The sequence below is a fragment of the Plutella xylostella genome, chromosome 28 (genome assembly GCF_932276165.1).
Source record: "Plutella xylostella chromosome 28, ilPluXylo3.1, whole genome shotgun sequence".
In the NCBI taxonomy this organism is placed as follows: domain Eukaryota; kingdom Metazoa; phylum Arthropoda; class Insecta; order Lepidoptera; family Plutellidae; genus Plutella; species Plutella xylostella.
This window is the reverse complement of record NC_064008.1, coordinates 3,836,871-3,960,300: the sequence shown is the minus strand read 5'-3', so window position 1 is coordinate 3,960,300 and position 123,430 is coordinate 3,836,871. Positions and strand designations below refer to the sequence as shown.

The window sequence follows — 123,430 nt, the reverse complement described above, 5'->3', positions numbered from 1 at the left end:
TAATAGGTAAATCCATGTTGTCACACTATTTTAACACAAATAACGCACTTTTAAGCTAATTTATTTGCAAAAAAACTAACAATTTAGGTGCTTTTTGTGTCAGCTGTTAGCTGTTAGACGCCATATTTGTTTTGTTCACCACCTGACTGATTTTAAGTCAGCTAACTAGTTGGACGTTTTGTGACGCTTGTGCAATCAACGTTCGGCCTAGTCATACAACTAAGCAGCGTCATCCAATGAACGGGCTAGCGGTTCAATCAAACAGGAGATTAAACCAGATGCCTGCGACATAGGCGTATTTTACAATGGCGCTTTCGCATTCTCGAATCATCATCATCATCATCAGCACCACTGCTAGGTCTCTCCCAAAGCACGCCACTGAATGCGTTCTCGAATGAATGATTTGGTATTTCAAACGTAAACCGTATGTTAGTTTGACAAGGGACATTTATGTTGTGTATATACCTACTTACTTTACTTATGATGTTGACTGCACTTTACTTAATTACTACCAGTTACTACGTATTTAAACTTATACAGACACAAACAGTGTGGACCCAAATCAGTTATCAAATTAATAAACATAAGATAATTTGTAATCTTTAAATTATATTTAGAAGTAAAAATCACTGATTTAGATTTACATTATTTATAGAAGGTTAATTTTATTGTTATCTTATTTAATAATATCACATATCACCAGCAAAGCCCCCTTAGTTTTTTTTACATTTTGATAATGGCAAGTCTTGTAAAATAAACTTATAATGGTCAGTCCATGGAAGTAATATACATATATGTTCTAAGTACATATTACTTCCATGGGTCAGTCTCATTAAAAAAAAGTCATTGTGATGTTTCGTTGGCAGGGCGCTGTAGCACCTATATATAGGGTGGAAATTTATCAGTGACATTGCCATCATAAATCAAACTACTTTCTTTAGAGAACCAACCATCCACAGAAACGCAAAAAAATGTTTTTCTATACATTTTGATCGCGGTACGTTGTGGCCATAGATACACACATTGACAATTCATAAAATTCTTAATTTTTTTATGCCTGTCCCATGGAAGTAATAATACAACAGGAATGCGCACTCACCAAAATGATGCAAACAAAAATAGACCTAACGAATTCACCTTAAGGTTTATAATTATTTGAAGTGAGAGAGGCCGCGAGCCGATAGAGAGGGTTACCACAGACAGAGCCCTTCCTCTCTTTCTAACAATTGCCAGGATTTAGTTGTGTAAACTTTAGTAGATTTTGTACGAAGAGAGCTATGCAAAAAAAATATTAAATTAACTCATAGACTACTGTATATCATATCATTTTCAAAAACAAATTTATAATAAATCATTATAAACATGTAATTTTAATGAAATATTTGGTATTTGTGTGAATAATAATTTCATAAAAAATATTGGTAGTTTTTCTAAATACTTTACGACAAGACCGAAGTTGTCAAGATGACGGATGACGTTTATACTGTTGTGAGAGACGTTATGGTTAGGGTGACCATTCATTCGTACTTTTGAATCACTTTCCATTAATTAGGACCTGTTTCATTAAACTTTTTGTTTTATTTTATATATTTTTTTATTTTTTTAAAGTATCATTAGGTATTATTGTGGCTGTTATCTTATAAGGCTGGTAAAGCTGTTGATTTTTTTGGTGATAGATATGAGTATTATAAGATAATTTATCAAGCTTAAAACCGGCGGAAGCACTTAGGTTAAGATATTTTTTTTTGAAATGTTATGATTTTCATCAACTAGACTAGACTATATAAACGGAACACCCACAGAGTAAACACGTTTTAGGTACATAGCTGCGTTTAATGTTAACCTGTTTTGACACTTTCTTGTCAACACTACACCCAACTTAATTTTATTTACTTAAAATTATATTTACCCAAATTTCAGCTTTCCTTCCAATGAAGAAACATAGCAAAGGTGGTTCCAAGTAATTCCCACAATTTTTCATCATTTTAAACCCGATGATAAATCCCGATTCATCGCAAGTGTTTATTATCGTTACAGCCGAACTATAAAGTCCATCTTAGTAGAATTTGGTAAAAAGACAGATTGTTGTTGCTAGTTCAAACCTTGGGAATATCTAATTGATATGGAAAAAACATATCAATATTACATTGCAGTTTGCGCTGCAACAACACATCTATACAAATTTTACCTTCACCCCATTTGTTTACTCAATTGTCATATCACCAAAATACATTGTGAGTATTAGACCATCGACACCTATTCGCGACATGATACATTAGAAGTGATGTCTCATTAATTACCAAAAATTATGGTCACCAAAAATAGAAAGAGATGGAGGGCTCCGTGCTGACTATCTCTGTCGGCTCGTTTTTTTGGTGCAGTGCGCATTCCTGTTGTATTATTACTTCCATGGCCTGTCCTCATCTTGACTAAGTAAGTATTTATAATAATTATGTATTTCTTAGTCAATTATTCTACACAGATTATACAATATTTTGGACAATGTTGCGCCCGCGCAAAGATAATTTAAAATGAATCTAATTTAGTCAGCTTCCTAAACCGCTTTTTATTCATTAAAACACTACATAAACCGTCATTAATTATTAGTTTGACAGGTTCAAAAGAGTAAAGCTACTTTATAATGCTGACGATATAATTATGTTTTTTCATAGTCAAACTTGATCAAATTCAATCCATTCAACTATAAATGATTTTGATAGTTACCTACCTACTGATTCACTTTCCATTCAGGATGTTAGTAATAAGATAAGTGACAATTAAGCTGCTAGTTATTTCAAAACTTGTACAGAAGTTCACAAAAAACTGATTTTATTACTTATCTACTTCCTTACTAGACTATTAATTCATGACATGATACAATAATAAATACTGTCAATTTAATGATAAAATTAAACATAAGTACAACTTTGTATTAAATACATACTTACTTACAATTATTATTATCGATTTAATCTAAGATTTTTATCCAAACATTTTTTTTAGACGGCCTAGACTCTGTCCCAAAATTGGCCAACGAATTAATTGATGCAACAATCTTGCATCTATGTTTAATTCAAAAATCTCGATGCACCTTACAAAATTATAAAGACCTCATTATCCTTATTGTACTTATAAACACTGTACATTTTAAAATGTCAAATTTCTATACCTTTTTCTACGTAATACTAACGCACAATCTTACACACCACATTGCCAAAATCGCAGACAAAACAAATACAAAATCTAAAGACACAGCCGCATTCGTTGAATTAGAATTCAACAGGACAACAGGCCACCAATGCGTTATAGAAATAATTGAATTATCCGTCTTTGGTTTCTCAGTGGTGACATGCTCCAGCATATTATCTGGCAAGTAGCTACCACACCGAGGGAACTCTGGCGGTATCGGCGGCATTTGGTTGTGTTCCCCCACCTTAAACACCAGAGCCATCCCCACTTCCACATGGAACTCAATGTGACAGTGGAACAACCAATACCCTGGATTATCCGCTTTGAACCTCAGAACCGTATACCCACCATCTGGTACCGTCACCGTATCTTTGTACGGCGCATTCTTGAGATTCCTCTTCAAAAGCCCAGCTTCATCAAACGCTTTGACATCTTCTATCGTCGTCACGTTTGACAGCCGTCTCATTCCAACTACACGGAAAGCATGTCCGTGTAAGTGGAAAGGATGATTGGCGTCGAACGTGACCCCTTCATCGAGGATGACCAGTTCGACAACAGCTCCCAGCCTGACTGAGAGGATGTGGGGGCACTGACAGTACCCTTCCTTGCAGGTTTCGTCGATGCTCGACATGTTGCAGAAGCCGTCGGAAGAAGGCCGGTCGATTAGGAGAGGGCTGCTTGGCATTTTCATGCTGATGTGGTTGAGTTGCGGCGTGTAAAGACGGTTCTCTTTGCCGGGCACTGTAACAAGATTGCGAGGGTTATTTTTGTTTAGGACTGATAGTGGCACCGATTCTGAAGGCATCTTTAAACTTAGATATGACAAAATGTTTTGTTTTGAATTCAATTGTTCTAAATTTAAATTTTGTCAGTACTAAAATTAACTTTTGTGGTTACAAAATTAGAACAGCCTCATTCATTGTTATTAGGTACAAGTAATTTTCCACAGTATATTTATGGATTTGTGGCAGGTAGCTATGGCCATTGGTGGCATAGCTAATGGATGGACAAAAGAGCAAAGGTATAATACAAATATTGGTAGTTAATTATTCAAATATTCTAAAATTATTCAATTTGTAAATATTTCTAGGCAGCAGAGCCTGTAATATGGGTATCAGACAGCTGATATATCTACACAGGTACGGTACATACTTATAGTTATAGATATTAGTTATTATACCTATACATATAACGTCAAATGCCCTAAAACTCAGATTGTAAGTTATGTTGTTAACTGTGGCAGTCAATTCTTTTGTTTTACGTAAAACATCAACAGTTACCAAAAGCGATTTGGAAAAATCCTAAACAAATAGGCAGCTCTTGACAAAAATAAGACGGTAAGAACCTTTATGTAACGAGCACCACTCGTTTGATCATACAGGTAAATAAGTATCATTTTACTTCGGTTCATTTTCATACGATTAGATACTAAATGTTGCCTCAAAGACGGGAATTGTTTGAAGATTTCCATGTTACATGCTCATTGCTCGTATATCTTTAGAACTAGGTTCGTCCCGAGTCACTGCTCAGAATATTATTATCAGTCGCTTTTAGATTCCAACCCAATAGGTCGGATGGGCTCCGATGTTTTTATTGGGAATTTCGTTATGATAATAATCGTTGACTTGGATATTAGGAGTGGTGACTATGTTGATTTTGTTACTAAAACACCCACCTTTATAGCACTGAAATGTACATAAAATTGAATCCGAAAATAGCAATTTATTTACAAAGCCAATCATGAAGCCGACTTACTATCAGATAAAGAATATTAATTTTTTATAGTAACATTCAAAATCGGTAAAGTACAATATTGTCATTCAGGCGCCTAGATAAACCACGTTTATGATGAAAATGGTACTAATAGTAAACAAAACAGTAAGAATTTAACACTATAGTTTTACTATAACTAAATAGAATAACTAGTAGTGTATATTGTACACGTATAATATTCCATTTAAAGACTTAACTCAGCTCTAACCCAGACGATGTTATAACAGAATTATTCAAGTCTAGACTTTGCTGTAAGCCTAAGTGTAAGCTAGAATTCTGACATGATTCTAGAGTCGTGTTGTATTTGTACTTATAAATAGCTAGGTAGGTATACTTATTCCCATTCCTGATGAACTTAGTTTTTTCAAAGTTTTCAGGAAAAGCTTATTTATTCGTAAGCTCGTTACTTAAAATATCAAAAGGGGAAATTCCAACTCACCCTGATAAAACCCGTAGTAAGGCGACCTGTGGTAGTGCGAGTTATTCTTCGCATAGAAGTCATAGGCGATGTAGAACTGGTAGTCTGCGACCTGAAAATGAAAATAAAATTATAATTTTCACTAAAAAAATTACACACATGAAAATAAGTAAGTAAGTGATTACAGTATTTAAAGTATTTAAAGTATTTAAAGTATTTAAAGTATTTAAAGTATTTAAAGTATTTAAAGTATTTAAAGTATTTAAAGTATTTAAAGTATTTAAAGTATTTAAAGTATTTAAAGTATTTAAAGTATTTAAAGTATTTAAAGTATTTAAAGTATTTAAAGTATTTAAAGTATTTAAAGTATTTAAAGTATTTAAAGTATTTAAAGTATTTAAAGTATTTAAAGTATTTAAAGTATTTAAAGTATTTAAAGTATTTAAAGTATTTAAAGTATTTAAAGTATTTAAAGTATTTAAAGTATTTAAAGTATTTAAAGTATTTAAAGTATTTAAAGTATTTAAAGTATTTAAAGTATTTAAAGTATTTAAAATTGTTTGGGCGTGATTATAGAAATGGTGGGCAAGGGCTCTACACTACTTACACTAGGCTAAGCCAGACTAAGCCTGTGTCATAAGTAAGCAGAAAATAACATTTGAAATACAGCTGCCGCTACACAGGTCGGATATCAACGTAGATAAACTTCACCATACCGCGATTCGCCATAAATACGGCTTCGTGGTGGAACGCGCATCAAACGAGTTTATCGACGCCGATAGCGAACCCGTATAGCCGTGCCAGGTGGGTGGTTTACCTCCTTAAGGCTATCGTCGTAGCCGTGTAGAGACCTCATCTCTGCGACGCTCACTGTCGTGTCTTCTTCTTCACCCTTGTTCAGTGCGTTCAGTTGCTGGAAAAGAAGAAAACATATTGGTTTTGAATTTAGAAAAAGGTGCCAGAAAAGAAAAAAAAAATGGATTGAATTTAGAAGCAGTGGCTACAAAAGAAAACAAAAATGGTTTTGAATTTAGAATCATTAGCGGTTTATCGAAGAAGATGCCATGGTTCAGCAGTTAGTGCTTTGACTGACATGTTGACTATATTGAGGGTTATTGATAAGCTTTCCAGCTGAGGCAAGTTTTAGTCATACGGATTAAATTAGCCGGTTACAAAAATTGTGTTAAGGCTGTTTATGTGCCTCTCTACTACATTGCTACGAAAGACCTACTGGAACTATCCAAGGAGAAAACAGCAGGATACACCCATTTTAATGGATTTTTTTAACACCCTTCACCTAGACTAGAGCCGTGGGTAGGTCGTGCATACTATATACCTACATTCGCGGAATTCTCAGTTAGGTTTTGGTCGGTATTAACCGTTAACCCTGAAAAGTCTGAAAAGCCTAATACAAATCCACAACACGTTGGCACTTTTTATCCAAAACAACTTTTCTCGACTCTACACGTACCAGCTTTTACCTTGAACTTTGTGGAGGTATTCTATAGTTTGAACGTAAAGTACTCCTGTGGGTTGACTGGTAGAAAATGCTTATAGCATTAAGTCCACCCTTTGTAGGTACACTTATTTTTCTATTTGTGCAATAAACTAAATAAACTGACTCTTCAGATTTTTTGAAGCTCATAATGATAATTATAATGATATTTTATGAGTAAAATACTGTTAAGTATAGATAGGTGAGTATCTACCTACTTATAATTTCTATGTCTTAATGTTAGTTATTTCAACATTTTCTACAGAGTATACCGAGAGTGTTTTTTGTTGTTGTTGATATTTTTAATTTAAGCCTAACCTAATAGAAAATAAAGGAGAGATAACGCAATATGTTAATTAAACTATTTAAAATAGATTTTAACGCAAAACCAGTAGAATAACGAAACGGCAAAATAATCCGATATTTTTTTAACGACATAATCGGCTTATCGTGGATTAGATGTGGCTTAGGTATAACACGTTAAGCCCTAGATTAAATAGGTTTTGGCATACAGCCCATAACATAGCCCACTCGCTATAATAATACATAATATTATTATGACGTGTAAACGGATATAACATATCTCCTATCTGAGATGTATAGTAGATAGGTACCAACCTAGTTTGCTGCGCCCGACAGGGTCCATAAAGATCGTTCTTCTATGTAGGTAGGTATTTAATGGACGTTTGCACGGGAAAGCGAATTGACCAATTCTTATGAAATTTGGCTTGTAGTGAGCTGACACTCTGGATTAACACTATACTAGTCTTTATATCGGAATTCCCATGGGAAATCACTTTAAGACGAAGTATAGGTCGCGGGAAAAACATTTGGGAACGAAGTGTTTATGCCCATTTTCTCTTATCTACCTATTTTCTAACCCACAAAGATACAGCTATATTCTTTTTATGTTTCCGGAATAAAATAAAAGGATAACAAAATGTCGTATAAAATATATTTTACCTACATCCGTAATTTTATCTAAAAGTACGTTCACGGATGCGTAATAAGTAGAAATTTTCTTAATAAAATCCTCAATAAAATGAGTATTCGTAGGTCTGTCATACCCGTAAGCTCTATGTAAATATTATTTACCATCGCCTTTGCTATACATATAAAAAGTATGAAGTACCCATCTACATGATTAAAGTGTGTTAGTTCAGTTACCGTTAAAATTCATGTCATTTTTCGATCTTTCATGCAATGTTTGTGGAAATTTCTTCTTTAGGTTTTACTTGTTGTTTCTTCGGAAAGTTATGCAGTTTGTCCAGTATATCAAATAAATCATGTAAGTAATAAAGAAATCGGGAGCATTACATTTTACCCTTTAAACAGGATAATGGGAAAAGGAGTACAACAAAAATTGTAGACCCCGTACGACTTTTGCAACACTTTTGCAAAAATTGAAAAAATAAATAAATTAACACTCTGTAGATATACTTACACCTGTTTGCCGGGTAAAGGAAAACTGTATTTATTTGACTTAAGTACAAAATAAAACTAAAATATACCACAAACCTAGGTAAGTATCATTAGTTAGTTATGAGTATAAGTTTCTTTAGTTAGTTATAAGCAATTTATTACAAAGACAAGCACACTCATTCCTATAGTGCGTAAACTTCATAAAACCAGCCACACTATAAAACTTCATGACTCTACCACAGTAACACTAAGGCCGCGTTCACAATATCGAAATGGAAGATAAGGCGACACGCACAATATCGTATCGAGTGATACATAACTATTTTACGACAGACTTGGGCGCAGTTACTCGACTATGGCGTTGCCAAAGATGGGGTAATGCTTTTGATCAGTACGTAAGCACTTGGCTTTGTAGTTTTTTTTGGACGCGTGTTTTTTATATAAATATAAGGTACCTAGGTAATATTTCACAGTCATTTTGAAAATTCTTCTATGCATTGTTATTATGTAGTGAAAGTCTTTGTGAGAGTCATACGCGCAGTTCTTCAAATTAATCAACCTTGAATCTTTGACATTACCTAATAGGAGCAGACAGAAAATGAAAGACAGATTTTAGGTCGAGCTTAGTTTAAAGTTCCTTCTTGCAACTCGGCAAAATGCAGTTTTTCCCTATATACCTACCAGACACCTCACCTTTTAAGTCTATTATAGGCTTTACTTTACAAAGGCTATGTGCTTTGTAAAGTAAGGTCCTAATTATTTAATTCACATTAGACAGAGTCACAGGCAACCATGTACAAGCTGTCAAAATCTTATTTTTTGGTAGATATCCAAGTAATTTTTTATCCCATTTTTTAGACGCTACTGTAGAAAAGAAGATAAATATAAAAGGATTATCTCAACACAGCCGACGACGTTTTAGCTTAACGACACGGCGGGGAAATAGGGTTTTCCTCCATGAAAAACTATACTGTCTTAGGGACCTGCGTGAAGTTAGCAGCCTAAAGTTAGCAGCCTATGAATATGCGACCAAATTAAGATGGTCACTTCACTCATCCTGTTCTTATTCAATTAAAACGTATGCAAAGGCTTACGTTGTGAATAGTAGTAGTAGGTACTATATGCTAATAAAAATTTAATACAAACCAATATTGTCAAAATTACCATAATTCTAACTTATTTAAATTAAAGTCAGCAGCCTAAATGGTCCATTTGTATGGAGACACCTGGAAGTTGTCCAGATGCCAGCATCTCACCTAGTTTATTTTGTGTGTTGTTTCATAAGAAAAGGCTGACAGAAGTTTCATCAACATTGAAAGAGGATAGCAGGGGTAGCCGGGCCACTTTATAACAGATTTTGGTGGAAATACGTCATTTTGTATGGAGACACCTGGAAGTTGTCCAGATGCCAGCATCTCACCTAATTTATTTTGTGTGTTGTTTCATAAGAAAAGGCTGACAGAAGTTTCATCAACATTGAAAGAGGATAACAGGGGCAACGGGAAGAAATAATGAAATATAAAGTTAGCAGCCTAAATGGTGACTTTGTATGGGGGCACCTGGAAGTCGTCCAGATGCCAGCATCTCACCTAGTTTATTTTGTGTATATTCCCATAAACAAAGGCTGACAGAAGTTTCATCAACATTGAAAGAGGATAGCAGGGGTAGCCGGGCCACTTTATAACTGATTTTGGTGGAAAAACGACATTTTGTATGGAGACACCTGGAAGTTGTCCAGATGCCAGCATCTCACCTAGTTTATTTTGTGTGCTGTTGCATAAGAAAAGGCTGACAGAAGTTTCATCAACATTGAAAGAGGATAACAGGGGTAACGGGACGAAAGAATGAAATATAAAGTTAGCAGCCTAAATGGTGACTTTGTATGGGGGCACCTGGAAGTCGTCCAGATGCCAGCATCTCACCTAGTTTATTTTGTGTATATTCCCATAAACAAAGGCTGACAGAAGTTTCATCAACATTGAAAGAGGATAGCAGGGGTAGCCGGGCCACTTTATAACTGATTTTGGTGGAAAAACGACATTTTGTATGGAGACACCTGGAAGTTGTCCAGATGCCAGCATCTCACCTAGTTTATTTTGTGTGTTGTTTCATAAGAAAAGGCTGACAGAAGTTCCATCAACATTGAAAGAGGATAACAGGGGTAACGGGACGAAAGAATGAAATAAAAAGTTAGCAGCCTAAATGGTGAATTTGTATGGGGGCACCTGGAAGTCGTCCAGATGCCAGCATCTCACCTAGTTTATTTTGTGTATATTCCCATAAACAAAGGCTGACAGAAGTTTCATAAACATTGAAAGAGGATAGCAGGGGTAGCCGGGCAACTTTATAACTGATTTTGGTGGAAAAACGACATTTTGTATGGAGACACCTGGAAGTTGTCCAGATGCCTGCATCTCACCTAGTTTATTTTGTGTGTTGTTGCATAAACAAAGGCTGACAGAAGTTTCATCAACATTGAAAGAGGATAACAGGGGTAACGGGACGAAAGAATGAAATATAAAGTTAGCAGCCTAAATGGTGACTTTGTATGGGGGCACCTGGAAGTCGTCCAGATGCCAGCATCTCACCTAGTTAATTTGGTGTATATTCCCATAAACAAAGGCTGAAAGAAGTTTCATCAACATTGAAAGAGGATAGCAGGGGTAGCCGGGCCATTTTATAACTGATTTTGGTGGAAAATCGTCATTTTGTATGGAGACACCTGGAAGTTGTCCAGATGCCAGCATCTCACCTAGTTTATTTTGTGTGTGGTTTCATAAGAAAAAGCTGACAGAAGTTTCATCTACATTGAAAAAGGATAACAGGGGTAACGGGACGAAAGAATGAAATAAAAAGTTAGCAGCCTAAATGGTGACTTTGTATGGGGGCACCTGGAAGTCGTCCAGATGCCAGCATCTCACCTAGTTTATTTTGTGTATATTCCCATAAACAAAGGCTGACAGAAGTTTCATCAACATTGAAAGAGGATAGCAGGGGTAACCGGGCCATTTTATAACTGATTTTGATGGAAAAACGACATTTTGTATGGAGACACCTGGAAGTTGTCCAGATGCCAGCATCTCACCTAGTTTATTTTGTGTGTGGTTTTATAAGAAAAGGCTGACAGAAGTTTCATCAACATTGAAAGAGGATAACAGGGGTAACGGGACGAAAGAATGATATAAAAAGTTAGCAGCCTAAATGGTGAATTTGTATGGGGGCACCTGGAAGTCGTCCAGATGCCAGCATCTCACCTAGTTTATTTTGTGTATATTCCCATAAACAAAGACAGAAGTTTCATCAACATTGAAAGAGGATAGCAGGGGTAGCCGGGCAACTTTATAACTGATTTTGGTGGAAAAACGACATTTTGTATGGAGACACCTGGAAGTCGTCCAGATGCCAGCATCTCACCTAGTTTATTTTGTGTATATTCCCATAAACAAAGGCTGACAGAAGTTTCATCAACATTGAAAGAGGATAGCAGGGGTAGCCGGGCCACTTTATAACTGATTTTGGTGGAAAAACGACATTTTGTATGGAGACACCTGGAAGTTGTCCAGATGCCAGCATCTCACCTAGTTTATTTTGTGTGTTGTCATAAGAAAAGGCTGACAGAAGTTTCATCAACATTGAAAGAGGATAACAGGGGTAACGGGACGAAAGAATAAAATATAAAGTTAGCAGCCTAAATGGTAACTTTGTATGGGGGCACCTGGAAGTCGTCCAGATGCCAGCATCTCACCTAGTTTATTTTGTGTATATTCCCATAAACAAAGGCTGACAGAAGTTTCATCTACATTGAAAGAGGATAGCAGGGGTAGCCGGGCCACTTTATAACTGATTTTGGTGGAAAAACGACATTTTGTATGGAGACACCTGGAAGTTGTCCAGATGCCAGCATCTCACCTAGTTTATTTTGTGTGTTGTTTCATAAGAAAAGGCTAACAGAAGTTTCAACAACATTGAAAGAGGATAACAGGGGCAACGGGAAGTTGCCCGGCTACCCCTGCTATCCTCTTTCAATGTAGATGAAACTTCTGTCAGCCTTTGTTTATGGGAATATACACAAAATAAACTAGGTGAGATGCTGGCCTCTGGACGACTTCCAGGTGCCCCCATACAAAGTCACCATTTAGGCTGCTAACTTTATATTTCATTCTTTTGTCCCGTTACCCCTGTTATCCTCTTTCAATGTTGATGAAACTTCTGTCAGCCTTTTCTTATGAAACAACACACAAAATAAACTAGGTGAGATGCTGGCATCTGGACAACTTCCAGGTGTCTCCATACAAAATGACGATTTTCACCAAAATCAGTTATAAAGTGGCCCGGCTACCCCTGCTATCCTCTTTCAATGTTGATGAAACTTCTGTCAGCCTTTGTTTATGGGAATATACACAAAATAAACTAGGTGAGATGCTGGCATCTGGATGACTTCCAGGTGCCCCCATACAAAGTCACCATTTAGGCTGCTAACTTTATATTTCATTCTTTCGTCCCGTTACCCCTGTTATCCTCTTTCTATGTTGATGAAACTTCTGTCAGCCTTTTCTTATGAAACCACACACAAAATAAACTAGGTGAGATGCTGGCATCTGGACAACTTCCAGGTGTCTCCATACAAAATGACGATTTTCCACCAAAATCAGTTATAAAGTGGCCCGGCCACCCCTGCTATCCTCTTTCAATGTTGATGAAACTTCTTTCAACCTTTGTTTATAGGAATATACACAAAAAAAACTAGGTGAGATGCTGGCATCTGGACGACTTCCAGGTGCCCCCATACAAAGTCACCATTTAGGCTGCTAACTTTATATTTCATTCTTTCGTCCCGTTACCCCTGCTATCCTCTTTCAATGTTGATGAAACTTCTGTCAGCCTTTGTTTATGGGAATATACACAAAATAAACTAGGTGAGATGCTGGCATCTGGACAACTTCCAGGTGTCTCCATACAAAATGACGATTTTTCACCAAAATCAGTTATAAAGTGGCCCGGTTACCCCTGCTATCCTCTTTCAATGTTGATGAAACTTCTGTCAGCCTTTGTTTATGGGAATATACACAAAATAAACTAGGTGAGATGCTGGCATCTGGATGACTTCCAGGTGCCCCCATACAAAGTCACCATTTAGGCTGCTAACTTTATATTTCATTCTTTCGTCCCGTTACCCCTGTTATCCTCTTTCTATGTTGATGAAACTTCTGTCAGCCTTTTCTTATGAAACCACACACAAAATAAACTAGGTGAGATGCTGGCATCTGGACAACTTCCAGGTGTCTCCATACAAAATGACGATTTTTCACCAAAATCAGTTATAAAGTGGCCCGGCTACCCCTGCTATCCTCTTTCAATGTTGATGAAACTTCTGTCAGCCTTTGTTTATGGGAATATACACAAAATAAACTAGGTGAGATGCTGGCATCTGGATGACTTCCAGGTGCCCCCATACAAAGTCACCATTTAGGCTGCTAACTTTATATTTCATTCTTTCGTCCCGTTACCCCTGTTATCCTCTTTCTATGTTGATGAAACTTCTGTCAGCCTTTTCTTATGAAACCACACACAAAATAAACTAGGTGAGATGCTGGCATCTGGACAACTTCCAGGAGTCTCCATACAAAATGACGATTTTCCACCAAAATCAGTTATAAAGTGGCCCGGCCACCCCTGCTGTCCTCTTTCAATGTTGATGAAACTTCTTTCAACCTTTGTTTATAGGAATATACACAAAAAAAACTAGGTGAGATGCTGGCATCTGGACGACTTCCAGGTGCCCCCATACAAAGTCACCATTTAGGCTGCTAACTTTATATTTCATTCTTTCGTCCCGTTACCCCTGCTATCCTCTTTCAATGTTGATGAAACTTCTGTCAGCCTTTGTTTATGGGAATATACACAAAATAAACTAGGTGAGATGCTGGCATCTGGACAACTTCCAGGTGTCTCCATACAAAATGACGATTTTTCACCAAAATCAGTTATAAAGTGGCCCGGCTACCCCTGCTATCCTCTTTCAATGTTGATGAAACTTCTGTCAGCCTTTTCTTATAAAACAACACACAAAATTAACTAGGTGAAATGCTGGCATCTGGACAACTTCCAGGTGTCTCCATACAAATGGACCATTTAGGCTGCTGACTTTAATTTAAATAAGTTAGAATTATGATAATTTTGACAATATTGGTTTGTATTAAATTTTTATTAGCATATAGTACTACTACTATACACAACGTAAGCCTTTGCATACGTTTTAATTGAATAAGAACAGGATGAGTGAAGTGACCATCTTAAGTTGGTCGCATATTCATAGGCTGCTAACTTTAGGCTGCTAACTTCACGCAGATGTCTTAGGGTGGCGAAATATGAGACTCCGGGATGGTTTTTAGAAGAGTTTGGATAAAACACAGAACTTCATCAAATTGATATTTTATCATCTTCCCTGATTTAGTTCTGATGACTCTGTTATTGTATAGCCTATCCGTGATTCTGCCGTCTTTCTGTCGATGATAAAATAGGATAACTTTTTGAAATGTATTATTCTTTTAATAAAATTAATTTAAAATACCTGAAAAAAGTTAATAAATATCAGCGATTTATTAGTAAAAATACTCAGTGATACTACCTGTATGTACATATATACCTATACCTACCTACCTATAGGTACCTATATACATATACCTACCTGTAACGAAACTGTATTTCATTTTTAATGGTGTGCCCTAATCAAGCCCGCAAATTTGGATGAATCCCGCGGGCGCTATGAAAACTTTTTTCAATCAAAACGTAAAGCCTATTGTTTAGTTTTAACGTGGTTTTAACGGTTTTAACAACACACCGATGGCTATAACTCCTCGTTAGCGGATTTAGCGAAATTGTTATGTTTTAATCTAAATTCTGTTGCGGTCGTGTTAAAGGATAAACGCGCCAATATTCGTGATAAATGCAAAACGGTTTGAAACTGAATAAAAATATTAATACAGTAGGTATGTAAAACTAAACCTGTCGATAACTGAAATTGTGAAATATTTTGTACTCATCAAACTGAAAAACAGTGCAAATATACTTTTTTAGCGATCTCAGATATAGAGTTTGATACCTATAGATACTGTGGAATTTCGATTACTTATTCTACGCAGGTATACGTATATTTTTTTTCTTCTGCTGAACGTAATTTTTTTACAAACTGGGTATTCTACGTTCACAAATGTTCAGTTTGACTAGTAGATCAAGATGTGGTTAAAGTTATCAGGAGCATGTCATTTAGTACACCCCGTATAAAGGTAGTACCTACTTGATGGTTTTTACTTCGATTGTAGCATAAAATAAGCACCCTCCCTTAATAAATATCTCCTTTGTTAAATATTTTCGATAAAGTTGGTTATGAAATTCAGAATTTCACAAAACACGTTAAGGTTTCACTGAAAGCTTTAGAGAATCGTTACATGGTAAAGATTGATTTCGTACACATAAAAGTACTTAAGAAAATTACAGTCGCTATTTTCTCACGGCTTTCATGAAAAATTGCATAAAAGGTTTCTTTTGTAGCGTTTTGTAAAATTTATTGTGAAAATCGGTAAACGATTTCGGTTAAATACCTTATATATTTTAATGTGATGAATTTTTATTATAGGTGGTGTTCTGAATCCAATAATGATCTGGATATTTATATTTTTAAACAGTTAAGCGATATAATACTATGGCTGTAACGTTCTCGTAGTCGAATTTTGACTACGTTGTATTCATTATTCATTGAGTTAAGAAATCTACGCAGACGCAGACGTCGTGATATTCTATGCGCAGTTAAATGTACTTTAATATTGCAGACGGCGTCTTTAATCTAGCCTTTTCCGTTTAGGAGTAATTTGGTGCTATTGTCAATGGAACGTTTTCATTGCTCTTGAGTGTATTATAGTGCATAGGAGGACTCTGTGTTTCATCACTCATAGCTTAATGGGACGACACGACTGGAGAGAGCTAGGCGCAGGACCGACTGCTTTACATGCCCATCCGACAGCATGGATCATTTTACTTGGGTAACAGCCTTCTATGACCAACCAAACTTGAAACCGCAATTTATAGAAACTCTTTTTTTATAGTCCCACCCTGGGATGAAACCTGGTAACCTGAGGATTGAATTGACTGTATATACGGGTAATGTACAATGCCCTAACTATATAAGCTATTACTTTAAAATAATGGCCGGAAATCCTATAATGTATATTCCATCTGGACTGCCATTGCCATAGGAATTTATGCGGCGAAAATTAGCACCCGAAATATGAAATTCCTATTATAATAATTTACTAGCTTAGCCCAGACTTAGTACATTCGTTATAATCTAGCCCACAGGGTTAGTGGACTGTAAGGGAGATAAAGCTGGCTTAGGCTTTTCAACAATCTAGGTCTTGGTTTAAATATCGATTTTAGCTGTTTATAGAGCTCTGTTTATGTTAAATATTGGATTAGACAGTTTATTTGTGACAAAGTAAACGAGGTTTTACACTCACGAGCAATGAAAAAGTTCCACCTGCCATTGACATTCCATTATGTCATTGGAACCTTTTCATTACTCGTGAGTGTATGTGCCTGTTTATGGTAACATTACCATAAACAGGCACATGAATTACATAATTCATTCTCTTTTTTGATTAAAAGACCCTAAGGGTCACTTTTACCAAACGCAAAACGTAAGTATTTAAAATTGTATTTAAATCAAATTTTGTACTAAGTAAATGACAGCCGTTTGACAGGCTACTAAATACGTTTAGCGTTTGGTGAAATTCCACCTTAAGTGGTGAATGTTTTCTATTTAGCGTTATTTATAATTAAATTTGATATTGCATATAGTTTATTTATTGCTATCTACATTCGAGACTGACAGGCATTGGTGGGTGACCAGAGAGAAGAGCGTGAGTCTGGGTTGCCAGACGCCAAGATACAATACCGTTAAATTTAAATTCTGTCTCAGTGTTGCCAGCTACTCACCAGTCCCTCGTTATGCGACTCCTCCCACGTGAGGTCTCCCGGAGGCTCCTCCTCCATCGCCCCCTCGTAGTGTAGTACTGCCACTTGCTTCGCCTTCGTGAACCTGCAGGCAGAGAATGGTATACAGGGTGCTGCGAAAGTGGCATAGTATTATGTTATGCAGTTGTTGCGAAAGTAGTGTGGTGAGTCAATAGTATTCAGCTCGTCATTCGGAATTAAATTTGTTCGATGATTTTTGAGATGCTGGGAAAAAGTATTCTGTCAAAACTAAAAATTCACATTACAAAAAAAAAAAACTGTTCGGATTTGAAAAAGTCGGACTTATCCAATTTTTACGGCTTGTATTATTGACTTATCATCAGCATCAGCCAATAATCATCCACTGCTGGACATAGGCGTCTCCCAAGGACCGCCACAACACTCGGTCCTCGGCCTTCCTCATCAAGCCACTACCGGCTTACTCCATTATTGTCAATTTTACGTCAATTTACTCTTATCCATTACTTCAGCACGGCTCAATGTATTTTCCTCAAAGGTTTACCTCTCATCACAGTCCATGAGTCCTCTGAACCGGATCCAGTAGTTGTCGATCTCGCTATCAGCGTCCAGCACGAAGTCGTACCTCTCACCCGCGTACGTCACCAGCGATGTGGCTGAGAAACAAAACAACATCATCATCATCAGCATCATCAAAACCCATCACGGCCCGGAAAGGAAGGCTGTTTTTAACAGCATGCGGATTTCATCATACACGCGGTGTTGCTGTACCTATTCCCGTGTCTCGCGTGCATGTTTCACGCGTTACAATGAATACTTGTATGAACGCGTGCAGGGCATCCCGAGTACGTGATCAAATTCTCGTGTTGTTAAAACAGCCTTAGGCCTAGTCCACCACGAAGGCCAAGTGCGGATTGATGGAGTGAAATGAAACACTCTATTAATCCTATTGCTAATATTATAAGCATTAAAAACATTAGCACCTACAACTATACATAATCAGTAAAAGATCAGTTAACATTTCACAATCTAGTCGTCGCAAAGCTTTTAGAATCGGTAAAATTTTAATCACCTAATAATATAGCTACTTCCCAAGATCACATCCATTTACCGTTCCTAAAATAACATTTCCGATGATATTACGGAATTACGGATAGTAACAGTCAAAGGGCTTTTACCATTGGAGATTAAACCGAGCATTTCTTAGAAAACATCGCTCAATTTCCCTGATTATAGGTATACCGTGCTGCCTAACTATCTGAGTTGAAATGAGGGGTTGTAACGATCGGAGCTATTGGAACGGAAACGGAAATCGGGCATAGTCAAATTGTTACTAGATTTTCATTGTTAATTCAAAATAATACTTAATATATAAGTACTTAAGTATACCTAGTTCGAAATAATATTATGTTATAAATTATGTGTTTTTACAAATCTTGCTTTTTTACCTAAATTATGTATTTATTTAAAGTACTTAAGTATAACTTTATCCTCTTAGAGACACATTAAGCCTTGGTAAAGTTCCGACCCTAGACATTTTTACGAAACCTTTCCCTTGAGCTATGTAGTTCTAAAAAACTTATTTGTATTTATTAAATGTTAAAACTTTTAATTGGCTAGTTAGGTACCTATCTAGTAAGGTATACTAAATTTTAATTATGATGTTTTGTACCTATTGCGATTTTGAAATACCTTGTTAAATTGGCAATAAGTAATTAAAAATGATTTTGAAACTAGAGATAAACTCTAGCTTATGAATGGAAGTCCGAATGTATGACCGCGACTCTTATCCCTATGTATTAACGCACTGATTTTTTTTTGTTAATGAGAAAAATTTAACGTTGAGGAGTTTCTTTCGCCATTTCTTTTTGTCAGTGACCGAGCCTCTACGAAATGGCGCTAGACTCAAGACCTTACAATCTCCAGATAATTGTAAAATTTTACATCGAATAAAATTGATGAAACTGAAGGCCAAAGCAAGTAATTCATAATCTTCTAATTGGTAAACACGGGGGAGGGACTCCGGGGAACAAGCGAAGTAAAGTTACGCAAATTCATAAATACTTTGAAATCCGTGAACTTGTTAAGTTATCAGAATTTATAAACTTCATTCCAACTTTCCGGGCGTTTCTTAACAATGCGATGGGAACCCTAATTTTGTAATTAAGGAGCTTCGGAAGACAGGAAATTAAGTAAGTACCAATCTTTTTACAACTTCAATGATACTCTCAAGCAAAATTATTCTATGAAGAAATGATAAAACAATAATGGTGCATTGTATGGTCATGGTTTCAAAAATATATTATTTATTTACTTATGTGTGATTATTTTTACTTTAACACCCTGTGATCATTTTTCAGGTTATAATGGCGCGATAGAACACCCTATATGGCTATCGTGAAAGGCCACACAATCATTAGCGATAAATCATCGACTGTACCTAAATGCCTTTTTGAGATACAGGGTCCATCGCGAACTTATTTTGACCATCATAATCACCATAAACAATAAAATGTATAGTTATTTGCTATTTAGGTACTATAAAAAAAGTTAAATTTGGAATTTAGGATTTTGGACAGTATTTACCTACATCTTAAATGTTTCATCGTTTTAAGTAGTCGATAGGCCACCAGAATAGCATAGCGTTATTCTAAATGGAACAACCAAAACAAAGCCTTAATGAAGCACTCAAAATTACGCTCGAAAATTAGTAAAACACTTGAATTTCAAACAGAAAGACCGACTAAACGAGTACTTTTTCCCTTAAAATATACGGCAAAAATGTTCTTATTCTGCAAACCGGTATTAAAGTCCGCAATTAGGTAGGTAAGGCTGCCCATGCTAAACCAAGGTAGGTAGAGGTATTCAAAGCTGAAACCTAATTACATTAGGACCTTTTTTTCGGAAAACTCTCCCTTCCTATCGAGTTTATTTTGAAAAGCATTTTCAGTTAGCTATTTCAGACATTTTAGTAAACGTGCACCACTGGTCTAGGGTTCGTTTCGTTTCGTGATTATTTTGGTGCTATTAATTGATTTTGCTTCTGTAAGTGTTCTTCTACAAAATCAGTCTATCCTCGGATTTCCTAATACAGCTACTACCGGCCACATGTCTAAATCCTTCTAAGGTTCTGCACGGCACCCCCCGTTACAACTTGAGGCTATATTTTGAGAACTTATTATGCTGATACTGCATGTTGCGTGAATTCGTGTCCGAACGTCGCTTATTTGTATAGAAAACACGCACTGAAAACTTGTCTACGTGCTCTCATGAGTTAATACAATTCACGGAACACGCTCCTTGATGCGTGTGTGAACAGCCTGCCCACGTCCTATTGGTGCTTTATGTCGTCGCACTTTGGTCCCAGACAACGAGATGATGAGCAATGGGGCCTTACCCTTACGATCGAGACGCAACCAGGGCCCAACGAGTAGCGTCGCTCTTTGATCCTTCCGTCCTCATTTGAATATGTAAATCAGGGGATGAACAGCAGAACGTACGAACATCGCCGGACGCAGGAGCAGGATTACTCATTCATAGACTAGGTGCGGTCGCCTCAAGACTACGCCATCTGAGTAGTATCAAGACTACGCGCGTCATCTAAGTAGAGTAACTGTACTGATGAGTTCAATAGTGTAGACAAGAAAGCTGGCTGGGTGCAATAAAAAGGCTTATCTTGGATGTTAGTGACTGACATTATACTATGACTGGTTTTATTTTCAATACGGTGGCATAACTTAGGTCTCGCAGGATTAGTCCTGCGATACTGTTGGTCATAGACAAGATTGTTAATTACTTATAACGCCGTTAAGTAAGTAGTTAAGTACTATGTAGTACTCTGCGGTAGCAAATATTGGACACAAAGTTTTATTTGGAAAGGTTTCCCAGAGGAATTCCGAGGCAGAAAAGCAGCCTATCCCACTCTCCAAGGTCTAATATTTCTATGCCTAAATACAATACAATTAAAGTAACTATTGCTATGGACTTTACCATGACCCTATAACTCGTAGCTAAGGTCAAGATGGCTCCCGTATTTTTTTTATTTTTACCATTAATAAGCTCTTTGAAATTTTTATACAGAGCTGCAACGGTGACTTATACATAACGACGATTAATATTTATATTTATTCACCGCATAATTTTCAGCTAAAAGCACACAAGAATTATTATTTCTTTCGTACCTCCATGGTGGTTTGGTGGCGGTCCCACCAAGTTACTGTTTAGTGGGCTCCGCTCCGGCGGTCGGTAAAAATAACTGGCTCTGTACGAAGCTACGAAGACTATAATAGCTTCAACACTTTCCACTGAACTTCCAGCCCATTTGCTACTAGATCTCTCCTCAGGGAGACAGGAAATAGAAAGCTATGGTTGTATTTGCGTTTGTTTGTTGAAGGAAAATAGAAAACGTTTGCGTCGAATAATGGAATGCAACAAGTTTGGAATGTTGCGAATTGTAAGCCGCTAATGTTACTCGAGTGCAATGAAAAAGTTCGAGTGGCAATGGCACCAAATCACTCCTAAACGAAAAGACTAGCTCTGCAAAATTGAAGTAGGTACATTTCACAGCGCATGTATTATGAACACTCGGTGTATCATTACCTCCTATATCCCATATCCCAAACAAAACTTAACGAAAATCGGTTGAGTCATATAGGAGCTACGCAACCACAGACAGATACACAGATACATAAAACTTCGCTTTAATATTGTTCGCGAGTTCTTACATAATATATATTATGAAGATGCAGACGATATCTAAACATTTTAATTTAAGCTTGGTTGTATTGACCATTGACACGAAAATATCGGTACGATTCAGCTCTGGGTGATCGTACCTAGCATACACTTTTAAAATATTTAATATATTTTCTGGTCTGACCAATGACCCAAAAATTAATATTCTCGCATGATTTAAAGATGCAATTTTAACATGCTGTTTCGCTGTAATTACTAGGCGTAAGCCACAGCTGCGCGGCCGAATATTTTCATTTCATTACCTGTGCGCCGGTAGGTACTGTACCAGGCATACTATTTACAAGTAAATTTGACAAAATATAGGTATGTTAGCCATAGCTCTGCTAGGCAAGTATTGTATTGTATCACGTCTCGTTGTTTGGATTGATCAGAGTTCATTTCTTTCTTCTTGGCAATCCAAGGGTCATGTGAAATCATGACATACGTGAGTCCTAATCCAAAAGTGCTTAAGTACTATTTTTTAAAGTGAATATAAAAATAGATGTAAAAGTAAGATTACTTTAACATTTATAAAATTAAAAAAAAATATTTTAAGTATATTAAAAATCATAAAAGTGCTCTGTAAAGAGTATAAATTAAAATGATATCTTGCTGACCCATTAAATACTTGTAGAGCAGCCCATTAGGGCAGAGTAGATTTATAGGACCCTTATCAAAAAAGGTAGGCCTGAGGAATACATAAACTAGGGCTTCGTAAAGGACCTATAAAAATACCTTGAATATTTCTGTCTGGGCGGTAAGCAAAACGGAAAAGAGCTATTGTAGGTTTCGGTACCTTTGAGCTACACTGCAGGGTAAAATTATATCAGTGTTTCAACTGAAGTTTGGTCGTAATCATGTAATCGGGAAACGGCAAAAAACGAGACGAATCTGGGACAAAGATGCCCGCATGCCGTTTGTTGAAGTTGAATGGCCCTTGCAGTGTCCTTGTGCAAATTATGCCTAGTCCAATAGCCTCCTGAACTTTGATTGTTGCACCACCACCGCTGGTTTTGAACATGTGCACATTAATTTAGTCATGTCCATGTTCATATTGTTCATATCCAAGGCCTACTTACCTACTATACTATACTACTAATACACACACGAGCATTGAAAAAGCTACAATACAATAGCAAAAAAATACTCCTAAACAGACAAGCTTAATGATGCCGTGCCGTATGCATTGAAGTAAGTATAAGTACATAAGCGCATCAGAATGGAACCAAATAATAACGTATTCTTACTTATATTTTAATGAAGTTTTCAATTAGGTACCTAAATGTTTTAAAAAATTGGGGCAGTTTGGTGTTGGCAAATATTTCATTCTTCTTCTTCAATCCTGCTACTACTCCGAGGAGTCTGGGGCTGACACCCGGCGCTTCCATGCTTCTCTGTTGTGGGCCAGCAAGTTGAGCTCTGGCCACGACTTCCCTTTCTCTTGGGCCTCGCTGAATATGGACCGCTTCCTTCATTGCTCGTGAGTAAATAAAAATCTCAAGTGTACTTACCAGTAATAGGCTCCAAGTCGTAGCCATCAGACGCTATGACAGTGATGTTGTGGCCGTCCACCGACAACTCGATGGGACAGTTCAAGAACTCAGCGTTGATCAGTCTGAACCTGTACTTGTAGCCCTAGAAATAAAACATTACGGTTTAAAGTCGTTTAGCTGCCGGAAGGCTTCTGACTAGGCTTAATGGCTGCTGCCGAAGCAGCAACCGGGACCCACGGCTTAACGTGCCGTCCGCCGAAGCACGGAAGCGTCCAGAAAAGAACCAATTGAAATCGGTCACCAAATTCCATTGGCTGACCGTGCCATGTGTTGCATAACCTCAATGAACAGTTACGATCACTGAGATCACTCGACTACAGACGAATATTTAGTACGTAAACATAAATTATAAATACTACTAAACACTAACCTGTTCAACATTAAATCTTGCCGCGTTCATATAAAACGGCTTCTGAGTCTCGTTATTAAAGACCCGGAACCTTCCAACACCGTTGATGAGGAGCGTCGGGGGCTTGTTGTCCCCCGAGGAGTGGTGGTGGTCCGTGAACATGGACACGGCCAGCTGGTGGATCCAGTCGGTCACGATCATGATGTGGTCTGATCTGGAGAGAAGAAGGAATTAGGATAAAAATTTGTGGAAGATGAAAAATATTTTCTGTACGTAAGTAGCCGGTTTCCGATAAAAATTAAAAGGTTAGCTTGTTTATATCATATACGCACACCTTATGATAATTATAAAGAAGCTAAACAGATAATAATTATTAAACATAGATAGTAAATCTTTATTTTCAGCTCAAGAATGTAAAAAAACATAGATTTTACAGGCATTTTTATGAAGGATGGTAGAAAATCTCAGATCAACTTAAAAGCGCTTTCACAACAAGCACTTTGATTCGGTGAAGGAAGGAACAGTAAATAAATACTAGTTTCATGAAGGTAAAAAAACTCATGAATCAATGTTGTACCTATATTTATTTTGAAAAATTTACTTATTTTCATAAAGTGTTGATTCTTCTACTATTATAACTACAAATGTTTATATTATCTGCGAAAGTGTGAGTGCGGCTCATCCAAAAATTTGTGCACGGATTGTAAACCGACACGTTTTCAATTCTATAACGTTTGAATCCATCACCAATTAGTTGAATCACTCAATACATAACTGTTGACTCAGTAGAGTGGTTCGAAAAACTTGTTTGTAAAGGAATAATTGCTTTATAGGCGTTTTGCATATTCCTCGGAATGGAATAAGAGATTTTTTCATGACTTTGCTCGGCCTGAAAGATTAATTTATGAAGAGAACTTGCTAAAAATAAAAGCCATTTCCTGATGAATACCTATCGTTGCATTACTTGTGTAAATACACGGTGAAATTTAATCACTTTCCAAGATACAACTTTGTCCTTCAAGTAATCTTGCCAATCCTAAAAGAGCCTAAGTGCCGTGCGAATGAATAAATAAACCATCCATGGCATCCCGGAATTATAGGTATCTATTTACGTACCAGTAGTGAAGGGTCCATAAGTACATCAATACAATTCCCATCAGCTACCCTTTTTGATTGATTTTATGTTCCTACCTCACGCTGTTTTAGATAGATAAGTAATTACGTAGGTAGGTACCTAGAAATATTTTTTTACATTCTCCAATAAAAAATATATTCACCTTCACTACTGATACTTCTACTGACTGTGGCAGTAAAAAATAGAAAATGCGACAGACACAGAGATGGATTTTCAGGTGTTCAGTTTCATCTTTTGCTTAAACTTTACTTACTGGTGTTTATAGAAAATAATAATAAGTACTTTAGCAAAAAATCTTTCATTATTATACACTGCCGGGCAATGAAATAGTTCCACCCACAAAATGCCTGTAGGAATCCACAAAATGGAGTGGCCAGCAAGGAACCCCGATTTGAATCCCATTGAGCATACTTGGGACGAGCTTGACAGACCTGTGAGAGACCGAGATCCACCTCCAATTACACCTCGTGGCTTGAAAGACGCACTCATCAAAGAATGGGAGAACATTCCTCAGCATATGCTGAAGAATCTGGCAGCATGCCCAATCGCGTAGAAGCTGTATTGAGAGCACATGGAAGAAACACCAAGTACCTACTGAGTTATCGAAATACCACGTTTACACCTAAGAAACGCATAGTTCGAGATTTTGTTTTATTTGCCAAATACCCCATTGTTTTTTAACATTTAATTAAAATTTTCATTACAATATTTAAGTTTTTACATGGGAATATTCTGATGCGCAATTAAATATTCTCCAATATTGCAGAAGGCGTCATTAAGCTAGTATTTTCCGTTTAGGAGTAATTTGGTGTTTCATCAGTGGAACTATTTCATTGCCCGGCAGTGTACTTTTGACACATTCACGTTGCAATTATATTGATGTACAGAAAAAATAAAACATGCTCCACTTACCGATCATAGTCGTACAGTCTGGCATGCGGCTCCTGGCTCCTGGGCTTCCTGATGATGAGGGCCCCGGCGGCGCCGTCGGCCCGCTGCATACCGGAGTGGGAGTGCCAGAAGTGGGTGCCCGAGTGGGTCGCGTTGAACTGGTACCTGGAAGAAGTCAGGGTTGAAGGCAATGATTTTAATAAGAAGGATGCGTAGGTCAGAACATTTTGGTTAAAGAAAATGACACCCGCACGTTGGCCCTAATTCAAACAAATTATGACATATAAGTATGGGATTTTAGGGCCAGCGCGAGGGTGCCATTTTCCTGAACGGTCGGCTCTGTTGAAGGACGGTTTTTATGGTGAGGAAAAGAAACTTAACGGTAAGTGTATTGGTATCGTAAGTATAAAACCCAACGGACGGGAGAAACGGCGTCAGCAATGCCGATGATGTGGACGCATTTGTGTGAATTCTATGCAAAGAATACTGAATGCGAGGCGTCCGTTGCGTACGATGCGAAAGGTGGACGGTTACTTTAATGTACCCATGCGTCATTCAAATGTTTTTGTCCTGAGAAGAGCTAGGAACAAATGTTTTTCCCGGTGGAGAATTGAGCCAGGACCATCGGCCGGTTGCAGTTCCAACCACTGTCCCAGCTTTCATAAAAATATCTGTCAAACGAGTAGGTATATTATAAGCCATAGAACAACGCGGGCTCGGGTATGTTAAAAGCAGTCACGTTTATGGAAAGTTTTTTAACCGAATAACTATTTCGGTTTGGAAATACCCACCTAAATATTCTACATAGAAAAGTGGACGAGGAAGAAAAATGGCGACTCAAAACAGCATTATTCAATTGTGTTTGAAATCTTTTACAAACTGTGGTCAAATCCCCCTTTTGTGGAGTCAACGGCACCGTGCCAAATCTTTCGGTGATGATTTGAAATTGAGTCGCCATTTTCTTTTCATTGATAATAATGGCCGGCGATTTGCACAGCGCACGCAACAGGATTGTGGCTAATTTAAATTAACATTTGAATGTGAAAGAGAGAAAATTTGAAAGAAATACGTATGCACCTGCCAGAATATTCTGCAGACGTATAGAATTTAACGGTTTTTAAGTAGACAAAAAAATGCCTCCAAACAGTGGTTATATATGAGCCACAATATATGTCTGTGGTTCCTTGCACTTATAAACCATATCAATTAAATGGGCGGGTTATAAAAATCACCTGAGCCATTCAGAAGTTATAAGCTGTTAGCTATAAGCTATACTGTAATCGTCAGGGTTGTAATTGTAACTTCAGCTTCCGTACCACCACCGTCACATTAGCCATTTACACTCCATAAGCAGCGTCGCTCGCCTGTCAAACATCTGTCAGATCTATTGTAAGTTACGTCAGATTTGACAAGCAAGCGACACTGCTTATATGGGATATCCAAGGCGAAAGACATCTGACAGAATCCATATTATATTCGATTAAGGGTTGTTTTTGTTTGTATCAGAGCTCTTTCCCCGTGGAATGGGATATAGAGTAATTGTTAATGTTCGGTGGTGGTAACCCCGCTGTAGATTTACCACTTACCTGAATGTGGATTCAGGTAGTATAGGACACTGCGTTATCATTGGCGTGCCATCCATGAAAGGGGTGCCGCGCTGGTGCTGGCCGTGCCAGTGCACCGTAGTCCCCTCCGTCATCAAGTCATTCTCCACGTCTACTATTATACGATCATTCTGGCATACCTGGGGGAAGAAAATAGGTTAGATTACGTCACATAATATGATGCCACCAAATGGCAAGCGCTCCCGTGGAAGCCTTGTCCAAAAATGACGCCAAAGAGCCGCTGGACTAAGCTGGAGCGAGGCCTAAAGTACAGCCAAAGATAGGTGGAAGTGGCGAACGTTAGTGGAGACCCTCTGCACCTCTGGGGTGCCATAGGACTGCAACATCTGAGGGCGCCTCACGGGTTCGTCATAGACGTCGATGAACTCGTTTAAAAAATGCGCTTTCCACCAATCACTGCGCCGTATTTATGGCTAATCGCGATATAGTGACGTTTATCTACGTCAATAATAGACCCGTGTTCGGCAGCTGTCTTTCCTTTAATAGTAGCTTCGAATAGATATTACATTTTTATGTGAGATCTATCTAGTATTTATTGTAAAAAATAGTGAATTATCTCAAACCAATCCTATTATTCGAATACAATAGATGTTGGCCACTATCTCATTTATTCCATAACTCATTTAACCAAAGGTTGCCTGGAAAAGTTTAACGACACGGCCGCCTGTTGCACTATTTAAACTATTTAATTTAATATATTTTGTGTGCTTTGGAACTAAGTTATTTATATTGTTATTGTTAGTCACGTGAAAAGGTGCATTAACACTCGATTGTTATTCATGTTTAAATGAGATAATTTAGCACATTGAAATAAATTTTCACAGTATGCATGAATTTTGTATAATTTCCATAAATAAAACGGATCTTATATTTTACCTTAATGCTAACTATTTCTACTGTTCTAAATAAACTTACTTCAATAGCTGGTCCAGGCATTTTCCTATTGACAACATTGAGAGGTCTGCTCATCCCATCTGCTGGTATACAATCAGGTTTAGCGCAGTCGCTTGCGTTGTAAGGACATCCAAAACACGCCTTGCTCATCGTCTGATACCACTCCAAGTTGAAATGATAGAAGCAAATCATCGGTTCCTCTCCCTCTCTACAATCTCTATGGCAAGGATGATCTCCTCCAATCAATTCTCCCGTCACTTCATCATATCTTGCATGTTCTTTGATTGTAGATTTCTTTGACTCCATCTTAGCTTTTAGACGGCTACGAAGTATGTTTGCCAATACGTCATCTTCTAATTCTTTCACTGGATGCTGCTTGACTGGAGCTGTTGCATTTTTTACCTTTGTATCGATTTCATTGATCACGTTTGTTTGTACTTTGGATGCGCTTTGTAGAGATCTTACTGGATCACCTTTACTCACAAATTCTGTGCTTATTTGTTCTAAGTTCTTGAGGTTTTCGTCACCATCCATGCTAATGTCATCTAGGCTTCCTGCGTTACTTCTAGATTGTCTAGACTGATATTGATCAGATGAAACGTTAGTATTTGAAGCTATTACAAAATCATCTGCTGCATTCAGTGTGTTCGTTGTGGCTTCGATGGTTTTGGGTGTTGTGATTTCTATGTTTGCTTGAGAATTTATTCCTGAAACAAAAATAACGAAATTTAAAGATTTCTTAAAATCACTATATTATTTTTGTAGATTTTAAGCACACGTGATTTATAATCTTAACATGTGTTGTATGATGTCAGAGTTCATCGGTCTACAAAAAACTAAATTATAATGATCGTCCTATTCTCTCCAATCACTTACAAAAAGCTATAGACAGAATGGGTGGTGTATGTTTTTGTATCATTTAAGAGGAGAGTATAGCTTCGCGATCCTAGCGAAATAGGTATTTAGGAAAAGTATTGCTGTCGCTCGTGCACTCGCCCGCGCCGGGCACCGCACACACACATGCAAGTAGCGTCACGCACACATCGATGGACGCTGCCGCGCCGCCACCGCCGCCACCGCGCCGCCGCGCCGGTTGGCGAGAAATTGCGACCAAACACGGAGTGTCTTCGTCTTACCTTCATATTATTATTTCTGTGTTGTGCTTGTGAGTTGTGACTTGTGAGCGAAACTTGAAATTATTGAAGATAAATAGAAAGAAGTATAAGTAATTAGTGATAATTTCATGTGAGTAAGTATTTTATTATGTAGGTAATTACCTACCTAGTAACGAGTTAGTAGGTAAGTACATAAAATGGATTTTTGATTATTGGAAAATAGACCTTTTGCCGGTACTTGGACTATCATTTTGTATGTAAGGTTATTTACATCTATATATGCAGTGAATCTAAAAATATTAGTTATGATAGTTTTGTAAAAATATAAGTTTATAAGTACCTACTAACAAAGTTTCGGGGCTGTTTATAAATCTTGAGTTGTCTTAGTATTTATTTCTTTTAGCATGAGAAGCAAAAGCAAGAAGTCTAAACTTTCAAGCGAGACACTCGAGCTTATGAGGCAGAGACGCGAATTTCCGTCGGCAGGTGACACTTCGTCAGAACTACAGGTACTCAACAAGCGTATAAAGAAGCTGATACGAAGAGATCTCCGTCGCTCCAACACACGCGCCATAGAAGCAGCAATTGAGCAAAATCGGCGGTCAAAAGTCTTTGTTCAGCAACTTGGTAGAGGCCACTTGACGAAGTTGAGGTCTGCAGATGGCAATATCGTTGCCTCTAAGCCGGAGGTTCTTGCCGAAATCGAAGGTTTTTACGGACAACTTTATGCTTCACACGCGCAGAAGTCTGTGGCTCAGCTCACCGATTCCAGAGCGCCACTAATACGCCACTACACTGACGACATCCCTGACGTCGACATAGGCGAGATTAGGATAGCCCTTGAGCAGCTTAAAAACAACAAGGCTCCGGGTGAAGACGGAATTACTACAGAGCTTCTGAAAGCTGGAGGTATTATCCTCGAACAGCTCCAGAGGCTCTTCAATTCGGTTCTTCACAATGGCATTACACCGGAGGCATGGTCTGAGAGCGTCGTGGTATTGTTCTTTAAGAAGGGTGACAAAACCCTTCTGAAGAACTATAGACCGATCTCGCTTTTAAGCCATGTATACAAGCTGTTCTCAAGGGTTATCACGAACCGTCTTGCCCAAAAGTTAGACGAGTTTCAGTTTCGAAAAGGCTTTAGTACAATAGACCACATCCACACAGTAAGGCAGATTATACAGAAGACCGAAGAGTATAATCAGCCTTTGTGGACTATGAAAAAGCCTTCGACTCCATCGAGACCTGGGCAGTTTTGGAATCCTTGCAGAGATGCCAAATCGATTGGCGCTATATCGAGGTGTTGAGATGTCTGTACAACGCCGCTACTATGACTGTCCAAGTACAGGACCACAAGACAAGACCTATCCAACTGCAACGTGGAGTGAGACAGGGGGATGTGATATCTCCGAAACTGTTCACCAATGCATTGGAAGATGTCTTTAAGACGTTGGACTGGAAAGGACATGGCAAATGTATAAATGGCGAGTACATGTCACACCTCCGCTTCGCGGACGACATCGTTATTATGGCAGAATCTCTGCAGGAACTCAGCTGGATGCTAAGTGGCCTAAATGCTGCTTCCCGACGTGTAGGCCTCGGTATGAACTTGGACAAGACGAAAGTCATGTACAATGCTCACATCAAACCGGAGCCGGTCGCCGTTGGTGAGGCAACAATCAAAGTTGTGCAAGAATATGTCTACCTCGGGCAGACTATTCGGCTAGGCAGAAGCAACTTCGACAAGGAGGCTGCAAGGCGCATCCAACTGGGTTGGGCTGCATTCGGGAAACTTCGTCACATATTCTCCTCGGCCATTCCTCAGAGCCTGAGGACAAAAGTCTTCAACCAGTGCGTCCTGCCAGTGATGACGTATGGTGCAGAGACGTGGACACTGACGGTAGGACTGGTCCATCGATTTAAAGTCGCTCAGCGTGCTATGGAGAGAGCTATGCTTGGGGTTTCTCTGATGGATCGTATCAGAAATGAGGTTTTCCGTCAGAGGACTAAGGTTACCGACATAGCTGTCAAAATATGCAAGCTGAAGTGGCAGTGGGCTGGTCATATCTGCCGAAGAACCCATAACCGTTGGGGTAGACGAGTTCTCGAGTGGAGACCACGAACAGGCAAACGCAGCGTGGGACGCCCTCCTGCTCGCTGGACTGACGACCTTAGGCGGGTAGCGGGTAGTGGTTGGATGAGGAAGGCCGAGGACCGAGTGTTGTGGCACTCCTTGGGAGAGGCCTATGTCCAGCAGTGGATGATTACCTATTGGCTGATGATGTCTTAGTATACTTACCTAAGTAATTATATCATAGAATACATTTTATTATTCGCTTAATTTTGTGGCCTCAAGTCAATTTATAGTAAGTATTATATTTTTATGTAAGTAACTATGTTAGTTTAGATGTAAGTAAATAAAATTTCCTAAGTAACCTAATCCATGTTGAGTGAGGATTAAATATAATACGAGTATAGTCACTAGTCATTTTTTTGCTTGAAAACCTACTAGTACTTTAAACTTTTCCTATTCACATCTTTTTATATACAGGGTGTCCCAAATTAAAGTGCACATCCAAATTATAGTGACTTAATTTGTTATTCTAAACAACTTTTGTTTTACGACTTTTGTAAATTCGTGAAAAAAAATCTACTGTCTATAGTAAAAAATCTCATAGCCAACAAAGTTTCTATGAATAAGCAAAAATAAAATTCGCAAACAATCAAGAGTCTTAAAACAAAAGATGTTTAGAATGACGAGTTGTGTCACTATGATTCGGATGTGCAATTTAACATGGGACATCCTGTGTATATCTATAGATATCGATAACGCAGGTGGGAGGGATCCCATCTCTACTATCGACTTCACTATGGACATCCCTATCGTACGTGTGCTTTGCTTCCCCCCCCGACCCTCAATCGTGCGATAGAGAGCACTGCAGCTCGGGACTGACAATAGGTACTTTTCTTGATGAAATTCTGGTTTTGGGAGAAAACGTTTTACACTAACTAAATATCAACCAATCTCTTTGATTTTAGTGTCAATCGCTTCAGCTTAATATATTCTAGGTTTATAGGTTTCGCTTTTTTTAAAAAAATACGTTGTTATTGATCTACAAACGGCTTAATTCAACAAAGTCGCAATCACAAAAAAAACATTATTTGAGGTGCCTATAAGTTTGAATCTATAGAAAATTTTGAAAAAAGGAAAACCTATAAACCTAGTTATTCCTTGTGTCAATAACATATTAAAAAATCATGGAGATTGGATAATATTTAGGGGTAGTAAAACGTTTTCTCTTTTTGTATGGACGAGCAAGTGCTATACTCTACTCTTAAAATGATAGCGAAACAAAAAATACCGTTTTTCATAGCATTTTTTTGTGCCAATTAGACGTTTTTGCGAATTAATTGAAATGATTTGATGTCGTCATTGCGCAGACATGGTAGGGAGCCGGATACATATCGAAGTGCTTGAGTAATCTAACAAATGATATAATTCGTTTTTTATTATACCTCGGTCTGTGTAGTTGTACTTTATTCGTTACTAAGTACCTACATTGTTATTATTATTTTATCAATTTGAACACGTGTTGTTTTCTTTAATTATTTGTTAACGAAGATATCAATTACTAAGATAATTATAGTAACAATTGGCATGTCCATTAAGTTCCACGTGCATCATCATCAGCCAATAACCATCCACTGCTGGACATAGGCCTCTCCCAAGGAGCGCCACAACACTCGGTCCTCGGCCTTCCTCATCCAACCACTACCCGCCACCCGCCTAAGGTCGTCAGTCCAGCGGGCAGTAGGCGATTCTACGTCTGGTCTGGTCCCATAATGAAAGTTGCTTACAAATCTACACCATGTATATACCTACTTAATATTTCTGGTTCTAGGGACTATTTATTTAACACACAGTCAGACAGACTATCGAGGAAGATAACAAGCGTCTTTAAGTATAAACTTCTAACACAATTACAAGTGATGTAAATTCAATTTAAAATACAGTAAGTCTCAAAAACTTTTGCACAAAACGACAAATGAGAACAGTAAAAAAAACTCGTATTAAAAAAAAAACGCGGTAATGGCGTCTCTTATTCCGGCTGCAATTTGCAAACTTTTCAATATGCTCATCGGGAAAGCATTAAGATCTGCTTTTAGTAATTAAAAACTCGGGGAGTTTGTGACAAAAGGCTCTCTTACAAATTGCAGTCACGTTGTTCGCGGGCTGCTTTCGAGTGCTGCGGAGTGTGTGGCTGTTGGGCTGAAGTAACGCCAAGGTTTGGTCCAATTGTTGGACCAATATTGGTGGTGTATTACGAGTATAGATAGGGTGTTTCCGTCGACCAAGAAATGGAAGATACAATGACTACTGAGCCGAAGGTCCCGGGTTCGATTCCCGGCTGGGGCAGATATTTGTTTAAAGACAGATATTTGTACTCGGGTCTTGGGTGTTGATATTTATATTTAGTATCTATCTATCTATGTATTTGTGTAGATATATCAGCTGTCCGACGGGTAGCTTGGGGTCGGATGGCCGTGTGTGAGATGTCCCCACATATTTATTATATTATTTATATTATAATGATAGTATATATAATGTATGTACTCACGAGTATAGATTCAGTCGTTTATAAAGTATTAAAGAAAAAAAAAAGTTTGAAGTTTGACTTCATTGACGCTAAGGTACCTTCACAATTTCAGAAATGAAAAGGGGATTTTATTAAACTTTTTATTTACAAAAAGTATACTTAAGTAAGAAAGTACTACTGCTATTTAACACATAGAAAGATTGAGAAGCAACCCTGTTTCAGAATTTAATTTCAAAACCTACTGGCTACAGGCTTCGCTTCTGTATTTAATAATCAAATAAACTACACACAGGTAAGAGTCTTAATATGAATGTGAGGACTAACTTCATAAGACCTCCTGAAGCATAAACTAGCCTTTAGTGCATGAAAACATGTTTTACCTAGACCAGGGGTTCCCAAAGTGGGAGCCGCAATTCATCACGTTTTAAGAGCTTAAACTACATTTATCTTTGTATTTACACAGGCATCTATTTCGACAAGTAGGCAGAATTAATGAGACAAAAAAACAAAAATGAATAGTTTAATTTGGCCGCGGACTGAAAAGGTTGGGAACCCCTGGCCTAGACGGTGTAATTCAGGTTTCTTGGGTAGTCCCTGAGGAGTGGAGTGCAGGCTTCGCTAAACTTTGTTAGGTCAGTCTTGACTTGAGTCTTAGATGCAGTTAGACTGGTCGAAATATCAAAGTAATGGTAGTCCATTGGTCTATCAATCTATAATTTGACTGCCTAATCCTTTCACAACGGCGACAATCCTTAGCTTAGTCTAGCTCCAGTGTTTGTCTCTGACATGCTAAGAAAAAGAATATTGCAGAGCTACAAGTACAGTGGTACGATTTCTTTAGTTGAATCGATATTTTACGTTATAATGACTATGATTTTAACTATTTACTACAACATAAATAACTATTTAAGTACTATTTATAATAATTAATCACTCATCTTACCACCAAAAAATAGAGTAGTGTTCAACAGAGGATGCCTTATGAATGTGCCAACTACCGTGCCAAGTAAACTCCCATTGATAATGTTTAACCTTTTTGTGTATTGGTGTGTTTTTAAAAATCGTTGTATTATTCAAATCCAATTCTTTGTTACTTACAAAGACTGTAGGATTATTCTTACTCTATGTTTCAGTGAACTCGACATAAAATATGTACATTGATCTGATTCTGACTATTCTGAAGTGGTCTCCTTAGACTCGCTACATACTATGAGCATCATCCAATCAAATCCGACAGCTTTCCACCTCAAATTTATTCAGGAAACCTTTCTAATTCCACTTTGTAACTCATTAAAAAAAACAAAATACAACACACCCTTTCGCCCTGGCTGGAAAAACATGTGTGGAAAGAAAAATAAAAGAACATTCAAAATTTAGAATGGCCGTTCCATCCCATCATGTGTGATACTAAAGTCTGTTTTTTAGTCTCAGATACTAAATTGACAGATTCTCAACGGTTCATCAACAGTCGATTGTCTCGCCAATAGAACGATACGTTACTTAATGGCGGGACAATCGACTGTTGATGAACCGTTCAGATTCTGTCAATTTAGTATCTTAGATAAAAAAAACAGACTTTAGAGGTATATTCTATAAAATCCTGTGAACTAACTTTGTCTTTACAAATATCGTTTACCAAAGCCACGCTATCTCATTCACTATGACCCCGCAATAAAGCCGTGGTTACCGCTACACACATCGCAATTTTATTCACAGTGTAAAGCTGAAGTGAGCCCTCTGATTAAGGTCCTGAAATCTATTCAGGAATGTGTGTAAAAGAAAATAGACTTTATTACTAAGAGAAATAAAGGCTGGGGTGGCCCGTTGAGTAATTAAACAAGATGGCGCCCACTCCGTGTGAACAATACAGAACAAATGTCGAGTTTTTCACACCTCGGTAATTTATTTTGTCCCCGGAGCCTTTTAATTAATATAAAGAAGATTATGGCCCGCCGGTTTTTGTTGTAAAAACTTGCTAAAGTTTTCATTGTATAAATCTTACGTAATGATTCTTAAAAATACATTAGGTAGGTCATTATCTATAGGCACTTTGGTGGTTCTGTCTAATCTTTAAGGTTGATTCACTTTTAGTGATAGCTGATTATAATGAAGTGTAAAGTAGATCAACTATCAATAATAACTTTTATATTTTCAACTAGCGGTTCCCGCGAGCTTCGCTTCGCCTTAAAAAGTTTTCTCGTGAGAGTTCCGGGATAAAAAGTAGCTTATGTTCTTTCTCAGGGTCTAGACCATATGTATACCCAAATTTCATTCAAATCCGTTCAGTAGTTTCGTCGTGAAAGAGTAACAGACAGACAGACATAGTTACTTTCGCATTTATAATATTAGTAAGGATATGAAAGTTTCAGTCATCGGTAAACAGAGTTATTGAAACTGGCAGTTGGTATCAGACATAAACCAAAATCGATATATTTATTACATGTATTGATTTTATCTCCCTAGCCCTTCCCGAGGCAATTCACGTAAAATATGTTCTCAATACGTGTTTAGAATAACTAATCCGCACAAGGAAAACATAGCCTTCTAAGTAAATCAGTTACGATCTTTCTGAACAGTTTCAGTACACATAAATTTTATGAAAATTTAGAGTTACCTACTTGGGTAACAGCACTAAAATTTTGTTTAATATAAATAACTTAGGCATCGTGATAGGTACTAGAGTGCCTATTGCTAAATCTTAGTTAAAGATCCACTTCATAAACTTATCTAGGATATAAACAATTTTATACACCGTTGATCAAAGATTATGACCAGATATTAAACGACTGTCACGCAACTCACGCATATCAAATTTACAACGGACGACGACAAAATTGTTTTTAAAAATTATACCTGTGTCTGAGAGATGTAAACATAAATAGGATTGTAATTTATTTATAACTAGCTGTTCCCGCGCGCTTCGCTTCGCCTTAAAAAGTTTTCCCGTGGGAATTCCGGGATAAAAAGTAGCCTATGTTCTTTCCCAGGGTCTAAACTATATGTATACCAAATTTCATTCAAATCCGTTCAGTAGTTTTGGCGTGAAAGAGTAACAGACAGACAGACAGACAGACACAGTTACTTTCGCATTTATAATATTAGTTAGGATATTGAAATCTTGAACATTATAATTAATAGCGTTGGACATTGGATTCGGTTTGTGACCTATCACGTACAAAGGTACAGCGAAAAACGGGTGGCTCGCAGTCGTGAGATGTATGTATCTTATTGGACAATCGTCAACACAAACTATAAACTACTCCCTATTCGAAAATGGGCAATTAGCCCGCACCCAAGAAGTCCTCGTCCATATTTTAAACCGCCATAGGCTTACACTGTATACAGATAGGCCAGTAGGGCCACCAATCAAGATTGTAGCGGGTGCCCGGTCTAATCGCCGCATTACTCTTCACGCAGTATCTACAACGCGCGGTGTTGATACTTGATACTTAAGTTTGATACTTTAAATTACGTGAACATACTTGAAAATATAACCTAACCATTGTTAATTAATATTAATAATTTCTCCATATTCGGTTAGAGCATAACCAGGTATTAGTGGTTGACTTTTGACACATGACAATAATTTTAAGTATATGGAGATGACGTATAATGTATAACCAATCCCTGTCGGTTAGATAACCGACTATGGAGAAATTGGCACTAAGTGTCGCATAAATTTTGAACGGTAAAGCCGATTTTGATAAAAAAATCGTTAAAACACTCGGAATAACATTACATATAACCCAAAAATAAACCGAACTTATAAATTAGCCACTTGGGGAACTACGCTAACACAAACAGACAAACAAATACACAGACACGTTAAACTAATTACACCCCTCTTTTTGACGGGGGTTAAAAAATATAAAATTTTATAATTGCAAAAATATTTATTTGCATGTTCTATTGCTAGCTTACTCTGTTAACTCTGTTAAACAGTTCTGAAAAAGCAAAAAGTCGATGTGTAATGGTGTAACCGGTTATATGGTAATACTTTTGCAACGTGTGAAACTGACAGTAAAAATATCACGCGGGTTAACTAACCAATCCCGACTATCCCGAGAATTATACAGCGTGTTTTAAAACAAGCAAAATCTTCGGTGATTAGTCAGCCGTGGCAGACATTGTCAATACACAAAACTCTTTTTTGCACAACGCCCGTAAAAAATGACGTATTCATTTTTTTATTTCGTTTTCTATGTAGCGCTTCTGCTATTTTGGCAGCGTCCCAGCCAGTAAAAAAATAGCCAACGTCCATACACGCCGTGGATTTAAAAATGACCCGAACTGGAAATCAAAATACGAACTTTTAACTGTAATCAGAAACTGGCTGAAAAGTTGCTTTTAGGATTTTTCGTTGCAAAACACTATTCTGTGTTAACTTAAGTAGGTATACTGTACTGAAGCGTTTTAATTATACAATTTGTTTCCTTGTTCTAGTGGCAATAATGCCATTTTTTTAATCAGTATATTTTTGGCATTGAAGCGGCGGCGGCGATAAGGCCTACCACGTGAATGAATAAGAATTTAATATAGGTACACCGAAAAGCGGAGGGCTCGGTTGGGAGTCACCTCAGACATCCTTTCAGGGATCATCCTTTCGTTCATATACTAAATTTATATGTAGGACTGTATGTATGTGCGTTTCATTTTTAAAAACCATCCCGACAACAGACCAATGAGATCCTCACAAATGCGTTTATTAGATTTCCCATCGCATACTACTGAGTTTTACAGTAACTCATTTACTGTGACAGCTATAAGACTGTGGAATGCATTACCTGTAAATATCCGTTTTGCGAAGACAGCTATAGGTTTCAAAAAACAGGTAAAAGAACATTATCTTTCCTCCATCTTGCAATAGTACCTACCTATATTATATAAATCTATATAACTTTGATTACATTATGTATGTATGTATTTAAGTATTTATTATTAAACATGAATGTTTACTACACTTTGTACACCTTCCTCATTTATAGTTTAAGTCTCTCCTCCACCCAAAGGTTGCCTGGAAGAGATCGCTTTTAGCGATAAGGCCGCCTATTGCGTTATATTGTAAATTGTTATTTATGTAAATTATTTTTAAGTCAATAAAGTAGTATTCTATTCTATTCTATTCTATTCTATGTGCATTTTTGTCATCGGATGGAGTAGTGGTTTGTGAAACTGACTACTGTACCGATGGTCCCAATTTCCGGTCCGGGCAGATATTTTATTTGTTTAAAGAGATATCATAATATGTTATTCGTTGTCGTTGTTGTCGGGTCTGAGTTTGTTTGTTTGTGTTTTGTATTTTTTTCATGAGAATCCTGAAATTAACGGCTGACGTCATCATTAAGCCACCTGCTCGATTTACCCCACAAGGAAAACGTTACGGGAGAAAAAACACGAATAAGGGTAAGTTGCCCCATAATGGGCCAAATAAAAAGCGATGCTGAACACGGTACAAACAAAACCCGTATTATAAATTCTCGCAATACAATCGAAATTGTTTGAAAGCGAACAAATTGTAATTTGCAATGCGAAAAACTTTTTTTTTCATTTCGCTTGTTATTGTAATGTCGCCCACGCTCCAAACTCCAGTTTGTCCCGTCGTTTAAGTGGCATTCTACTTATTCCACGTAACATGAAAATCGGGCTCAGTTTTGATAATGTTTGCGCAAAATGGGATTAATAAAATATTCACCCCGTGTCGCCCAATATGAGCCGATCGTTCGAATTACCTTCCATATTTTATTGCCTTGATTAAAGGCGAGTGCACACTTTGAAAGTGAAATTTTGTTTTCTTGTTTATCAAGGGCGTTCCCTAAAAACCTTTATTTTGTCCTTAAATAAACGGATAAATGCCTACTGACTTCGTTATTCAATATCAAAATAAAAGGCAAACGAAATTTCTGGGTAATATAAAGTACGATCATTATTTTAGAATATAAGATAAATGTTTTTGTCAATTTTGATATCAATGGGAGTCACATCAAAACCGCCTCATTATTTCTTCATAGCACCTAATAATAAGCGATAATAATGCTGACCTTTAAGGGTTTTCGGTCCAATTTATGCTGCTATGTGCTGAGATATGGTTAAAATCATCGATACAATTGAAAATGTAATTATGTAAAGAGTCAAACTACATATCGCGGGAACAAGCATCGCTCACATGTCAAATCTGACGTTTCCAAAGGGAAAATAATGTACAAATGAACACACACCGGCCGGGAATCAAAACCTCGGTGTAGCAGACCGAATTACTATCCACTGCGCCACCTAGTCGTCCAAAATGGTTTAGTAGGTAAATTCGTAAAATTACTTATGAAAAAATTCATGTTTTTATTAAAATATAAAAGTTGAACTTAAACAACAACATACTGTGATCCTAACACCTGTTCCGTGAGAGATCAGGTTCGAACTTATACAAAACAAGTCATTATTATATTGTACACTACCCCTAATTCCAATTGGCGGTGGCTTCATTAAAATTGATACTTATTACGGGAGAACGAGGTAATTATAAATGTTGGCGTATTGCCGCCCGGTGGCGTCTGTTGATTTATTTGGAAAATTCCCTGAAGGTCCTGTTTATCTGAAGTGAAAATAGCCATTTATAACAATACTATACAAGTTGTTGCAAAAGTGGTATACAAGGTGTTGCAAAAAGGGTAGCAATAAAACGAGTGACTGTAAATTACAGTTCTAAGTGTCAAAATTAATTAATTTGGGTTATAGAATTACTAAGTGAGCGACTGACTGCGAGTGACGAGAAATCAACAGAACAGCAACTTACAGACATTAATTTGAGTTACTTAAAATACAAAATGAGCAGCTTCATAATATTTGAGCGACCTAATATTTGTTTGAGTGTCAACGTCACGTCCTGCATTTTTTTCAATATTTGGCAAATGTATTTTTTATACTGAGCGGCATTTTATCTTAAATGAAGTGTTTCGAATACAAAAACCACTTTGAAAAATACACTAATGAGCAGAGTATAATGAGCTCACATTTAAAAAATAAAAATAATATGAAATAAGTAACTATTTGAAGAAACACTATTCTATTAGTTGAGAAATTTTATTATTCAAATATAACAATTATTTAAATAAAACAATGTACTCCATAAAAATAAAGTAATATGCATGCATTTATTTCAATAAAATGAACAAAAATTTAAATAAGACGCTTCAGTCAACTAAAAAAAAAACTTGTTATTAATACTAAGAAACATTGATAGGTATGAGGAGCCCTACTACTCATCGTCACTGGTAAATAAGTGCGGGCTTGGACTTATTGGGCCGGCCTCGTTTTCTTTTTTGTCCAATGGGTATCATTTTGCTTCCAGTGGTGGTGTTGTTAGTTTGAGCCGAATTGATAGCCCCAAAACGTGTTTGCATACGTATCTATTGAAAAATTCGGGACAGTCGCACGATCATTTTTGCCAGTGCATTTAAAAATCTGTAGTTTTCATTAAAAAGCGTATCAAAATAAAAAACATAAGCTCTCAAATAGAATATCAGTATCCAATAATAATTAATAAAGCAGCATACAAAACTTTGCTCAAAGTGAACTTTTTAGTAGTTCGCTAAGTATAACCTCACTTAGAAAAATCGAATATATCTTAATATTGAAGTTGCCCTCTCTGTATTTCCAGTCGCTCACTTAGTAATTAAGTCGCTCGGATAAATTTTTTATATCTGAAATGGATTTATCACAGTCCACTTTTTGTAAGCTCGTTCTGGATTTTATTATAAATCAATATTCGTCGTCAGTTTAGTTAATTTTTCGCTTACTCAAATTCATACCGCTCAAGTTATTAAAACAGTATGTCATCATCAGTCGCAAAGTTTTTTTTTGTTCGCTCGTTTTATAATTCCCCTTGCAAAAAGGGTATAGGGCTAAGCCGAAACCTACATGTGCAGCATGTTATATCTAAGCCCGAAATGCATGCTGCACATGTAGGTTAGTATACCCTTTTTGCAACATCCTGTATAACACTAAGACGAAAGGGCGTGACTCTGGGGGTCATTCTAAACAATCTGTGTGCTACAAACTAATTTTTGTTCTACGACTATTGGGAATTCATGGAATACTCTCCCTTTTTGCAACACCCTGTATATGTACTATATTTTTCCCCCGGCCTTTACATAGGCATTTAAGGCTTTCCCGTGGGAATTGTTGCACAAAAAGTAGCCTATAGCGATGCAGAAGAAATATGATCATGCAGAATTAAATTATTGGTTTCTCCATTATGTTAGAGTTAGAGGATTTGTCGTTGGGATTTTAATTTTTTTAACATATAAAAAATACGCCTTTTAATATCTTCAGCTGTTAACTGCAAACAACTCACGAATGCAATTTTTTTGACATAATTAATTAAATTACACTCCCGTCAAATTACTGTCAACACGAGTATTCAAGCTTCAATTCGGTGTTTAATTATTATGTTAATTTGTGTCACATGCTGTTGTGATACCCGCCCGTAATATTTGTATTCAGAGATCTTCAATTTTGATCTTAAGGCGGGTACAGACTGTTGTAATGTACCTAACATGCAAATAAAAAATAAAGCATAGTAAAAATTAATTGGTCATACATATCTGCCGAAGAACTGAAACCGTTGGGGTAGACGAGTTCTCGAGTGGAGACCACGAACAGGCAAACGCAGCGTGGGACGCCTTCCTGCCCGCTGGACTGACGACCTTAGGCGGGTGGCGGGTAGTGGTTGGATGAGGAAGGCCGAGGACCGAGTGTTGTGGCGCTCCTTAGGAGAAGCCTATGTCCAGCAGTGGATGTTTATTGGCTGATGATGATGATTGTTAAAACGCTCTAGTCGTTTCGTCGTCGGCACTATGTGAATTCTTTCAATGCGTTTTACATTGCATGTTACGTTTCAACAGTCTGTACCTGCCTTTACAAAGATAAGCCCTATGTCTACAGGGTGGTATTTTGTGACCTTCCCGAGGGCAGGTGAATGACTCCTCATTTTAAGTAGTAACTTTCATTATGGGAATAATTTTGACATCGCGTCAAAAACCCAACCAGATATCATACATCAGTGCTACATAGTTTATGGAACTTACCAATGATTTCAAAAGGAAGGATAGGCCCTTCAGAACATTTTACTCAAACCTTCTTCATACAAGCAAAATAATTGTTATCTGTCATAATTTGTTTGAACTATGTCAGTGCCTAGCAACTATCTTGACGACGTAACCTTGTACGTGCGTTAATAATTTACCATCCCGGACATTGTTTTATTATTTGCAGGCGCCATATCAATAATTCAAGACAAATCCAACTACCTACTACAATTAAAACTGTTTTGGGCTGTAGACCTGTAGAGCGTCCCGTACAAATGGACTAAAAATCACGCTCCAAAACGTAAGTGTGTGCAACAAGAAAATGTTCTCGGAGGATAGTCAACAAAAAATGACGTCCGCACAAGGTTACAGCGCGCGGCCATTGTAGACTTTGGTAGTAAAATAATTATCACTTTATAATGTGTTTATTACTTAATTTAATGGTAATTACCGATACGATATTCGATGTTTCTTTTTGACCTTCGTATAATGGTTTTTGCAGCCTTTCACAACACAACTACATATTTATCACAAGAATCACAAGACCATCTCTCGGCCACAGACAACTGTCGACTGAGGAGCGTTGGCCCTAAAATTACGATTTTAGGGCCAACGCGCGGGTGCCATTTTTTTGAGTGGGAGGCCCTGTCCTTACGCTAGTAATATATATGTCAATGGAACTTACCAAAAGTTTTGGAAAATCGCTTTTAAACATTATGTTTTTTTTTATCGGAGGCCCGAGATATCTTTAGATACAGAACTCCGACATGCTACATAGTTTTTTCACTATACAATATCAGTTCCGGATATGGAAAAAAACAAAATATGAATATTTATTTAGCATAACTTACGAAAATGTATGATTATTAACTCATTCTTGAAAAATTACAGTATTTTATTGTTTCTTTGACCATTTTTTTTATTAAAGTTACTGTAACCTGTTACTGAATTTGAGGAACAATTTGTACCTAATTTTGTTATTTAGAATAACAATAAATTCAGATATCTTTCAAAATTTTCAGTTATTAAGAGTTATTTTATTTGTTACATCAAAGTGATACGGTTTTAATTTTTATCAGATACTTAGGGCCCCTTGCACCAACAAATTAAATCTAGATTCAGTGTCAAATTTCGATTTCAGAAACGTCAGTCCATATAAAATTTGACACTTAATCTAGATTTAATATGTTGGTGCAAGTGGCTCTTAATAAATATATTGGAGGTTACTTATAAAATTTTAAACCCTGATTTTTTTAAACTAACTTATCAACAACACCAAACCAGCATCGCATACAAAGATTACGAATAGGCGAGCATTCAAGCAGTACAATATAACTTTCGTAAAAGCTTTTAATCCCATAGCAACACGTCTGAATTTTGCGAAGCGAACAAAGTTAAGCTTTGTAAGACTCGCATTGTCTTGAATTTCGGCAAGTATTACATATTATGCAAATTGAAATCCGGAATACATTATGTTCTTAGACAACTTTACTTCCATGCGCGTTCGTGAGTAGATACCAGATTTTGTATTTTTAGAGTAGGGTATATGCATGTTTTTTTCTCTGCTATACTTAGTGTTTTTTTACTGTTTTACGCAGTTTTGACCTCATAGAATAATAAGCGAGATAGAAGCTATTATAAAGGTCGATTTAGATCAATCGAATACTAATATAGAACTAAATAGAACAAGATGATTTTTTAATGTTGGTTAAATAATTTTGTTAAAATGACTCAATTTTAAATTAAGTTAACTCAATGTAAAATTTTAATGTAGGAGCTTCAGCTCTACGTTTGTTTAATGTAAATCGACTTAAAGGGGTTTCATTAATATCATTAATATCGTGTTTAACGGGCACTTAAAGCGAGCGATTTGAGTCCAAAGATCTTAATCACTACACTTTTAACGATAAATCCGAGTTTAATTTGAATTTCAGAAGCATAACTCCATTTATAATCTCATAAATTATAAAAATAATATAATACTACTGAATACTAAAGTCACATTCTCACTAAAGTCTAAAATTAGTCTCATCTGAATCGAATTGGCAAACTATAAATAGGTTACAAACAAACGTATAATCAGAGACACCACACATACCAATGGACGGTGGAAATCCAATTAGAGGCCATAATAATAATATAATATGCACGGTTGCCTCTCCTTACGTCCCCGACAATAGTCACAATAACCCTACCGACGTGACAAGGTCTGTTTACCCTATTAGGTTAATTCCATTCCATATTGAGATGTCTAAATACAGGGCGGAAACAACAGTACCCATGAAGAAAATTAGTTATACCATAGACTAGTACACTAATATTCTCTCTCTCTCTCTCTCAGCCTTCTGTAGTCCACTGTTGGACATAGGCCTCTCCTAACGATCGCCACCCCAAACGGTCACCCGCCATCTGCATCCAGCGGCTTCCCGCTACCTTCCGCAGATCATCAGACCAACGGGTTGGGGGGCGACCGACACGCCGTTTGCCGACACGGGGTCTCCACTCCAGAACCTTTCTACTCCAGCGGTCGTCGGCTCTGCGGGCTACGTGGCCAGCCCATTGCCACTTCAGCGTGCTAATCCTTTTGGCTATGTCGGTAACTTTAGTTCTCCTGCGGATTTCTTCATTACGAATCCTATCTCGCAGGGACACGCCTAACATAGCCCTTTCCATAGCACGCTGAGCAACTCTGAGCTTGTGGATAAGCCCTTTGGTGAAGCACCACGTCTCGGCTCCGTAAGTCATCACTGGCAACACGCACTGATTGAAAACTTTTGTTTTCAGACACTGAGGTATGTTTTCAGTGAAGATGTGTCGTAATTTCCCGAACGCTGCCCATCCGAGTTGGATTCTACGAGCTACCTCTTTATCGAAGTTGGATTTACCTAATCGGATCACTTGTCCTAGGTAGGGATACTGATCGACAACTTCGATGGTGACACCTCCTACAGTTACGGGCGATGATGAAACATGTTCGTTCGACATGACCTTTGTCTTGTCCATGTTCATTTTCAGCCCAACTTGTTTAGAGGCATCATTGAGGTCTGTGAGCATTTCGCCTAACTCCTCCAGCGTTTCCGCCATAATAACTATGTCATCAGCAAATCGTAGATGAGAGATATATTCGCCATTGACGTTAATGCCCAGTCTTTTCCACTCTACAAGCTTAAAAACATCTTCCAGTGCACAGGTGAACAGTTTCGGAGAAATAACATCTCCCTGTCTCACGCCCCTTTGCAACTGGATCGGTTTTGTGCTATGTTCGTGTAATCGAACTGACATTGTGGCAGCATTGTACATACATCTCAACACCTCGATATAGCGATAGTCTATATGGCACCGCTGAAGGGATTGAAGCATCGCCCAGAGCTCAATAGAATCAAAGGCTTTCTCATAGTCCACAAACGCTAGACATAAAGGTAGATTATACTCCTCGGTCTTCTGTATAACCTGCCGAAGCGTGTGTATATGATCTATGGTACTATAGCCTTTTCGGAACCCGGCTTGTTCGGGTGGCTGGAAGTCGTCGAGTCTTTGCTCGAGACGATTCGTAATAACTCTCGAAAACAGCTTGTACACATGGCTCAGAAGTGCAATGGGTCTATAATTCTTCAATAGGGTTTTGTTGCCTTTCTTGAAGAACAAAGTCACTACACTTCTGCTCCATGCCTCCGGGCTTGTGCCTTCGAGTATGACGGAATTAAACAGCCTCCGAAGTGCTATTAAAATCGGTCTACCGCCGGCTTTCAGAAGTTCTGTCGTTATTCCATCATCTCCCGGAGCTTTGTTGTTTTTTAGCTGTTTGAGAGCTATACTAATCTCGTCTAGACTGACGTCCGGAATATCTTCGGTATAGTGTCGGGTGAGTGGCGCTCGGCTGTCGTGAGCACCGCTGGTAATAGGGTTTTGTGTTGTGGTGTATAACTGTCCGTAGAATCTCTCAATTTCTCCCAGAATTTCGGGCACTGATGAAACGGTGTTGCCAGTGTCGGTCTTCAGTTGGGTCAACAGAGTCTGCCGAACAGGTCGATCTCTAGCAAAGACTTTGGAGCCCTTGTTTTGCTCTATTGCACACTAATATTAGTCTATGGTAATACTGAACTACGTCTGCTAATTACATACCTAGTCGAACTTAAAAAAAGCAATGATGTTAAATGAACGAGTACTTGAGTGAGCTTTTGACGGAACCGATTTTGATGTTTTTTTTACGCTTTTAAGGTAAGTGTCCATCTATCGGAATCGTACGCAACGGACGCATCGCATTCAGTATCCTTTGTATAGAAATTCACACAAGAGCGTCCGCTTCATCGGCTTTGGCTTTGCTTTGATTATGGTGAAGAATTAACTTTCAATTCAAACTGGGTAGATCTCAAAACCGGAGTTCCGCAAGGCTCAATTTTGGGTCCAATATTTTTTATAGTGTTTATAAATGACCTAATAAACTATATTGGATCCAAGATTCCAGATGTGACTCCAATAATATACGCAGATGACACTAACGCTATAATTTCAGCTAGTAATATTGACGAATTAAATGATAAAATAAATTTGACTCTTCAAGAATTCTCAATATGGTTTATGAATAATAATTTAATAATAAATTCTGATAAAACGAATGTAATGCTATTTCAATCGACATGTGGTAAAAATGAAGTACTAAATGTAAAATTAAATGGACAACATATTGAAACTGTGGATGAAGTCAAGTTCCTCGGCGTAAACATTGACTCTCGTTTAAATTGGAAAAAAGAGCTAGCGAGTGTGACAAATAAAATAAGCTCAGCTTGCTACGTTTTGCGAAGTCTTAGAAACGAAGCGACTATATCGCAATTAAAAATGATATATCATTCACTAGTTGACTCTCGCTTGAGATATAGCATTAAACTATGGGGAAACAGCTACAAATACAATATCACAAAAGCTTTTGTTGCACAAAAAAGGGCCATAAGGATAATTTTTAGAATATCTCAACGGGAATCATGCAGAGATTTTTTCATTAAACTTGGAGTCTTGACTGTTCCTTGTCTTTATCTGCTAGTTCTACTTTGCGATATGGCTAAGCATCCTGAGACGGTAGAGACTGACGAAGAAAGACTATTTAGACTGACAACAAGAAGGAAGGACATCCCGAGCAAGGGTGGCGCAGTTCTGCCAATGTTGCAAGTTTATATGCACAGCGCTCAGTACCAGAATACGCGGTTATTTAATAAATTACCCTTACACTTGAAATCTGTCAGCAAATACAATCACTTCAAGACAAATTTAAAAAAATGGTTATTAAAGAAATGTTACTATTCTGTTAATGAATTTATAAATGATACATCATGTGAATAATTATATTTTAATAATTTACTTTGTTTAATGTATTATAATATTATTTAATTGTATTGTAAATGCATGTTAAATTAGTACCTACTTAATTATGTAAATATTCAATGCGATATATGTTGCTCAGAATAAATAAATTGAAATTGAATTTGCCGACGCCGTTTCTCGATACATTTTACTATCACAATCCGTTTGGTGCGATACTTACGACACCGATATAGGTGGACGTTTACCTTTAGCAACCCCTATAGACTAGCCCCCAAATTCATAGAGCTTTTTGACACTTAAGGCCCGGGTCTCCTATTTACTACGTAGGTCGCGTCCTGCGTCACGCCGTAGGCCGCGTCACAATGCTCACTATAGAAATGTACTGATGCAGTCTCCCTCACACGCCGACGTTGGCGCGTAGACGCCGTAGGTAGGCCGTAGGACGTTGATCGAAACGTTGACGCCAAAGTCGGACGCCGCATATAGCATAAAATAGGAGACCCGGGCCTTACAATAGGTTTAAAATTGACGTTGTGAAAGAGTCGAAACTGGTGAGTTTCAAAGTGAATTGAACCCTGTTGTAAATTTACAATACTTTCTATAAATTAGAGGGTACCAACATTTTGTGTATTGGTTAAATTAATTATTACCTGTGATGAATACTATGAAGGCCACACAACACAGCTGTTTGTTCGATGTCCTATATTGAAGCATGGTGCTGGATTATCTGAAACAAAAGTCAATACTTAAGTACATACGAGTATCAATTAAATAAGTAGGTAGATAACTGAAATACAGGTGTTGAAATAACATATAGCCGAAAGGTTGTGACTCTGGGGCCTGGGTGTCATTTCTTCTACGACTTTTAAAAATTTGATAAAAACTCACGTGACCGGCTCTTAGGAATCCTAATAGCCCGTTTCACAATGCACATAATTATCTTTTATCAACACAATTAAATCGTGAAACAGGTTTATAAAAAACAGTTGCTTTTCGATCGCCGGTCAAAAAGCATCACGTGTACCGAAGTCCGTGTGAGGCACGTGACTCGGCATTAGGAATTAATTATTTTGTTTTGTTTTTACAATTTCGCATAATTATTTCTTACATATTTACTTACGTTATTTTAGTCCGTAACAAATAAAAGATTCGGTTTTATTTCAACTGACAACAAGATGAAAAACCCGTTCATATTTCAACCGCAATTACTGAATGCTAAAGATATTACCACTTTCTTAGTCACCAACAGGATTCTCGCTCGAAGGAAGTCCCGTGCTTAAGGCACTGGGGGGTTCCCCTTCGTCTTAAACACTGACCAGAGAATACCAAGTCTTTTTTTATTGCTTTTAAAAAGAGTAATTACGGCACTGGCTTTCTCGGCAGGTAAAGGCGTTTTTTTATTTTTATTTTTAAGAGCTTCGCGTCACTTTCAAAGAACTAAAGTCCTGCTAGTAAAAATTCCACAGACTCGAGATTAATTTTAAAATAAGTATTACTATATTATCAATAAAATTAATTTATGATGAAAGATACAATATTGCATTCTGCATTAAGAAAACGTTACAATTACCAAAATTTGGTAATGCACTTTACTTATGTCCTTGAAACATTGCAGCACTACTCTTTGTGGGTCACAATCACAATCTTTACACATATTCAGAAAAACAACACACTAAAAATCATAATTAACAACCACAATAGGTATTTACCACTTAAAATGTCATTAAGAACTTTATTCTTTACATTTTTAAATTCGGTAAACAAATACAAACAAAAACAAGATTGCGGCCAAAATCCCTAATGTTCTTAGCGTAAATACATTTAATTAAATATACGAGGAGGTCATAATTTATCAAGGTTGTATAAAAAAAAACTGCAGCATAAGATCAGGTGTAGTGTGCGTAAACTAGAATTATGCTAATGTAACAAACTGATCTCTTCAACGCATGCGAAGCGTCGTCGTCGGTGAACGACCTTCGCGGCTGTATTCTGATAACGGTTACCATTTTAATGTAGCATATGTATGTAACATACCTAAATACATAATTTTTATTTCTTCTTTTTTTTTAAATTCGATACTTCAGTTTGAAGACGATGACAACCCACCGCACCCTAAACTATGATTAATTATTCTAAATGACTACTTAAATAAATGCAAAACAAAAATGTACTCTTAACCTAAAAGAGAAAAGTAAGTTGGCTAAGTGAGGCTCAAGTAGAAATACTATTAAAATTGAGGTAAAAGAAAACATAGGTTAGTACCTACTACCTACTCTAAATTTAAGTACCTAGGTATGTACCTTAAATTACTACAATACCTAATTAGATATTTTTTTTCTAATTTCACCGCTATGAACAACGACGTCATGAAATTTCAATAATCGTCTAAAAAATTACCTTAAATAAGTACATAAGTACCTTATTATTTTTGATGATCATTCACAAAACTTTGTATTAAGTCATTCCTAAAAACATGAATCAGAAACCACAATAGCAATTCCTGCAATACTTCTTCACCATTCACCCTAGCTAACTTAACCAGAATAGCGCCGCCTACCGTCACATGACGCTTAGTAAGTTACATACGATTACGAAGGCTAAAGTGTGTCAATGACGACCATTGGTGTCCCATTCCATTACAATTACAAGCCGATTTTAATTTCGGTCAGCTGATTCAAGTTGATTATGACTCATTTATTTTCCGTGTGGCATTTGTTTTTATTGATAGGTGACATAGATAGCATTAGCCTCAAGGTTTTTGAAGGCATTTACCGAGATCGATTTAAAAACTCATAACTTTATTTATGGTGCTAGTTTTTGGATTAAGGAAAAATATAAATACTAACATCTAAAGAGGTTTAAGATTCTAATGCTATTTATTACAAAAATGGAAAAAATATTTATCTTCGTTTAATAATTAAGATAGGCCAATCTTAATCCTTTAATCTACTATACCATAAAAAATATTTTCATCATAAAGTTTTAACCACAATTAAAGGATTTACCTCAATTACCTCGTCATGACGTCTGGGAATTCAGATTCGTATAATCGTTTATGTATGTATGACTGTATGACAAAACATAAGGAAAGTTGCCATTGACGTCAGAAACTTGTTCTATGAATAACTTCCAATACAATTTAAAAAACGCAACATAAAAGCTACAGTAAAAGAGCCTATAGCTTTTGCAAGGCTCGATCAAGTTTCCTTTTAATCACTATTGAACTATAATACAGCCGTACTTGGGAATGGGACTAAAGGTATCCGTGATAGTATTGGATCAAAATAAAATAGGTAACACCGGGCCTGTTTATGTTTAATGTTTATCAAAAACTATTGTTCAAATGTTCATTCAATAGTAAAAATACCTGAATAAAAATCTAAATGGTAACATACTTTTACTTATTTACATAGTAAATTTGACCTCCAATATTTTTTCCTTCTAATTAGGCATTTATAATGTTAAGAATGCATAAAATTCGTCATCAAGGTCTCGACATTGGCCTTCAATAGATTGCAACTTCCTTTCCATACCAGAATTGTCTTCACCATACAATCGTTTTTTTTATAACAATGGCGTTTTATTTGAAAGTCACGGCTTTGTCGAATGTCCGTATTTGAAAAGTATTTCCCTGTCACCGGCATCGACACCGTCATCAGCCAAATAAGAAGTGCGTATAAGATACCTACCAATACAAAATATTAATTTAACAGGCCCTATATTACATTATTTTGTGCGTAGATACTTACTTTCAAAACTATTGCTCTCCATATTGTCAAAACTCCGTAAGTATTTAGGAAGGAATTATAAAGTTACGCCTTTAACCTAGGACTCAGAGTTGTGACACTCATTGTGAGAGGCCTATGTCCAGCAGGTTATGAGCTAATGATGATGTTTCTGGACACATAAAACAGCCATAATAGGTCATGGACAGTTATGGTATGTCTACCATAGCTCTAGTATTTATCACGCAGACACTAGAAGAAAAATCTTATAGTGACTGTAGTTAAATATAATTTCAGTATGTCTCAACAAATACATTTTATGAGTACCCTACTTCATCCCAAAGAGGTCCAATTTCTACACCTATTCATCATCCAAATACATTTCTCGTCAACAGCTTTGGCAATGACATTGAATCACACGTGACACGTATGATGTGGTCTATTCACAGCCTCTGGTGGACTATTCAATGCGAATTACAAGACTCTATGGATGCGGATCGTTGGTTTGACACCAATTAGGTCATAGCTAAGTCTAAGCGTAGCACGAAGACTGATAGTGCTCATATTTTTATTGGAATAAATGGATGAATGATTAAGGTCCACCTTCCGGAATCGTACGATTCAACATTCACTATCCTAATCCTAACTAATCTTATAAATGCGAAAGTAACTGTGTCTGTCTGTCTGTCTGTCTGTTACTCTTTCACGCCAAAACTACTGAACGGATTTGAATGAAATTTGGTATACATATGGTCTAGACCCTGGGAAAGAACATAGGCTACTTTTTATCCCGGAATTCCCACGGGAAAACTTTTTAAGGCGAAGCGAAGCGCGCGGGAACAGCTAGTTCTTTCATAATTCACAATGACGGCACTGCAGACGCCGCGGCTGTTTCTCTATACATTTATGAAAATCCATTAGGTCCGATAGGTACGATACAGATAGGTGAATACTCAACTTGGGCGGTTGTCAACCAAGAGATGATTAGGTTACGAAGGTGTTGTAGTTTTTTTTCTGGTTTTACGAATCAGACGAAATATTTTTGATAGGTAGTTTAAACCACTATTTGCTTTGTGGTTTAAATGGACAAGAAAGTTTGGTTAAATTACTGTTAATTTAACCAAACTTTCTTATAAACTGACTATTACTAACAAGCGTTGTATTGTCTGTACAATACAACGCTTGTTAGTAATAGTCAGTTTGATGAAAAATATTGAATATCTTTCTGAATATTTTGTGCCGGACGAAAACCAAAACATTTTAAGAAAAGGAAGTTAGCAGGTTTTTTCAAAGAAAATCATTGGAGTACAATACGCATGAAAAAAAAAACTTTACTTAAGAAATTAGATGTGTTCCAAGAACTTTCTCCCAAACATGTATCAATATAATAAGATTAATTAACAAAATAATTTTCAGCAGTGAAAATTACAAGGAAGTCTCATAACATTTACATTGATAAACAAAATGGCGGCGTCTTGCAGTTTCGCAATCGAGACTTGAGTCAAGTGTTTTGCAACATTGACGGTCATTGTCAAGGATGCATTATCTATTTGATATCTACAAACACTTGAGACCGTATCAGGATTCAGGATGATCGATGCAATACATATTGTCGAGATTTTATAATAAGTAAAAGAGACTTTTCCATGACTTGCACTGATTAGGAGGAATATATACCGTTTTAAGGTAAGCGTACACCTATCGGTTTCAACTTAACGGACCAAGCGTATTTTTAACCGACTTCAAAAAAAGGAGGAGGTTCTCAATTTTTTATATGGATAAACGGCTTATCTCTAGACACAGTAACTCTATTCAAACACATAAATAATTTAAAATAATTATTGTTTCGTTGTATAATTATACATATTTAGAAATCGCTTTAAGCGATAAGGCCGCCATTTGTACATATGTGTTAGATTAAGTTTTTTTTTGTAATTTTTGTTCATGTTTTTGTGTACAAATTAAGAATATCTATCTATCTATTTGATTGGCTGATCCTTTCAACATGGTGAAAGACTCTAGTCCAGCCCTAATGTTTGAAAATTTACCAACATTTATATGGCAACAGATTCAAAAAAACAACGTCGTAATTATGGCAATACGTGAGTTATTTCTGTTATGTTAATTTTAGCTCAGTTAATAGTTACTTATACGATTATTGGCGTTATTTGTTTTATTACAATTGCTATGCACTGATTATGAGAATCCTTCACACCTACCTATGTATACAGGGTTGTCTAGGGTATCTAATATACTAGTATAGGTTGTCTAATATTAGTACCTAATCTGCTACATCTAGGTATAGAATAGAATAATATTTATTTCATACATACCTAAGTCGAGTTGTGTTAGTAACAATTTGTCAATAACAAATTCATAGTATCAGATGTTGAAACACCCGGTGCATAAGCAAACATTTAAAAAAACATCTACAGGGTTTTGCAAAAAGGGCCTAAGCCGAAACCTACGTGTGCAGCATTTTATTTATATCTAAGCCCGGAAATGAAATCAGAATGTCAAAATTTGCGAAAAAAATATTCATTTAATAACAGCTTTGTTGGTCACGTGACTCTTTACTATGGAGAGTGATGTTATTTTTGCAACATCCCGTATAATAAAAGAAACATCATATATAGTAAACATACCATACATAATCACTAGTACAATATTTCACGCCTGACTGTGAATATTTTAAGTCTTTATTTACAGATTTATACTCGTATCCCTGTAAATCTTTGTTTCTCTACTTACTACTAATGATGATGTGATTCTTTAAATAGGGTACTATTGAGTGTAATATTTAGTGTCTGAATTTTTATGAGACAACATAACGTGCTTTAGCTATGTAGGTTTAAAGTATTTATAATATGTGTTCACAGAATGAAGGTGCTGCGCACAATCCTGCGAGGATTATTGTAGTATCTTTAAGCTTGTTTTTTCTTATGTATTTTACCTATAATTAAATAAATAAAATAAATAAATAATAATATTTAATTATTATTGTATGTAGATATTTACATATTGTTTATAGTAATTATGTTGTATTATCTCTTGTCTTGTCACACGTTATCCCTTTCTTTATACTTTATATTTCCTATCAATGTGGTTGTCTGGAAGAGATTACTTTTAGTAATAAGGCCGCCGATTGTACTATTTTTTTTATTATTATTTTTTTTTTTTATTTATTTATATTTGGAAAACCAACCAGCAAAATACAAGTTTATGTTACATAGGGGTTATGACATTTCAAGCGAATAACAGGTTTTTACATTTTTCTAATTTAGGCACTTAATTTTAATTTTACTTTTCTATGTTTGTGAAACTGTTTCTGTTTGTGTGCAATAAAGAGTATTAAATTTTATCTTTATCTTTAACGTGTGTTGTCCGCAACTGCTAAGGCTAGTAAAGGTATTTCATTTTGTATGGATGGTGCTGATATTAGCGGGACTAGCTAGGTAGCTTACGAAAAACCAGACCTCGGAGCGAACCAACCCTAGAGGTTCACTCTAACATGACAAAAAAACGAAGGAACGAACTGGGCCTCAATTTAAACGGCTTTTGTTAGAGGCATATAAAAAAAAAACAAAACAAACACTCACACCCTGTACTAATGTACTCCCTTGCGGGGTAGGCAGAGGTGAATTGATGCACCCACTTTTCGCCATTGTTATGTTAGTCCCAATGTAATAGGGAGCAGGCGCTATTATAATCCTATTCTTATTATAGGTATAAGAGGCATCTATTATTTAAAATAAATACTCGAATGTGATTAAAACGAAAACACGTTTTAGAGTATCTATTAAGCAATAAGAATGACTTAAAATATGGCTACTATTATTTAATAATGACATAAAATGTGCATTCATTAATGATCTAATAGAGTGTTGTAATCTTGACATGAGAGGTCAGACATCTTCTTGTGTTTTTTTTCCACGGAAGTAAACACAGACGATTTATTATTATTACAATCTTGATAGATGTATTGTTTTTATGATCAGCTGACTGTAAACCTGTTATCATTCTAAAATTCTATCGCTGCAAGTGTCTACTGCTGATGCTGAAGGTGAAATTTTAACCGAACCTAACCAATATCAGAATCCCCCGACAGTCGCATAACTTTTGAACGGCTAAGCCGATTTTGATGTAATATAGCCTAAGAATATTCGGGGTAACATTACCTATGAGCCAAAAAAAACACCGAAAATCGGTTTAGCCATTTGGGAGCTACGCTGCCAACGATACGTTAAACTTATAACACCCCTCTTTTTTGTAAATAAAAAAGAGCTTCAATTAAATTAAATTCTATTCAGTAGTCCAAACGCGATGGTCACAGACAAATTATATTGTTGTGGTATTTTGATGTCGGATAATACATGAGTGTGCTGTGTGATGTTATGAATAATCACACGATGCATGACAGGTCAAGGTAAATAGAATGAGATGTTTTCAAGGTTTTTGTCTAAAAAAACCTTCACATATCAATACCACATACACATGCAGTTATAATAAGTTAATAGAGTGATAGACCATGTGCCTAAAATGTATGAGTACTATGACTATTGGTAGTAGAGCTAGCTAAGTAGAGGTAAATATAATTTAACTAATCTCAATTATTGATGATGAGGTAAAATTTCTACTTAATACCTATATGTATATAAGGAGGTACATACGAATACATAATTATCAGGTTGGCTCATGAACAAAATGACGCAAATTATTTCCATAAACTTAGTGATACTTAGGTATTATGCCATTCATACCTATGAACAACCTGTATTCCCTTAATACGATTATTAAGAAAATAAAACCTGAACCTACATAAATAATAATTACGGGGTGATAAAATGAAATAAAAACAATAGCTGTGCAACTTTACCGCTTCCGCATTCAACACCAGATGATGTATCGAAGGTGTAAAAAATGCTAATGATTTAAACTCAGTACTCAGAATAAGCACTAAAAGCGGCCGACCGAAGCCACCGTACTGGCCATCAGGCGTGAAGTATTAAAATGCAGTTGCGAACTTTTTGCCGCGTCCCGTTGCATAAGGGTTCCGATTGGTTGGATTTTGTGGGCTTGTGGTTCGTATATTATGCGAAGAGTTTCGCTGGAAAGTTCAGAGTGCTGTCTAAAAAAATTATGTGTGGTACCTACGCTTTTGATCAGCCGGGGGTGTTATCACACTAACGTGTTTTGATTTTTGTGTTGTTTTTCTTCAAATCTATACCTTGTTTCACTGGGAAAGAGATCTGATACAAACATAAAATCTAATTCTTAAATGTACTTATTTTACATGGTTCTTCGGCAGACTAACCAGGCGACTGTTTGTAAATCAGAAGATGAAAGTGCATTTTACACAAGTGATGGCAAAGTGCCAAGTTAGGCGTTACAATCGTACACGACAAGAATATAATTTTTTATGTATTCCTGACGCGCCCGTTAGAGCAACCTGCAGCAATTGCAGTTTAGTCTCAATGGTTCGTCCATTCTTCTTCTTCATACCCGCTACTCCTCCGAGGAGTCTGGGGCTGGCACCAGGCTCTTTCTTCTGTCGGTGCCCAACAAGTTGAGGTCTGGTTGGTCAATGGCTTGAATTCTGACAAATAACAGACTTCGATTCTGCCTCACTATAGTGTGTGCCCTGAATTTCCATACGCCCTAACACATAAGTAATTTAAAGCAGTCAGTAATTTCAATTATAAAAAGAGCAAAACCCTAACGGTCCATATCCATATAAGTTCTTTACACCATTATTCAGTGCTCAGTCTAGTGATTATTAGCGGTACCTATAAAGAGATTTTATCTAGACATGCCATATTTTATATTTAATTAACGTACACAACCTATATTTGCAGATGCTTAGGTATTTATTGATATTGTTCGTATGGTGATCGCTTCTGTGCCGAAGGTCCCGGGATCGATTTCCAGTAAAGAAAAATATTTGTTTAATAAATATTTTTATTTATAAAATAAGCCGGTCCCTATTTAATTATCTCTGCTCTATTCATAGGCACCATGAAAAATATTACTAACTGCATTATTAACCTACAGTGAATTATGGGCAAAATTACGATAGTGCTTGTTGTCCCGCAAAAAGGCCCGCGCCTCAACATATACGCTAGAACTAAACTCAAGACTCATAACCTTCACCTTAAATTGGTGGACACTAGGTACTATCGGGGAATCGGCCGATTAGACCCACTTGAAGCTAGCACAACTCAACACACACGCACCTTCTATTGCGCACGATTCTTTGTTTTAATCGGACCTCGATGATACCTACATAAGAGGAAATTTTTGGTCACGTTTTTAAGGATAAGTAGTCCAATGACCCTCTGACCCTACGCGGTGCTGAGATGCGGTCATTATAAATTCAGTCCTGTAATACAATCCTATTAAGGATGGGGCCATGAAACTAGTGAAAGCTGATCAGTACCCCTACTCTTGAAAGGCAATGTATTGCGTCTGTCTTGCGTTCTGAACATTAAATAAATCATAACTCAAGAGTAGGGGGGCAGACAAGACTTTCAAGAAAAACATTCTAATCTAATCCCTTCAACATGGTGACAAACTTTAAAATCCTTCTTCAGTATACTAAATTACATAATTTTTTTAACAAACTAATTTTACTGCACATTTATGGGAAAAGTACTAACCTAGTCATAATTTGCATATTTTTTAATAATTTTCCTGCACGGCTACTCAACTCGGTCCATTTTCATAATTTGTTTCAGACGAAACGTGACTTATATTTGAAAAGAACGTAAGTACCTGTCTATCCTATCTACATACCTACCTCACTACAAAGTAAATTATGGCTTTTGTTTATTACAGACAACAAAAGTGAGAAATGTATAAATATGGAACTGCCAATAGCCAATTGGTAAACTAAACACAATGTAAAAAATATAGATAATTTTATGTACCTAAGTATTCTTTTTTTCACGTTGTACGGAGAAGTGGTTACACTTATTTATAGTCAAACCCTACCTCAGGCTAAGGTTTGACTTGGGGTGGATACATTATATTTTTAGTTAGCCGTACCTCAATCAAACATGTCTTTAATATTAATATTAGTGAACAATTTGAGTGTACTTGGACGATGATTCGATAGCTCACGGGAACATTAGGTCAAGGAAAATGCACGTTTAAACATACTGTGTCGCAACCTCAGGCCGGTTAGTTTAGTAGACGCTGAGGTCACTTTAGCTAACAAAAAAATAGTTTCGGAGAGCTGAGGGGGGATCACAGGATTCGATACTATTTTCGAAAATGCATTCTGTACTAACTGACTTTGCTACTAAATAAGTTTAGCGTTTGGTGAAATTCCACCTAATATGGAAAAAAAATGTCACTTTTGGAAATAAATTTGCCTTAAGTACATTTTAACAGTGACAGTTGACGATACGCAACGTAAACTGAGGTTTCCAATCTTACAATCGCTGCGCTGCTGGGTTGACCACGAATCTATCTCGTTGTATTAAATGCACAGATTGTCTGACAGCTCTGATTTGGTCGTTTGAAGTCAAGATAGATTAACCCACCTGGCCTTTTGAGTTAGTCTAATGTACTGAGTGCTAGAGCTAAGTTATACTGCAGTAAAAGATTGGGCGATCGAAAATGTTAATGGACATATGGATCATATTTTTATTTTAAAATCAAAACTACTTAAGCCACTAGAGACCTGCAGTATTTTATGTGCTGATTGCAAAGATTATCATCAGATATACCTATTTTTGCAAGACTGTTTTTTTCGGGCATTCCACATTGGTTCCAATAATAACTTATTTTCTAAGTTCTAGCATTCTTTAGAAGGCATTCCCGATTCCGCAAGATTTTATACATAGGAATCGGTGACGGTGAGGCTATTTCTGATAAAATAGTGGTAGGTAGTGTGGCCGAATCTAAACATTTCTGGCCTTGCTAGTAAAAGTGCACTTTTAAATGCATCTGCGTACCAGATAATCAAGGCAATCCCCTTATGAATACGAATATATATTATGTCATTTGATTTCATTTAAATAGCTGGATTAAATTACAATATTGAAATTACTTAAAGCTGTAAAGTAGCTTGGCGTAATTTATGGTATTATGTTGAAGGATGTAGGAAAAGGTCGTAAGGAAACTACAACTTTTGAATTAATAAATGGTGTATGTATAGTTGTATACGTACATAGTTGGATAAGGATTGAATAATTTCTATAAAGTTATTAATACTTAAATACGACTATTTGAAGTATATCTTATAAATATATTCAATCCGTAGGACCGAAAAGCTCGAAGGCTTGTGTCTAGTAAAAAAACTCGATACGTATTTACCTATGTAGGAGGACGCAACACTGGATTTATACATAGGTTTTTTTACTTTCCCTTAGAAACGATTATCATGGGTACAACTAGGTGGGTAGTATTTAAATAAAGAAAGATTTTTCTCCAAGACTTTTTTTTTTATTTTGTGGCAGATTTAGCAGTAATTTGGTTCGATGGACTTGCCTGCGGTTTAGTTCACGGTTCACACCTGTTGGTAGCATCGGCGTTGCTCGGCTATAGACTAGATTTTATCCGGAGAAGGTGTTTTATCCAGTTACTCTTATTATTAAGAGAAAATAGTTTGTTGTAATAAGCTCCATAAGTATTGGACTGATTTCAAAAATCTTTCTCGATTATTAAACTAATTTTATTTAGATAGGTAAATAGACTAATGTTTATTTGAACGCCACGAAGAATAATAAAACGAACACGTTGTACCAAACTTAATAACGGTACAAAGGTGGTCTTATCACTTAAAGCGATCTCTGCCAGAAAACTTGTGGATGGATGGATTAAGATAATAATTAAGATAATATACGTATAGTATATTATTTGATATTAAAATAATCTAAGTAGATACAAGTACGGGTCCTATGATGAAATAGCGTTTAAATAATAGGTGCCTACGTTCATGTAGGTACTAAGTTAATGCCTATAGTTAGTCTAGAATGCGGTTGGGTGACCATTACCTAGGGCACACCTGTTGCGATGTGAGCCGTGCAATTTTAATCGACTCTTCGCATTGTAATTAAAAAGTCTAGGTTTCTTACGTATGGCCATTTAACTTCTTATTGTTTTTAGATTGTTTGTATTTTTAGTTGCGGAGCTTTTTTAGTTTTATCCGCAGTTTTAATAGGTTTAAATAGTAGATTATCTGGTATTTAATGTAGGTATATTTTGGTTTAGTTTAGGCAAGGATTAATATTTATGTTTAAATTTTAAAGTTCATATTTTAATTTAGCGCAATGACACCTGCCAATAAGTTAAGTAAGTACTTATAATAAAAGGAATCGCTTAAAATGTTTCTCTTTTTAAGGTAAATTAGTGAAGTCGGCGAAAAACTTATATTGGATTAAAATAAAATAAAGGATCACGTTTTATTGGTTTAGTCCGTAAATGCTTTCTTTAAAATTTTTTTAATAAATGTAATTACTTAATAATTAAAAAAAATGTAAACAAACTTACATTATTACAGCTCCAAAAAAATCAATCCAACCGCCGAAAACTATTAAAAAGCACTTCACAAAAAACGCAACCTCATTTCTCAAAACAAAAACACTGGCCACCAACAACTGTCCGCGCGGAAAAGAATAAAAAATCCAAATTTGAATTTCGCGCGTCAATTTGGTTTACCGATTGCGGGTCGCGCGCGCCGGCACTCGGGGCACAGTGAGCCAGCATCACTCCACATCACCTGCTTGTATTGGACGCATCTTTGCACGTACTGTCTGTTTCATGTGGGTTTGCCGTTTGATGTTGTGTGACGTAGAGTTGGTGTGTAGATTGTTCAAGTATGCGAATAGAATCAGAACTTTAAGTGCAGTATTTATGGAAGTTTTATAATACGTACAGAAATTGTATTGTAAAAGCAAACGGCATGACTAAATATATTCATACTACCTATATAATTATACGAATTTGGAGTACTTTTATGTTGTAAAACCGGAGGTGGGGGATTCGGGAGGCCATTATGAATACGTTTTGTTCTAGATAGCCGTTAGAACGGATGGGTAAGATTTTTAATTATTTTTCAATACTTGTAGACTTTAGAATAAGTCGATCAGAATGATGAACGAGATTCCCAATTCCCAACCCCATTTCGACTATTACACTTTTTTGTTTGCAAAATCCTGTAAATAGTAGTCTTATTACTGTCGAAATTAACAAAAAAATGTGAATAAATAGTAGATCCTTTGCGGCAACCACTTACCAAACAAGTCATACACTACTCATATACTCGTAATATTATGTACCAGCGACCTTGCACTAGCACGTGATAGGACGAAAAATGTGCATTCTCTGCACGTTTTTTTATCAAAATCCCTTTCAAAAGACGTCACAGACTCACAGATATTTATAACAGATAATAATATACTTATTGCTATTGTTTGTTATTGGTTACGTTCACCTACAGTCGGGTCGATCGCTAACAAAAATCACATTCTGTATGTTTTGTATATTATATGGATTTAAAAGAAGGGTAAGTATAGTAAGCCAAAATTGGGCGATGCAGGAGGTCCTTTCGGATAGTTTTTTTTTTGCTAAATTTTAGTACTGTCAGGTGCAGAGAAACCTGACTCCCCTCTCATAGTAACGACGCTTCTGAGGGGGGTCAGGTTTCTCTGCTCCTTACTTACTGTAAGTGCTGTACTTAAGCCAAAAAATATGTATTGAGAAACGCTTTTTTCGCGATTTTTCTAACGACGTATAGAAAGAGAAAATAAAAAGTTGTTGAGGGAACCGATGAGTCGCTACTTTTCGACATACAAATTTACTATACAATATCCACAACACCTTGTGGGTAGGTGTATTATTTTATACTTATCTGGTAAACTTAGATTAACAATATAGTAATACGAACAAATGGTGTGTCACCTACAAAAAGAAAGCATAAAACTGTCCGCATTTTGTTAATCTGTCAAACTGTTTTTAACCGAATTCATTCAAAATAAGAGCTCAGTGGCTGAAGTGGGGTGTTATTTGTATCGAGACTTTTTTTTGCACTGACACTCCATCTTGCTAGTATATTTTTAATCTAAGATAAGTCAATACACATGTCATGGTTAAAGGGTAAAAGTTATTTTGATAAACAAGAAACATAAATACAGGCTAAGCGGATAAGTCGGACATCAAAGCTTTGGTCTGAATTATATTAAACTAACTTACACGAGTAACTTCAAGGATAATGTTCTAAAGGGCCTTGGTTTTTTTAAAAGTTTTTTATGGGTCACGTTTTTAGTGTATAATTAATTTAATATTAGTATTATTGTAGAAAACTAGTTACTTATATAATTCTATACTTATAAATTAAGGCAAAAAACAGATTATGCGACCGTATTTAGCTTTAAAAAGTTAAGTAGTTTTTTTATTAGTTACAAAAATCTCTGGCAATTTTGATGGTCAGAGTCAGTCAGACAGAGTCATAAAACTCATCAAAACTTATTACATCTAGATAGAGATATCTTTCTTATAAATGATATTTGAGATTTAGGTCCCGTTCCACAATGTCTGGTTAGTGGCTACTTGTGAGATAAAATACATGCTGTCACTGTCAAAAATATAATAACAGAGAGTGACAGCTTGTATTTTATCTCACAAGTAGCCACTAACCAGACATTGTGGAACAGGGCCTTACTGTCAGCGGTTATAGAACAACGCGTACTTGGGTTTCCGTAATTTTTGAGTTTCATATTTTTTTTTCAAAATAAATAATTACCATGTGGTTGCCATAATAAAGATACTTATAAAATAAAATTATAGATTACATTCACCTATAAGAATACGTAACAATCATTTTGAACAATAAAACATTGATGGACATTTCTTTGAAGATGTCTCCCAATCAGCTCACTTCAATAGCATGAATGGAGTCTTCAAGAGGGTTACTCTACACTGACGAAAAACGAACCAACGAGAGCTGAAACCCGATCACAGGATTCAATACTATTTTAGAATCTACACAAACATTTATGAAAAAAACAAATGTCACTTTTGGAACTGACAAATGTTCCTTACATTTTGACAGTTGACGATACTGATCTTTTTCCATATGTTTGTGTATATTCGAAAATAGTATCGAATCCTGTGATCGCTGCACTGTTGTGCACCTGCGCCCTGAAACTTAAACACGAGAGGCCAACTCAGATCGAGCAGCCTCAACTTGAGGCAAACAGCCTCAGTCTGAGGCTGCTCGCTCTGAGGCAAAGGCCCGAGGCACATTGTGATCAGCTCGAGGCGAATCGCCTCAGCTTTATCCGAAACGTGTGGAGTTTAACCATGAAATGCATGGCTCGGACTACGGCTCCTTTGAGCAAATAAAAAGTAACATCACATAGCCTATAACCAGTGGACGATCAAGACGCTTCTAACCTAACGATACCTCATTTGTCCAATTATGATCAGTAGTTCAAAAGGGAGTATGAGGGAACAGATGAAGACTTGTCGCAGGCATCTGGTTGAATCTCTTTTTTGATTGAATCACTATCACTAGCACGTTCGTTGAATGACGATATAACGTCAATAATTTTTTGTGCATTATACATTATGATAATTATATCCGTTGTAGAATATATGTTATAAACTTTATGCATTTTAATCGTTATATCAATTGAAATTATACTTTTTGAACGTTATTCTTTACGAAATTATGTATTTAGTAATTATGCCTTTCGTTTGTTATGCACAGTGATCGTTATACTTAATAAATTTATATCATATGGGCGTATACCTTGTGAATGTTATACCATTCGTTTTTATACCTCGTATTACTTACCCGTTTTGTTGATTCTTGTCTGGTCATGTTCACCCTACCAAACATTACAAAGTCGGCTATATCCCATTCAACGGCTTCGCTGAATGACGTTCAGTCAAGACGTCGAAAGTTACAAAAACGGGGTAAGTAATACGAGGTATAAAAACGAATGGTATAACATTCACAAGGTATACGCCCATATGATATAAATTTATTAAGTATAACGATGAACGAACATATGATATAAACGAAGCCGACTTTGTAATGTTTGGTAGGGTGAACATGACCAGACAAGAATCAACAAAACACTATGTACAAAGATCTTATCTCAAAAATCAACTAAACAATCAACGTAATATTCTATTATATTCTGTTCTATTCTCCTTTTTGCTTCGCCGTAGTCTGATAAAAAACCGACAAATATGGCTCGGCTCGCGGCGACCAATGATACCCAGCTTTTATTTATCGTCATATAGAGTGACCCCCCTGTCACGGACAAGAGCTGCCTAATTTCCGTCCGGAAGTCGGTTTTCGTAAGAAACATTATGACAATAAACAAGTTATTATTGCGCCTGATAATAGGCTAAAATCATTGAAAGGCTTTGTTGAAATTTGATTGGGTAGATGTAAATATCGATTTATTTCATTTCATTTCATTTATTTAATACCATAAACAACATGTCGCATAAGATGTTAACATTGGTTTATGCATTTAAAGTACAATGTTATTTTACCCTTAGGGTGTTAGGGTTTAACTAGTATAGAATGTAGATGTAATTAATTCGGTAATTTTGTAGTCCTAATCATTATTATCGGCTAACATCGTCCATTATTAGGTTTTCTTTTTTGAGGATTATAGCTGGATCGACTTCTCGCACCCACAATGGAACAGAGGGCCTAGTGTAGGTTATTGTTTTACGATAGAGAAGTGAAAATCAATGCAAAATTGTACGCTAGGTAAGGATTCTCCCGCGCTATTTAAATACTTTGATGGGTTAATTTATCTGTTTGTTTTTTAATGATTAAGTTTATGTACTTTTGAGTGGGTTCGACTGATAATATGACTTGTTCATAGTTCTTCAGTGAAGATTTTTCCACATCACTTGACTGTTATCGGTTATTTATCATATTATTATACTATCAAACTTAAGTAGGTATATTACAAAACTTTTCACGGTAAGTATTTAAATTAGTAAAAAATATGTTTCCCTGAAATTTAATAACTTTACTTTTAATTTTTATCAGTGATATTAAATTTATTATAAATGGGAAATATTTATACTTATACTATTCGTAGTATTTCGTAGTAGTTAATAATAAATTAATTAATTAACTCTTTTTTGTTATGCAAGAACTTATCTCATATAAAACACATTTTTTACAGAAGTACTAATTATTAATATTTAAGAATACGCTAGTTTTGACTTAAACGATAGGTAATTCGATTAGCATGTTGAAGTTCTTGATTTACAACGTTTTTTAAAGACATTGTTATGCAAGTAAAATGTTCTAGCACGTTGCGAAAGACTATAAAATGTTTGTTCACCCACTTTTTTATGTTCAAAAAGATTGTCATGACTGCTCAATGTGTTTGGGCGAGTAAAGTTAACGATAAAAACTAACAAACGGTGAAGTGATGTAGATAATAATAATAATAATAATATGGCGGCAGGGCAGCTTGTGGCGAGCTGTTGGGCATTAGCGACCCCACCCACCCGATGCCGGGGAGAACCCCTGTTCCTCATCTCTGGCTTGCCTTTATTGGTTGTCCAGAGTGAACATTGACGAGGAACAGGATCTCCCACCTCTTGCTTGCCTTCATTGGCTGGCTTGAGTGGTGTACCGCTAGAGCAGCAATGCTCGAGGAAGGATGTATTACCCAGTAAGGTGCTTGTAGGGATCTTGACCGATAACGCGATTGTCCTGAGAGCCGTGGAATACCTCTCCATCCTTAGCACCTCATGCCATGTTGCCCCCTTGTTGCTACGTCACTGTTATGTGCTAGCGACTGTTTTGGGGCGCCCATTTACTGTGTGTGCGAGTCACCCCCTGCCTTTTTATCCGTGTGTGAAACATATAGGTTAGGCAGGGGCCATAGTCCTTCCATAGTCCCAGTTATCCAGTCCATTTAGCACCCCCTTCCATAACCCTGTATTAGTTTTCTCCGAATCCTACAATAGTCCTGCAAACTAACCGGGGATTTTCCTTGGGTTTACTTTATAGTTTACACAGGGAAAATCGTCGGTTGGTGTCACATTTCATATAGATTAATGTTCTCAAACGGGCCTCTACATGTAGGCTTACAAAAACACAGCCTGTCAGTACTTATACTTATACATGATCGTCGAATCACGCTATGTCTACACTACTGACATCATGATGTCTTCTACACTATGAAAGGACTGGGGCTGCTATGCCATAATAGTAGCGATAAACAGCCTTCAAAAATATGATGCACTATAATACAACATCAGTAACTACGCGCAGGTTAGACAACCCGTCTTCTGATTTTAGAACAACTTTTCTAGAATCTTTACACGGGCTAAAACCAAACCATACCGCGATGTAGAAACGTGAAACAGTGCCATCGCGCGGGTGGAGTCAGAAACTAAAATTGCGACCGCCGCGCCGGGCGCCGATGTTTTACTATGTAAAGTGCAGGGTAGACGTACTTGCGTGTCGTGCAAACACAAACCTGTAAAGACTCATTTTCCGTACTCGTATCAAAATGTACTACTTCAATAAGTTATGCTCGAAAACGTCACTCCCAAACCCTTCCTGTGGGAATTCCGTAGGCTAATATTACCATCCTGTTTAACAACATTATGTAATTTTTTTCTCTTCTTCCATATTAATTCGCTAGGGAGTAAACAAAAATCTGGTTCAACTTTTACTCAGGTGACTGTCACTTAAACAAGCCATATTTTTCGTTGCGTAATTTTTTGCTCTACAAACGTAGGTAGTGGTTTACTTACCCATATGCTTGAGTACGTAGCCAGTTTACATACTTACTCGTAATACCTATTTGTTTATATCACGTGATAGTTGGAACTCGTTTATGAATAGTAAACAAGTTCTGAACATAAGACGTTGCGTACTTTTAGAAGGAGTTATGGTAATCCGGTAAATTGCGACTTTCTTATCTTATCTCTTTATCAGGGTGGGGCAGCAATCATGGCGCTTTGGATTTTATACAGTCCTTAATTCGTGCGCTACAAGTCATAATGTTATGATTGGATGCGGAAAGCTATAGAACGCATCCAGTGTCGTGCTTAGGGAGAGCCCTACGATGAAGTCATAATGTTAAGGATTGTTTATGAGATGATCTCCGTAGCTCGGGAATCGATACCCTGGGTTAGGCCCAGCCTGCTAAATTTTAACAAACTTCTGCTCTAGTGGTTGTCAGCTGTCACAATACCGACACGCTAAATCATTTCAAAACAGAAGTAAAAATACAACTATAGGTAAGTACCTACCTACAATAAATTACCTAAGTAAAGGTGATTCCATAAAAACTTACACAAATCCGGCTAGATTTAACAAGTCACCAAGAATTGACTAAGAAGGTATAGTAGTTCAGTTATTTTTCCGGAGAATAATAATATTACTTACATATTTAATGAAAACGCCTGCGTTAGTGAATTTCATCATTTTGTTATGTGAAATTGCTACAATAGTTATTAACATTTTTAAATAAAAAATACATCCAATTTTAACACATAAATGTAGGTAAGTGTATATTCGTCCTCAACAAAAAAACAAGACACGAGTAAAAAATCCTACCCAATGCATCTGTCAAACACCATGTCAAACTCCCGTTAAACCTAGTTTAAACTTAACCTACCAACTCGTAAACAATTCTCGTTGAGATTTATAACTGAACACGTAGTAAAAGCATACTGGAACTTCTTTATGATATGGCATTACGGACCTCCGTATTGGTGGTATTTCCCCTGTTCCTTTTCATTGGAATTTAACAGCAAAAACTGTTTTATACATATGAACGACTTGATGGTGCAGTGGTTATTGAGTGACGAATATAGGTATACATACATCCATCTACCTCCAGAGAGGCTGGCGCTGCGGCCGGGCGGGCGGAGATGATGAAAGGCCGCAAATATGCATCCCTAGGAGAGGGGTACATGTTTGTGCCTTTCGGAGTCGAAACCCTAGGGCCGTGGGGACCGGAGGCACGTCAGCTTTTTAAAGAAATCAGCAGCAGACTTATAGAAGTCTCAAGGGACCCTAGGGCTGGCTCTTACCTCGCACAAAGGCTAAGCATCGCTATACAGCGGGGTAACGCGGCCAGCGTCTTGGGTACCCTACCCGACAGTGGCAGCGATCTGGCCAGCATTTTCTTTTTAGTTTAATTTTAATTTTATATTAGTTATTTAGATTGTATTGTGTACATAGATATTTACAGTTTCAATAAATGATTACTAACAGGTAGGTATACATAAAACCTTTATTTCTTTTCCACATTATTCACCTTTAATTCTAAAAATATTTTATCCTATATACATACAACAAACAAAATTATAATAAGGAAAGTACAGTAGGTTCTGAGTTCGATCCTCTAATAACATGTAAGGAATTGTTCGTAAACTGCTAATGATAACAATTATTCTTATTTTATCACTCGGAGAAGCTTTTTTCGTGCACCCCGCACTTAAAAAACACGGCAATATTCAGACCTTGTACCTACTTTACGTTTTTTTGCACACTGATTTCTGACATATTATTATCTAATCTTGAATACAATAACATGTGTTTGGGATTGTATCAATTTATTGCAAGTCATAGTGATTTATAATAATGTATATGCCTAATTTTTATTATCGGTATCGACATATGACGTATCATTATCCCCCTGATTGGATTTTTATAAATACACAGACACTTGTTGTAAGGCAACAGTTTAACTTAAATTTAATTGTAACAATTTTTTTTTTAAAATCCGTAGACATTGTTTAGTATGTATGAGTATGACCCCTTGAGTTGGACCAGACCCTTTGGGCTTACTTTACCACTTTTACAACATACTTAATCAAAGTCAATTATTGGTTTTCCAGTATCTACGGTTATATTACACTCACGGGTAATGAAAAGATTCCATTGAGAAAATCTGCAAATTGTTCCTAAACGAAAAACTAAATTAATGAAGCCTTCTGAAATATTTATGTACATTTAACGGTGCATCAGAATATTACCAACTGAAAACGTAAATTTTTTGTTCAAATTTCCTATGAAATAATTTAAAAAATTAGGGCCATTTGGTGTCTGAATTTTGTAAGTGGAACTGTTTCTTTGCCCGTAGGGTGTACTATACCGGAACCAAACTGTTGAATCTATGTGCAATGTCCAAGTCCATATAATATAAAAAACTTAATGTTAGACAATATTTGAATTATTCATAGTTAGATACAACAGAACTGATTTTCATAAGTCCTTGTGATGCGGATCTTAAATAGATCACTTTGTGAGTCATTATGGGACATGTCACGTTCGGTATAAAATTACTGTTGGTGAATATTACCTACTCCGCAAGTCCGTAACCTATATACATAGAACAGGATGCTGCAAAACTGGTAGGTATCGTAAGCCGAAAGAGCCATTCGGTGTCGGCTTTTTCATTGCTTGCATATATGCACTCACGACTGTAATCCCCGAAGGGGTAGTCAGAGGTGGCTCACAAGCGAGCCACCCACTTTTCGTAGCACATTTGTACTCACGTGATAAGTTGCGAACTATATCGCCGTTTTGGGATAAGTACAATACACTTAGGATACACATCTAGAATATAGATGTGCAGGTTTCCTCACGATGTTTTCCATCACCGTAAGAGCATTATTGTACTTAAACTCCTTTAATTGAAAACACAATTGAAAGAATTCATTGGTGCAGGCCAGGATTTGAACCCACGGCCTCTCGATTGAGAGACCGAGGCCTTATCTATTACGCCACCACCGCGCTTTTTCATTGCTTACTAGAGTATTTTTTGTGAAATACAGAAACACACATCATAAAAGACGACCGAATGGCGTAGTGGTTAGTGACCCTGACTACTGAGCCGATGGTCCCGGGTTCGATTCCCGGCTGGGGCAGATATTTGTTTAAACACAGATATTTGTTCTCAGGTCTTGGATGTGCCCGTAAAATGGCAATTGGCCCGCCCCCTATTACATTGGGACTAACATAACACTCTGGCGAAAAGTGGGTGCAGCAATGCACCTCTGCCTACCCCGCAAGGGAGTACATTACTACAAGGCGTGAGTGCGTGTTTATTTTTATTTTTTTACATCATAAAAGCGCTGCTGGTTCTGATCAACGGGAGGTCTTACATTGGCTGCCTATAAGAACAATATAACAATACCTACTTATTATATACCATATGCTGCCTCTAATGCATTAGATGCCTTGTACGCCACCCTGAGTGTAATGGTTAGGTCCTTTTAATGGGTGAGTAAGTGGAAAATTGCGGGATTGTGTTCCGACGCTTCAGGGAGGCGAAAAAGACTTTGAAATCCTTAGATAGTGTTAGAGCGTTAGTTTGTTTTGTGTTAATTAAAAATATGTATTAGTTTATTTATAATAATTTGCATGCATGTATTTATCTATGGGCCTTAGTTGCCTGAAAATAAATGATTATTATTGTTATTAAAATTCATGCTGTAAGTATAATGGGTGTAAAAATCTGCTATTTATCCTTACTAATATTATAAATGCAAAAGTTACTGTCTGTCTGTCTGTTACGCTTTCACGCCAAAACTACTGAACGGATTTGAATGAAATATGGTATATAGTCAGTAGTCAGGGCACTAACCACTACGCCATTCGGTCGGCATGGGAAAGAACATAGGCTAATTTTTAAACCGGAATTCCCACGGGAAAACTTTTAAAGGCGAAGCGAAGCGCGTGGGAACAGCTTAGACCATACAAAAATATAAATAACTATTTATATTTTTGTATGGTCTAAGGGTGCTTACATAGAGAATCGGGTTCCCTGTATCTACCTGTACCGGTAACCTGATTATGCGAAAGCGCTCATGAGATTTATAAATCTGGGAAATGCTCCGTGAGGGAGCGCTTTCACATAATCAGGTTACCGGTACAGGTAGATACAGGGAACCCGATTCTCTATGTAAGCACCCTAATGGTTGACGGTCTGCTCCACGGCATATAGGTCCCAAGTTTGATACCTGAGACTCCCGGGAGAGAAAATGTACCTAATTGTGTTGTGTAACTCTAATTAAAAAGTAAAAACCCAGTAGCTTTTAAGTTTAGTTAAGTTTAATTAAGATTAGTTAAGTATTAGGGGCAGTCTGAAAACCAGCGTTGTGTTGTTGTTACACAACTCGCAACATGTCTGAGACTGTTCCTTTTGTCACTATATGCCTAGATTACTAATTAGTTAAGTAACCTAATTTAATTTTGTATTATTGTATTTCGGTGTGCATTTAGTGGCAATAAATACCTTTTGAATTTGAATTTGAATTTGAATTTTATTCATGGAAGGCGGAATGAAATTGAAATAACTGTCCTAAATAGTGAAATTATCCATGGTTTCGGATGGGAGTGTTTGTAGTTGATCGAGATTGGCAACCAAGATCGAAATTGAAATAGAAAGATATCATAACGTAATTTTTACATGGGAAAATACATCGCATCATAAGGATAAAGAATGAATAATCAAGGAACAAAAACGTCCGCATTATATGATTTGACAAAGACTTTATTATTAATAGCTGGTAAATCCGATTACGTAAGAAGAAAAATATTAAACTCACACTGGCTGCTGGCATAAGTACTTAGATATATCACTAAATAATACCTAAGTATAAGCGCTTATGACATAATATTTTATATATATCACTCTCTTATATATATAACACTATTTAGATATATCACTCTATGTCCTGGGGGGTATCTAATAGATTTCATTTAGGACGCAAACGCTCTTCAAAAGACCATTGGGACTTTTAGAGCTCTTACAAATGTAATAATTAGGTACTTACAAAATTTTATGATCACAGTTGAAAGAAGAGTATACCTACAAATTTTACCGAGTTTATATGCAAAAATTATAAATAATAGAGACAAAATTAAAAGTAATCCACCACCCATAGTATCTATTACATGGAAAGAAATATGAATTGAAGAATATTTTAAACTAAACATACACGCAAGCTCTATTTACGCCTTCTGTTATAGAACAAAAGACGCTAGGGGTAACTTCCCTCTTTTGTCGACTGTACCTACATGAGTATGAATTTATGACGTGAGAAAACTCACAAAGCCTCATTATCATACTAAAAAGGGAGTTCTCTGTAATGTTAGCGTGAATGATTTGTTCCTGTAAAATTATGCGTTCCTAGTACCTACTTCCTAGTCGCCGCTTTGTCAGACGGGTGCTGCTTAGAACATTAGCATGATAAATTTATGAAGTCCTGGTACTCTGTCTTTTGATTTTTCAATTCAATATTTTGTTACTAACTTTTTCCGTCAGTCTATGTGCCCTTCGACCATTTACTATAATCAAAGTATGTGCCACTCGAGCGAAGTCATCTTTGACTACCCATTCGGGAATTTCAGTTGTAAGCATTTGTGTATCTCATGTACAATACAATATAATATAGCTTTATTGAAAACACCTTTATTGAAAGCTTTATTGACGACCGAATGGCGTAGTGGTTAGTGACCTGACTACTGAGCCGATGGTCCCGGGTTCGATTCCCGGCTGGGGCAGATATTTGTTTAAACACAGATATTTGTTCTCGCCCGCCCCCTATTACATTGGGACTGACATAACACTCTGGCGAAAAGTGGGTGCAGCAATGCACCTCTGCCTACCCCGCAAGGGAGTACATTAGTACAAGGCGTGAGTGCGTGTCTGTTATTGAAAACACAACATAAAACGTTAGTAACGTTACAAAGTAAGAGTAAGCAAAATAGGCGGCCTTATCGCTAAAATCTCTTCCCGGAAACCTTTGGATTTGGATTGTAATCACTTTTTTAATAATTTAACTGCGCTTCTAATATGCAATAAGTGTATATTTATTTTTTTGTGAATTTTGAAATTCTGATTTCAGATTCGGGCTTAGATATACGAGTAACATGCTGCACATGCTGGTTTCGGCTTAGTATACCCTTTTTGCAACACCCTGTATATAGTATATACCTGTCTCATTGTAATCACTTTTCTCATTTACCTGCCACCATTCAAGGTGCGTTGAACCCGACACTCGGTCCTCTGGCCTGGCTAAAGTTGCCTGAACCACATCAAAGGGCGGAAACTGCCTAACGACGCCTCATTCCAAGGTACTGTCTGCCGAATATCATAGTTGTCATTGTCACCACCGTTTAAAATTTTAAAAACCTCCGAAATTTAACACTAAGGGTGACATGCACCAAAGTGTTAAATCTAGATTTAGTGTCTAATCTCGATTTAAGAAACGTCACTCCATTTACATTTAGGGCCACTTGCAGAAACATATTAAATCTAGATTTAGTGTTAAATCTCGATTTAGTGTCAAATTTTATATGGACTGACGTTTCTTAAATCGAGATTTGAAACTAAATATAGATTTAATATGTTTCTGCAAGTGGGCCTAAAGGCATAAATCGAGATTTAACACTAAATGAAATTTATCTAAGAAAACTCAGGGTAACGTACCTATGACCCAATGAAAAACAAATCGAAAATCATCTCTGCCGTCTCGGAGCTACGCTACCTCATACAGATACACAGACACGTTAAAATTATAAGACCGCTCTTTTTTATTATTTACTAGCTGATCCCGCGCGCTTCACTTCGCCTTAAAAAGTTTTCCCGTAGGAATTCCGGGATAAAAAGTAGCCTATGTTCTTTCTCAGGGTATAGACCGTATGTATACCAAAAATTTCATTCAAATCCGTTCAGTAGTTTTGGCGTGAAAGAGTAACAGACAGACAGACAGACACAGTTACTTTCGCATTTATAATATTAGTTAGGTTTATTATAAGGGGCACATATCAATGTAACTGACTGCACCTTCTATGCTGAAGTGAAACTCAATACCATAATCGTTCAGCCTAAGTACTGTCGCACTAAAGTGCTCTTGTGTATGAAAGTGCATGTGAAATGTGGTCGTTATTACCAACAGCAGTATAATCCCCTATATAGTTATAGTAAGGAGTGAATGGTGCAGTTGTTAGTGACTGCTATGCAGAAAAGTCCTGTGTTCGATTGAGGGCCGGGCAGATATTTGAAAAGTTGTTCAGAATTACTAGCCGAGTCACCTTTTTTCAGTGTACTATACTGCTGGAACACCCTGTATGTATTATAATAGTACCTACTTCAGTCCACTGGCCCTAATTGTTACTGTAATTGACAATAATCTAATCTTGTTTGATGGTGATGAGGTTTAAGACACATTAGCCTGGCTAGATTAATCATTTTAACTACAAATTGTTCTGTATTGGGTGATAATTATGATAATAATAATTATTGAATTAGGTAGATATTAATAGGTACCTATATACGGGTAGATATGTTAACTACAATCTGTCGCATAACTTTTGAATGGCTATTCTTGAATGATATCATATTTTAATGAAATCAAGCCGACTAAGAACACTCGAGGTTTTTTATGAAATCTTATTTTCTATGAAATCGGTTCAGCCGTTTTGGACCTGCCTAAGCTGCCATATACAGACATATATCTAGATAGATACGCAGACACGTTCAACTTATAACACCCCTCGTTTTGCGTCGGCGTCGGGTGTTAAAAAGACCAATAACTCAACAAGTTACAAACCCTTTCTATAAAGCTGCGTACAGACCGGCCCAACGAACGCCCAACGCGAACGATGGATATTTATCATACATAATACAGGGCAGATTGCAGCAACGAAGGTCAACGAAACCCGTTCGTTGGCGTTCGTTTGGCCGGTCTGTGCGCAGCTTAACACACTGAGCAACTTTACATCGTCACCCACTCCTGGCCAAAAATACCTAGGTCCTGTTAAAATTCCTTTGTGCTATTCTGCACGTGTACTGATAGCAGCAGTGTGCGGTAAGTTTGTACAGCTAGATACAGTCAGCAAAAGAGATAATAATATATAGGCCACCCCAGCGCAACACTTCAAAAACTTTATTATACACTGACGGGTGCTATTAATGTACAGTCAGCTGCATAGGTTGCTATACACTTTTGTACCTTGTCAATCTGAAACCGCCTATCACTCATTGAAACATTGACGGTTCGTCAGTTTGACAAAGTACCTACAGAAGTGTATTTATGCTATACTTATGCAGCTGACCGTACGTGAAATAAAAAAAATAATTAAGTACACTATAGGGATTGATTGTAAGTAGCTATATCGATACAATAATTTATCATTTCATTTCTTTCACCCTTGAGTCTTAGGATCAAAATTTTTGTGCAAGGATGGCATGAAGATGCGATGGTAGCTCAGTCGGGTAAGCGCCCGCGAGAGATGCGTGTTCGAATCCCGGCGCTGACATGTACCAATGAGTTCTTTTAACTTAAGTACCTACAATGTATACCATCGCTCTTACGGTGAAGGAAAACATCTTGAGGAAACCTGCATATCTAGATTTAGCACATCTAGATATGTGAACCCACCAACCCGCAGTGGACCAGCGTGGTGGGAAATGGTCCAAGCTTAGGAAGGCAGTTTAGACCTTGGGGATATGCACAAAGGTTCCACTCGAGAGAGCCAGGTGCAGCTACTTACACCCCCACAGAGAATAGAATAGAATAGAAGGGTGGCATGAATATCTCTTTTGCTGACCGTACACACGACTCACCTCCCGAGGTAGATCGGAAGTGGGCAATGTCGCGACTGCTGACATTGTGAACCAATCACAGCTCCGGACCAATTGGCCCATTATATTGTCTGCCTACGTGGACTTAGCGCGAAAACGGACAGCTATTCCGAATGTATTGGTTGTTGTAGTAGGAAAGGTATTCGATATATAGGTACCTACTTTCAAAATACACTCACGGGCAATGAAAAAGTTCCACTCACAAAAAGGCAACACCGAACAACCTCAATTTTTTCAAACATTTAATTTATAATTTGAACAAAATATTAACGATTTTAATTGGTAATATCCTGATGCTCTGTTAAAAGTACTTCAATGTTGCAGAAGGCGTCATTAAGCTAGCCTTTTCCGTTTAAAAGTAATTTGGTGTTTTTCTCAGTGGAACCTTTTCATTGGCCGTGAGTGTATTTATTTGCACCAAAATAAAATGACAAAACAAAAAACAGCACAAGGTAATAAGATGCCGAAAGGGGTGACTCAGGGGATCATTCTAAACAAATTTTGTTTCGCAGTCTCGTGGGTTTTTTTATTCTTTAAAGTAACTTTTATTAAAATATTAATATAGGTAGGTATCTAGTTACAATTGTGCCGTATCGGAAGATATCTCGTATTCACATGTACCAATGAATTGATGAATTCTTTTTAATTGAATAAATAAAGTACGACCATACCATACCTCTTACAGTGAAGGAAAACATGACAAAATCGTCAAAGTGCGAGTCATATCTAACTAACTCTTTGCGAAAGACGACCAAATGGTGTAGTGGTTAGTGACACTGACTGCTAATGCTGAAGGTACCGAGTTCGATCTCTGGCCGGTGCAGACATGTGTGCTCGGGATTTAGGTGTTAAACAAGAGCGGTGGTAAGCGCCCGCTTCTCACGCCAGAGATGCGGGTTCGAATCACGGCGCTGACATACTTAAGTTCTTTGAATTTATGTACAATGTAAGTATACCATCGCTCGTGAGGAAATCTGCTTATCCAGATTTAGCACATCTAGATACCTATGCGAACCCACCACCCGCAGTGGACCAGCGTGGTGGGAAATGATCCAAGCTTAGGAAGGCAGTTTAGACCTTGAGGATATGCACGAAGGTTCCACTTGAGAGAGGCAGGTGTAGGTACTTACACCCCCACAGAGAATAGCATAGAATAGGGGTTAAATTTAACGTTTTTGTTTTGTTTATAAATAATATTGTGTGTAGTATACCAGCTGTCCGTTACCCATATTACAGGATCTACCTAGCTTGGGGTCGGTTGGACGTGTGTGAAATGTCTCCACACATTTATATTTATTATAGTCGTGAGCGTATTTATACTTAATCAAGTCACTTTCAAGGAAATCAAACAAATATTAGCTGAGTTATAAAAATATGATCCATTAGGATTATAGCGTTGATAAAACTACAATCTTAATTGTGAGGATTACAGAAGAAACTGATTAATGATAATTATGTATAAAATATGAATAATGTTTATAACGAATAGCTGTCCCCGCGAGCTTCGCTTCGCCTTAAAAAGTTTTCCCGTGGGAATTCCGGGATAAAAAGTAGCCTATGTTCTTTCTCAGGGTCTAGACCACATGTATACCAAATTTCATTCAAATCCGTTCAGTAGTTTTGGCGTGAAAGCGTAACAGACAGACAGACAGACAGACAGACAGACAGACAGACAGACACAGTTACTTTCGCATTTATAATATTAGTTAGGATTATCTGTTGACAACGAGTGTGATAAGTATTAGGGGGAGTTCTGATTATGCTCAGATATTCCGCTTTTTGCTCTGAATTCAGATCAGCTAATGGTGTGCATTAGATATTGAAAATTTCACTGTAAAAATACGATAGTATACGTACCTAGACGCAAGTTCAAGGTAAGCATTTACCTTTCAGCATCGTACGCAACTGACGTTTCGCATTCAGTATTCTTTGTACAGAAATTCACATAAGTGCGTCCGCTTCATCGGCATTGCCGACGCCTTTTCTCCATACATTTATGAAAATCCGTTTGGTCCCATACGTACGATACTGATAGGTTGACGCTTATACCTTAATTCTCATACCCAGTCACAATCTGCCATCTTGAACCTAATTTGAACGCGCCCTTAAGTTATGTCATACTCATACCATGCATGACCGCTTTCGATATGCATTTATATCTATAATATAAATTTGATGGTATTGAAAACGGATTTGTAGGTATTTACGTATCACAGAGGATATTGGTTATTGCTTATCTTTTTGCTGGTAGCCTTTGAGAGATTTAAAATAAATATCAAATTGATTTAAACATTTTTTACGAACCTAGAAAGTGTTACATGGGATATCTTTATCGGTGTAGATTAACTCGTTTAATGTTTGTACCACCAAGTACGTCGTTGTGTAGTGAGACTCGCGATATATTGTTCTGATCAATGATTTCAAAAGGAAGGATACGCCCTTCAGAACATTTTACTCAAACCTTCTTCATACAAGCGAAATAACTGCCATCTGTCATAATTTGTTCGAACTATGTCAGAGCCGAGCTACTTATCCTGACGACGCAACCTTGTACGTGCGTTCATATTTTACCGTCACCGGACAGTAGGTACATAATAATATGAGTGAGTTGCATGCGGACGTCCGTACAAGGTTACAACGTGCGGCCATAGTAGACTTTGGTAGTAAAATAATTATCGCTTTAAAATGTGTTTATTTATTAATTAAGGATGATACGATATTCCATATTCCTTTTTGACCTTCGTATCATAGTTTTTGTAGCCTTTCACAACAAAAATAGGCATATTTACACAAGAAACAAAGACTCATCTCTCCGTCACAGACTACTGTCGACTGAGGACCGTTGGCCCTAAAATGTCTATTTTAGGGCCAACGCGCGGGTGCCATTTTCTTGAGTGGTTTGGCCTGTCCTTACGCAGTAATATATATGTCAATGGTTCTGATATAACTTATTTTTGGAAGATGCTAAAGCATAGATGTACCTAGCTGTAAATTAAGATATAAGTAGGTACCTACCTAGTATAAATCTCCCTGTGAAGTACCTAGTTTTATATCTATCTATTTACTACTGTCATTGAACCAGTTAGGAAAGTAGTAGACAGACAATACATGCAATTAATGTGTAGAGTGGTTCACTCAATTGTTTAAGAAACGACTCAGACAAGTACTCCGTAAGTACCAAGTTGTTTAGTTCTTTTCTTCTTACGTATCTGTAATTTGGTAATAATACCTAAGCTAGTCCGACCTCTTTAACCCTAGCTACCAAAAATCATATTCAAAATGGACCATCTATGGGCCTAAATCCTACATCGTCTATAATCATGTGCTTGCATACATACAACGATACATTTCAAACGTACAACACCTGTTTGCATTTTTGGACAAGTTATAAAAATATAGACTAGACTGTGTTTACCAAAACATAGTCGCATTGTTATTATACGAGTATATGAGTAAAAAATATATATCAAGAGATAGTAAAGTTAGATAAGAATGTAGGTACTCACCAGAAATCCTCAAAGACGAGAGAAGATTTTCAATTGTAATCCACTGCCAATTCAAGATAAATCAACAAAGTTAATGATTAAAGACAATTAACACCACACGAAAACGGCTAATTCAAACGAACACAAATATTGAGAACCGCAACTTCTTCTTGAAAACTTTCATTTTTCTCTTCACGACGGGATCCACTTTGGCCAGTAGCAAAAACTTTTTGCGAAGTGCAACCGAACTTTACAAGTGGCTGGCCGTTAATAAAATCGACCGACACCGATCGAAGAAAAAGTGGTCGGGGCACTGACAGCGAGAGAAAAGCGCGGGAAGAATGCGAAATTCGAACTGGCTAGCAGGAATGGCGTCGTCATCCGCAGGGAAACCGGTAAAGTAGTAGCTATTTTGACCAACGCTGGCTGTGTATTATTTATTTTTATTAGAAAATTAGCCTCTAATGGCCGATTCAAAGAGCACAATCGTCCCGGCATGTGAGCCCACGCGGCCGCGTACGACACTGCCAGACGACGTCGTCCTTTTCATCATCAAATATCTTATATAATTTAAGAGTCCCGCATGAAGCTACGCTAGTTACTGTACATACATGGTATATGTGGTATTCTATGTAGTATACACTTCTTCTGACCGAGAATCTTATGAATGGTGACGCCGGACGATTTATAAGGAGTTGTTATTTACACTGCAGTTGCAAATTTGTACTGTACAAAGACAATTGTGAGAATGTTATGGAAAACCCTCAATTATAATAGTAGGGGCATGACCAGCCATAGACTTTAAGCTGTGCTGCGAAGGCGTGAAATAAATCCATGCCCATCAGTTCTATCCTTTGTGGACCAATGAATATGATTGATGGATATCAAACGCATCCATAGAAATAAGTAGGATAATAATAACACTAAGCACATGGTTTACTTGAATTAACTCATAGAATACCTATATAAAAACGGGCAGCTTGAAAACATCTGACAGTCGGGTTGCCCACTTACCCGACAACTTCAGTGAAACCTATCACGTGAGTACAAACGTACAGCGAGAAGCGGGTGACTCGCTTACGAGTTACCTCTGACTACCCCTTCGGCTATTACAGTCGTGAGCATATGTATGTATGTAGTGTAGGTATGTATGTATATTAAAAAAAAAAATTTTTAGAGATTAGCAGCTCCTAGTAAATACGAGTGTGCGATCCAATAATTTTATTGTCTTCTCAGACAGAGCTCCAAGCGCCCACACCTTAGTGTCTGATAGATATAGGGATGCCAACGACAAAATAAAATAGGTAAGTATATTTAATATGTTTCAGTTCATTGGAAAATCTAGTTATAAATATAATATTATGTGGTCCACCGCAATATTGGCTGTAATAGAAACTAATAAAACTGCTGCACAGCTAGAAACTACTTAACTTTTGAATAACCACAAAAAAAACTCAACACTCTTTAAAAAGTAATCTTTAATGCATGCTGAATAGGTAATCACATATGAATATCAAAACAAAACTTCATTTATGGACTGAATTAAACATGGCAAGTGGCAACCCTAGGTATCCAGAGATAGTGAGTGTGTGCATTGGCTTAGCTCATCTTTGTAATGTGTGTAGATAGAAAATAATATAAGACAATATGTTTATCTTGTACCTATATTTCTATATATTTTTAGATAATTTTCTACATGGTTTTGCAATTTATTTATTAAAAGCATAAGACTTAATTAATTATAAATTTATCAAATCACATCACACATAAGGGCAAATTCACACGTATCACAACCACACCACACCAATATAAAAAAAAATATCATGAAATCGTCAATGAAAACGATAGTATCCGGCAGACTTTAATCTGGTAGGTGTCATAAAGCCCCGTTTAAAAAGTGGCCTGGCTTTTGAACGTTATTTTATACGCTTCGCCAATGAGTTTAATAATAATATACAATAGGTCATCGGTTCTCAAAGTGAATTAATTGCTGATTCTTACTCGTTGGGCAGAATGCTGGTTCTAGTGCCGAAGGTCCTGGGTTCAAATTCCGGCCGGGGCAGATATTTGTCATACAAAAACATTAGCGATAATCTGCTGATGTATTTACACTTACGTATAATGAATATGTTCCACTATCAAACTGCCACCAAATGGCCCCAATTTTTTTATACCTAACATTTAATTTAGTGTTTGATTAAAATATTTAAGATTTTAATATCTAATATTCCGATGCGTTGTAAAATGCACTCCGATTTTGCAGATGGCGTCATTACCACTAAACAGAAAAGACTGGCCCTTTTCCGTTTAGGAGTAATGTGATGCTATTGTCACTGGAACTTTTTCATTGCTCGTGAGTGTAGTTGCCACTTAATTGTTTCAGCACAGTTAGCTGGATGTAGGAGTCGCGATGGTCTTCATTCAAGAACTCAACTGCTTCCTAAAGATTTCATTGGATCTCTCTCAAAATATAATCGTAAGTACAATATAAATTTTATTGTGATTTGGTAAGCAGGTATATTTTTTGCAGATTACACGAAATTATAAGTTTAAGAAGTAGAAATCTTTCGAAGCTATCTATTGTAATATAGATCTATCGATGGTTGCTCTAGGCCTATCGATTTAAACTCCTAGTTATCATCGGTATTTAAAGTGAAAAAATTGCTCTCAATATTAAATCATTCTAATTTACTGAATGTTAATACCAACTTTATCAGGGGTATTTGAAGTGGAACTGACTGTTACTACATTGCAAAGAAACAATTCCACTCACAAAATGCAGACACCAAATAGCCCCAATCTTTTTAATCATTTAATGGAAAATTTGGACAAAATATTTACGTTTTTAGTTGGTAATATTGTGATGCACCGTTCCATGTACTTAAATATTGCAGAAGGCGTCATTAAGTTAGTTTTACGTTTAGGAGTAATTTGGTGATTTTCTCTATGTAATTTTGTCATAGCCCGTCAGTATATTAGGATGATTTAATATTGAGAGCCACTGGTTGAAACCGCATCAGGACTCCCACTCATATTCGAAGCACTAGCAATTAAAGTACTTTGATTGACATTTAGGTAACGCTGCAATATTATGTGAAGTGGTACTATAGGCAGCGTTCCCACTACGCCGGACCGGCAGATCTGCCGAAAACCGGACACCGGACAGAGTGTTCACATTACATCGGATCCCGGAAGAAATTCAGACAGTCCTCAGTTGATTTTGGACCTGCGCGCACAATGGACGACGAAATTGTTGTGTTGTGGTGGTATCTTAACAGAAGGCAAAATAAAAGAAAACATTGGGTACACCCTATTTTACGGGAAAGATTTTCCATTCTTTTCATTTTACATCCAGGGGCGAGGGGAGCACGAGCGGGGCGAGCGGGGGAGAGATACCGGCACAAACTCGTTCACATTACTCCGGGCCCGGTCGTTCTACCGGCAATTCGTAGTGACAAAACGTTCGGTTGAAATGCCGGGCTCGGCAAAAATGCCGGACCCGGGATAATGTGAATAGCTTCATATAAATTGTACAGCCACTAGCTCTTCCGGCAGATTTACCGGCGCGGCAGATCTGCCGGTCCGGCGTAGTGGGAACGCTGCCTTACTATATACCTACTCCACCTATGACCTATAACCTAGAATGGTTGAGTCTCAGACCACATTCTACAGGGTGTAGTTAAATGTTTATTCATACCTCAAATATATGAGTATAAGGAACATTCAACATCATAAAGCACATAAAATAAACAAAACAAAGAACCTACGCTACGTATACAGGATGTTGCAAAAAGGGTATACTAAGCCGAAACCTACATGTGCAACATGTTATATCTAAGCCCGAAAATTAAATCCTGGATTTTATTTTGGGGCTTAGATACATATAACATGCTGCACATGTAGGTTTCGGCTTAGTATACCCTTTTTGTAACACCTGTATATATTCATAACTAAAAAAGATGGGTATAGGGAACATTCAATAATCATGAAACACATAAAATAAACAAAACAAAGAACCTACGCTACGTACCGTTTTGTGAACGTGAGCATACATCTATGAGATCTGATGCAAGATGGGCAAGCTTCTGCAGAACACATCGGCCTCGGAACCAGTGAACCGTTTGTTGAAAGTTCTACAGGCTCTAATAAGGTAGGATTTTTATTTGATAAAAAACTTAATTATTGTATTCTATAGCCTCGGAATAAGGTGACTCTAGGGCTCATTGTGACCAACTTTTGTTCTAAGACTTTAGGTATACAATAGTAAATTTATTGAATTCCGACAACATTACAAATAGTACACGGGTACCCATTTTAAGAAGGCAAGTAGCTCTATGTACGTACATAATATCCTTAATTTATTTGGTAAGTAGGTACTAATGTACCTACTTACCAAATGAGTAATAGACATACCAACTCAAACATACTGACAAGACCCGACCACTGACAAAATTTCGCCACGTTCACTAAACTTACGTGTTAGTTTAAGGGTTAAGGCAAATAATAATTAATTGAAATGTTAGACAAATTATTAATCATACTTAGTGAGTTCATAGGCAACATTCCAACTTTCCCCGAGATGAAGCCACAAGGCAAAGTCACAGTTTTGATTGACATTTCGGTTTCCTAACCCTGCGGTTATGAGGGTGAACTCTGCTGAACTTACATCAAGTACCTACTTCTAACTAATGTTATACATACATACATACATGGATATGTAAGTATGGTAGGTATTTTTGTTTGTTAAGAATAAGCAGATGCAGAAAGTCGTGGCTCCGCAATATAAGAGAATGGACGGGAGTGGCCAGCGTAGAACAGCTGATGCGCTTGTGTGCAGAGCTGACCGCAAACCTCCAGTAGTGGAGAGGCACTAGAAGAAGAAGAAGAACAAGAATAAACAGTGATGGACGTCGGCGTCGCGGAAGACCCAGACGGAGATGGCGGGACAACCTCGACAGGTTTTTGTCTCAATGGCCGAAGGAGGCACAGAATCGGGAACCGTGGTCAGTTAATAAGGAGGCTTTTGCCCAGCAGTGGGACACTCAACAGGCTACATAAAACAATATAAGCTTACTACTTCCTTCTAATTTTTAGGCATTTATAAGTTTTCTTAGAAAATTAAATAATATTGGGCTTTTAACGATCGACGAAGAAAGGTGCCATACAAAAACACATTTTATTTCCGGAAATTCGTTCCTAAAACCTTTTAAGGAGAAGCGAAGCTAGACATGAGATAGTCCAAAATATACTGCAAAATACAGCCTTAATAGAAACAAACGTGCTTTTATGTTAGCGTGGGCTAGTTATTATTAGTTATATTAGTTCTCAGCGTGGCTGCTGCACTGTAGAATGGTTGAGCTAATTAAAACTTATTCACAATATTAATTACTCTGCTGATACTGTGTGGGTTAAATACTGGAACTGGAACTAAAACGTACCTACATTGGCATTTGATTTTATTAACTTCATAACTAAGGAACAATACAACCTATTTCCGACGTAGTATTTCCTAGAATCCTTTTCATTATGATTTTATTATAGGTAGAATATTTCCAGCCATTATTTTATATTTTGTAGGTTTTTCTACTTAGTTAGTGCACAGATTAAACAAGATTAATTTTATTGAACCATAGTTTTTCAGCAATCAAAGGTTGGCTGGAAGGTATTGTTTATGGCAATAAGTGCGCCATTGTATGTTTGTAAACCAGTGTTTTATAATTATTCTCTATTTTGTGTTTTCATCACGACCCATTACGTCCCCACTGCTGGGGCACGGGTCTCCTTCCAGTGAAGGAAGGGTTTAGGCCTAGTCCACCACGCTGGCCAAGTGCGGGTTGGTGGACCCCAACACAAGCAAGCTTGTGCTGAGAGAGTTGTCGGGTAAGTGGGCAACCCGACTGTCAGATGTTTTCAAGCCGCCCGAAGGCCTCTGACTAGGCTTAACGACTGCTGCCGAAGCAGCAACCGGGACCCACGGCTTAACGTACCGTCCGAAGTACGGAAGCGTCCAGAAAAGCACCACTTGAAATTGGTCACCCATCCAATGGCTGAACGTGTCAGTTGTTGCTTAACCTCAGCGATCAGTTACGATCACTGAGGCCCGCTCGACTACGGACGCTTCTATTTTGTGTAATAAATAAAATTATTGTAAAGCTTTAATAATACCTATTTAAAGAAAAAAAAGAGGAGTAAGCAGGAATATCAATTATATGGGCTTAGCCCGTAACTCTATAACCTTTTCCTGTTCCGATATGCCATTCGAATCGGAAAACTTTTCGATTCAACAGATTGTTATCGTGTCACGTAATTTTCCCTTAAAAAAAAGAATTTTGATAAAAAGTCCCTACTTACTTCAATTAAACTGTTAAACTTCTTTGTTTTAAGATTTATTGTCAAAATTTGGGTTATCTGGATTGATGAGGAAGTCCATTCTAACTTGATTCCTAGCTATTTCAAAAATACAGAGTGTGACTAAAAGGGAAGTAAGAAAAAAGGTGCGACGGATGTACCTACTGGTTACCTACCTACATACTTTTATGTAGGTTGCAGTTGCAAAGTGCATACGATACATCACTTTGGGGAGCTTTTTTTCTTTTGGTATGTTCATGCTTGCCCCCTTTTTGTTTTCCTTTTTATTGTGATGCCTGTATTGATTGAAGAGATATTGTCGGAAGCGGATGGAAAAGAAAAAAAAACATTTATGATTAAAAGTTACTTATACTTTGAGCCCTATGACAGCTGTTAAATCCATACTTTTTCGGTCATTTGTTTGTTAATGTAAAAACAACCTTATTTACCAGGAATGTCAATATAATGTTATACAATATTATACATGTTATAGGAATCATGCTATATACACTCACGGGCAATGAAAAGGTTCCACTGAGAAAAACACCAAATTCCTCCTAAACGGAAAAGGCTAGCTTAATGACGCCTTCTGCAACATTGAAGTATGTACAAAATATTATTATTAGAGTATCAGGATATTACCAACTAAAAATAATTATACCTATTTTGTTATTCTTTCAATAACTAAAAACTTTGGGGTCATTTGGTGTCTGTATTTTGTTAGTGGAACTGTTTCTTTGCCCCTGTGTGTATTACAAAGTATGGGTAAAGAAAAACCAACCTAAAAAGGAACGAACACAGAACCATCTATTTTGAAGTCGGTTATAAAAATGTCATCGCACTACAGGGATCAAAATAAATCCTCTTTGCACGAGGATGCTAAATGAACGAAGCATTTAAAAATTACGGTTGCTTATTGCGAGTCAGTCTGAAGTGCACATGGGGTCGCTCTAGAATACGAAAAACCAATCAAAGCGGTCCTTACTTACCTAATTACTGCCCCGCACCATGTTTAAGGCCCAATTTCCCCATAGTCGGTTATCTAACCGACCAAGGATTGGTTTATCAATTATACGTCATCTCCATATAAAATTCTTGACAGATGTGTCAAAAGTCAGCCACTAATACCTGGTTCTGCTCTAATCTACTATGGAGAAATTGGCACTAAGGGCCAGTTTTTTGATCCGTGGTCAACTTTAACCATTGGTCAAAGTACGTGTCAAGCATGACATCTGCATACGAATTTTGATGGTTTTTTACTAATGGTTGCCATTTTTGACCAATGGTTGAGTTAACTAGGGATTAATAAACTGGCCCTAAGTGTGCCGATTGCATGACATGTCCTTCGTTAATTTATTTGATAAGCTAGAGAAACCCTCCCTCCAGCTTTTAATGAATACCGACACGCGAGTCGACAATTCGCTGACTTTTTACGGTCCTCTCCCGCCGGGCGCAGTATTTTAAATTTTCAAAAAACAACAGCTGCCGCACTCGTTTGTGAAAAATTGTGAGAAATTTTAGTCCTGGATTTGATTCTTGTATAGAACCAGGGAGCTTATTATAAAGGACACCCTTTTGTTGTATGCTCTATCCGTTTGCCAAAATAATCATTCTCAAAAGACAACGGGTGTATAAATTGGTCATCAGTTTCTGAAATCCTTCATTTCCTAATTCATAAGTTTCCGTATAGTAACTTTTACAAAATAGATAAGTACCTAGTTTAAATGTGAAATGTTACGAAAAACCAGCGATCATGGTACTTACAAGCCGCTGAGGCAGATACGGGTTAATAAAAAAAATGTGAACTTAGATTTTAATTCACATCTGTAAAAAATTTCTTACATGTTTCATAGTAACAACATCACCGGAAAGGAACAACCTTAATCGAACTCGAGCCTTTATTTATTTTAATGTAGACACCTACCAGAATTCAATGCAGTCAGCGAACTGTTGTGCTTTTATTGCCAACTTGTAATTGCCAAATTTGCATAACATAATTCCATTGTTTAAAACTATAATATATATAACACAGATACATACACAAAACATTATTTAACTCATACTTATCTACTCATTCAAAATTCTCAGTTACACATACCGATTTATTTATAAAAGTTTATTTATTTTTATTATTATTGTTTTTTTTTAAGATTATGAAATAAGTGCATGAAATTGTATTCTTCTTTTAGTTCTGTAGTTTACTTTACAAGGCGCCTCTGTTAGACTGTAAGGATCTTGTAAATTAAATAAACACACTGGGGCATGCTGAAAAACAGCGTCGATCGAAGACAAGTTTTCCGTCGACTTATGCTGAGCATGTCACCATTTGCCAAAAGAAAATTTTAATTTATTGAAGTACTTGTTTCAACTAAAATAGTATAATGTAACTTAGTCATAATTAGTTATAATGTAGAATAAGTTATGTAAGGTCATTTTTATTTTGGCAATAAAGCATATTTTACTTTTACTTTTACTTTTTAATTAACAACTTACCTTACCTTAAAATATTCATTTAAAGCTGCGTACACACCGGGCCAACGAACGCCCAACGAACGCCAACGGTTATCCCAACGATGGATATTTATCATACATAATACAGGGCAGATTGCAGCAACGAAGGCCAACGTAACCCGTTCGTTGGCCTTCGTTGGTCCGGTCTGTACAGGGCTTTTAATGAACGAAATACGTGGTAGCTGGCCCAGCTACCCCGGTAGGGAAACAATGAAAGACCTACAGAAACGTTAAACTTATACACCTTTCTTTTATTTATAGTAACCTAATACTTTTTTACTTATATTTTATAATCTTGTTTACGAATATAAAGTTTTAAATCGGACAAAATTAAATGTTTGTTATTTAGCATGTGGTACGTATAATCAAGCATTTCAGAGGTGCTCAAACACTGATCAATTTGGACTTTGTAACCGAATCGATGTAAACAATGAACTTCACTTTTATACAATATTTTGGAAAACCTTGGCATGAAAATCATTGAAATATATTGTGTCCAGTTGATGCGAGTTGTGCTTAGGCGATATGAGGAAGTCAACTAATTAATTAATTAATACATTTATCTTATCCACCTATCACACAGATTATCTCATGTAAAGGAAATATATAGGAGATCAACTTTTTCACTATCACTTAGTCTTGAATAAGGTTCTTAGGGACAAAAGTCTAGCTTCTAGACTTTTGTTTTTTGTCGTTTCGTTGTTCCGTACCTTCATTGGTCGACGGAACTCGGGTTTATTGTGAGAATTTGCCTGGGGTGAGTTCAATTATTTTATTTTAATAATATTTTTAGTTTTTCATTTTCCCAGCAGTGGGAAAAAACATAGACTATTTAAAATAAAAGAAATAAATATTTTAAGTCAATCTCAGAGGATCATTATCATCATGACGGTCGAATGACGTAGTGGTTAGTGGCCCTGACTGCTATATGCCGTAGGTCCCGGGTTCGATTCCCGGCTGGGGCAGATATTTGTTTAAAGACAGATATTTGCACTCGGGTTTTGGGTGTTAATATTTATAATCAATATCTACCTATCTATGTATTTGTGTAGATATATCAGCTGTCCTATATCCATAACACAGGCTCTGCCTAGCTTGGGGTCGGATGGCCGTGTGTGAGATGTCCCCATATATTTATTTATTATTTATTTATTTATCAACGCGTACCAGTCCCTGAAGGATAGTTCTAGTGACATAAACACATTTTAATATGGATTTCAACTTGAAATCTATCCAGGATTATTTCCCACGATAATATATACGATAGTATAACTATTATGATAGTGGAAAAAGCCTGACTGACTGTCTAATTGTATAAAAAACGAAAATAAAAAAGAGCTTAATTAAAAGGCATTGTTTGTATTTATATTTAAATAAATATATATAATTAAAAGCGTTGATTTGCGATAATCAACTAGTTAACGAACCCTCGAAAACGTTGTATTTTTGTGTGAAGATAATATTTTTGAACTGTGGATTAGCCCTCTGGTTATGCTTTACGCTGTAAAGTTAACTTTAGGCGCTAAACAATATTATAAGCCACCTGCCTGTGTGGGCTTTGCTTAAGATCCCTTGATGGTTTAGACATTTATTGTCATTGTAAAGACTGACTTACTGGTGTATTCATAATACATACTTTAATATTATGATGTATATTTTTGTGTCTTGGTAGTGCTTATAGCTTTTTTGACATTGTTTTTTTTAGCTTAGTGAAATAAAATTGAACTGAGATAAATTAATATACTCATGAATTACTATAATCTAATTTTAATCTGCCTTTTGACTTTAATTTTAACTTTGTGATTTTTTGTGGCGCTACTTGGGGGTAGCATGTGTCCAGATGGCTCAAGTTGATAAAATAAATATCCGGTAGCAAACCAATACCTTATCTGTTTATGTAAAAGATAACATTATCGGGCCTTCGTTATTCATATCTTTGCATAAATCTTTTTGCTAATTACAATACGGTTCCTAATCCTAATCCTAATTGATGTCACCTGTAAATCTCTGTATTCTAGATTAGTAGTTCATAGATATATATTATTTTTCACTAATTATAGGGGTTTGTCGATATTTTTAAGTACGTGGCATAGCAAATATTGGTTTTATGAGGTAGGCTTGCGACGTTCAGTTCGTTTATGGTAAATTAAACGGATTTGAGTGCAAAGTTTACACATAAAATATTATTATGATTATAATATATATAGGCACCTATTAAAACATTTATAAAAACTGACTCAATCTCATCCACTACTTATTTATAAACAACCTTGTTACACTCACAAGCAATTAAAAAGTTCCAGGGACAATAGCACCAAATTACTCCTAAACTAGGCCTTAATTAAGCCAGGCCTTCTACAATATTGAAACTATGGAGGATTTAAATATAAAAAATATAATTCCTAAAATGCCACACCTCTTTCTACAGACAAACCAGCACCATGAAGAGATTCAGCCAGGTGCTGTGCTGCGTGGCAGCCATCGCCTTGCTTTCGGGTAAGTACCTACATTATACAGCGTGTTTAAAACGATAGCCAAAAGCGGGACTCAGGACCCTATATAAAGTTGGATTATTTGTTTCAGTAAATTAACCTTAAATACATAATAAACAACTATACAATTCACCCAAAACACAGGACAAACAAATACAACTAAACCAAAACGTTGTGTTGGTAGAGATTTCTTTAATCAATACCGCCGTCTTTTTCTGATATTTAATTCATAGGTTGTCATTTTGTAATATTTTCTTCCATCGTGCAAAATAAAGATAATTCTATCCTATTCTATTCTAAACTATTCATCCATTCACAGGCGCTACCGCAGAAGACGAGGAGAACCACCCTTGCAACCGAGAATGTATCGAGGGAGAGACCATGACCTGCCACTACGACTTCGAGATCGGCTGGTACCAGTCCATGAGCAAGGCCTGCTACGACTGCCCCTTCAACGCTGATGACTGCAACAGGAAGGACTGCATTCCTGCTGACGGCATCTCCAGGCCTCTTAACGTTGTTAACAGGAAAATGCCCGGACCTGCTATTACGGTGAGTTTGAGATTTATGGTCTTGTGGCATTGTTATGGGATTGACTCTGGCTGCTGAATTGAAGTAAAATACTGAAATCTTCTATCATGAAACAAAACAAATAAAATAGGAAATAAACATAAAGCAAAAATTATGTGTGCAAATTACGAGATTCTTAAGACATCACAACGCAGTGAACTTATTTCTCAAGTTTATGTTTTAGGTCTGTCAAGGCGACCGAGTGATCGTCGACGTAGACAATGAGCTGATGACTGAGGGTTCCTCGGTCCACTGGCATGGCATGCACCAGGTCGGAACCCCCTACATGGACGGAACCCCATGGGTCACTCAGTGCCCTATCTCCCCTCTGTCTACTTTCAGGTGAGAATTTTATTTAAAATGGTTTAAATTATGGTGACATGCACCAAACATTTAAACGCATTTAAATCTATTGCTGTCTTGCTTTGGCCGTATAATGTTAGAACAAGAGACCAATAGATTTAATTTTTCATTATTTATCAATAACTAAATTTGAAATACACCTTTAAACTAAAATAAAACTGATACCTAGGTTTCTTTCATGACTTTTGTTTCATTTTTGGTTAACCGTTTCCAATAATTCTTGTTTGCATCATATCTATACTCTTATTATATTGAATATCAATTTTTTTTTCTCTTTTTAGATACAACTTCACCGCCAGCAACCCTGGAACCCACTTCTGGCACTCTCACTCCGGTCTGCAGAGGACCGACGGTATGGCCGGTGCTTTCATCGTCAGGAAGACCCGCTCCAGGGAGCCTAACGGCTTCTACGACTATGACAAGTATGTGTTGTAGTTATATGTCTTTATTAACCCTTGCTGGCCGAGTCCAGATTTTTACTGGTTTTGCGCATTGCGCATATAATACCTTCTTACAAATCTTGCTGTAGAGTTGAAGCTCAAAATGAAGGAGAGGATTTTGAGGATCCGAATTATTTTTTTAAACATTAGCATTGCATTTTGAAATTTGCCATTGGCTTTCGTCCTCCCGTCCTCAACTCAATTGCTTTAATTTCAACTCAATGTATCAACCCATATTCCCATTACCATTACCCTGGGTATTTCACCCATCCCTGACCATGACCTCCTCGTTCCAGTTCCTAATAAAGTATTCCAATTACCGTAAGCGTTAATTATCTTCATCGACCCCAGGTCCGAGCACGTGATGCTAGTCACCGACTGGCTGCACGAGACCACCGTGGCCAAGTACACGGACCACCACCACTCCACCGGCGACAACAAGCCCCCGGCGCTGCTCGTCAATGGAGTCGGTCGCTTCAAGCTGTTCGGCAACGACACTGACGAGCCTTTCTACATGAAGACCGCCCAGTTTGATGTGGAGAAGGTTTGTGTTTATTTATTTCATTGCTTCTTGGTCTACAGCTACAACAGCTTCTGTGTACTGTTGGAAGCCTTTTTTACAGTTAACAGTCTAAACTCTGAAAGATTATTGTCATCTTATACAGCATTAGTAAATTTCCAATTGTTTCAAACTTCGTTTTTTTATCCTTCGTTTTATTACCTAATTTGCAAGAATTTGAAAGACGCAAATCAATAGTTGTTCACAATCACACCACCTTTGCAAAACCCTCTATTATCTCACAACAGATTATTGCTTGGAGTATAGGGGATTGGTATTTTGTTCATTTTGTATGAATCTTTATGAATGTTTTTGTTTTCAGGGATACAGTTACAGATTCCGTCTCATCAACGCCGAGTTCATGAACTGCCCCATCGAGATGACCATCGACGGCCACAACTTCACCCTCATCGCTTCTGACGGTCACGACTTGGAGCCCATCATTGGTAAGTCTCTGCTTCAACCCCATGTACCTATAATATCCAAGATACAAATTCGATTTTAAGTCGTCTTTTGTAATCCAAACATTTTTTTAATGCAGGAATATGTTAAATAAATTCTCTTCTTACCCGCAGACATCTGTGATACATAAATAAACTTATATTGCAAATCTAGTTTTCAGTTGTTGTGAAAAAAAACATTAAGTTGAAGCACTAATAACCCTTTCTCTTTGTTAATGACTGCAGTGCATCATCTTCTTCATACTAAGACTATATTTATCCACTGCTGGACAAAAGCCTCAACCGCTTTGTATTCCTCACTATAAATTTTGATTTTGTTTTCTTTCAGCTACTTCCCTTGTGTCCTATGCTGGAGAGCGTTTCGACTTTGTCATCACCGCTGACAAAGAGGTCGACAACTACTGGATCAAGTTCCGTGGTCTTATGGACTGTGATGACCGGTAAGAATTATTTTTTTTCCAATTTCCAACTACGATCCTCCCAAGACATGCAACAAGTATCTTGAGAATATTTGTTTTAGTTATTTACATGTATACATACATAATATCTTCATACTACACATATTTTTTCAGTTATTTACTTTAATTTAATACACATTAAAAATAAATAAATAATCATACTAAATAGTTGTTGATGATCTGTACTAAAATTATTTGTGCTTAAAATACCGACAATACAAAAGTTAGTCAAAAATGTAAGCAACATCAAAGCAAGTGAAAAGTCACGTCTTGTTACTCCCGTCTTTCGTTCCATGCTACGTATGTTTTATATGTATCATCATAATAAATATTTCCCCTCTCCTACCAGCTTCACCAAGGCCAAGCAGGTGGTGGTCCTCCACTACGAGGGAGCTCCTGATGAAGAACCCGCCGGTAACCCGACCTGGGAGGAGTCTCACAGGGATGGTCTGGTATGTAGAGTTTGCGTTTCTCATAGCATTTGCTGTAAAAAAGGTATCTATAAACAGTAGGGACCCCATATAACAGGGATCTGGTAGGCAATCTACTGGAAAATGTGATGTCGTCAACGTCAAACTAGCGATAATGACACTCGGAGACAGCCTAATGAATTACATATAGATAAAGATACAAGGTCCTTTTTGAAGGAAGCTGAAGTATGGCGCACTGTCTCATGAGGCATTTTCTATTTTTAACCGACATCACCAATGTCTGCCATAACCCAATTGTATAGCATGATAAGATATTTGTTTTAATAATCCAGTAGAAGAAAAATGATCCTTCTCGAATAAGAGTATCAACAGTGCATTATAACAACTTACTCTGCACTTCCAACCCTCCTGATATACTAAAAGATGAAGAATACTAATATTTAATTATCTTTCCAGCAACTGAACGCTCTGAACAAGGGTGAGGAAGACATGGCCACCATCAGTATTCCCGAGATGCACTCGCTCCACGCCTGGGATGAGAGCATGAAGGAGGTAATAATAATAATTATGTCGTCTATGTAACGCATTAAATAATATGCTAACGAAAGAAAGAAAAGGAACAGAAACAGAACATAAAAAATAAATATCGAAGATAGTTAGCTGCTGGGTCATTCCAATGATGGAAGGGTTTTAGGCTTAGTCAACCACGCAGGCCCAGTGTGAGTTGGTGGACCCCAACACAAGCGAGCTTGTGCTGAGAGAGTTGTCGGGTAAGTGGGCAACCCGACTGTCAGTTGTTTTCAAGCTGCCGAAGACCTCTGACTAGGCTTAGCGACAACTTAGTGCGACTCTCTCCCCACAGACAAACCAATGTGTACTTGGTTTTGTGTGAAGTGAAATTTCAAAGATGCTTGAGGAGTTTCTTTCGCCATTTCTTCCTTAATTACGGGGCCTTTGTGAAATGGTGGTAGAGTAATATTATGACTATCGACAAATAATTGTAAAATTTTACGCCGAATATACAATATTTCATTTCATTATTATTATTTTTTTCCTTTTATTTGTCCAGGTGCCTGACCACCAGTTCTACATCACCTACGACTTCTACGGCAAGAACAACTCCGAGTACCACAAGGCTCCGTACTACGGGTTCAACCAGAGTGAGTTCTTCTTTGTTTCGGAGTTTAAACCTTTACAAATGTTTTGCAATTGGTCTTGGTCAAGTCTATCCCTCGAGTTATTAGAGCTTTTTGTCAGTTTAAAATAGGTTTAAAAATTTCGTCTTTCTTTTTCTTATGAATTCAAACTTTTTGACCGACACAAAGAGTCTAAATTCCTGTGTTTCAAAGTATTTTGAAAACGTTCTTTAAACACGAAATATGATCTATGATTTTTTACAGTATTTTACTACTTTTAATGCACCTATTATACTTTATTATTAAAATTATTTCATTACTAGTATTAAAATATGTTCAGAATTTTTTATTTCACATTCTATTTTTTATAAGAAAACCTGTGTAAATTATTACCCACGTAAAAAAAAACACAACACAAAATTGCCACAATATTAAAATCGAAATCCATTTCTTTATTCCAGTGACCGACACGGACAACAAGATGTTCACCCCTCAACTGAACCACATCAGTATGCAGAACCCGAAGACCCCTCTCCTGATCAGCAAGCCTCTCTCTTCCAGCGGCTTCTGTAACGCCGACACCGTCGACGAAGAATACTGCGAGAAGGAATTCTGCAAGTGTCCCCACGTTCTCTCCGTCAAACTGGGTTCCGTCGTTGAGCTGGTCATCATTGACGAAGGCAACACTTACGACGCCAATCATCCCTTCCACTTGCACGGATACGCTTTCCGTGTTGTTGGAATGAGACGGCTGGGCTCCAGCACTTCTGCTGAAGAGGTCAAGGCTTACGACGCCGCTGGTCTCTTGAAGAGGAATCTTATTGATGCTCCGCTTAAGGATACCGTGACGATCCCTGACGGTGGTTACACGGTTGTGAGGTTCAAGGCTGACAACCCTGGGTACTGGCTTTTCCACTGCCACATTGAGTTCCATGTGGAGGTCGGTATGGGGTTGGTTTTCAAGGTCGGAGAGAACTGGGACATGCCCCCCACTCCTCCTGGTTTCCCTACCTGTGGTGACTACAAACCAGAGAACTAAGGATTGTGATATTTACACTGACTGAAGCTTATCATTTTGTTTTTACAAGATTTTTGGTACTTACATTTCCGTATGGATGCATTTATTTATTTATTTAATAACTTATTCAGATTGTGATGTAATTTTGTTGACTTGTTATCTTGTTACTTTACAATTGTTGGCTTGAATGCTAGGATACTCTATTTTGAGCAATAAAACACTTTTACACTATAATGCTAGTCTATAATTTTAATTATCCCACCCTACAAAACTATCACGGTTCATAGTTACAATTACAATCCAAAAGACACGGTGGAATTTTACTAATAGAGTGCCGTTTTACCCTTTGGGTACGGAACCCTAAAAACCACTTCTTAGCAGTCTCTTGACCACTACATGCCAGTGGAAAGCAAACAGCACTAAACTTTAGGTTGAGGGCAAAAGGGCGTAACTGAGTTTTATTCTCTCAGTGAATTAACACGGCGGCGGCGGCGGACTGATATTTGTTTAGGAATGGACTGACCATGGAGGTAGAAGCTACCAACTTTAGTCCAGTTGTAGGATTGTAAGGTTTTGGAATGTTCCTATTTATAAATTCTACTGATGCTTAATTAATTGACTAAATAACATTCTGAGTACTTAAGTATAAGTAAATTATCATCATCGGCCAATCATCTTCCACTTATGCTGCGTACCGATTAAAAATGTCTTCGTTTGAGAGATTAGGATATTTTTTCACATTTATAAGCCGAGAGACCAAGTCACACCTCACTCAGCCTCAACATCATAATTCACTTCGTAGAAGTGACACACAAAATGTATAATACGTATATTGTGGAGGGTAACTTCCACATCATTAGTTGGCAGCTTCTATCTCCTCTCACAAAACATGCCGGGAGTAATTGTTTAAATGATCTCTTCAACGAACGAACACTGCGAGAGATAGCGACCGTGGACAAATTGTCGCGTTATTCCAATGTAAGGCTGCGTCCATAGACAACTACTGTTTGCCTTCGATTTCAGCAAATAGTGTTTTCATAGATAGCAAGGCAACTGACTCTATGCGACTGACTCACAGGAAAACTGCAGGGTTATCGTGTAGTAAAAAAGAACTAACATTTACGGAGTTATTAATGTACAGGGTGTTGCAAAATTGGTATACTAAGCCGAAACCTACATGTGCAGCATGTTATATCTAAGCCCGAAACTGAAATCAGAATTTGGAAATTCGCGAAAAAAATAATTAATTTTCCATAGAAACTTTTTGGTCACGTGACTTTTTACTATGGAAAAAAATTTTTTTTTCGCGAATTTCCAAATTCTGATTTCAGTTTCGGGCTTAGATATAACATGCTGCACATGTAGGTTTCCGCTTAGTATACCCTTTTTGCAACACCCTGTATAATTCAATACACTTTCAATCCGAAAATCGTTGTCAAAACAAGTTTGCGATAGGGGGCCTGGCCTGGTTTTGAAATCCTGAACAAGACGAACGAACACATGCCATCGGCATGTTTATTACAATGAGATACTATAAATATACGTGGTAACATGGTTAGCACAGCAGCTTTTGTGAACGCAGCCTTACAACTACCTGAGAAAGTTAAATAAACGAGGGGTTTTTCATTGCCTGTTTTGTTACATTCTGACGTGCTATTTTAAAGATAGTCCGCGCCTATTTTCAGGGCTTCATGAAAATATTTGGCAGGAACGTGAAAAGAGACGTGAAATATTTTAACTCAGGAGGGTCACTTCAGTTTACGAGAAATGAGTTGCTTACCACGACTCTGTTCCGATTGCATGATAGCTGCCGTTTGTTTATTTTTGGCCAGTATAGAGTAACCCTCAGAGCCTTCTTGACCGCACTAACAGTCCTACAGTTGACATTGCCAAGGTATTACAGTATTTTCTTCTACGGTGAATAACTTCTAAGGTAATGGTGGTACAACGATAAGCGGCCTTATCGCTGATAGCGATCTCTTACAGGCATCCTTATGTATTACGGAAACAAAGCAACAAAAATATATTGTAAAATATATGGTAAAAATCGAACCCCTATATTCTGCGTAAAAGTAAAGATAAAAATCCCTTGAGATTCTTTCTATCGGACATCAGGCTTAAATGTGTCTATCAGAAAAAGGATTTAGAGGCGACAGTGATCATTTAGGATACACGAGTCTTGCTTGTAGCAAAATTGACTAGCTTTGCGAAAAAAATAAAACTGCTGAAATCTTACTAGTTCGCTAGTGATGCTCTCAGTTGGTTTGCTAGTAAGTAAAAGTTGCTAGATGGCAATTTTTATACTTTATATTATACCTCATCTCACAAATAAGAAGGCCCTTTAAAAATAAAAACATAAGAAAGTTAATCGAAAAATAAAATTTCACAATCATTGAAATTGCCCCTATTTTACAATGTCTGGTTAGTGGCTACCTGTAGGATAAAATACTTGCTGTCACTTTTTGATATTATTTTTTTGACAGTGACAGCATGTATTTTATCTCACAGGCAGTACTAACCATATATTGTGAAACAGCTAACAACGAAAATATATTATTTGAAAGAAATGACTACCGTTCTATTTACTTAAGTAGACGTATACAATAAAAACATTACTCGTAAATAGAAAAAAAAATTAAAAACAAAATTTTATCATGCAAAGTTCATACGAAGGCGACTAGTATAAGTACTTACTACATAACCAATAAATCCGCCACTTCTTATAACAACTTTTTCGGCAAACCATTATAAAGAAACTTTAAATACCACCTAGACGAGCAAAATATATTTTTTGCATTCTATGATCCCATGCCTAGTAACACCTACACACAACGACGACATGGAAGAGTTAAAACGACGACGCAAAGTGATTTTCGTGGAAAACTTTGTGATTTGAGCCTTCGAGATAATTGGTATAAAAAGTGGTTTAGTATCTTCATAAACCTAGGCTTTGAGACTTGCCTTAGTTCTTTTTACTGGCTCATAATTATCGCTATTAGGTAGGTAAGCTAAACTTATTTATTCTGTCATTTCTTCTAACACACACACACTTTTATAAAATAGAGTTTATGTTTGTTTGTTTGTTCATTAATTAAAAAAAAAAAAAACTGAATTATTATGGCACAGGACCGTGAATCTTTGCGTGTTATCTTAATTAGGTAAGTACCTCTGAACTTCAACCTCTCTATTCTATTCTATTCTATTCTATTCTATTCTCTGTGGGGGTGTAAGTACCTGCACCTGGCTCTCTCGAGTGGAACCTTTGTGCATATCCCCAAGGTCTAAACTGCCTTCCTAAGCTTGGACCATTTCCCACCACGCTGGTCCACTGCGGGTTGGTGGGTTCACATATCTAGATGTGCTAAATCTAGATATGCAGGTTTCCTCACGATGTTTTCCTTCACCGTAATAGCGATGGTATACATTGTACTTAAGTTAAAAGAACTCATTGGTACATGTCAGCGCCGGGATTCGAACCCGCATCTCTTGGGTGAGAAGCGGGCGCTTACCCGACTGAGCTACCACCGCTCCAACTTCAACCTCTATTTTCGGTAGTAATAATAATGCATAAGAAAATCCCGCCTAAAAGAGCCAAAAATTATCAGTTTTTCCGTGCCATTGGCTTTAGCTTCATCATTTGTTAACCGCTTGGTCAGCCGAGATGGCCGAGATTGAAGATTCTCGCTAGTCATTTGTGCTGAATTAATTATATGGAAATGATAAGCTGAAACCAAGACCGGCAAGCATTGTGATAAGCCACTTTATACAGTGTTGCAAGATTGGTATTGCTAACCGTAAGGTCATTCTGAACCAATGTTGTTCTAAACTAATGGGGGATTTTCCTTGTCAATTTTAAAATTGCAAAATCGTCCGATAGATGGCCACCGGCCTGTTGTTTTTTATGAGCTGCATTCTTCCGAGGCAACGTAAGATGTCATAAATCATACAAATGTTACAGTCTTACCAAGAAATAATATAACATCTATGTCGTGGTTATCGTTATTGCATATGGTTGAAATCACTCCATTTGATTTTTGTATTGGCGGAAAGGACCCGTACCGAAAAAAAAATGCAGTGCTGTTGAGTATGAAGTTTACTAGCGCCATCTATAATCGGTTTTTGTCTATGGTTGTTGTCTGTCATGGATAATCTCAAATTGTGAAAATAAAAAAAATTATTTTTTAAATAACACACTGTTGTTCTATATTTCAACAAACTCATGGTTTAGATTTTTTAATATTTTTATTTATTTTCCTCATAGTACCTAATTTATTTTATTTAACAAATTAGAATAGCTCTGGTCACTAACTTGACTCCTTTTTCTAAATATCACTACAATACAATGAAGTCCATTTCGGATAACTTTATCAACATTACATGGCCTAAAAGTTTGTGGTCTAGACGCATTATTCTTCTTTTCAGACTAAATTTTCTTTAAGTGAAAGATTTTGCTTTCTCCGTCTTTTTTACACAATTTACGACAAAACTTTTGGTACACATATTGAAAAACTGTTTTAATCATAAACTCAAATGTGTGGTCAGTCTGTGACTGTGAATATAATTATATATATGTATTTTTATTCATTAATAAATTATGCTAATACGAATACATTTAGATTTTACATGAATTAAACAATACTTAATGAAAATTAGTCCAACGAACCTTGAAAAAGATAAGATATTCTTTATTTGTAAATATAAAACACGGGCATAAATATTATGTAAGATTAAGTTTAATGTAACTAACATTAAACTTAATCTTACATAATATTTTTTTTCAAAAGGCGGTATTATCGTTTTAAGCGATTTCTGTCAGACAACCTTAGCGTGGAAGGATATTTTGATGAAAAGCGTTAAGTATACCAAAAATAACGGATAAGGTACCTACCTAAAGTTTAATATTTATATAATATAATTTAATATATAAGTCCGGGGCGGAAGATACACAATAAGTTGTAATCCCATCGATCAAAGTTAGTTGTAGTCCTATTTTGGTCGTGTTATCCTATCGACAACATCATCTAAGTATACCTACCTAATTCCACTTATTGATGTCCCATAGGATATGCGATTAGTAAGCCGGAATCGGGTGATTCAGGGGTCATCATCATCACGAGCCATCACGTCCCCACTTCTGGTGCACGGGTCTCCTTCCAATTAAGGAAGGGTTTAGGAGTAGTCCACCACGCTGGCCTAGTGCGGGTTGGTGGACCCCAACACAAGCAAGCTTGTGCTGAGAGAGTTGTCGGGTAAGTGGGCAAACGATTCAGGGTTGTTTCTATCGAAAGTTTGCTAATAAAATATTTTGCCCTTTCATAGAAACTTTGTTTTTTTATAGAATTTTCAACAGCTGTAGAAACAAAAATCAAATTACTTTTTTTGGCTTATTACCTACCAATACTCCTTTTTCAACATCCTTTTTATTCAGGTGGTGGTAATTACGGTTAAACCTAATAAAAAGCCAGTGTAGTGTAAACTACACCTTCACGAAAAGAATAATAAATTGTATTTTTGTTAGTAAGTATAGGAAAAGAAAAGCTTACCTACAAGAAGTGTCGTCTAGGACAGTTCTAGGGACTATTCTAGTAAAAGATTTTTTTTAAGATAAGAGCAATATTGCCTGGATTCTACGATATCGTTAGCTTAGCTTGGCATGTGAACTCTAGGGCATAACACAACAAATCAGAAAAAATATTTCGCTGATATCTAATAGATTTTTTATTTATTTCGTTATGCTGGTACATAAAATACTAATATTTTAGATGATAGTGATGTGAGTAGCCCTTTCCATTCATAGAAAGAAGTGTCAGTAATAAGGTTTCACCAGTACTATGTTATGTTATGTTCTAATCCAAATCTATAATTAAAACGTTATCGTAACAAGTTATCTAACAGAATAAGGCTGTGAGCGGGTAATTGAAAAATTCCATCCTTTCTTTAGGTGACAAAGTGACAAATAGGTAGCCGAGAAAAGGTTTTATATACCTATTTAGATTTAAAGTAGGTAAACTGTTAACGCTTGAATTTTCTTGTGTACATAACGACGTTTAAGTATATCGCAAAGTTTTTTATTCAACTATAATAGGTATACCATTCATAAATAATAAATCGCCACATATAGGACTATTTAGTAATCTGTGACACTTCGACCATTGTATATAATCAAAGCTGTGACATAGGCTCAGATTTTTTACTTGAGTACCTAAGTAAGAACTTGAGTCCGACATGGTCCTTAATGGACTTAAAGACAATTCTGACAATTACTAAGCAGCTGTTGTAAAGATGAAGGAGTCTACTGTTAGGGTCTACTATATTCAACCTGAATCACACACTCAAATCCAACTTATAAGAGTAAATTTTCACGTTGCAGGTAAAATAATCTTATTAAGTTCACACGGTAATAAATATTGTAAATATAGGGGAGAACTTTCACAAACTTGGAAGGTTTCTTTATTAATTAGGTACTTATCCATTTCAGAATTCCCATGGGAAATCTTTGCATAACAACGTTACGTGATTCTCATGGGGAAAACTTAATACTTAATTATACAGGGTGGAGTTTTGACAGTGAATTCATACTTAACAACATTATACAGGGCGTTGCAAAAAGGGTATACTAATAATATAATCAGAATTTCAAAATTCGCGAAAAAAAAGTCATTCTCCATAGTAAAAAGTTGCGTGACCAACATACTTTGTATGGAAAATAATTTAAAAAATTCGCGAATTTTGAAATTCTGATTTCAGTTTCGAGCTTAGATATACCATGCTGCACAGGTAGGTTTCGGCTTAGTGCACCCTTTTTGCAACAGCCTGTAGAGACAACTCGGGGACTCTATTATGTACTGTCTGGTTCTGTAAATAAATAAAATATAAATAAAAGGGTAAAGCCTCGAATTCACTAGGGCACAAGTTCTGAGACTGTTACAGAACATCTACGGTGCGTGTTCTCAGAACATTTTGGTAACATGTCGTGATACAGAAGTCGCGCACGCGTCCACACTCTGCAACAGCGGTCACTAGACCTAGTAAAAAAAATATACTCTATGCGCTAGACTGATGTCGCAGGAAGTTCTGTCTCGCGAGCCAAAACACGGAACCTGTTCTGCGACACGTAGATGTCGCTGTATAGTCGCGTGCGACGTCGCAGAACAGAGCGCGACGTCGCGGCGACACGTAGACGACATGTGCCTAGACAGGTTCTGCGACAATTTGTCGCCTAGTGAATACGAGGCTTAATACTAAAAGCTATGGAACAGCTACTTTTTTCTCGTTCTCATACTTTTCTCACAGTACTTAATAATTTCAGTGTTATGAGTAGGTACATACATTAAGCTTACTGCGAGTAGCTCACTTATAAATGAGCGGTGGTGGCGTAATGGATAAGGCCTCGTCCTCTCAATCGAGAGGCCGTGGGTTCAAATCCTGGCCTGTACCAATGAATTCTTTCAATTTTGTTTTAATTTAAGGAGTTTAAGTACAATAATACAACATTGCTCTTACGGTGATGGAAAACATCGCGAGGAAAACTGCAGATCTAGATTCTAGATGTGTACTTTAAGTACAGTACTTAGCATTGTACTTATTCCAAAACGGCGATATGGTTCGCAACCTATGACGTGAGTACAAATGTGCTGCGAAAAGTGGGTGGCTCGCTTGTGAATCACCTTTGACTACCCCTTCGGGGATTACAGTCGTGAGAGCATAATGTATTTATGTATACTTAAAATAACTTTGGAGTGTTGAGTACATTAAGCTTACTGCGAGTAGCTCACTTATAAAATCCCACCCAGTACATACATCACGGGAGCAAACTTCAAATATGTTTGAACCTTGCTGTGCAGAAGACGCCCTTACTAAGAATATAAAGGTAACAAATACTTACAAGGGTCAAAGTAGGGCGGACTACGACAGTTTAATGTTTTAAGTGCAAACTTCGGAAGTTACTTACCTTGGCAGGGTTTGCTGCGGTACTATGCATCGTTTATTCGATTACAAAAAGGGAATTTTAAATGTTAGACACACTAGACTCAACGATATTTTAATAACTAATAGATGGAGTGTCAGTGCAAAAGAAACGTCTCAACAAATAACACCCTGCTTCTACCACTGAGCTCTTATTTTGAATTAGTTCGGTTAGAAGATTTATGACTTTATTCATTGGTACAAAATGTTTTTTGCTTTGTTTTTGTATGTGACAAACCATGTTGTTCTTATATCGTGAATCTAAGACTATACAATCTACTATACTTTATACAATCTACTACCCTTACTAATATTATACATGCGAAAGTAACTGTGTCTGTCTGTCTGTCTGTCTGTTACTCTTTCACGCCAAAACTACTTAACGGATGTCAATGAAATTTGATATGCATACGGTCTGTACTTCTAGACCCTGGGAAAGAACATAGGCTACTTTTTATCCCGGAATTCCAACGGGAAAACTTTTTAAGGCGAAGCGAAGCGCGCGGGAACAGCTAGTCTACTATAAAATAGACTCTAATTTCAGTAACGTTTTTCAAAACCCGAATATCACCTAGAAACTCAAGTACCCCAGCTAATATAGCTCGGCCTAATTATGAAAACTTTATGGCCAAAGTTCTGCGAATAGGCCGAAGAACTGGAAGACCCCAGAATGTTTATGCTGATTTGTCATAATATACGACGACTCTCTTCGCGCCTGCCACATGTATTTCAATGATAAGTACAAACTTTCGCGCCTGAAGCGGCCAGATTATGGGAAAATAAATTCTAACGCACTCAACTTTGGCTGGAGTTTTGAACTTTCACCTATTAAAATTTTAATTGGCGGTATTTTGAATTTTGCTTGTTCAGAATTAAAAAAACTTAAGTATAATAATTTAGGCTTGAATAATATGATCATTGGCCCCAGCATCTATAAGTATACCTAGATGATTGTTGCAGCACTCGTGGGTTATGAATTACGACGGCCGCAGCACGACATTTTTTGTCATTTTTAAATAATATAGGTTTGCATGAAAGGAGCCGCCGGCGCGGCGTGGCGTATCTTTCGTATAAAAGATGAACGTAGTGTAGAACGCCCCCCGGCTAGATGGGGTGACGACTTGCAAAAGGTGGCTGGTAATGATTGGATGCGGAAAGCTATAGATCGCGTCCACGCGCTTTGGCAGAGGCCTATGTCCAGCAGTGGACTGCTATAGACTGATGATGATGAAGATTATGATGATGATGTTGTATACATAACAAGATGTGTAAACTGACGGCGACTGAAATCACATATAAATCGTATAGATCTGGTCTTTAAGTAATAAAATATTAAGATAATTAACCTCATTATACCGTTGATAATAATTATTTTAACATTAATCATATTTTTCAGTTAATGGCCATCTGTCGAGGATATTTCTCACTGAAAAATGTTTTATCGAACAATTTAACTTGTCATAAAACTTCTTCGCGTAGAAATTGCCTACACTTAGCTGCTTTCTACAAAAGTTTTGGTTCAAAATTAACTGCTGAAGGAAAAAATTTAGCAAAGACATCTCAGGATTTCTCGACTAATTATGAAGTGAAACGGGTTAACGGGTACTTACCAGGATTATACTTTGTGCCCAATATAGGTTGAACATAATAAATACCATTGACTTAATTAAACCTAATATTAATACGAGCTGTTGATGATGACAATGAATATGATTTATGATGATGACCTTCCGACCGATTTCGGCCATGGCGACTGCCATCGACTACTAACTTACTGTATAAGTAATACTCGTAAATACTTATTTGCAAGAAGCAAAAAACACCGACAAACCAAACTCAAATAATTTCTATTTTAACTTAATAAGTCACTTCAAAAATGACCTCATCTACTCTTCTATGTAGTTCTAATAGGAGAAGATAAACAGTTCTCTTCCGAAGCACCTACTTGACCCCTCGATTCGAAGCCTAACTTTCATCGTGTGAAGGCAGAAACTTTTCGATCTCACCGAAAGACGCCTCGAGACAAAACCACGGCTTACTCCTCAAATTGTTTATCCTCCACATGCTAAAGTAATAAATAAAATAAATAATATAAAGTCATTTATTTCAGGCTAGACACACATATTAAAAACTTTAAGTAATAATAATACGATGAACTTTTTCATTGCTCGTGAGTGTATCTCCAACCTTACAGCCAAGGATGGAGATTACTTAATCTTCTTCTACGAGATTGATACATTCGCGTCTCTATTAATTATTTAAAAGTCTATATACTGCATGCTGCCTGTTCGGGTGGAATCTTGCAAATCAATGAAGCAATTTATTTATTCGTTTGATCTGAATAAAGTTAACTGACTCTAAAGCCAATATGGCGAAACATGACAAGATTACATACCTTTTTTATCATTTTTAAAATAGCTTCTGTTCATCTTTCCTACTTTATAAGCATATTTTGTATGTTTGGCTATTTGTGGTAACCGATACAGTCATAAATTTTCAATTATATATTTGTTTTAAATTAAAAGAGTCTCATTTTTCCAAATAGATTATGTTCCACGATTGAAGAGTAAGCTCACAGGAAGAAACTTACATTTCTCTGTTCTTTTGTTCACAAAAACCTTTTATAAAAGTTTCATTTTCAGTCATGATAATGGAATTTGGTTTTGATCAATTTTCTAAGTCAGTAGCCTCGGATTTTTTTTATTATTATACTCACGTACGTAGTTCGTTAGAATCACAATTTCCGACATAGAAAATTTTCTAAGTTTTTTGCCTCTAAAAAAGAGAAAATCGTTATAAATTTGTGGAGTATATTCGCGTATGGATCTACTCGTACCTTTTTATCCGTATGTCTAAATCGTCATGAATACTAATGGTGACTTGACCAAAAATTTAAACAAGATAGCAATAGATTCTAATATATTTACAAATACTAATAGAATAATCCTGTTTTTTCACAACATGAACACAGCTCAAAATACGGCTTAGGTATGAATGTTTGAAAAAAATATAAATAGGTATACTTACCACCTTACCTACATATAATTATAATGTATGAGCACAGATTTCTAAATAGACCTGAGTCAAAATATCTGGGTTTTTTTAATGACTATGTGGCGTCACTATCAATTCGCCACACTTGGACCAACTCCTTACAATTCCGAGAATCGCCATAATATCCGCTCCGCTTATGAAGCTTGCGCCAACGCCCGCTGTGACGTCGCCCATTGTATGCGGACCGGCCGCCTGCCCCGCCGCGGCAGCCGCCCCACTCCGCCTCGCACACTCTCGCTACTTGCGCCGCACGCGAATCATCCGCGCTTTTGCTTATTAAAATATCTTAGTGTTATTGCTTTTGTAAATACTTATAATCTAGTGCTTAAATAAAATCTATAGTTAAAAGTTAAATAATAACATTTCATTCTTCGCCTTTCGTACACACTTCATTTCTCCAACCATAAATCTTATAAATTCAGTTAGGCAGTTATAACTAAAGTTAGGATACGGTGTTACCTAGTGATACCCTATACCTACATTGGTGACCCACGACGAAGCCAGAAGAACATTGGTGAGCTGGACAACGCATTTTTATTGCAAGTTGGAGGTAGCGTACGAAGATTCGCCGGAGTTGATATCGCACGATCTAAGGTGGTGGCCCAAAACATAAGCGGTGAGCGATTTTTAACTTTTATAAAATGGAACGCTATTCTGGTCGTGAGAAAGTTCCTGATTCTGATGCAATCAGTGGTGAAGTCCTACGAGTTGGTGTTAGAGTACCGCCATTTTGGCCGGAAGACCCCACATTATGGTTCGCCCAGATAGAACACCAGTTTGAACTTTCGAGAATTACTGCGGATGAAACAAAGTTCTATTACTTAGCCTCGCAACTGGAGCACCAATATGCTAAAGAAGTTAGGGACATTATCAAGAATCCGCCCGCTACAGATAAATACCTAAAGTTAAAAACTGAGCTAATTAGACGTCTGTCAGTTTCACAGCAACAACGACTCAACCAGTTGGCGATGCATGAGGAGCTCGGCGATCGCAAGCCATCGCAGTTCCTGCGCCACCTGCAAACCTTAGCAGGTCCATCTGCACCGAGCGATTTCCTGTGCACATTATGGACTGGTCGTCTACCGCAAAACATTCAAACGGTAATTGCTACACAGATGGAGGATCTTCCCCTGGAAAAACTAGCAGAGCTGGCCGACAAGGTATTTGAGATTGCTCCACCATCTCCTCAGGTAGCCAGTACGTCTGCAGCACCAGCAGTTCCACCACACTACGACATACTGACTAAGCAGATCAGCGAACTGACCAGGCAAGTAGCAATGCTCAGCACTATGGTGAACCAGACACATCACTCACGCTCCCGCTCACGCCCTCGAAGCCAAAACCACTCGCGAAGCCGCTCTCGCCCCAGGCAACCACCAGCTGACCATCCGTACTGCTTTTATCACTTTACCTACGGATCCAAGGCAAGGAAGTGCAAGTCACCGTGCAAGTACTCATCGGAAAACTACCAGGGCTGTCGGAAATAGCGGCTACCGATTGCCCCTCATCAACAGGCCGTCTATTCGTAACTGACCACGCATCAAAAATGCAGTTCCTCGTGGACACTGGATCTGACTTGTGTGTTTTTCCGCGGTCAGCAGTCAGGACGCCCTGTACTAAGACTAAGTATGATCTCACTGCAGCCAATAACTCAGTCATTCACACTTACGGACCGATACAGCTACACCTCAACTTTGGACTTAGGAGAGACTTTTCCTGGAACTTCATCATTGCAGATGTATCGAAGCCTATCATAGGAATTGACTTTCTCAGCTTCTACAACCTACTCATAGACTGCAGAAACCAACGCCTGATCGACAACACAACTTCCCTCTATGTCAACGGGCTCCGATCAGGATCATCTGAGGACATCTCATCTATTAAAGTTGTCTCCGGTGATTCTGAATTTCATGAACTTCTTCGAGAATTCCCTGAAATAACTAGACCTGCAGGTAAGGGATCTCCATCAAAGCACAATACTCTGCATCACATTAAAACTACACCAGGACCACCTGTCGCTTGCAGACCCAGACGCCTCGATCCAGCTAGAACTCAGATTGCCAGGAAAGAATTTGAGGACATGATGGCCAGTGGTACTGCACGTCCTTCAGAAAGTCCATGGTCATCTGCACTGCACTTGGCCAAGAAAAAAGACGACGGATGGAGACCATGTGGTGACTACCGAGCACTGAACGCCAGGACAATCCCAGACAGGTACCCCGTTCGTCACATCCATGACTTCTCACATCAGCTCTCTGGATGCACCATCTTTTCCACCGTAGACCTCGTCAAGGCGTACAATCAAATCAGGTTAAACCCAGACGATATTCCGAAAACGGCAATAACTACGCCCTTTGGACTGTACGAATTCCCTTACATGACCTTTGGCCTTCGTAATGCGGCTCAGACTTTTCAGAGGTTCATAGACGAAGTGCTTCTGGGCTTAGATTTCTGCTACGGATACATCGACGACCTCTTGGTATTTTCCGCGTCACCACAGCAGCACAAGGAGCACCTGCGTCAGCTGTTCAACCGACTCAAGCAATACGGCATACTGGTCAACACCGCCAAATGCATACTAGGTCAGCCAGAGGTAAAATTCCTAGGATACAGCGTGTCTGCTTCCGGCACAAAGCCCCTTGAAACCAAGGTCCAGGCTATCCAGGAATTCCCAATACCTAAGACTGTGAAGGAGCTAAGACGATTTCTAGGTATGCTAAACTTTTACCGCCGATTCATACCCAACGCAGCTCGACTTCAAGCGCCTCTGAATGACTTACTTGCCGGCCCTAAAGTGAAAGGATCACACCCAGTCAACATGACACCGGATCTGCTACAAGCTTTCGAGAAATGCAAATCATCCTTATCTCAAGCTACTCTTCTTGCACATCCGAAGCATACTGCAGCTCTAGCCATAGTTACAGATGCTTCTGAAGCTGCCATCGGCGCTGTCCTTCAGCAGCAGAAAGGTGAATAGAATAGAATAGAATAAATCTTTATTCAAAGAAAAACAACTTATGATATTACATACATCCCACAAAACCAAAAGTTAATATGGTTTGACTGTGGGTAAGGAGTCGCACTACATAACAAATTTAACATAGCTTAGTAGCACATTTATATATACCTAGCTTACATTATAGTTAAACAGGAACAATTAGTTTTAGAGTTTTAGATTTAAGATGTTGATGACTTATACATACTGGTATAAAGTTAATTTTGATACATTATAGGCAATTAGGTACTTTGGATAGTGTTTAAGAGGTAAGTTTTATACATGACTGAAAATTTATTTATATTCTTCTCGAGTCTAATATGAGATGGCATTTCATTCATTATTCTAGGAACCTGTCTTTTTAGCATTCTTCCGCCAAAGTAGTTATTAACCCTTGTAGTTTCAAACTTTCCTTGGGCTGCGGATCTTGTATTAAGTCCGTGCTGTTTTAGTATTTTATGGTTCTGGCTGCTATGGTTGCTTACGGCTACATTGTGTTTATATTTTAACGATGCTGGAAGAATTTTGCATATTTTAAAAAGCTTTTTATAATCATGATTTAGTTCGGCTTTAGTTTTTTTGTCTACCAATAGTTTTAAGAATCTGATTTGTAAAGTTTCAATTTTGTCTATATGAGTTTTAAAAGTTGAACCATAGCACTCAATACCATAACTAATAATAGAATCAACCAATGAAAGGTAAATAGTTTTTAACATAAATTTTGGGACTTTATAGCTAAGTTGGTTGAATTTACATAACAATATACGAAGTTTGCTTACAATGTAGTCTACATGATCTATCCAACCCATATTTTCATCTATACACATGCCGAGGTATTTAACATGAGGTACTTTATTGAGGATATGACAATTACAATTTGAACCATTACTATGAATACAAGAGAAGTCATGTGCAACCAATTTACATGGAATCTTAGGAATACATGAATAAGGAGATTGAATAACAATTAGGTTGGTTTTATCTGAATTGATAACAATGCCGTTGTCATGGGCCCAGCGGGTGATATTGTCGATATCCTCCTGCACGAGAGGCGTGACCTCGTCCATGTCGCGGCCGGCCCGCAGCGTGCACAGGTCGTCCGCGAACATGTACGACGAGCAATGGCGGATCACGTTGCACAGGCTGTTAACGTGCATCAGGTAGCACAGCGGGCCGCAGCCGGAGCCCTGCGGCACCCCGTGCCCCGCCGCCGACTGCGCCCCGCTGTACCCCTGTCCCACTCTAACTCGGAAGGAGCGCTCCAGTAGGTACTCACGGTACCAGCTGTTGATTGGTCCGCTGACCCCGCACTCCACCATCGCCTCAAGCAGCGTCTCGTGCCGGAGGGTATCGAAGGCCTTTTTAAAATCGAAGAAAACAGCAACTACAAACTTTTTGTCATTAAGATAACCATTTATTTCATCAGTAAATTTTGTTAATAATGTTGACGTACTTTTGCCCGCTTGAAACCCATGTTGACAATCGTTAATTATGTTGTGTTTAGTGAGGAATACATTCTGTTGATTTATTATACATTTTTCAATTATCTTTTCAATGCTAGCCAAAGATGCATAGATGTATATTTGCCTTGCATTCTTGATTCTCCGTCTCACATAAGTTCTTGTCGCTCTTCATTTGATATTCTGGCTTCTGACTATGGCAATAGTAATTATTTTTCTGTGCATAACAACCTCTGACGTCATGTTCGGTCATAGGTATAAAGGTGTCTCTCTTCAAGTTCATTGAAATGAAATCTGATATTGGTATGACACTTATGACTTTATCATGTTGTATTTTAGGTATAGGAACAATCTTGAATATCTCATAGCTTTCTCTGCTTATAAGTGGTATTGTAATCTCAAAAATTAGGACTTCTTGCAGCATCCTTGTCTTGATTTTGAGAAGACTGTAGAGTTGACGTAGATCCGAATGTATATTATCTATTGGTAGTGACACATCTTTAGGCAGTTTGCTTGATATAATGCTTAATTCGCTTGTCAGCTGTTCTGGTGTCAACAGATGCACGTTGAATCGTCCTTGATTTATATCTGTTACTGTTTCTAGTAAAGTTGTTTGTAGGTTTTTTAAGTTCTGGAGTACGCTACTTGCTAAAATAGCTCCAATTGCAAAGTCATTACTGTCTTGATTGGTTTGAACTATATTTTTCATGGAGTCTATTGTTTTTTCTAATGTTGACATGTGTTGATTCATGATTTTGTACTGCTTGTTCATTATGCTTTCTGTGCGTTTTAGAAGGTTATTTTCAGATTCGACTATAGATGTTTGATTTCTCCATAAGTTAACTATGTGTTGCTGATTAGTTTGTAGTAAGCTTATATCTTTCTGATACTGCTCGGCGAATCTCTCGTCTAATACGCCGAATAAGGTGTTAGCGAGATATCCGACCCCGTTTACGATCCCGCGCGTGCCGCGCTGTCTGGCGCTCTTTCTAGCCGCTTGCCGGCCGAATTGATGACTCATTAGGACTTGATTATAGTGCTCTAGTTCGGCGAACCCGTGGTGTAATTGGATAAGTATTGAATCACAGTGAGCTTGATCTCGCAGTGTTATACATGCCGTATCCAATTTGTTAATGTAGTTATTTAATGCCCTGTTGCCTTGCCAATACGGTTTCATTTCATAGTACACAATGAGCTTCCATTCATCTTTGATAAGGGACATGTCCGAGATTTTGTCAAAGTAAAGGTTCTGGTTATCTCTGAACTGCGTGACGTTTACGTAGCTGCTTTGAACACTTGATACGACTGTCATAAATAGCAGAAATGTGGCTATCATTGTAGTGAAGAATGACCTCGGGCTTGTGGAATTTCTTGTTGGAGGCTTCTTCTTTTCGTTTCTTTCCTTTTCTTGATTCACATTTACGGTGTGATTTTGCTCTTGACTTTGGTTGGGGTATGTGACGTCATCGTGTTTGGTAAGTACAGAGAGCTTAATGACTGGCCGCTTGAGGTACCCACTCTTGGTTTTCAAGGTAACCACGCGAACGTAGCCGTCCTTTCCAGGGTGTAGCGCTATCACTCTGCCCATGATCCACTTGCCTGGGAGCAGGTTATCATCGTGAATAAGGACCACGTCATCAATCTTGATATTGCTTTTAGGTTGTCTATTCTTAGACCTTGCTGTTAATTGTGTTAAATACTCAGAACGCCACCGCTTCCAAATATCTTGGTATATTTTTTGGGTTAGATGCCAGCGGGTTCTAAGATCCTTTTCAGTTTCTATGATTGTCAACACTGGGCCGCTTGAGAGGAAGTGGGACGGTGTCAGGTAATCAAAGTCTTCGGGGTCCTCTGATAGGGGACAGAGGGGTCTTGTGTTCAGACATGCTTCGATCTGAGCTATTATTGTCGCGAGTTCCTCGTAGGTGAGTCGTTGCTCCCCGATGACGCGTTTTAGATGGAACTTGAAACTCTTGACAGCACTTTCCCACAGTCCTCCTGCTGAAGGCCATGATGGTGCGTTGAAGTGGAACTTGATCTCCATATCAGTGATTGCATCTACGCACTCTTGATTGAGCATCTGTTTGAGTTCTTGGTACTCTTCTTGAAGTATGCGACTGGCTCCGACGAAGTTTAAACCGCAGTCGCAGTACAGGTCAGTGGGGGCTCCTCTCTTTGAGGACATTCTGCGAAGACTGGCTATGAATGATGAAGTTGTCATGTCACCCACCAGCTCCAGGTGAACAGCCTTTGTTATCATGCACACAAAAACTGCCACGTAACCCTTTGTGGTTTTCATTCCACGGCCCTTGTTGGCTTTCATCATGATGTGACCCGTAAAGTCAACTCCTGTGTGTTGGAAGGGCCTGGAAGGGTTCACCCTGGCTTCAGGTAAATCTCCCATAATTTGTTGCAGCTTGTTAGGATTGTGCTTTTTACATGTTACACATTTTTGTATGTATTTTTTCGTCGTCCTGTTTCCGCTAGGTATCCAGTACCGTTGGCGTGTGAATGCAAGTGTAACTCGAGCCCCGCCGTGATAAGTGAGCTCGTGCGCATTGTTTATAATTAAGTCGGTGAGCCTGTGATCTTTAGGTATTAGTATCGGATTTTTCATTTCGGGGCTTATATGGGCGTTCCTCAGCCTCCCGCCGACTCTTAATATCTCATCCTTGTCTAAAAATGGGTTTAGACTTAGGATCTTGCTTTTTGGTGATATGCCCTTTCCTTGTTTCAGACCCTTGATTTCTTCTTCAAATTCTTGACCTTGAACATGTTTTATGATCATTTTCTTTGCTTCACGTATTTCTAATAGCGTCAGCCATTCTTCCTTAGGCTTTTCTCGTGATAACACTCTTCGTATGCGAGATAGTACACGCACAACTTTTGTAAATGAACTATACTTGTTTAATAGCTCACTTATTAGGGTGCACTGAGTGGTGCTTTGACCTTGAGTGACGACCGAGACTTGTTTTTCTTCCTCTTTAGTCGTGTACGATTCTTGTTTTTCTTGTTTATTTTTATCATACTTTGATAGCCATGCTGGTCCTTGGAACCACAGGGGATGCTCGGCCAATTTAGTCGCTGTGAGACCCCGACTTTCGCAGTCAGCGGGATTTTCCGATGACTTGACGTAGCGCCAGCAGCTTGGTGGCATTATTTCCGTGATATTTCTCACTCTCGTCGAGACGAAGGGTTTCCATCGATCGGGACTTCCTTGTAGCCATCCCAATACAGCCGTGGAGTCGGCCCAGCCGTAAACCTCAACCTTGATGTCTGGGTTTGTTGATAGCACTTGTAAAAGTTTATTCATGAGCTTGGAGAGAAGTAGGGCTCCACTTAGCTCCAGTCTTGGCAGGGACACTTCTTTGTTGGTGGGTACATGTCGTCAGTGTTTAACCATCGTGGTATTTTTATTTTATTTATGTTTGATATGTCGCCCTTCATGTTTTCCCACTCCAAACATATATCATCGGGAAGCTTGTCATCCCAGTTGCATTTTGTTTGCCACACACGTTGAAATAAAAGTTTCAACTTAGTTGATAGTGGGGTCAACCACCCTAAGGGGTCAAATAATCTTGATATATCGGACAAGAGGCTTCTCTTAGTGGTTCGTTTTTGTTCAGATTCGGGTATTTTCGATTTGAATGTGAAAACGTCTTCGTTAGGATCCCATATGAGACCGAGTGTTTTTGTTGTCTCAGCTTGTTTGAATGCGTAGGTATTCTGATCTTGTTGGTCTTGTAATTCTTGACAATTGGAGTTCCATTTTCTTAGATTGAGACCTCCTGATTTCATGAGCTTGATAAGATCGTGTTTCAATTGTAAGGCGGTTTCTGATGAATGCGTACCGTAAAGTAAGTCGTCCATGTAGAAATAGTTTTCGACAACTCTTGCTGCTTCTGGGAAGTTTTGTCGCTCATCTTCAGCCAGCTGCTGGAGGGTCATCATCGCGAGGTAGCTTGCAGCCTTCATCCCGTAACTTATGGTTCGGAGTTGGTACTCTCGCAATGATTCATGGGGGCTGTCTCTCCAGATAATCTTTTGCAGAACTTGATCTTCCTCGTGGACCCATATCTGCCTGAACATTTTCTCTATATCAGCAGTGAAGGCCACCTTGTACAGTCTCCACCCCAATATAAGTGACAAGAGGTCTTTTTGTAAGTTAGGGCCCGCGTACATACAGTCATTCAGACTTATTCCGGTTGAGGTGGTTCCAGATGCATTGAAGACCACACGGACTGCAGAAGTGGTGGACTCTTCGCGTACCACACAGTGGTGGGGTAAGTAGTAGTCTGGCTTCATCGTATGGTTACCGGAAGTGCATGGTTTCATATGACCCAAATCTTGATATTGGTGCATGAATGCCTTGTATTCTTTTTCTATGTATTTATCCTTGTTGAATTTTCTTTCCATTTGGAGAAATTGAGCTACAGCCTTGTTTTTTGACTGACCCAACTGATGTATGTTTGATTTTAGGGGTAATCTAACTTGATATTTTCCGTCTTCCAACCTTGTTGTTGTTGACTTGTATAATTCGACGCATTTAATCTCTTCCGCCGAATATGAAGAGTTCTCTGAGATATCTTCAATTTGCCAAAATGATTGAATATCGTCAATATTATTTAGAACGACATTGCATTGCAGAAATTGCACCTTCCCACATAATATCCAGCCGAGCCTTGTTTGTTGTGCAACGGGCGTCATGTTACCGACTTTATAAATACCTTCTTGTATTATGTTTGAATAGACTTCGGCGCCGAGTAAAATATCAATCGGCTTGCTTAAATTGTAATCAGGATCGGCCAATTTCATCTCTTGTGAAAATTCCCATGATAGTTTTTCAAATGAATGGTTCGGTAGGTTTCTTGTTAAACTTTTCATGATATAAACGTCGGTGTCAAACGTGAAATTCTCCGTTAATGAGCTGCAGCTGATTGTTATCATTCCAGTGCAGGTGTTGTCCTTGGTGCCAACTCCTGTTATCACACCCTTACACTTGCGGCGTTTCAGAACAAGTAGCTGCGCTGCTCTTTCCGTGATAAGCGATACTTGTGTACCTTGGTCTATAAGGGCCCGTATAGTGTGGTATTGACCATTCAACCCTTGCACCTTGATAAGGGCGGTTGTAAGGAGAACCTCTGGGGTAGTTTGCTGTTGCGCCACATGAGAGGCGCCGCTTCTTTCCTTGTTTTGAGCATGTGTTGTTGACGAGTCATTTGGTGTCATATTGTTATTCTTCGAATATGCGGCATGTAATATTGTATTATGATATCCGTTGCAATCGCGGCATCTCTTTGTTGAAGTGCAAGGTTTTCCGTGGTGATTGAATAGGCAATTGCAACATAAATTGTTTCTTGTTACGAACTGGCGTTTTTGTGTCGGTGTAAATTCTAATAATTCCTTGCAAAAATAAATTCCATGCTCCGGGCTGTTACAGACGACACATTTCAACTTGAATATGTTTGAACTTGATGATTGCGCAGTAGCCTTGTTGCTTGAATAATAGCGCTTAAAATTGTTTGGCGGTTTTTCGTATCTGTTTGGCGCGGCCGCACTTGTACTTGGCCTCTGCTGTTCTTGTTTTCGACGAGCAGACTCCATGGTGGTGAACTTGTTCTCCATGAAACTGAGGAAATCACCGATAGATGGTAGTTCTCGGGGGTCGCTCAGGGATTCTAGGTAGTCGCTGTGCGTTTCGGAATCTAACTTCTGCACTAGAAGGTGAACGAGAATAGGGTCCCATGTATCAATGTTCACTCCAAGGTTCTTGATAGCGTTTAGACACTCGGTGGTGACGTCATGTATTCGTTTAATGTGGCTTGACGTGGCTTGCTGCATGACCGGGATATTCATCATGGTGTTCATGTGGGTGGTGAAAATTATTTTCTTGTTGTTGTATCTGTGATTTAATATTTCCCAACTAGTAAGATAATTTTCTGAGCTAATTTGGAGATGTTGGATCATGCGTTCAGCTTCTCCTTTAAGTTTGCTTTTCAGAAATTGAAGTTTTTGGGCATTTGATAAACCTGGGTTGTTGTGAATAGCCTCAGTAAATAAATCTTTAAATGGTATCCACTGTTGAAACGTACCATTAAATATAGGAATGTCGAGTTGTGGAGTGCTTTTCTCCCTGTGGGCCACCGACCATAGCTTGCTGTTAATAGTCTTCTTGATCTGTATATATGTATTTTCATGTTCTGTGAACTTGGCTTCATACTGCTGGTTGGATCCTTCAAGTTCGCTGTCTAACTCCCAGTGAAGGGCGTCTATTGCCATCCAGCGTGTTTGCAGAGTTTTGAGGGAGTCTTCGAATTCCCATTTTTCATTCATGGTTTCTACACAAATGTTCGAGACTGACCTTGTAAATGCTTTAAAATTGCTGAGCTGCTTTTTCAGCAATTCGTCTAACTTGCTCTTGTTGCCAGAGCTCTTGAGCTCAACTGTTTGTTGGCTTGATGATTGGGCTGAAGACTTACTTGATATAGCTCCAGGTTGAGTAGAATATTTTGTGCTTGTCTGACCTGGTCCTCCATATTCTGCTTGACTTGGTTGGACGGGCGCAGGCGTAGGCTTGTTTCCTGTAACACTTGACTGTTCCAGCAGCTCCCTGGCATGCAAGTAGAGCTTCTTCGTTTCACCGTAAAAGTCACCGCGGAAGTAATCAATTTCTTGTAGGGGGTAACTTTTTACCAGTTTGGTATGATTGGCTGTGTAATCAGACCAATACAGTTCTAAATTCTCCAGGCGTCTCTTGATATAGTCTGCTGTTTTGCGATCTTGTTTATCCTTCTTGAAATTTATGATAATTTTTCCAATTCCATCTTGTAATTGGGCTTGATTTTGCAGTACTGCTTCCATTTCTTGGTCCATGATTTTACTTGATGAATATATTATGCGATAAAATTCTTACTTCTGAATCTTCGCCTTGATAAACTTGATAGGTACCTTATTGTTTATTGATATATGTATATGCGCTGCTTGATTACGCTGTCTTGATAATTCGACGTAGGACTTGATTCCTTAGCTTGCTGGGTTCATGAAATTCAGTGCTCAATGCGTTCCGCGTGATATGTGCGCACTCTCAATCCAATCGGGGGATCCCGCTGGTGGGAAGCCGACGGAACCGATTCGCTACCACACAAAACTCACTAAGACACCAAAAGTCGCTTTCGAAGGACCATAAAGATGTACGGTTCTCTTGTTAGCTCCGCACTGTCTTTAGTTGATAGGGTCTTGATGTAAACCAAACTTGATTCTTGATAGATTTAATAACTTTCACAGTCGTAATTATATTATAATGATATATTGATATATGCGATCGCACGCTAGCGTGGTGATATGAGTACTGAGTTGAATTACAATAATGTAAGTAAACGCTGACGCGGCAAACATGTACGGTCGGTTCCGTACAATTGCTATAGGCCTATAGTTACCATAATTTTTATGGTCTCCTTTTTTATAAATAGGACGCACAATGGCTTCTTTTAACTTAGCAGGGAAAAGTGAAAATTTTATACATAAGTTAATAAGGTGTGCAATGATTGGACTTATTTTTTCGCTTACAATTTTTATGTCTCGCATTCTTATGTTGTCAGATCCAGGAGATTTATTACTACTCATTAATTTAATGACCTTAAGCACTTGCCTAGCAGTGACTGGTTTCCATCTCATACACACAGGGGATGTATTAACATAATCAGTTCGATCTAAAAATTTCTTATCACAATCATGTACTATTTTATCAATATCATTTATAAATGTATATGCAAAATTATTACTTATTTCTTCTTGACTTTTATCTTTTATGTATTTTTGTATTAAATCATCTGTGGATTGTTTGGTTCTTCCAAGTAAATTATTAATGTTCTCCCATATTTTTTTAATATTGCCATTGCATTCAATTATTTTACGTTTTGTATATTCATTTCTTATTTTAAAAAATAATTTGTTACATTTGTTTCTGAGCCTAGTGTAATTCAATCTTTTAAGCATGTTAGATTTATCGTTACACCATAAAATAAACAGTCTGTCTCTCTCCAGGATCATGCGTTTCATACTAGCATCCACCCATCCCTTATCATCCCTACCACTACATTTTATAACTTTTGTTCGATAACAATCTTCGTAAATAGAAGCAAATGTTTCATAGATTTTATTGTATAATTCTAAAGGGCAGTTGAGGTTTAATAGTTCGCTAAATTCAACTGAGTCAAGTTTTTCCTGTACGAGTTTGTTATCTATAAAGCGGCGGGTGGTGCCCCCGCCCCGCGCCGCCGCGCCCCCCGCGCCGAGCGGCGGCTGCGCGGCGGCGCTGGTCGGAGGCACCATGCACCTTCTAAGCTCAGGGCTGCTTAGGGCCACTGTGGTACAGTAATGATCTGCCATTTTATGCTCTATTACAGCTGAGTAGATGTCATACGATGGGCATTTTACAAAAATGTGGTCTATACATGATTCTACAATTTCTCCCTTCAATATTTCTCTTCTAGTTACCTTAGAAATACACCTTGAGTAGCCGTACCTAGCCATTATATTTTCATAATGTGAAATGTTTTTATTTTTAGTATCGAGTAAGTTTATATTAATATCTCCACAAATTATAATTTTATCATTATTTAGCTTCTTTAATAACAGATTTAGCTCATCCAAAAATTGTACCACCTTGTTTTCTTGATTAATTTTTGGAGGCCGGTAGATCCCTACGATAATTATTTATATGTTGTTTTTATTTATACTTACAATAACACATTCAGCAGTTAACATTGTAAATGGTGGTTCAATTACTCGGGCTGCTAAGTCCGTGTGTGTATAAATAAGTACCCCGCCCCCTTTTCTATTTGGCCTAGTATAGCTGTTTAGGTCATAGCCCGATATGCCATACATACCTAACATACTATGTGGTATATTTGGTTCAGTTATAACAATTACATCCAATATTGCAAAAAAACCCTTACAAGTTACAATGAGATCATTATAATACTTTTTTATCGACCTAATATTGACATGGAATAAATAAAAATCTTTCTTATCGTTTAAGGTTGATGACCAGGATTGTAAACTGTCCACACTTACTTCAGAATTACAGCTGGATATCACATCGAGGTCTAGTAAGGCCGCGAATTATATAACTAGGTTGTATTCACTATATAATTAACACTTGTAGGCTGGCTTTACACCTACAGAATATTAAAACACTTTAGCCATTTTTGGACTTTAATTCACTCACATCACTCATATTTTTGATTCTCGCCGTCTTCGCCCCGTCGTTTTTCTTCACAAGAATTTTACCGCCACGCACCCAGATGTATTTGAACTGGTCTCGAAGCTCTGTTCTGGCCTTCCAGAACAGTTCTCGCATCTCAGGAACCAGGTCTTCGTTAATGTAGATGTTGCCGGTCGAGGGCCCGCCGGTTACTAAGTTGCTAGTAATTAGGCGGAGCTCTCGTCGCTGCTTCAGCCATGTTTCGCGGGTGGAGCCTCCAGAAGACAAGAATCTCACTAGTATTGGTGAGGACTTGGCATCCGCCTTAGGTGAAGTCCTTCTAGCGCATTCAATCTCCGTGGTACTGACTTTCATTAATTCGCCAAGTTTCTTCACAATAGCCATTGGTTCTTCATTGGGGAGCTCCTCTAAACCAACTATTTCGAGGTTAAGTTGACGTTCATTTTGCTCGAGGTCAATGATCTTCTGCTCGAGTGCTCCGCTGTACTTTTGCAAGTATGAACACGTGTTGGTTAGGTGATGCAGTTGTTTGTCCATTGTAGCAATTTTTTCGGTGGTTTCCTTCTGTGTTTTTTCGTAGTCATCAATTTTGTCAGATAAGAACTGCAATGATCTTTGCAATTCCTCTCTTATAACAGTTTGAATCTCACGTTTTAATTCTCTTCTAATCGTAGTCTGTACTTCGTTCTTAATTTCTTGCAGCATCATCTTGGTGTCCCTGTCTGTGCCTGTTTCTTCGGCTTCGTAGGTTTCTTCCTCTTCGTTATCGGGTAATATGCAGGACAGTCGCGTGGGTTTAGTTTTCCCGACGCAAGTCTTACATTGCCATTCAACTGATTTGGTTAGAAACAAAACATTTAGCTCTTCAGCCGATAAGGAAGCACATTTGCCGTGTATCCACTTTTTGCATTTCGAGCACTGCAATCCAGGATTATTTTTATTCACAAGGGTAGAACAAGTAGAACACTTCGCCATCTTGCGGTAGGTATAGTGTCGTATCGCCGTAAGAAAGAAGCACGCGCCTATCCGCGATGAGCGCTAGCGCACGGCGCACGTGAGGATTGGGAACCGCTAGCTTTTTACTCACACAAGCTCAATACTGCTCAAAGGAAGTATAGTCCATACGACTGAGAACTATTGGCCATATATGAGGCGATCAAATACTTTCGACACATGGTCGAGGCACGGAACTTCTGCATCTTCACTGACCACAAGCCACTTACTCACGCCTTCTCCCTGAGCAAAGAGAAGTGTTCTCCGAGACAGTTCAGGTACCTCGACTACATCTCTCAATTTACTACTGATCTGAGATACATACCTGGCTCGGAGAACGTCGTCGCTGATGCCCTCTCTCGCATTGAGGAAGTCTCTTACACCATTGATAACGAGACTCTTGCACGACTTCAGGAAAACGATTCTGAACTGCAAGGTCTTCTTCTGCACGGTTCTGCCTTGAAGCTGGAAAAGAGAAAGGTAGCAGGAAGTAACTTACCTGTATACTGCGACGTTTCTATACAGCCTCCTCGTCCATACATCACACCTACGCT

At 37.5% G+C, this 123,430-nt stretch overlaps 2 protein-coding genes across 2 annotated transcripts; one reads left to right on the top strand and one right to left on the bottom strand.

Moving 5' to 3' along the window:
- Window positions 1–2,412: 2,412 nt before the first annotated feature.
- On the bottom strand, window positions 2,413–62,022 carry LOC105383913 (laccase-4). Its single transcript, XM_038111328.2, has 12 exons — window positions 61,796–62,022; window positions 49,226–49,302; window positions 28,488–29,173; window positions 27,534–27,691; window positions 25,969–26,112; window positions 23,943–24,135; window positions 23,531–23,654; window positions 17,830–17,941; window positions 17,289–17,391; window positions 6,198–6,293; window positions 5,402–5,492; window positions 2,413–3,930 (listed from the first exon to the last, which is right to left on the bottom strand). Exons 2-12 carry the CDS (start codon window positions 49,287–49,289, stop codon window positions 3,176–3,178), a joined length of 2,526 nt encoding a protein of 841 aa, XP_037967256.2. The 5' UTR covers window positions 49,290–49,302; window positions 61,796–62,022; the 3' UTR covers window positions 2,413–3,175.
- Window positions 62,023–89,855: 27,833 nt separating this feature from the next.
- Window positions 89,856–97,417, top strand: LOC105383933 (laccase-1). The gene is made up of 12 exons (XM_048631300.1): window positions 89,856–90,012; window positions 91,684–91,751; window positions 92,067–92,299; window positions 92,502–92,659; window positions 92,962–93,102; window positions 93,472–93,664; window positions 94,002–94,125; window positions 94,469–94,580; window positions 94,948–95,050; window positions 95,486–95,581; window positions 96,099–96,189; window positions 96,627–97,417. Exons 2-12 carry the CDS (start codon window positions 91,697–91,699, stop codon window positions 97,202–97,204), a joined length of 1,884 nt encoding a protein of 627 aa, XP_048487257.1. The 5' UTR covers window positions 89,856–90,012; window positions 91,684–91,696; the 3' UTR covers window positions 97,205–97,417.
- Window positions 97,418–123,430: the final 26,013 nt, after the last annotated feature.

Coding starts and splice junctions, on each gene's coding strand:
- LOC105383933 (XM_048631300.1), top strand. CDS start 91,697: ATGAAGAGATTCAGCCAGGTGCTGTGCTGCGTGGCAGCCATCGCCTTG. Junction 92,300..92,501: donor TGCCCGGACCTGCTATTACG/GTGAGTTTGAGA, acceptor TTTATGTTTTAG/GTCTGTCAAGGCGACCGAGT. Junction 92,660..92,961: donor TCCCCTCTGTCTACTTTCAG/GTGAGAATTTTA, acceptor TTCTCTTTTTAG/ATACAACTTCACCGCCAGCA.
- LOC105383913 (XM_038111328.2), bottom strand. CDS start 49,289: ATGCTTCAATATAGGACATCGAACAAACAGCTGTGTTGTGTGGCCTTC. Junction 27,692..28,487: donor TGCCTGGACCAGCTATTGAA/GTAAGTTTATTT, acceptor TTCTTCCCCCAG/GTATGCCAGAATGATCGTAT. Junction 6,294..17,288: donor AGTCGCATAACGAGGGACTG/GTGAGTAGCTGG, acceptor CTTCTTTTCCAG/CAACTGAACGCACTGAACAA.